This window comes from Myxine glutinosa, chromosome 5, assembly GCF_964187855.1.
Source record: "Myxine glutinosa chromosome 5, kmMyxGlut1.1, whole genome shotgun sequence".
In the NCBI taxonomy this organism is placed as follows: Eukaryota; Metazoa; Chordata; class Myxini; order Myxiniformes; family Myxinidae; genus Myxine; species Myxine glutinosa.
In genome coordinates this window covers 132,689,503-132,833,681 of record NC_136265.1, presented here as the reverse complement: position 1 = coordinate 132,833,681, position 144,179 = coordinate 132,689,503, and the positions used below count along the sequence as shown (strand labels likewise).

Here is a 144,179-nt window from a genome sequence, read left to right as displayed (position 1 = left end):
ACACCCGGTCCCTCAACAACAAATGCCTCATCCTGAACGAATACATCCTGGATAACAAACTGGACTTTCTCTGTCTCACCGAAACCTGGCAACAACCTCTGGACTACTACACACTCAACCTCACCACACCCAATGGATATTCCTACGTCAATAAACCACGCTCGGAGGGCCGAGGTGGTGGAATTGCCGTTATCCACCGTCAAGACATCAAGACCAACCTCATCTCCATCTCATCTGCTCCATCATTTGAACACCTGGCTTTTAAACTCTCTGGTCGCACGCAGTCAGTCATGGCTGTCGTCTACCGCCCTCCCAAACCACACCCATCATTCCTGTCTGACTTCTCCTACTTTCTGACCCAGCTATGTTCCCTCTCCCCCTCAATCCTCCTCCTTGGTGATTTCAATATCCACATGGACTCCACTGAATCCACAATAACCACTGACTTCACTGATTTACTCACCTGCTTTAACCTCACTCAACATGTCGACTTTCCTACCCATATCCATGGTCACATTTTGGACCTTGTCTGCTCCACTGGATTAAATTTGCACCATCTCTATGGCTCCGACCTCACCCTCTCTGACCACTTAGCCATCACTCTGACCATCAACATCCCCGCCCCAACACCAAAGCATTATCGCACTATCAACTTCCGTAAGCTAAACGCTCTTTCACCTACCTCATTCTCATCCACCCTCTCTGAAAAAATGTCCACTTCTCCCTTCATTGACCTCCACACCCCTTCCGACCTCACTGACTACTACAACCACACTCTCTCCTCCTGCCTTGACCAGCTTGCGCCTGTAAAAACCAAAACAGTTTCTTTCACCCATTCTGCTCCCTGGTTTACCCCTGAACTCCGCCTGATGAAAACTCGTGCTCGCCAACTTGAAAGACTCCGCAATAAAACGGGTCTCACAGTTCACTCCCAAGCCTACAAGGACCACCTACAACACTACAAAGATGCCCTATCCCGCGCCCGCTCCGCCTATTACTCTCAAATTATCCACTCTGGCTCCGGAAACCCAAAAGCACTCTTCTCGACAATAAACAAACTCCTCCGCCCCCTGAACACCACCACCCAGTCATTCACAGTAGACAACTGCATCTCCTTCCTCTCTTTCTTCCAACGCAAAATTGACAACATCTACAACAGCTTGACCACCGCCGCACCCGCTCCCCCTCCAACCACCTGCCCCCCCCCCCTTGTCCTGCCATCCCCTGTCTCGGTTCTCCCCAATCTCCCCTACTGACCTCTCTGAACTCCTCATAGGAATGAAAACTGCCACCTGCACTCTTGACCCCATCCCCTCCAGCTTTGTCAAGGCCTCCCTCCCTGCTCTCTCTCCACTTATCATTGCAACAATAAACTCCTCCCTGTCTACAGGCATCGTCCCACCTTCCCTCAAAATTGCTGCTGTTACCCCCATTCTAAAAAAACCTGGTCTAAACCCTGACACCCTAAACAACTTCAGACCCATCTCCAACCTACCCTTTCTGTCAAAAGTTTTGGAACGCGCTGTAGCCACTCAACTCAAACATCATCTCTCTGCCAATAACCTGAATGAAACATTCCAATCCGGATTCCGCTCCAACCACAGTACTGAAACTGCTCTCCTCAAAATCACCAACGACCTTCTCCTCTCCTCTGACGCTGGCAACCTCAACATTCTCGTCCTCCTCGACCTCAGCGCTGCCTTTGACACCATCGATCACACCATCCTCCTCACCCGACTTGAATCCACCTTTAACGTTACCGGCACTGCCCTCTCTTGGATTAAATCATACCTCTCTGACAGATGCCAGTTCATCTCCATCAATAACTGCAAATCCCCCACTGCTCCCCTCCCCCAAGGTGTCCCCCAAGGTTCAGTTCTTGGCCCCCTCCTCTTCATCCTTTACCTGTCCCCCCTCGGTCACTTAATCCGCCGTCATGGTCTCCAATTCCACTGCTTCGCCGATGACATCCAGCTTTTCATCTCCACCAAGTCCGTCTCCACCGACACCCACTCTATCCTGACAAACTGCATCACTGAAATAAAATCTTGGCTTCAAATCAACTTCCTCAAGCTTAACTGTGATAAATCTGAAATAATCATCATTGGCCCAAAAACGCTCACAAAATCCACCCATAACTTTGCCCTCAACATCGACGGTATCCCAGTATCCACCTCCCCTCACATCCGGAATATTGGCGTCATCTTTGACCAAACCCTTTCCTTCGACAAATACACTAAACAGATCACAAAGTCAGCCTTCTTTCACCTGAAAAACATTGCCCGTCTCCGCTCATCCCTCTCCTCCACGGCTGCAGAAACCCTCATCCATGCCTTCATCACCTCCCGTCTGGACTACTGCAATAGCCTCCTCTATGGTTCACCCTCAAAAATCACCAATAAACTCTAATACATTCAGAACTCCGCTGCCCGTCTACTCACCCATTCCCGGACCCGTGACCACATCACCCCCGTCCTTTACAAGCTTCACTGGCTCCCCATCCCCCAGAGAATCCAGTACAAAATCCTCCTCTTGACATACAAAGCCCTCCATAACCTGGCCCCATCCTACTTGGCTGACCTCCTCTCCAGACACACTCCCACCCGCAACCTCCGCTCTGCTGGTACCAACCTCCTGACCCCCTCCATCCGGACCAAATTCAGATCCTGGGGGGACAGGGCCTTCTCCATCGCTGCTCCCACCCTCTGGAACTCACTACCTCACACCATCAGAGACTCCTCCTCACTCACCACATTCAAAACATCACTAAAGACCCACCTGTTCAACACTGCATTCAACATTCAACCCACAGCATTTAACCCCTGACTATCTCTTCTCCTTCTCCCTCCTTTTGCTTTAAATATTTCCCTATTGATTCTTGTCTTTTTGCAATTGTTGTTTTCATGTATTGTTATGCATTATGTTTTCCACTCTGTCAAAGCGCCTTTGGGCTTCTGGAAAAGCGCTATACAAAATAAATGAATTATTATTATTATTATTATATATATATTGTTACTGAATCGGGCGCCGGCACTCCCCTTACCGAGGGGGGTTTAATCCCCTCGTCTTTTTAAGCTGGCCATCCGACCGGTCCTGGTACTTGTAATGCTCTTCTGCGGGGTGGGACTGATCAGGGTTATTGGTCCAGGGTTTATCCCGAATACCTTTATCAGTCCCTCCGCAGAACAGGGAGACAAGTACCGCTCGAACCACGGACACGATGGTATTTTGCCGAGCGGTTTAGCAATCCGCGGTTCGAGCCGTTATCAATGGACTAACCCGATTATAAGCGGTTCGGCCAAAATCGCGCCACAGGAACTCAATGGGGAAATCACTAAAGCGATCGGACGAGAAGGAAACCAAACGGGTAAGAAATAACAGACATTTATTAATTATGTACAAAACCAAAGAAGAGAAACGAAAGTCATTTACAGAAGGAGCAGAAGACACAGCGCAATTCCTTAAACTATACAGGCTTAACTTATACCCCAGGGACAAGACGAACAGAACAAACTCGCGTACATAAAAGGGGATTGCAGGCAGGAATGACTGGAGGGATGAGAAGGGTCCGTGCAGAACGGCAGGGCTGGAAGCGAGCGGCCGCCGACTCCCCGCACTTGGGTTCTCATGGCCGGGCTGCTCGCAGCAGCGCGTCAGAGCTTCACGCGGCAGGGCTGCCCGAAGCAGCGTCTCGGGGCTTTTCGCAGCTTGGTCTCTCCTGCCTTCTTATGCATCTTTCGGTGTTCCTTGGTCATCCGCCTCTGAAGCTCATCTGCCGCCTCTCCTCGCTCATCTTCGTAAGCAGTCCCTTCTCTTGCTTTTATTGGCCTTGGCAGTATGAAGCCGCCGGACCCGATGACACGTCTGCCTGTTTGCTCACCTCGGCGCTGGTTGGCTGGCAAGGGCTCTTTTTGCTCCACCTTTGGTGACGAGGGCTCTTGGCTCCACCTTTTATGATGAGATGGGGCCACGGCCTTCTTCTCCGATCCTGGCCTCGTGGGCAATGGAGTTTTGGCGCGAAGAAAACAGCTCAACTGTTACTGGCAGCGAACGCTGCCTTGCAGAGAGGAGATGATTGGGGAAAATTGAAAGGGGAACTATCTTATTTGTTTGATGCAACGGAGAGTCAACTATTGGAAACACAGCCTTACCTGAAACACATAATAATGATATAACTATGAAAAGGGCCTATGATTCGCTACGTGTTGCAATGTGGACTAACTAGGGTGCAAGTATTTCAATTAACAGCCAATTAAGGAGAAATGTACACAGGGGTTATTTATAAGGGAATTTACTACTAAATTTACATGTGAAGGTTCTAAAAACCACATATATATATATATATATATATATATATATATATATATATATATATATATATATATATATATATATTGTTACGGACGCGGTTAGGATGTTATTATGGGCCGAGCGGATGGTCCACCGCGACCGTTACAGGATCCCCGATTGGCCCGACTCCCCCAACGTTGACCAGATCGCACCACAGATATTCAATTTGGAAACCTCTAAAGCGACCGAAAGAGAAGGAAGAGAGAAGAAGACAGAGTACGGAGGAATAACAGGATTTATTATACACACAAGCAAAAAGAAGGAGCGATCAAAATTATTTACAAGCAATGGATGGAAGAAGCAGTCACACAGTGAATCGTTAGCTTATACTAGTCAATTTACTTAACCCCAGGACAACGATTAGGACAGACGACGTTCACACTTACACTGGGGATATTGCAGGCAGGTATGGCTTGAGGCTGGATGTTTGTTTTGGGAGGCAATGGAGGGTCCAGCGTGGATTGCTGCCTGGCGCGTCCTTTTCGTGGCTTGCGGCCCCTTAGCTGCCCCCTTAGCTGCAGCGCAGCTGGTCGCACGATGGCTCGCACACACCTGCTCGTTCAGGCGTCTTCCTCCTCCCCAGCAACAACGAGGGACAGCAAGCAAGAGGACGGGGTCAGAGCAAGAGCACGGGGTCAGAGCAAGAGCAAGAGCACGGGCAAGAGGAGCAAGAGCAAGCCAGTGGAGTGCGTCCCGCGGCGACTTATATTGGTTTTCTCACCGAACCTTCGCGCACTTTCTCGGGGGTTCCCGCTCCGCCCTCTCTTAGCCAAACCCCTTGTTCTGGGTTGGATGAGCGGGGCCGCCTTACTCCTCCCCCCTATGACGAGGGGGGCGACCCGTCTTCTCTAGCCACTCCCCTTGTTCGTAATGGCCGCAAATGGCGAAAACCGGTCAGCAGCTGCAGGTAAGGCGCCGTCACATTGCACAGCAGTTCAGTACTGCAATAAACGGTTGATGTCAAAGCTCAAGTGGGGGAATCCCTGGCACTTGGGCTGCCATGGATCATCGGAGGGGCCTACGCTTTATTTCGTTTGATGCAATGCAGTCAATCTAGTGGGAAACACATATTTAGCCTACATAGAATAAGGAAATAAACTATTTAAAAAGATATATCGTGGCCTGTGTGTAAGTTTCATGGACTTAACTAGGAGGACGGCTGCGACCATTATTTACATTACGAGGGTGTTACACACAACAAAACCATACTTTTCACATTCGTGACACTTCCTCCAAAATTGTTACACCTCTCAAAACCGTTACACTTCTCAAATTCGTTACACTGCACCCTCCTTTCTTCAGGCCCGTCCTCGGGCCTACAAAACTTTAACTTAGTGTGACACGTAGGTGTAATTCCCTCTACAATTAACCTGGCCCTGAGTGTGACAATCTTAAAACACAAATAAGTATGTCCCCCTATTGCATTGCACCCTGTCTAACAGACTCAAGCCCACAGCTAACCGAATTACGGAATTGTTCTCAAACTATACATTTACGGTGGGGAGCATTATTTACAGTGACGTTATTTCTTATTTACAACGCAACCCAGGACCTGTGTTTTTTTTTTGTTTTTTTTTAGGGAACAAGAAAAAGAAATTCCTGTTGGGAGGGAGGAGACAACACGCATTGCATCGATGCACCAGTACCAATACCACCAAAGCACCCAAAAGCACGACAAAAGCACCACCCGGTGCACAGTCACCACGGTTCATAATAAACACAACAAAACAACTGGTGGTGGTCTTCTCTTTCTCTGCTGGGCCGATGTTCTTCCCGACGTCTTCTGGCTTCATGCGGCCTACTTGGAAATAATAAAAAGCACAACTTGTGTTCATCCTTATTTAGGGCCTCAGGGGCCAACTAAGGGTAGTCCACCTGTTTGGCATAGGTGCCACCTTACCGAGGTCCGCAAGCAAGATTCCCTGGCCACTATGGCCGGTCTCCAACAGAGGTGCCCTGCCCCAGAACCTGGGGTCCATCAAGTGGTACTTGGCCGCAGAACAGCGGTCCATAAAGTGGTACATCAACGCAATGCATGCTGGTTCTGAGAATCTCGTGCGCACAATGGCCATCTCACGCACGCTCCCCTCGGCGCCCCATGGCGCACAGGTCCTCAAGTGGGAGACAAAAGGGGGGAAGACAAATGAGCGAGGGGTAGGGTCACAAGGGTACACGTCAATAAAGGCAATGCAGGGTGAAGTGCGTACGGAGAGCGAAGTGAGAAAAACTCGTCCCTACCGTACGTCACCCCCCCTGTCACCGACACGACCCTTGCCCTTACCCCATATTTACAAGAATTTACACCTTTACAAATTCGTCACTACATCTTGTCTTCCCCATCTTTCCCTTCCACACCAAATTCGTCTCCAATCCCTCTACTTCAAAATTTGCCATCACCAATTCATCATCAATCCTCATAAGGAGGGAGAGATGGAATTACGCCCAATGTCACACCCACGTCATGATGCGTCTCACAATCCAAAACATTTGCATTAATGAAAAATAATAAAACATGGCATGGTGTGGAGTTACCTCATCTCAGGTGAGTGGATGCAGATGGTGCGAGGAGACTCCAATCCTAACTATCCTCTAAATGACCTTAACACTCTTTACACTACCCGGGGTCTTTCCCTGCCAATCCATTGGCCACTTACACTTTGGGTTCTAACAACCAATTCCCATTGACCAAACTGTGGTGCTTCTCAATTTGGGGTCTCACTCCCCCGATTCATCTCCCGGTGCCCTTGCACAATTTCTGGGCTGTGACGTGTAGCTCTCCCAGCAGGTCTACCCACCTGCACACCTCCACCACTGTAGTTGCCACCCGAGCTTACCTAGCTCCTCACCCTAACCTAACTAACTGGGGAAGACCCCTCCTGGCTCTGTCACCCCTTGGTGCCCTCTGGCACTGGGCTACCCGGGTCCGTCCTCCGGATCCTCGGGCCCCATCCACAACTACCGGCTCCCAGAGCCCACCTGCGGCCTCACCTGGCCGACATCCTCACAGTGGTGGAGTGCCCAAACCAACTACACACACTAACAGGCTACACGCCCAGCCATTTCCACAACACTAATGCACCCATCCAAACATCATTCTTCCACTCGCACCACAGATGCCAATATCCAACCACAATTTACCTATACCCTCTACCTAACACTTACACTACCCGCCCCGGGTATCCGTGATGGGGGTCCACTCTTCCCCCATTCACACCTTCGCACCATCCACTCCACTCCATAGTTTCCATCCTACTCACTCCACGACCATCCATTCCAATACTCCATATATTCCACACTCCATGTCTTCCACACAACCATTTATTCCATACACCTGTTGGTGCACACCTGTGCACTCACACCTGGTGCCACCTGCACCCTCCTCCTCTTCCTGGACCATTTTGTCATCACAATACACAATCACCACTACTCCCTCATACACTGCTCCATACACCTGTTCAGTTGCACACCTGTGCAATCACACCTGTTCAATCACACCTGTTCAATCCTCAAACACACGGCATCATCTCATCTACCTACTCCCCTCTGAAACTTGCGCTTCCCAGTCGTCCCTTTCAACTATTGCGCTCCCTCGTCATTATCATCCACACTAATCTACCTGCGTCCCCACTACAGGTATCCTTGTCACTACCTAACCTTAACATTACCTAATGTCATCTTCTAGGGCCCTACACACAATATCCTAACCCACCCGGGCTAGTTTTCACTGCCATCAACCCCATAAGCTAGTGCTCCTTTGCCCCCCCCCCCCCCCCCGTCTGTGAGGGATGGTGGATTTGCCATCCCACCACATCGGGGGTCTCTCACTATAAATTTTGTTCGTCCAAATTCAATAAATCAAAAATTTGCCAATCACTCTACCATCATCAAATTTTGCTTTTTTTCTAATTTCGGGGCCAAAACACTATCCTCATCACCCGTCTACTTATTAGATCCTCTCGGTGCGCCAATTCCCTTCTAAAGCTCGGCTTCGTACAGCCGAGCAATGAATGCGGGTTGTTTTGTGCCAGCGGCTGGATACGTCCCGCATTCGGGGCAGATACGGGGGCTTACCGGGCCGAGATCCCACCCACCACCTCGGCGTGGAGCCATCCAATGTCCCGATCTCGACCTGCCGGAACGTCTCAATAAAAAGTGGTCGCCATGACGACCCTTCCTATCGGGCTGCCCGCTCCGCCTAGTGGAGCACGGACGCGGCCGTTCCAAGCGAGGCCCAGCGTGGATCGCGTACGGCGGTCCTTTCGAACCCGCCGTGGCTCGGATCCCCGCTGGTTCTCGCGGCACGCGAAGCCCGGCACGCACCGAGGGCCCGATTCGGCTATAAGTCGCTCTAACCGCTAACCCGGTTGCCGTCGATGCCTCACCTGCATGCTTACACGCATACGCTACCCCTTTCTTGCTCATACCTCCAGCTGTTCCCATGCTCCTCGTACCTTCCCTTACACACCTCGGTACACTCATTCCGCTCACAGACTTGGTCACACACCTGACCACCGAACACTTTGGCACACATTCGTTGTTCGCACACCTCACCAACACACCTCTTCGCGCCCCTTCCTCGGTCACCTCCTCTGTGACAATCACAGGTGTGCTCTCACTCGCACACCCAACCACGTGCCTCACGACCAACTCAAGTGTGCATTCTCACACACGCTCTACCATTCCAGGTGTGCATCCTTCCATTCCAGGTGTACATCCTCGCTCACCTGTCACAACCAACTCACGCTCCGTGTCACTCTCCCTACTTTCACCTCCACTCTCGGTCGCGCACTCACCCTTACTCTTGACACCGCACTCTTTTCTCATGCCCCTGTCCGTTACACACCTTTCTCGCGCATCCTCTTGCGCACACTTTCGTTACATCCTCTGTAACTCTCACCACAGGCGTGCATTCTCCTTCACTCTTGACAGCGCACTCTTTCCCCATGCACCTGTCCGTTACACACCTTTTTCGCGCATCCTCTTGCGCGCCACACCGGGCTTCCATGTGCGCCCTCGCACACGCGCTACGACCGACTCACTCTCGACAGCACACTCACTGGTCGGCGCGCACTTTTTCCTCACACACCCCATGGTCGGACATTCTCGCACACCTCTTTTTTCACACACCAGACCTGTCGCACACTTCACCAACGGCCTTTCACGAACACCCGGATCCAAACCAATCCCCACGCCGACTGAAGCTTTCCTCACATCATATACATTGCCGAATATTTCGCCACTCACCTTGGCACCTCGTCTCCGCACCTCTTTTGCCACCTGCAAACTCTTTATTTGGTTAGTGAGCAGCACATCATGAGTTGCGCACCGACCTTGTACATATTCCATTACTTCCTCCTTTATCTCCCTCTTAGTTTCCCTCCGTCTCTTCTTAATTTCACTCACCCCCTCTTCCACCTCCTCTAATTTTTCCTTTATCTCCTTCAGCTCCCGGTGCGCCCCCTCTATTTCTTCCTCCATCGCTACTTTAACCGTTTCTATGTGCGTCCTTACCTCCCGGTCCTTCGTCTCCATTACTTCTGTCACCTCTTCCAACCTCTTCGTCAATCCCTCATGTACCATTTGACATTCCTTCTGTGTCGCTATTAATTCATTTTTAATGTCCTTTTGTGTCGCTTTTAAACCACCGATGATTGCAGTGTTCTTTTCCACTTGGTCCGCTGGTTCCCTTTGTCCTATTGTCAGCTGCTCTACTCCCTTCGTCAGACCCTCTATGCCCCCCTGTAACCTAGCCGTATTATTCCTCACCTCTTTCTCCATACGCTTCTCACCTCGCTTTACCTCCTCGCGTAGCCCCGAAACCTCCTCACTTACACCTCGTCGTATCCCCTCTTTCATCTCCTCCATCTCTTTTGTAGATGCCACCCTCATCTGTCCCAATTCATCCCTCTGAGCATCCAGCTTACTTTCTAACCCGATTTGCACCTCCTCTATCTGGTTCCCCATTCGTTTGATTTCCCTGGCAGATTGTTCCCCTATTTCCCGCAATTTGTCTTCCCACCTATTTTCTAACCCCATTAACCCATTTTTCACCCCCTCTAACCCATTGTCTAATCCCTCAAATTTCTTGTCTAATCCCTTAAGATTATTGTCTAACCCCTCAAATTTAGCTTCTAGCCGTTCCCCCATTTCTCCCATTTTCCCCCCATTTCGCCCCCCATTTCCCCCATTTTGCCCCCCATCCTGTTTTCCATCCCTTTGAAATTATCGTCTGTTTTTACCATAAAGGCCATCATCTGTTTCATAAACAGGTTCAAATCCATTGGCATCTCGGGTTCGGCTACCACGACCATGGGCGCGGCTAAATTTGGTGCCGCAACAACCATGTGCGCGAGGACGCCATCTTGTGCGCCCGAAACCTCGTGCGCGAGGACGCCATTTTGTGCGTCTGATACACCCTCAACCACCTCATTGCTCTCCTCCTCCCTTTCTTCCCCTAAGTCCTGGGTTACCCCTAACCCGTCTATCTCCCCCACCGACATCCGATCGCCTTGATTGTCCATGGCGCGATCTCAAAATTCGGGTTTTATAAAACAAAATTTCGGCAGCTCGTAATTTTGACCAAAAATTTTTTTCCTACACGTTTTAAAAATTTGGTTCGGGCCTCGTATCTCACTCCTCGACACCAATTGTTACGGACGCGGTTAGGATGTTATTATGGGCCGAGCGGATGGTCCACCGCGACCGTTACAGGATCCCCGATTGGCCCGACTCCCCCAACGTTGACCAGATCGCACCACAGATATTCAACTTGGAAACCTCTAAAGCGACCGAAAGAGAAGGAAGAGAGAAGAAGACAGAGTACGGAGGAATAACAGGATTTATTATACACACAAGCAAAAAGAAGGAGCGATCAAAATTATTTACAAGCAATGGATGGAAGAAGCAGTCACACAGTGAATCGTTAGCTTATACTAGTCAATTTACTTAACCCCAGGACAACGATTAGGACAGACGACGTTCACACTTACACGGGGGATATTGCAGGCAGGTATGGCTTGAGGATGGATGGTTGTTTTGGGAGGCAATGGAGGGTCCAGCGTGGATTGCTGCCTGGCGCGTCCTTTTCGTGGCCTGCGGCCCCTTAGCTGCCCCCTTAGCTGCAGCGCAGCTGGTCGCACGATGGCTCGCACACACCTGCTCGTTCAGGCGTCTTCCTCCTCCCCAGCAACAACGAGGGACAGCAAGCAAGAGGACGGGGTCAGAGCAAGAGCACGGGGTCAGAGCAAGAGCAAGAGCACGGGCAAGAGGAGCAAGAGCAAACCAGTGGAGTGCGTCCCGCGGCGACTTATATTGGTTTTCTCACCGAACCTTCGCGCACTTTCTCGGGGGTTCCCGCTCCGCCCTCTCTTAGCCAAACCCCTTGTTCTGGGTTGGATGAGCGGGGCCGCCTTACTCCTCCCCCCTATGACGAGGGGGGCGACCCGTCTTCTCTAGCCACTCCCCTTGTTCGTAATGGCCGCAAATGGCGAAAACCGGTCAGCAGCTGCAGGTAAGGCGCCGTCACATTGCACAGCAGTTCAGTACTGCAATAAACGGTTGATGTCAAAGCTCAAGTGGGGGAATCCCTGGCACTTGGGCTGCCATGGATCATCGGAGGGGCCTACGCTTTATTTCGTTTGATGCAATGCAGTCAATCTCGTGGGAAACACATAATTAGCCTACATAGAATAAGGAAATAAACTATTTAAAAAGATATATCGTGGCCTGTGTGTAAGTTTCATGGAATTAACTAGGAGGACGGCTGCGACCATTATTTACATTACGAGGGTGTTACACACAACAAAACCATACTTTTCAAATTCGTTACACTTCCTCCAAAATTGTTACACCTCTCAAAACCGTTACACTTCTCAAATTCGTTACAAAAGATATATATATATATATATATATATATATATATATATATATATATATATATATATATATATATATATATTGTTGCGGATTTGAGAATCCTGTGTAATTGTTGTAAATATCACCCTGTGTAAGTGTAATGATTTCTTGTAAATACCTCAGCTTTGTGTGTAAAGGTCAAAGGTCGTCCCCCTAGTTAGTCCATATACATGCACGTAAGCCACCATATACCCTTCTAAATAGTTATTTCCTTATTATGTGTATTAGTTTAAGGCTGTGTTTCCCATTAGTTGACTCTGCATTGCATCAAATTGAAATAAGGTAGAATCCCCTTTCAATTGCATTGCCTGCATTACCAACTGCATTCGCCGCCATTGCCATGTGGTCAAGCCTCGGAGAATAAAGGCGTGTCTCCACCTTGTCATAAGAAGGAGGAGTGAATCAGCCCCGATCAACCAACCAAGCACGAGGGGTTTGGCTTGAGAGGGCGGAGAAAGAACGATCGGGCAGTTTCGCGAACGTTCCAGGGTGTGGCGCTATAAAACCCGTCACGCGGCGCCCCCCACCTCAGTTCAGTGGAGGAGGAGCAGCAGAGTTGAGTTCAGTGGAGGAGGAGCTGTGTTGTTGAGTCCAGTGGAAGAGTGAGCACTGAGAGAGTTGAGTGAACAAACCGCAGCTTTGAGTCCACCGCAGCTGAACCAACCGCAGCTTTGAGACCACCGTAGTCCGGCCCCCCTGTGACACGCAGCTTCGACCCGCTGCTACGCGGGAACCAGATTGCTGTGGGATCGGTGGCATCGGTGGCCGTCGAGGTCGAGCCCGACGTCCCGGGCGGGAGCAAAACTCCAGCTGAACCTTCCTCCCCTTCCAGCCATTCGTTCCTGTCATTCCTATCATCATTCCCCGTGTAAGTCTGACTGTCGTCCGTCTTTTGTGTTGTCCTGGGGTTTAAGTAAGACTGCATAGGTAAGCTAGAATTGCTCTGTGTCCTTCTGGTCCTTCCATCCTTCTGTAAATTATTTTCGTTTCTTTCCTTCTCCTTGGTTCCTTTGATTGTGTAAATATTAGTAATAAATTATATTTGTTCTTCCTTACCTTCTGGTTTCCTCACATCCGTTCGTCCTTGTCTTTTCCCAATTGAATACCTGTGGCACGATTTGGCCAACGTTCAGAATCGGGTTAGTTTCTGTTAACGGTTCGAGCCGCGGCTGCTAATCCGCTCGGCAATTAACATCTTGTCCGCGGTCTCGAACGAGGTTGCTCACCTGCCTCCCTGGAGGGAGCTGAGCAGCTTCAGGAGCGGAGACGGCCAGTGAAAATAGAAGGGGGACTAACCCCCCCCCCCCCCCTAAGGGGAGTGCCGTACTCCGTTTCCGCAACAATATATATATATATATATATACATATATATATATATATATATACATATATATACATATATATACATATATATATACATATATATACATATATATATACATATATATACATATATATATACATATATATACATATATATATACATATATATACATATATATATACATATATATACATATATATATACATATATATACATATATATATACATATATATACATATATATATACATATATATACATATATATATATATATATATATACATATATATATATATATACATATATATATATACATATATATATACATATATATATACTGCCCTCTGAGGCAACCGGAAGGGACGGGGTTCTGCCTGTATTACTGTAGAAACTCAGAATTCCAACAGAACTCCAAGCCCTGTTGGGATCCGTGTAGGGTTGGACGGCTTCAGGATTTCTACATTACCATCACAGCAGACATGTCACGAAATGGCGACCGCGCTAACAACAACAACAACAACAACGATGTATACCTGACCACCACGATCAATGAACTTCAACGATTGATGCAAAAAAGACAAAGACATGAACTACACTTCACTTACCTAAACGAATATAAACAACGAGGGATCGTACCTAAAGGTCTCCTCATTAAAAAACGATCTTGCTTCGCAACTCGAACCAATGATGACGTCATCACTGCGCGTTGGAATCTACTGCTATGGAACACTGCTCAACAACTACTGGAGATTGTAATAACACAAGTAAAAATAAAATTAATCAAATTGAATGAGAACATCAGCCAAAAGAAGGAGAAGATGTGGAAGAATGTGAATCCTGAACAATACCACCACATAATGTGCTCATTCAATGATAAGCTAATGGCTGCTAAACACGACATTGTTAAAGTTAAGGAAGGGAAACTTAAACGTGATGAAATGTTATGCAAGCATATAAAACCATCTCAAGAGAATACACCCATTGCAAACAATAACCAGGTAACTCCAACCACCACTCCCAACCACTTCTCTCCAACCACTTCTGACCAACCACTACAACCACTTCCAACCACCTCTCCACCACTTCAACCACTCCATCTCCAACCACTCCAACCACTTCCAACCACTTCTCAAACCACTTCTGACCAACTTCAGCATAAACACAAAAATCGACATTATCGTAAAAAACAATACACAAACCGCAGACATCATTACATTCAGAACCGTTCCTCCATGGAAATGAACACAGCTGAGGTTGAAAATAGTCAAACCAACAACAATATAACTTCTACTGCAACCAAACTTGTAGATCTACCTAAACTCGGGATCATCAATCTTTCCAATCATTCCCTCAGTGAGGCGGAAATAAACCTGCTCTCTAAGGGTTTAAAATTTTGCCCAATCGCTCCACAAATAGACCAATTACAATTGAAAGAAGATTTAAAAGATTTCTGTAGGCGAATGACATTAAAGGCACACTTTGCTAAAGTACACCCAGCACCATCAACGCCACAACAAACACCAACAACCACGCATACAATCACATACACCGATACTAATACACCACAACTCACTTTACCTAAACCAAAAAGCACCTGGACACCACGTGTTGACAATCCATATCTACATGTCTATATGGAACAAGTGAGCAATGAAATTGAAAAGGTGGCACAAAAATATAATTCTTCCAGACATAAGGACAATCTTACAAAGGCAGAGCGACGAGCACTTCACAATCTCCAAAATAATGAAAAGATAGTCATAAAGCCAGCAGATAAAGGTACTGCCATTGTCATTATGTCGACTGCCGATTACGTTGCAGAAGGTAATCGTCAACTACATAGTGATACTTACAAAGGGCTCCCATCCGACCCTACCCTTCTACATCTTGAAGAGGTTAAACAGGTAGTAGATTCTATTCAGGTGGATAAAACCATCAAATCTCGCTTGGTTCCGAAAGATCCTCATTGCCCTAACCTTTATTTTCTCCCTAAAGTACACAAGGTAAACAATCCAGGTAGACCAATCATATCTGGCTGCACATGTCCAACTGTTCTAATATCAAAATTTGTTGACTGTCATTTACGTCCTCTCGTGTTGAAGCTCTCCTCATACCTCAAGGACACAACCAGTTTTCTGACCCACATCCAAGGATTGAACAGAATATACTCACCTTTCAACTCCCAAACCATTTTGGTCACAGCAGATGTTACATCCCTCTACACTAATATTCCACATTCAGAAGGCCTGTCTGCATGCCGCAAAGCCCTCGATACACGACAAGTCCCAATACCACCTACTCAAGACCTTATGCGCCTATTAGAACTGACACTCAAACTGAATAATTTCCAATTCAACGGACAACATTACATTCAAACTCAAGGTACCGCTATGGGTACCCCTGTTGCACCATCGTATGCTAACATCTTCATGGGAATGATAGAGGCCAAGATCAATGCACAACCTCATCACGGAATCTTGGAAAAATCCTGGGTACGTTATATTGATGACATCCAGTTCATCTGGTCAAAATCCCCCCGTAGTCTCACCCAATTCCAAAATGAATTAAATTTGATTCATCCGACCATCAAGTTCACATTCGACAGCTCACAGTCCGAAGTTCACTTTCTAGACACATCACTCACGCTTCAAAATAACAGACTCGAAACAGAACTATACACCAAACCAACAGACACTCACTCTTACCTTCTCCCTTCTTCATCTCATCCTAAACATACAATTGCAAGCATACCATACAGTCAAGCACTCAGAGTAAGACGCATTTGCTCAACAAAAATGGCAGAAGAAACTTCTCTCTGCCAATTAGAAACACACTTCATTGCAAGAAACTATGACCCTCACTCTGTGAAAGAAGCAATAACCCGAGCAAAACGCATACCGAGAGCAGACCTTCTGACTTACAAACCCAAACCTGCAACTAACCGTGTCCCACTGGTAACCACCTACTCTGCTACCTCATCCCAATTGCCAAGTATTCTGAATAAGGCCCTTCCTCTCCTCCATCAATCAGAACCACTCGGCACCACATTTCCTCAACCTCCACTAACATCATTTCGACGTGGTCGGACACTCAGGGACCTCTTGGTAAAAGCAAAGCACCCACAGCCCCACAACAAAGAAACTAGGATCCCTGGCTTCTATAAATGCACAGCAAAAAAATGTATTATTCACAAGCATTTACTAGAAGGAAACAAATTTTGTAGTTCTAGCACTGGACAAAAATTCCCCATCACCTCCTATATGAACTGCAAATCTATATGGGTCATATACCTAATCACTTGCCAAAAGTGCAACAAACAATATGTTGGAAAAACTGAGAATACACTCTACACACGATTTAATAACACCCGGTCAGAAATCAATAACTTCCACACCAGTCAGGGCAAATCTCTACCTTACACGATACACTTCAATCAACCGGATCACTCTATAAATGACATTCAGATCTCTGCCATTGAATCAATCACAAATCGATCACACACCACGATTCTGAAACGTGAGTCCTTTTGGATACATAAACTTCGGACAAAAATCCCTCATGGCATAAATTTTGATGATTAAAGCATGTTCCTACATCAACCCAATCAAATTGTTAACCGTAACCCATTCATTCATTCATTCATTCACCCATTCATTCATTCTACCTTTGTATGTCATTTATATAAATATATAAATATATTATATGAATATAAATGGCATATGAATATATGCTTGTATGTTTATGTATGTATGTATCCCTATATTTGTATATACACGTGCACCGGAAATGTAACGCAAACCGTAACTGTAAGCTGCGCTTCACTTCCGTTGAACTTGGGGCCGGTGAGTGAACTTTGGCGTGGCTCTCCCTTCTGTATGCAATTTTTTACTCACATCACACATCTCACACACATCACCATACACACTTGACTGATATACATGCCTGCTGTTTTTGTAGACTCAGAAGAAGACCTTTGTTGGTCGAAAGCTTGTCGAATTAAAGATCGAAGCCCTGAAGCTACGTCCGCGTCTTATTCAATCTCCCGATTATTTATTCAATGCAAATGAGACGCCCTGCTCGTACTGTGGAGTTTCTACTATTTCTCACAGTTACATATATATATACATATATATATATATATATATATACATATATATTGTTACAGACGCGGCTTTTAGATGTTATATTGCCCGGGCGGTGGTGTATTTAACCGCGTCCGAACAGTTACTCCCCGATTAAAACCTGATTCCACCCGACGTTGACCAGATCGCCCCACAGATATTCAATCGGGAAATCTCTAAAGCGACCGAAAGAGAATGAAAAAGAAGAAGAAGAAGAATACGGAGGAAGAACAGATTTTATTATACACACACAAGCAATGGATGGAAGAAGCAGTAACACAGCGAATCGTTAACTTACACTATTCATTTTTACTTAGCCCCAAGACAACGAGTAGGACAGGACGTTCACACTTACACAGGGGATATTGCAGGCAGGTAGGGCTTGAGATGGATTGCTTGAGAGGGAGGCAAGGTCGGGAGGCCGCAGCTCACAATTCCTCGCGGTTTTGGCGGGAAACCCTCCGTCGTGTATCCACTGCGGTAGACGTCACGCGCTGGTTCGGCACACCTGCTCCTCTTCTTGGGGTGGGGCCGTCTCCCTCCTTTCAGCGCGTCTCTCCAAAGCTGGTTTCCTTGCCGAGTACCTCTCCTCTTTGGCTTGGAGCGTTTCGCATCTCACCTCTTGGTGCAGCCTCTTTGCTCATCTCCCAAGGCCTCTCCAAGTCATCTCATAAAGCAGTCCCTTACAGTCGCTTTTATCACCTCGGGCGAAATCAAGCCGCCGGCTCCGAGGGCACGCCTACCGGGTCGCTCACCGCGGTGTTGATTGGCTGTTAGGGCTGGTTCACTCCTTCCCTCTTATGACGAGGTGGAGACACGCCTTTCTTCCCCAACCCTACCTCGTGGCCAATGGTGGTTTGAAGAAAACCGCCCAAAATGCGGAAGGCAATTGGAAGGGAGGTTTTGGGGAAATTGGAAGGGCCTACGCTTATTTTGTTTGATACAATGCAAAGTCAATCTAGTGGGAAAACACATATTTAGCCTACATGGAATAAGGAAATACACTATTTAAAAGATATATCGTGACCTGCGTGTAAGTTTCATGCAATTAACTAGGACGCCGACTGCGACCATTATTTACATTAACAGGGTGTTACCGTACTTTTGTAACGTTCACATTGTAACGTTTCCACATTCGTTAAACGGCACCCTCCTTTCTTCAGGCCCGTCCTCGGGCCTATTAAACTTTAACTTAGTGTGACACGTAGGTGTAATTCCCTCTACAATTAACCTGACCCTGAGTGTGACAATCTTAAAACACAAATAAGTATGTCCCCCTATTGCATTGCATCCTGTCTAACAGACTCAAGCCCACAGCTAACCGAATTACGGAATTATTCTCAAACTATACATTTACGGTGGGGAGCATTATTTACAATGACGTGATTTCTTATTTACAACGCAACCCAGGACCTGTGTTTTTTTTTTGTTTTTTTTTCTTATTAGGGAACAAGAGAAAGAAATTCCTGTTGGGAGGGAGGAGACAGCACACATTGCATCGATGCACCAGTACCAGTACCACCAAAGCACCCAAAAGCACCAAACACCACAAAGCACCACAAAGCACCCAAAAGCACCATCCGGTGCGCAGTCACCATGGTTCATAATAAACACAACAAAACAACTGGTGGTGGTCTTCTCTTTCTCTGCTGGGCCGATGTTCTTCCCGACGTCTTCTGGCTTCATGCGGCCTAGTTGGAAATAATAAAAAGCACAACTTGTGTCCATTTTTATTTAGGGCCTCAGGGGCCAACTAAGGGTGGTCCACCTGTTTGGCATAGGTGCCACCTTACCGAGGTCCGCAAGCAAGATTCCCTGGCCACTATGGCCGGTCTCCAACAGAGGTGCCCTGCCCCAGAACCTGGGGTCCATCAAGTGGTACTTGGCCGCAGAACAGCGGTCCATACAGTGGTACATCAACGCAATGCATGCTGGTTCTGGGAATCTCGGGCGCACAATGGCCACCTCACGCACGCTCCCATCGGCACCCAATGGCGCACAGGTCATGTGGGAGACAAAAGAAAGACAATTGAGCGAGGGGTAAGGTCACAAGGGTACACGTCAATAAGGCAATGCAAGGCGAAATGCGTACGGAGGGCGAAGTGAGAAAGCTCGTCCCTACCGTACGTCACCCCCCTGTCACCTACCCTACCCTTACCCCATATGTACAAAAATCTACCCATTTACAAATTCGTCACTACTGTCACGTCTTCCCCATATTTCCCCTATACCAAATTCGTCTCCACAATCACTTTACTTCAAAATTTGCCATCACCAATTCATCATCAATCCTCATAAGGAGGGAGAGATGGAATTACGCACAATGTCACACCCACGTCATGATGCGTCTCACAATCCAAACATTTGCATCATAAAAAATAATCAAAACATGGCATGGTGTGGAGTACCTGTCACCTCAGGTGAGTGGATGCAGATGGTGCGAGGAGATCCTTCATCCTAACTATCCTCTAAATGACTTTAACACACTTTACACTACCCGGGGTCTCTCCCTGCCAATCCATTGGCCAACTTACACTATGGGTTCTAAAAACCAATTCCCATTGCCCAAACTGTGGTGCTTCTCAATTTGGGGTCTCACTCCCCCGATTAATCTCCCGGTGCCCTCGCACAATTTCTGGGCTGCGACGTCTAGCTCTCCCAACAGGTCTACCCACCTGCACACCTCCACCACTGTAGTTGCCACCCGAGCTTACCTAGCTCCTCACCCTAACCTAACTAACTGGGGACAGCCCCTCTCCTGGCTCTGTCACCCCGTGGTGCCCTCTGGCACTGGGCTACCCGGGTCCGTCCTCCGGATCCTCGGGCCCCATCCACAACAACTACTACCGGCTCCCAGAGCCCACCTGCGGCCTCACCTGGCCGACATCCTCACAGTGGTGGAGTGCCCAAACCAACTACACACACTAACAGGCTACACGCCCAGCCATTTCCACAACACTAATGCACCCATCCACATAACATTCTGCCACCCGCACCACAGATGCCAATATCCAACCACAATTTACCTGTACCCTCTACCTAACACTTACACTACCCGCCCCGGGTATCCGTGATGGGGGTCCACTCTTCCCCCATTCACACCTTCGCACCATCCACTCCACTCCACAATTTCCACCATTCTCACTCCACGACCATCCATTCCACTACTCCAGATATTCCACACTACCATTTATTCCACACAGCCACATACACCTGTTGTTGCACACCTGTGCCCTCACACCTGGTGCCACCTGCACCCTCCTTTCTTCCTGGACCATTTGGTCAACACAACACGCAATCAGCACTACTCCCTCATACACGGCTCCACACACCTGTTCAGTTGCACACCTGTGCAATCACACCTGTTCCATTCTCACCTGTTCAATCCTCACACACACGGCATCATCTCAGCTAACTACTCCCCTCTGAAACTTGCGCTTCCCAGTCGTCCCTTTAAACTATTGCGCTCCCACGTCATTATAATCCACACTAATCTACCTGCGTCCCCACTACAGGTATCAGTCACTAACTAAACTTAACGTTACCTAATGTCATCTTCGCTAGATCCCTACAATTATCCAAGCCCTCCCTGGCTCGGTTGTCATAGCCACCCCATAAACTATTGCGCATTTGCCCCCACCTGTGAGGGATGGTGGATTTGCCATCCCACCACATCGGGGGTCTCTCACTATCAATTTTGTTCGTCCAGATTCCAACCAATTCAAAAATTTTCCATTTACTGCCAATTCTACTCACTTTTCTAAATTTCGTTTTAAATCACTATCACTATCACGATCACCATCATCACAGTCCGCTATATCCTAGCCTCGGTGCGTCATGACATCATTAAACTCGGCTTCGTAAAGCCGAGCAATGAATTCGGGTGGTTTGGTTGCCTGCAGGTTGAATCCGTCCGGCTTTCGGTTCAAGGGAGGTGGTTTGGTTGGACCGAGGCTCCACGCACCATCTCGGCGCGGCACCTTGCGGTCCCGGGCCCGATGGCTCAATCTCCCCCGGTCAGAACCCCGTCCCCACGAGGGGGCACCGTTCCGCCTCCTCCCACTCGCCCTTGAACCGGACCGGTCGCCTCGCCCGGCAAAGCCCGGACTCGACCGTGCGGGGCGGGGCCAAGCCCGAATCGGCAACGACGCTTCGAAGAGAAGCGACGCAGCATCGACCCGCGCCGGGCCCTGCATCCAACAAATCACACCGCGCCCCGAGTGCTCGCATCGGCTATCCGTCGCCCTAACCACTACCCCGATTACCGTTGATGCTTTACTTGCATGCTTACAAGCATACGCTACCCCTTTCACCCTCACAAAACCTGGCGTTCCAACGCCGTCCGTACATTCCACCAACGCTCTCCCTGTTACACACCACACCTCTCGCGCACACTTTGGTCCACACCTCTCCTCCGTTACGTCCTCCGTAACACTCACCATGGGCGTGCACTCTTGCATCCACCCACTAACGCGCTCACATGGGCTCTCCCACACCCGCGCCATGACCAACTCAGGTGTGCTTCCTCGCACACGTTCCACCACCACCTTACTCTCCGTGTCACACTTCGTACACCCCGACGTGCATTCTCGCTCGCACTCGGTTTCACAGTCGCGCTCCGATGTGCCCTCTCGCACCTGCGCCATCACCAACTCACTATTCGTGTCACACTCCGTACACCCCGCCGTGCATTCTCGCTCGCACTCGGTTTCACACTCGCGCTCCGATGTGCCCTCTCGCACCTGCGCCATCACCAACTCACTATTCGTGTCACTCTCCGTACACCCCGACGTGCATTCTCGCTCGCACTCGGTTTCACACTCGCGCTTCGATGTGCCCTCTCGCACCTGCGCCATCACCAACTCACTATTCGTGTCACACTCCGTACACCCCGACGTGCATTCTCGCTCGCACTCGGTTTCACTCCCACACTTTATAGCACACCCACTCGCCGACGCACACTTTTTTCTCCCCCGCGTGCCATTTCCACTCACACGGGACCCTTCACCAACGCCCGGGTGCCATATCGATCCCAATCGCGCGACAATTCTTTTGTCGCCAAACATCCTCTTACAAAATCTCCCCGCACAATACACAACAGCACGCACGACTCACCTGGGGGATCCTTTTCTCCACGCGAACCTGCAAACTTCCATTCGGGTTAAGCACAGCATCGTGATGTGAGCAGGGACTTTGTACATAATCCATTTCTCCCTGCAATTCCCGGGCTACCTCCGTCATCTCTTCAATTTTAATTCCCAGCACTGCTTTTTCTTTATTAACCTCGGCAACCGCTGGCTTTAATAAAACACCCTCCTCTACCTCAGCAGTCGCCGGCTTTTCCAAACCCCGTGTCGCGATTTCTACCCCCGTCATTGTACCCGTGCTTTCCTCCGCTTCGCTCAACCAGCGCTTTTCGACCCGCGTTACCTCGTCGTGCACCCCTGGGAGCCTTTCGCCCACCATGCGATCCATGGTCTCCCCACATTTTTGCATGCGGTCACCCATTCTGTTCGTTATTGCTTCCATTTGGTTTAACAATCGCTCACAGTTAGCCCTCCTTTCGTCCCTCATTTGCTCACTATTAGCCCTCATTTGCTCACTATCAGCCCTCATTTGCTCACTCTGAGCCCTCATTTCCTCCCTCATTTTCTCGCTATTCTGGGCCATAAGGGCCTTCATTTGTATGAAAAAAAGGTCCAAATCTACCAGCGGCGCTACTACGGTCGCGGGCGTGGACGCCGTGGCCATGTGCGAGGCGCCATTTTGTGCGTCTGATACCCCCTCAACCGCCTCCTCATTGCTCTCCTCCTCCCTTTCTTTCCCTAAGTCCTGGGTTACCCCTAACCCGTCTATTTCCCCCACCGACATCCGATCGCCTTGATTGTCCATGGCGCGATCTCAAAATTCGGGTTTTATATTTTCGTAAAACAAAATCAAATTTCGCCGTTATAATTTCGAGCGTGTGAAACGCGCTCCGGATCGAATTCTACTTCCCAACACCAATTGTTACCCTAATGGTACAATTGGTGTTCCAAAATTTGGGCCTAACAAATTTAGTCCCAGGTCCGAATCCAACTCCTCGCGACACCAAATGTTACAGATCGCGGTTTAGATGTTATGATGACCGAGCGGTGGTGTATTTAACCGCGTCCGAACAGTTACTCCCCGATTAAAACCTGATTCCACCCGACGTTGACCAGATCGCCCCACAGATATTCAATCGGGAAATCTCTAAAGCGACCGAAAGAGAATGAAAAAGAAGAAGAAGAAGAATACGGAGGAAGAACAGATTTTATTATACACACACAAGCAATGGATGGAAGAAGCAGTAACACAGCGAATCGTTAACTTACACTATTCATTTTTACTTAGCCCCAAGACGACGAGTAGGACAGGACGTTCACACTTACACAGGGGATATTGCAGGCAGGTAGGGCTTGAGATGGATTGCTTGAGAGGGAGGCAAGGTCGGGAGGCCGCAGCTCACAATTCCTCGCGGTTTTGGCGGGAAACCCTCCGTCGTGTATCCATTGCGGTAGACGTCACGCGCTGGTTCGGCACACCTGCTCCTCTTCTTGGGGTGGGGCCGTCTCCCTCCTTTCACCGCGTCTCTCCAAAGCTGATTTCCTTGCCGAGTACCTCTCCTCTTTGGCTTGGAGCGTTTCACATCTCACCTCTTGGTGCAGCCTCTTTGCTCATCTCCCAAGGCCTCTCCAAGTCATCTCATAAAGCAGTCCCTTACAGTCGCTTTTATCACCTCGGGCGAAATCAAGCCGCCGGCTCCGAGGGCACGCCTACCGGGTCGCTCACCGCGGTGTTGATTGGCTGTTAGGGCTGGTTCACTCCTTCCCTCTTATGACGAGGTGGAGACACGCCTTTCTTCCCCAACCCTACCTCGTGGCCAATGGTGGTTTGAAGAAAACCGCCCAAAATGCGGAAGGCAATTGGAAGGGAGGTTTTGGGGAAATTGGAAGGGCCTACGCTTATTTTGTTTGATACAATGCAAAGTCAATCTAGTGGGAAAACACATATTTAGCCTACATGGAATAAGGAAATACACTATTTAAAAGATATATCGTGACCTGCGTGTAAGTTTCATGCAATTAACTAGGACGCCGACTGCGACCATCATTTACATTAACAGGGTGTTACCGTACTTTTGTAACGTTCACATTGTAACGTTTCCACATTCGTTACAATATATACATATATATATATATATATATATATATACATATATATATACATATATATATATATATATATATATATACATATATATATACATATATATATATATATATATATATATATATACATATATATACATATATATATACATATATATATATACATATACATATACATATATATATACATATATATATATACATATACATATACATATACATATATATATATATATATATATATATATATATATATATATATATATATATATACATATATATATATATACATATATATATATATATATATATATATATATACATATATACATATATACATATATATATATACATATATATATATATATACATATGAGCTCAGGTGAGTGGATGCAGATGGTGCGAGGAGATCCTTCATCCTAACTATTTTCTAAATGACTTTAACACACTTTACACTACCCGGGGTCTCTCCCTGCCAATCCATTGGCCAACTTACACTATGGGTTCTAAAAACCAATTCCCATTGACCAAACTGTGGTGCTTCTCAATTTGGGGTCTCACTCCCCCGATTCATCTCCCGGTGCCTTCGCACAATTTCTGGGCTGCGACGTGTAGCTCTCCCAGCAGGTCTACCCACCTGCACACCTCCACCACTGCAGTTGCCACCCGAGCTTACCTAGCTCCTCACCCTAACCTAACTAACTGGGGAAGGCCCTCTCCTGGCTCTGTCACCCCTTGGTGCCCTCTGGCACTGGGCTACCCGGGTCCGTCCTCCGGATCCTCGGGCCCCATCCACAACAACTACTACCGGCTCCCAGTGCCCACCTGCGGCCTCACCTGGCCGACATCCTCACAGCGGTGGAGTGCCCAAACCAACTACACACACTAACAGGCTACACGCCCAGCCATTTCCACAACACCAATGCACCCATCCAAAGACCATTCTCTCACCCGCACCACAGATGCCAATATCCAACCACAATTTACCTGTACCCTCTACCTAACACTTACACTACCCGCCCCGGGTATCCGTGATGGGGGTCCACTCTTCCCCCATTCACACCTTCGCACCATCCACTCCACTCCACAATTTCCACCATACTCACTCCACGACCATCCATTCCAATACTCCATTTATTCCACACTACCATTCTCCACACAGCCACATACACCTGTTGTTGCACACCTGTGCCCTCACACCTGGTGCCACCTGCACCCTCCTTTCTTCCTGGACCATTTGGTCAACACAACACGCAATCACCACTACTCCCTCATACACTGCTCCACACACCTGTTCAGTTGCACACCTGTGCAATCACACCTGTTCAATCACACCTGTTCAATCTTCAAACACACGGCATCATCTCAGCTAACTACTCCCCTCTGAAACTTGCGCTTCCCAGTCGTCCCTTTAAACTATTGCGCTCCCACGTCATTATTATCCACACTAATCTACCTGCGTCCCCACTACAGGTATCAGTCACTATCTAATCTTAACGTCACCTAAGGTCATCTTCGCTAGATCCCTATCAATATCCTAACCCACCCGGGCTAGTTTTCACTGCCATACACCCCATAAGCTATAGCATTTGCCCCACCTGTCTGTGAGGGATGGTGGATTTGCCATCCCACCACATCGGGGGTCTCTCACTATCAATTTCGCACACCTAAATCCAACCAATCAAAAATTCTCCATTTACTGCCAATTCTATTCACTTTTCTAAATTTCGGATCAAAACACTATCACTATCACCATCCTCACAGTCCACTATATCCTAGCCTCGGTGCGTCATGACGTCATTAAACTCGGCTTCGCAAAGCCGAGCAATGAATTCGGGTGGTTTGGTCGCCTGCAGGTTGAATCCGTCTGGCTTTCGGTTCAAGGGAGGTGGTTTGGTTGGACCGAGGCTCCACGCACCATCTCGGCGCGGCACCTTGCAGTCCCGGGCCCGATGGCTCAATCTCCCCCGGTCGGAACCCCGTCCCCACGAGGGGGCACCGTTCCGCTTCCTCCCACTCGCCCTCGAACCGGACCGGTCGCCTCGCCCGACAAAGCCCGGACTCGACCGTGCGAGGCGGGGCCAAGCCCGAATCGGCAACGACGCTTCGAAGAGAAGCGACGCAGCATCGACCCGCGCCGGGCCTCACACCCAACAAAGCACCCCTCGCACCGAGTGCTCGCATCGGCTATCCGTCGCCCTAACCGCTAACCCGGTTACCGTCGATGCTTTACTTGCATGCTTACAAGCATACGCTACCCCTTTCACCCTCACAAAACCTGGCGTTCCAACGCCGTCCGTACATTCCACCAACGCTCTCCCTGTTACACACCACACCTCTCGCGCACACTTTGGTCCACACCTCTCCTCCGTTACGTCCTCCGTAACACTCACCATGGGCGTGCACTCTTGCGTCCACCCACTAACGCGCTCGGATGGGCTCTCCCACACCCGCGCCATGACCAACTCAGGTGTGCTTCCTCGCACACGTTCCACCACCACCTTACTCTCCGTGTCACACTTCGTACACCCCGACGTGCATTCTCGCTCGCACTCGGTTTCACACTCGCGCTCCGATGTGCCCTCTCGCACCTGCGCCATCACCAACTCACTATTCGTGTCACACTCCGTACACCCCGACGTGCATTCTCGCTCGCACTCGGTTTCACACTCACACTTTATAACACACCCACTCGCCGACGCACACTTTTTCCTCACACGCGTGCCATTTCCACTCACACGGGACCCTTCACCAACGCCCGGATGCCTCCTCGATCCCAAGCGCGCGAAAATTCTTTTGTCGCCAAACATCCTCTTACAAAATCTCCCCGCACAATACACAACAGCACGTCTCACCTTCGGGGTTCTTCTTCCTCCCTGCACCAAAACCTGCAAACTTCCATTCGGGTTAAGCACAGCATCGTGATGTGAGCAGGGACTTTGCACATTTTCCATTTCTCCCTGCAATTCCCGGGCTACCTCCGTCATCTCTTCAATTTCAATCCCCACTTCCACCTTTTCTTTACTCACCTCGACGACCGTTGGCTTTAATAAAATTCCCTCTACCTCATCGGTCGCCGGCTTTTCCAAACCCCGTGTCGCGATTTCTACCCCCGTCATTGTACCCGCGCTTTCCTCCGCTTCGCTCAACCAGCGCTTTTCGACCCGCTTTACCTCGTCGTGCACCCGTGGGACCGTTTCGCCCAACTTGCGGTCTCTGTCCCTCTGCTCCCTTGCCTCCCTATCGGCCCTCATTCCGTTTATTGTTGCTTCAATTTGGTCCCCTATTCTGTTTTCCATCCCTTTGAAATTATCGTCTGTTTTTACCATAAAGGCCATCATCTGTTTCATAAACAGGTTCCAATTCATTGGCATCTCGGGTTCGGCTACCGCGACCACGGCCGCGGCTAAATTTGGTGCCGCTACACCCACGTGCGCGAGGACGCCATTTTGTGCACCTGATACCCCCTCAACCACACCTTCTTTACTCTCCTCCACCCTTTCCTCCACATACATTTCCCCGAGGTCCTGGGTCGATTCTACCCCGTCTATCTCTCCCACCGGCATCCCGTCGCCTTGACCAGCCATGGCGCGATTTCAAAATTCGGGTTTTGCTTTAAAACAAAACAAATTTCGTCCGCTCCAAATTTTGACCAAATTTTTTTCTAGATGTTTTAAAAATTTGGTTCGGGCCCCGAATCTCACTCCCAACACCAATTGTTACTTAACACAATTGGTGTTCCAAAATTTGGGCCTAACAAATTTAGTCCCAGGTCCGAATCCAACTCCTGACAACCAATTGTTACAGATCGCGGTTTAGATGTTATGATGACCGAGCGGTGGTGTATTTAACCGCGACCTAACAGGATCCCCGACTCACCCGATTCCACCCAAACGTTGGCCGGATCGCACCGCAGCTAGTCAATGAGGGAAAAGACGAAAACGACGCAATGCAAAGAGGAAAACGAAGACAAAAAGGTTGGAAATACTACTAAATTTATTTACTATTTACACACAAGCAAAAAGAAAGCAGTCACGTTTATTTACAAGCACATAAGACGCAGGTGACACAGGGAAAATACTAGCTTACCTACAGACTTAATTAAATACCCAGGGACAGAACAAACAAAACAAACTCACGTACACAAGAAGGGTGGAAAGGCAGGAGGTGGATGGCTGGAGGGAGAGGAAAGGTCCAAGGGGGTCCTGCAGCTCAACCGGCGCGTTTAGCAGCCGCCGTTCCTTTTCGGCCCTGCTCCAAACCGCCGTTCAGGCCCCCTTTGGCTGTTGGGTGTTCTTGCTGCTGCGGCCTCCGCTGCGTGCCCAGGACTTGTCTGACTCGTTGGTCCACACCCTCAACTCTTTTTTGGTCCCTCACTCTTTACCACCGACTCCTCACCGCAACCAACGCAACCAACTTGACCACCACCTCTACTGACTGACTCTTCACCACTCTCCACTTGACGACCGACTCTCAACCAACTCAGACCAACTCTCTCTGGCAACCGACTCTCAACCAACTCAGACCAACTCACTACTCACTTCCGTTTGCGCCTTTTATAGTGCCTCCAGCGATTCAGCCGCCGGCGTTTTGGACACGCCCATCGGGGTGCTCACCTCGGCCCTGGTTGGTCGCGCGACCCTCGGGCTCCGCCCTCGATGACGACGGGCGGGTACGCCCCTCCTCCCCTCTATGACAAGGTGGAGTCACGCCCTTCTTCTCCGACCCTGCCTCGTGGTCAATGGCGGTTATTGGAGGGGAGGTGATTGAGAATCGAGGGCTCAGCAATGACGAGAGGGGATGTAATATGGGCAATCGAGGCTCGGCAATGACGAAAGGGGATGTGATAGGAAATGGAGGTTTTTGGGGATGGGAATGAAAGGGGATCTATTCTCTTTCACTGGTGCAATGGAGTACTTCAATTAATGGGAGACACAGCCTTACCCTAGAACACAGAATAAGAGATAACTATCAACAGGGGTATTCTATTACTTGGCTGACGTGTATGCTTGTGGACTAATTATGGGATGCCCTTTCACCTTTACACAGTGATATATATATATATATATATATATATATATATATATATATATATATATATATATATATATATATATATATATTGTTACGGATTTCTCCGTCGGCCTTTTTCCCCTTAAGAAGGGGGGATCAATCCCCTTGTCCGCGACTGACCGACGTGAGTCCTGGGGGTCCCAACGCTCCTCCCGGTCGGGAGCAGCCAGGGTATTTGGTCTACAAAAAGTCCCAAGGACCTGAGTGCCACTCCTGACCGCGAGCAGGGGAGGGACTCCCACTCGAACCCCGGTTTTAGATGTTATAATTGCCGAGCGGTGTTAGCAACACGACGTTTGAGCCATTACCAAAGACTAAACCCGATCCTGAAACGTTGGCCAAAATCGCGCCACAGGTATTCAATGAGGGAAAAGACAAGGATGAAACGGATGTGAAGAAGAAGAAGAAGGCAAAAGTAGGAAGAACAAATATGATTTATTACTACTATTTACAAGTCAAAAGAAACCAAGGAGGAGGAAAGATAAGAAAATAAAGATAGAAAGGATGGAAGGACCAGAAGGACACAGAGCAATTTCTAGCTTACACTAAACAGTCTTACTTATACCCAGGACAAGACACACAAAACAAACTCACGTACACAAAAGGATGGAATGGCAGGAATGGTTTGGCGTGATGAGCAGGTGGAATCACAGGGCACAGCGAGCAGGTCCACTCCGGGCGGGAAGTGAGGAGCCGGCAGCTCCAAGTATTTGGCTGTACACCGCGCACCGGTAGGTTGGTTCACAGCAGCGCGTCAGGGCTCCGTGCGGTAGGGACTCGGTGGAAGCAGCGTTTTCGGTCGCACCTCACCATGGAATGCTTGGTTCGTGCTCTCTCCCCCTCATGTGCTCTTTCACGCTTCTCCTTGGTCCACGCATCTCCCGCATCTCCTCCCTTGGGGGCCTCGCGTGACGGGTTATATAGGCCACACCCTCGAACCTTCGCGAACCTTCCCGAGCGTTCCCTCTCCGCCCTCCCAAGCCAAACCCCACGTACTTGGTTGGTTAATCGGGGTTGGCTCACTCCTCCTTCCTATGACGAGGTGGAGACACGCCTTTCTTCTCCGAACCGACCGCGTGCTCAATGGAGGCAAATGCAGTTGGTAAATGCAGTTGGCAATTGCTGACAAATGGGGAATTGAAAGGGAATCTAGCTTATTTGAATTTGATGCAATGCAGTGTCAATTAATGGAAGACAGAGCCTTAAACTAATACACACAATAAGGAGATAACTATTTAGAAGGATATATGATTTGCTACGTGCATGTATATGGATTAACTAGGAGGACGACCTTTGACCTTTACACTACGGAGGGTGATATTTACAACAAGATTCATGGCACTTACAACAATAAAAAAAACACAGGATTCTCAAATCCGCAACACTGCACCCTCATCCTCTAGGCACGTCCTCGGGCCTATAAAACTTTAACTTTAGAGTGGCACGTAGGTGTAGTTCCCTCTACATTTAACCTGACCCTGAGTGTGACAGTTTTAAAACACAAATAAGTATGTCCCCCTGCTGCATTGCACCCTGCCTAACAGATTTACGCCCACAGCTAACCGAATTGCGGAATTGTCTTCAACCTATACATGAACGGTGGGGAGCATTATTTACAAATGATGCTAATTGTATTTACACTGCAACCCAGGACCTGGAATTATTATTTTGGGGGGGGGGGGGGGGGGGGGGGGAGACAGCCTGCGCTGCATCGATGCACCAGCACCAATATCAAAGCACCATAATGCACCAAAGCGCACCGGAGTGCACAGTCACCACAGTCAATAATAAACAACCCTGCTGGTGGTCTTGCTCTTCGGCTCCCTCTGCTGGCCAATGTTCTTCCTGATGTTGTCTTTCTTCATGTTCTTCTTGCTGGCGGCCTATTTGGACATAACAAAAGAATGCACAAAACGTGTCCACTTTTTATTTATGGCCCACAGGGGCCAACTATGAGTGGTTCACCTGTGTGGCATAGGTGCCACGTTACCGAGGTCCGCCAGCAAGATCTCGGGCCATCATGGCCGGTTCCAGCAGAGGGGCCATGCCCCAACCCGTGGGGTCCATGAGTGTTGCTCAGCCACAGACATGTGGTCCATTAGTGGTGCATCGATGCAAGCAGCTGGTTGCGGGGGTTCTGGCACACAATGGCGGACTCCCGCACGCTCCCCTCGGTGCCCAGAGAGCACGATCCATGGGTCGGGGAAGGAAGACAGAGAGGACAGGTGAGTGAGGGGTAAGGTCACAAGGGTACACATCAATAAAGGCAATGCAAGGTGAGGTGCGTCTGGAGACTGAGCGGGGAAAAGCTCGTCCCTACCGTACCCTCCCATCCCCCCCCCCCCCCCCCCCCCCCCCACCGTTACCTGTTCTACCCTTGCCCTTACCCCGTATTTACAAAAATCTACACATTACAAATTCGTCACTACCGTCACGTCTTCCCCATATTTCCCCTAATACCAAATTCGTCACCACAATCCCTCTAATTCAAAATTTGCCATCCCCAATTCATCATCAATCCTCATAAGGAGGGAGAGATGGAACATCAGCACAATGTCACACCCACGTCATGCTGCGTCTCACATTCCAAACATTTGCACAAAAATAACAAAACCAACAAACCATGGCATGGTGTGGAGTTACGTCATTAGCTCAGGTGAGTGGATGTAGATGGTGCAAGGAGATTTCCATCCTATCTCCCTTCTAAATGACATTGACACACTTTACACTACCTGGGGTCTTTCCCTGCCAATCCATTGGCAATCTTACTCTATGCGGTTTTAAGAACCAAATTACCATTGACCAAACTGTGGTGCTTCCTCAATTTGGGGTCTCACTCCCCCGATTCAACTCCTTGTGCCTTTGCACAATTTCAGGACTGGGTCGTGTGGCTCTCCCAGCAGGTCTACCCACCTGCACACCTCCACCACTGCAGTTGTCTCTGAGCTTACCTGCTCCTTTCCCTAACCTATCTAACTGGGGAAGGCCCTCTGGCGCTCTCCCCACTCGGTGCCCTCTCTGGCACTGGGCTACCCGGGTCCGTCCTCCGGATCCTCGGGCCCCATCCACAACTCTAATGGCTCCCAGAGCCCACCCGCGGCCTCACCTGGCCGACATCCTAACAGTGGCGGAATGCCCATTTAACTACACACACACTAACAGGCCACACGCCCAGTCATTTCCACGTCACTAATGCACCCACCCAAATACCATTCTTCACCACGCACCACAGATGCCAATATCCAACCACAATTTACCTACTCCCTCTACCTAACTCTTAAACTACCCTCCCCGGGTATTCGTGATGGGGTCCATCCTCCCCATCCACTGCCTTCGCACCATCCACTCCACTCCACAGTTTCCACCATACTCACTCCATACCATCCATTCCATACTCCATATATTCCAGACCATTTATTCCATACAACCATGCTCACCTGGATTTGCACACCTGTGCAATCACTCCTACACCTGGTGCTTCTGCACCCTCCTTCCTCCAGGACCATTTGCTCAACACAACACTCAATCACTATTACTCACTCATACACTGCTCAATACACTTTCGATCCTCAAACACACGGCATCATCTGATCTGACTACTCCCCTCTGAAACACGCGCTCTCCGTCGCCCCTTTAAACTATTGCGCTCCCTCGTTGTTATAATCCAACTACCCTCTCTATGTCCCCCACTACCTGTCCAATGTCGCTACTTAAATCTTCAGTTACCTATGGTCAATCTCTAGGTCCCTATACATTATCCAAACCCTCCCTCGGTGAGCTTACACTGCCATAAACCCCATAAAACTATAGCTCCTTTGCCCTCTTGGTGTGAGGGATGGTGGATTTGCCATCCAACCACATCGGGCAGCTTCTCCTATCAATTTTGCTCATCCAATTCCAGTCAATCAAAATTTGCCAATCACTGCCAATCATTCTACCAATCAGTGCCAATCAAATTTTTTGCCCACACAAATTTTGCTTTTCCAATTTGCTACTGCTACCACCCTCACACGTCTACTCACTTGAGCCTCTCGGTGCGCCAATTCATTTCCAAAGAAGCCGAGCAATGAATGCGGGGTGGTTCGTTGCCGGCGGTGGGTCCGTCCGGCATTCGGTGCAGGGAAGGAGGTTTACTCGGGCCGAGATTCCCCCTCCCCCTTCCCCTTCCCCTCCCCCTCCCCCCCTTCCCCTCCCCCTCCCCCCTTCCCCTCCCTCTCCCCCTTCCCCTCCCCCTCCCCCCTTCCCCTCCCCCTCCCCCCTTCCCTCCCTCTCCCCCCTCCCATCTCCCCCTCCCCATCCCCCCTCCCCATCCCCCCCTCTTCCCCCCTCTTCGCCCCTCCCCCCTCCCCCCCCCCTTCCTCCCCTTCCTCCCCCCCTCCCCGTCCTCTCCCCTCCCCCCCCTCCCCTCCCCTCCCTTTCCCCCCCTCCCCGAGCCACACTAGCGATCCAATCATCATCATCATCATCATCATTCTGCAGTGCTCAGCAGTATTTTGAATTCGAGTTTCCTTCAATTTTATACTGTGAAGCCTTCTGTTGTGGAGCTTGGTTTGGCCGTCACGATCGCCATGCCCATGGACCAGCTCACTCCAGTGCCGGCTGACTCCAATAGCCAGGAATCAGTTATTGTAGATGGTGTTGTGGAAGACATGCTTGGGTTTCCAGGGGAGTAAAGGAACCAGGTACACTATACAGTGTAGATGCTGTCAGTGTTGAATGCGGGCAGGCCATTTTGGCGCCTGCTATACAGTGCGAACAGTAGACTAAACTGAACAATAATTGCTCCCGCCGCTCGGACTTTTGTTGACTTTATTATGACATTGGGGCAACGTTGCCATCAAAAGTTGAACTATTGACGATTGACGATTGCATCGACATCTATTGACTGATTAAAATAGATTTTGTAAACTGATTTCCTGTTGTTTCTCTCTTTATTACTGTGACTGTATGCTCGTGTGGGGTGGGGTTGAATAAATAATGCTCCGAGAGATCGAGGGGTGACGTAGTACTGCTCTAGACTAAACCTTGCTCGGTGGTGTCAATTAGTGGCCCTGGAAAAAGATCACAACACATTTTAAACGTTGTATATTAAAAGCTGTAATAAGAGGTGAGAAGAAAGACCGAGTTCTGCTGAGTATTGCATGGAAACGTGCTTGTTCTTGCCAAAAAGTATGGGTACACAAAGGATTTTCCTATCACGCGAACCCGGGTTACACTCCCATAAAATTAATTAATTAATATGTAAAATGGTCAAAAATCATGCGGCAACCCGGGTCACCACGTGGTGGATCATATATCACTGTATTGAAGCATGCGGTGCTACGCGCGTTGACTTGCTACCAAGGAGGAAGCGGACAACGCGGTAAGTTTATAGTTTTTTATTCCAAAGAGGTCACTGTAGCACTGGCGCGCTCCGGGCTGCGCGCCCGGTGTATATCCTGAGGCCACGCCTACCCCTCGGGCGTGGTCCGCCGCCCACTTGGTGCGCGGAATGATGTCACCACGCCAGTGGGCTTTCGTGTACACCACACTGCGCCCCCCAGAATTCCCGCGCACCTGGAGGGCCAGTTTGCGGGGCAAACGGATGACCCGGCCGAAGCGCCCTCTGGCGACCGGCGGCGTCCGGGGTGCAGGGATGCCAGTGGGATGCCCCCGGCTGTACCCGGGATGGGTGCCGGACCGGGGGGCGGCGTGCGCTGCGGTGCTGGGCGGTGCCGGGGGTCCGCCGCAGGGGGGCGGCCCCGACGCAGGGGCCGAGCCACCGGCGATGAGTGGTCCACGTCGAGGTGGGCCGGCTTGAGGCGGTCTATGGAGACCCGGTCAGGAGTGCCGCCGATGTCCAGGGTGAAATGTTTCACCCCGGTCTCCAGCACGCGGAAAGGCCCGTCGTACGGGGGCCGCAGTGGTGTCCGGTGGGCGTCGTGCCTGGACGAAGACGTACTCCGCGGTGCGAAGCTCCGGGGCGACGTGTGTAGAAGGGTGCCCGTGGTGCGCCGTCGGCACTGGGGCGAACCTCCCGGCGGTCTCCTGCAGCGCAGAACGCTCCTGCGCCGCGGACCAAGGTGCCGTGGGGTCGGGGAGGAACTTGCCCGGCACCCGCAGCGGTTGTCCAAAGACCAACTCCGCCGCGGATGCGCGCAGGTCCTCCTTGGGTGCCGTCCGGAGGCCCAGCAGGACCCAGGGGAGCCTGTCGACCCAGCCGCCGTCGCGGAGGGTGGCCCGGAGCGCGGCCTTCAACGAGCGGTGGAATCGCTCTCACAGGCCGTTGGCCTGGGGGTGGTAGGCCGTGGTTCGGTGCAGCTGGACCCCGAGCCCCCGCGGCCCAGAGCTCCGAGGTGAACTGGGGGCCACGGTCGGACGAGATGTCCGAGGGGGCGCCGAACCGGACGACCCAGGTGGCGATGAACGCCTGCGCGACGTCTGCCGCCATCGTCGCCGCCAAAGGCACGGCCTCCGGCCACCGGGTGGTGCGGTCCACCATGGTAAGGACATGGGTGAAACCCCGCGAGGGGGGCAGAGGTCCCACTAGGTCCACGTGCACGTGGTCGAACCGACGTTCCGGCACCGTAAACGGGGCCAAGGGGGCCTGGGTGTGCCGGTGCACCTTCGCGCGCTGGCACGCGAGGCACGTCCTGGTCCAGCCGCGGACGGCCTTCCGGAGGCCATGCCAGACAAACTTGTCGGCGACCAACCTCTGGGAGGCCTTCGCGACCGGGTGGGACAGGCCGTGGATGGCATCAAAAACCTGCCAGCCTGCGGGCACGATGGGGCGAGGCCGCCCGAGGGAGACGTCGCAAACGAGGGCCGTGCCCGCGCCGTCGAAGGGCACCTCGGTGACGCGGAGGCCCGTGACGGCGGTCCGCAGGGCCTGGACCCCGGGGTCGGCGGCCTGGTCTGCCGCCATCCGGGCATAGTCGATGCCAAGGTGGACTGCGTGGGCGATGGCCCGGGAAAGGCAGTCGGCCTCCGGGTTGTCCTTTCCCGCGACGTGTCGGATGTCCGTCGTGTACTCGGACACGGCCGCGAGGTGACGCTGTTGCCGGGGGCCGACCACGGCTCGGCGACCTTGCCCATCGCGAAAACCAGCGGCTTGTGGTCGACGAAGGCCGTGAACGCATGGCCCTCGAGCAGATGGCGGAAGTGCCTGACCGCCAGGTGAAGCCCAAGCAACTCGCGGTCGAAGGTACTGTACACCGGCGTTCGGGCGGGCGAAGCTGCCGGCTGAAGAACGCCAGTGGTTGCCAAGCTCCACGCACCCATTGCTCGTGCACCGCGCCCACCGCGTAGTCCGAGGCATCGGTGGTGAGGGCGATCGGTGCATCGGGCGCCGGGTGCGCGAGCATGGTGGCATTGGCCAAGGCGAGCTTCGCGCCCGAGAACGCCGCGTCCATCTGCTCGGTCCAGGTAACGTCACCTTTGCCCGGCTTCCCCCGGAGGGCCTCGTGCAAGGGGCGCAGGAGCTGGGCGATGCGGGGCAGGAACCGATGGTAAAAGTTTACCATGCCCAGGAACTCCTGGAGCCCCTTGATCGAGCGGGGGCGCGGAAACCCCTTCACCGCCTCCACCTTGGCCGGTAGGGGGACGGCCCCGTGCCTGGTGACGCGGTGCCCCAAAAAGTCGATTTCAGCGACACCGAACCAGCACTTGGCGGGGTTCACGATCAGGCCGTGCTGGCCCAGATGTTCGAAGAGCGTGCGGAGGTGACGAAGGTGCTCTTCGCGGGACGCGCTGGCGACGAGGATGTCGTCCAGGTAGACGTACAAAAAATCCAAGCCGCGCAAGACGCTGTCCATGAGGCGCTGGAACGCCTGAACCGCATTTTTCAAACCGAAGAGCATCCGAAGAAATTCGAAAAGCCCGAACGGTGTGATGACAGCCGTCTTCGGGATGTCCTTCTGTCCTGACAGGGACCTGATGGTAGCCGCGTACGAGGTGCACCTTTGAAAAGAAGGACATGCCCGCCAACCGGGCGGAGAAGTCCTCGATGTGGGGGACGGGTGAGCTCACCGCCCGGTGAGCCGCTCAATGAGGCGGGCAGCACACACGCGAGCGAGCTGAATGTCTCAGCCTGGACAAGCCTTCTGCGCTTTACATCGACCAGTAATCCATTAGCACATAAGAAGTCCGCGCCGAGCAGTGCCATGGGCGCGTCGGCCGTAACGAACGACCAACGGAAAACCTGACCTCCGAACCGCAGGGAGAGACAGCGTTTTCCGTACGTGCGTATAGACGTACCATTGGCCGCAAGCAGCGCGGGACCTCGGCCCGCGGTGTGCTTGTCGGACGCACCAGCACGAATGACACTCACCTGCGCTCCCGTATCGCACAGGTAACGGCGCCCGGACAAGTTGTCCGTTATGTACAAAAGGCTGTTTGAATTGCCGACGCTCACCGTTGCCACCGAGCGCCGGCTCGCCCGTTTCCCGACCTGCCGAATGAGCACGGCGGGCGACACTGCCGAGCCTCGTGGCCGAACTTGGCGTGGAAGAAACACCAGGCGGGCAGCTGCGGCGTCGGAGGCCGCGGTTTTCTTCGCGGTGGCAGCGGTGGTGGTGGGCGGGGTGTGACGGCGGACACGAGGTGCGGTGCATCGGGGAAAGCCTCGGGAGCCTCGAGAGCGGCAACCGCACCAAGACTCGCCTGCGCGTCCAAAGCCGTGTAGTATTTGTCAGCCTCAGCAGCGAGCGCACGGGGTTCCGTTAACGCGGAACCAGCCAAAGCGAGGCGGACTCATGCTGGCAGCTGGCGTCGAAACAACGCCCGGAATAGAGCGTTCGGGGTTTCGTCGCCCATGAGCGCCAGCATATGGTCCATACGGACCGACGGTCGCGTGTCCCCGATCTCGGGGAGGTCCAAGAGGCGATCGGCCCGTGCGTCCACCGTAAAGCCGAACGTGGCGAGGAGGAGACGCTTGACCGCCTCGTACTTGCCGTCGGCAGGTGGATCCCTTAGGACCGATACGACACGGGTGGCCGTGCCGGGCCCGAGGGCGGCGACCACGTGGCAGTACATGGTCTCGTCCACCGTGATGCCTCGAAGTCGGAACTGGGCTTCCGCCTGCAGGAACCAAACTTCGGCTTGTGACTCCCAGAATTCGGGGAGCTTGATGGAGACCGCGTTGGTAGCCATTGTTGCGGCGGTTTCGGGTAGTCAGCGACGGCTGACTCGAATGTCGGAGGTCACCAATGAAGCACGCGGTGCTACGCGCGTGACTTGCTACCAAGGAGGAAGCGGACAACGCGGTAAGTTTATAGTTCTTTATTCCAAAGAGGTCACTGTAGCACTGGCGCGCTTCGGGCTGCGCGCCCGGTATATATCCTGAGGCCACGCCTACCCCTCGGGCGTGGCCGCCGCCCACTTGGTGCGCGGAATGATGTCACCACGCCAGTGGGCTTTCGTGTACGCCACAGTATATCGACCACCGGCACCGAGCTCGTATAGCGAGATGCACTTTACCTGACAAAGTTAAATAAATAAAAAAACTAACCCCAGAAGGAGAATCGCAGCCTCGCTTAAATAAATGCATACATACACTTTTTATAAAATCGCTAGAAATTGTAAATTTTGTCAGATTTCACTCCAGATTTGGATATTATTTAGTCTACAGCATCCAATCCTCATATCCGAATCCAGATTTTGATGATATGCCTCAATTATGTCATGATAATCGATCGTGTTTCCAAAGCAAGGCACATTTGAGTTGGCCGAAACAAAATGGCGGCTTAAGAACCCAGGGAGGTGCAGTGGGCTGACCAAGATGGCAAGGCCGCCATATTGGTACACCACCACATGGGGGTTTTCTTTTTTTTTCTTATGAGCACCTCTCGTTAATCATCTTCAAAAAGGATGTTATAACACACCCAAACACCCAGTTTTCATCCTTGCAATCTGTTGGAGGTCCAGGTGTATGCAAAGTTTGGGGCTGCTAGATTTCATGGTTTTGGAGTTATGGAAGAGACGACAGTGGAAGGTTTTGGAGTTATGTTTGGTTTTGGAGTTATGGAAGTTATGGAATGACACTTAGCCCAGCGGCTAAGTCGAAAAATATTTCACTTTGTGGAGAAATTATGAAACTTTGCAGACAGGTGGAGGACCCCAGTAGGAACATTTTTCGATTAGGACCCAACTCTGAAACGCCCCCTGGTGGCCGATAGAAATACGATTGCAGTGGCTAACCCCCCCCCCCCCCCCCCCATGACAATTTGGGTGAACAGGTGATCAGTTAGCACCCCATATGATTTTACTTAGCACCCCATATTATTTCAGTGCTGCCATCTGTTTGCATTAGTTCAGGTTAAGACAGAAGATTTCCTTTTTTATGCAATAAAGTTCTTTGCAGACATCAAAGTTCGTTATCATTATTGTATTTACGCATGTTTTCTTTTACAGGTGGAAAACCATAAACCATGTCCAGGTCATTCAAGATCGTTCCTTTTCAAGTCAATCGGATGAAAATTGAGGATTTTAGAAATTTGGCCTATGTTGACCTTTTGGCCAATGTTGACCTCAAAAATAATTGGTAGTTGTATTCAGTGACCTGATATGTAAATGCTCTTCAAATTTCAAGTCAATCAGATGAAAATTGAGAATTTTAGAAATTTGACAAAGTTGTTGACCTTTGGCCTATGTTGACCTTTTGGCCTATGTTGATCTCAAAAATAATTGGTGGTTGTATTCAGTGACCTGATATGTAAATGCTCTTCAGATTTCAAGTCAATCAGATGAAAATTGAGGATTTAAGAAATTTGACAAAGTTGTTGACCTTTGGCCTATGCTGAGTTGGGTCCAAATCGAAAAATGTTCCTACTGGGGTCCCCAACCTGTGTGCAAAGTTTCATAATTTCTCCACAAAGTGAAATATACTGCCATATTTTTCGACTTAGCCGCTGGGCTAACTGTCTTATATGATTATAGATATAAAAAAAAAATCCAACTATTATTCTTTCAATTGTTTTTGAACTGCACAGCCATCCAAAGTTTTACATTTCAGACAAACTTTCAGAAACTATTACATGAATTCCGTGGACAATGTAAAGCAATGAGGATACAGTATCTATACCTATCTGTCTATCTACTATTTATCTATCTACCAATCTATATATCTGTCGATCTATCTATACTTATTTATATATCTACCTATCTATCTCTCTGTCTATATAAATACTCTACTGTAAATAAATGTAAAACAAATGACAAAAAAAAAATCACCGTTGAGTACAAAATAAACCAATCTTATTGTGCATGGTGGAGTGGAGGGTGGTGAGTCACTGAGATCCGGAGGGATCTCCCCCTTGCTGTGAAGTGAAGGCTTCTGCTGGCTGTTGAGATGACCATTTACCTCCCTCCCAAAAAGCATCATGGTCGACTGCTTGCTACTCTGCCTTTTTTCTTTATAAATTTCATAGTAGCACCGAAGACTTTCCATGACATTTATATAACCGATGATGCAATAGTGAGCGATAGCTAAATAATCACGACGTTCTGTGAAGCCTTGGTATCTAATTAGTACAGACATTATAACGAAACGACGTTAACTGCGACGACGTTAAGCGGGGACACCCTGTATTTTGATTGTCAGAAGCAAGGAGGGAAAACAGGATGATGTAGATGATGTAGAGGACGTAAGAGGTAAGATATTTGGAAACAACATGCATTTTAAGGCCATGTTCCCTGCTAGAGCGGGGGTTAGCCTTGCGGTCCCCATGACAATCTTCTCCATTTTGCCCTATTTTCTGCATCTCTCCTTGTTAACCCCCTTGCCCGCATTTCTTCTTCCACCATCTTTAGCCAAGTCTTTCTCGGTCTTCCCCGTCCTCTACTTCCTTCTACATTAACTTCCATCACTCTTCTCAACCAGTCACTTTCATCCTTCCTCAATACATGACCAAACCATCTCAACCTGTTCCTCTTCACAGCATCAATCACAGGCAATATTCCCATCATCTTTCGCAATTCATCATTTGTCTTCCTCTCTCTCTCAACGATACTCCGCACATCCATCGAACCATTCGCATTTCCACCCTTTCCAGCCTTCGTTGCTGCTCTACGTTCATTACACATGTCTCGCTCCCATAAATCATATTGTTGCGAATATGGAATTTGGCCTCCATATCCGCTTGTAAATATTCCCCTATTTCCCCAATACTCCCCAACTATCCCCAATCCCCCATTCCCTAGTCCCATTGTCTGTAAACAACAATCAGTAGAGCCGACCTTCCCCTTTTTCCCCCATTAAATGTCGTGCCCAGGTCCACCGCATCACACGTAGACAACTTTCGGACATCTTGCTAGTTATTCTTAGTCTATGTCAGTTAAGGACTCCTTTCCATTAATTCTGACTCTTCGTTGCACCAGAATGTGATTATATGGCACCAGTAGTGAGTTTAGGACCTTTCCCATACCTCCTCCCATCTTCTTCCCCAAACTACAACTACAACAACAATTACAACAACAACGACGCTGCACCGGGGGAGTGTGCGTCATCACACCGGCTCGGTTAGCCGCCATTGACAATGCGCGCCGGACCATGCGCTCCACGGGGTTACCACGAAGGGGCTGGCTGTCAGCTCCTCGTCAAGGGCGGAGCCGGTAACCCCCCCGCACGCACCCAATGAGAAGCAACGAGCCGATTCCATCTGGGGCGGAGCTAACGAGCCGAGGGCGTGTCACTCCCCGCCGGATCTACGCAGCCACTTGCCGGATGTGAGGTCAGATGCGCCCCCAGCCTGGAGAGAGAAGTTGCCACGTACGAGCGCTGAATACCTCCCCGCATCTCTGGACCGGACCGAGTCGATTCTGACCTTTGAGCCCAGGTGCACCTGGAGCCATCGATCCTGCCTTTCCTAGCCATCAAACCCCGTGTGAGTCAGCCTTTTGTCCCGTTTATCTGTCGTCTGTTGGGAATAATATAAGATTGTGTCTAAGTGCTTGTCTTTCTATGCTGTACCTCTCGTCCTTGTAATCTAACCTTCCGTAACAATATAACCTCCTCCGGAGGTCTTGAGAACTGAACCCTGGGTGTCGTGTCATTTTAATCCCAGCCGGGTGTCCTTTTCCTTTATTGACCTAGCGCAGCGCGATTAGTCAACGTTCGGGTATAATCGGGTAACTTGTGCAGACGTGGTCATACCAAAACCGCTCGGTAAATAACATCTAAGCCACGTCTGTAACAATTGGTGTCGAGGAGTGGAATTCGAACCCGGGACTAAATTTATTAGGCCCAAATTTGTAACAAGTAGAATCGATTCGGAGCGCGTTTCCCGCGCGAAATTATAACGGCCGAAATTTGTTTTGTTGTATAAAAACCCGAATTTTGAAAGTCGCGCTATGGCAGACCAAGACAGCTGGGGTCCGGTAGGGGAGAGTGAGGCAGGGTCGGTCCAGGACCAAATTGAGGGACATGAGGGACAGGAGGAGAGCGAAGCAGCGAGGGTAGCAGACGCACAAAATAGCGTCGTTGTGCCCGACATTGCGGGAGCGCAAAATGGCGCCTCGCTGATCACCGCGCCCACGACCGTGGCAGCGCCCCCGGTGGATTGGAACTTGTTTTTCATACAAATGAAGGCCCTTATGGCCCAGAATAGCGAGAAATTGAGGGAGGACATGGGGTCCAATAGCGAGAAATTGAGGGAGGACATGGGGTCCAATAGCGAGAAATTGAAAAAGGACATGGGGGCCCAGATCGGAGGGTTAGGGAGTAGAATAGAGGGGTTAGACAACGGGATAAAAGAGGTGAGAAATGGGTTAATGGGGGTAGAAAACAGAATGGCCGCTCAAGAGAATCAGATAGAGGGAGTGAAACATGGGTTAATGGGGGTAGAAAACAGAATGGCCGCTCAAGAGAATCAGATAGAGGGAGTGAAACATGGGTTAATGGGGGTAGAAAACAGAATGGCCGCTCAAGAGAATCAGATAGAGGGAGTGAAACATGGGTTAACGGGGGTAGAAAACAGAATGGCCGCTCAAGAGAATCAAATGGAAGGGATGCAAAAAGGGTTAGAAAACAGTATGGAAGGCAAATTGAGGGACATGAGGGACCAAGCGGAAAGGGAAGTTAACCAAATGGGGCAGCAGATAGAGGGGGTCAGAATGGGGGTAGAAGCTAAACTGGATGCTCACAGGGAGGAAATGGAGCAGATGAGGGTGGCATCTGGGCAGGAGATGCAAGTGATGGGAGAGGAGATCAGAAGAGGAGTGAGTGAGGAGGTCGGAGGAGTGCGCGAGGAGGTGAGGCACTGTAAGGAGCACATGGAGAAGGAGGTGAGAAAGGGGACTGTAAAATTACAAGGGGGCATAGAGGACCTGACGCAGGAGGTGGAACAGCTGACGGAGGGACAAAAAGGACTAACGGAGCAGGTTCAAAGGAACACTGCGGTATTAGGAGGGTTAAAAGTGACACAGAAAGAACTAAAAGACGACTTGATAGCGACGAAGAGGGAATGTCAGATGGTACGTGAGGGACTGACAACGAGGCTGGACGAGGTGATAGAGGTAATGGAGACGAAGGACCGGCAGGTGAGGACGCACCTGGAAACGGTCAAGGTAGCCTTAGAGGACGAGCTTGAGGAGACGTACCAGGGAATAAAAGAGGTGAGGCAGAAATTAGAAGAAGTGGAAGAAGGGGTGAGCAAAATTAAGAAGCGACGGAGAGGGGATAACAAAGAGATAAAAGAGGAGATAAAAGAATTGGTCCAAAGTCTGTGTTTGGATCGTGATGATGTGCTCATTAACCGGATGAGGGATTCGCAGGTGATGGAGGAGAAGCGAAGAGGAAGAGGACCCGGTGTAAGTGGTGACCAATATGGTCGTGCGTATGATGCGCCAGGTGATTTAAGAAGCTTGGGGGTCGAGATGGACCCGGGTGTTCGTGAGAGGCCATTGGTGAAGTGTGCGACAGGTCTGGTGTGCGAAAGAGGAGGTGTGCGAGAAAGTCCGACTCTGGGGTGTGTGAGGAAAAAGTGCGTGCCAAGGAGTGAGGGTGCTGGCGAGAGTGAGTCGGTCGTAGCGCGTGTGCGAGGGAGCACATGGAAGCGTGCTGTGGTGAGTGTTACAGAGGGTGTGACGGGAGAGTGTGCGCGAGAAAGGTGTGTGACGGACAGGTGCATGAGGAAAGAGTGCGCTGTCAGAAGTAAGGAAGAGTGTCCACCTGTGGTGAGTGTTACAGAGGGTGTAACGGGAGAGTGTGCGCGAGAAAGGTGTGTGACGGACAGGTGCATGAGGAAAGAGTGCGCTGTCAGAAGTAAGGAAGAGTGTCCACCTGTGGTGAGTGTTACAGAGGGTGTAACGGGAGAGTGTGCGCGAGAAAGGTGTGTGACGGACAGGTGCATGAGGAAAGAGTGCGCTGTCAGAAGTAAGGAAGAGTGTCCACCTGTGGTGAGTGTTACAGAGGGTGTAATGGGAGAGTGTGCGCGAGAAAGGTGTGTGACGGACAGGTGCATGAGGAAAGAGTGCGCTGTCAGAAGTAAGGAAGAGTGTCCACCTGTGGTGAGTGTTACAGAGGGTGTAATGGGAGAGTGTGCGCGAGAAAGGTGTGTGACGGACAGGTGCATGAGGAAAGAGTGCGCTGTCAGAAGTAAGGAAGAGTGTCCACCTGTGGTGAGTGTTACAGAGGGTGTAACGGGAGAGTGTGCGCGAGAAAGGTGTGTGACGGACAGGTGCACGAGGAAAGAGTGCGCTGTCAAGAGTAAGGGTGAGTGCGCTGTCAAGAATGGAGGGGAGAGTAGTGAGAGTGACAAGGAGAGTGAGTTGGTTGTGACAGGTGAGCGACGATGTACACCTGGGATGGAAGGATGCCCACCTGGAATGGTAGAGCGTGAGTGGGAATGCACGCTGGAGTTGGTGGTGAGGCACATGGTTGGGTGTGCGAATGAGGGCACACCTGTGATTGTCACAGAGGAGGTGACCGAGGAGGGGGCGCGAAGCGGTGTATTGGTGAGGTGTGCGAGCAACGAATGTGTGCCAAAGTGTTCGGTGGTCAGGTGTGTGACCAAGGCTGTGAGTGGAATGGGTGTACCTGGGTGTGTAAGGAAAGGTACGAGGAGCATGGGCACAGCTGGATGTGTGAGCAAGGAACGGGCTGCGGGGTGTAAGCGTCCAGGTGAAGCATCGACGTTAGACGGGGTAGAGTTTAGAACGACTTATAGCCGACTCGGGCCCTCGGTGCGTGCCGGGCTTCGCGTGCCGCGAGAACCAGCGGGGATCCGAACCACGGCGGTTTCGAAAGAACCGCCGTGCGCGATCCACGCTGGGCCTCGCGTGGAACGGCCGCGTCCGGGCTCCACTAGGCGGAGCTGGCAGCCCGATAGAAAGGGTCGTCATGGCGACCACTTTTTGGTGAGACGTGCCGGCAGGTCGAGAGCGGGACATTGGATGGCTCCGTGCCGAGATGGTGCGTGGGATCTCGGCACGGGTAAGCCCCCGTCCCTGCCCCGAATGCCGGACGCATCCAGCCGCCGGCACAAAACAACCAGTATCCATTGCTTGGCTTTACGAAGCCGGGCTTTGGACAGGAATTGGCGCACCGAGAGGCATTAGTGAGTAGACTGGGTGATGAGGTTAGTGTTTTGGACCCAAAATTGGAGAAAAACAAAATTTGATGATTGGCAAGGGATTGGCAGTAGTGATTGGCAGATGATGGGCAGTGATTGGCAAATTTTTGATTTATTGAAATTTGATGTGCAAAATTGGTAGGGAGAGACCCCCGATGTGGTGGGATGGCAAATCCACCATCCCTCCCATATGGGGGCAAAGGAGCACTAGATTATGGGGTGTATGGCAGTGAAAACTAGCCCGGGTGGGTTAGGTTATATTGTAGGGATCTAGAAGAGATTGACATTGGGTGACGTTAAGATTAGTTAGTGACTGATACCTGTAGTGGGGACGCAGGTAGTTTAGTGTGGATGATAATGACGAGGGAGCGCAAAAGTTTAAAGGGACGACTGGGAAGCGCAAGTTTCAGAAGGGAGTAGTTAGCTGAGATGATGCCGTGTGAGTGAGGATTGAACAGGTGAGAATTGGACAGGTGTGATTGCCCAGGTGTGCAACTGGACAGGTGTGTGGAGCAGTGTGTGAGTAGTGAGTGTTGTGGATCAGCGCGAATGCGCTTGGGGAGAGAAGGGTGCAGGTGGCACCAGGTGTGAGAGCACAGGTGTGCAAGTACAGGTGTGTGGAGAGAGTTGGAGTAAGTGGTACGGAGTGGTGTGCATGGTGCGAAGGTGTGGATGGGGGAAGAGTGGACCCCTTTCACGAGTACCCGGGGCGGGTAGTGTAAGTGTTAGGTAGAGGGTATAGGTAAATTGTGGTTGGATATTGGCATTTGTGGTGCGGTTGCAGAATGGTGTTGTGAATGGGTGCATTAGTGTTGTGGAAATGGCTGGGCGTGTAGCCTGTTAGTGTGTGTAGTTGGTTGGGCACTCCACCACTGTGAGGATGTCGGCCAGGTGAGGCCGCAGGTGGGCTCTGGGAGCCGGTAGTAGTTGTTGTGGATGGGGCCCGAGGATCCGGAGGACGGACCCGGGTAGCCCAGCGCCAGAGGGCACCGAGTGGGGTGACAGAGCCAGGAGGGCCTTCCCCTGGTAGTTAGGTTAGGGTAAGGAGCAGGTAAGCTCGGAGGCAACTGCAGTGGTGGAGGTGTGCAGGTGGGTAGACCCACTGGGAGAGGTACACGCCGCGGCCCAGAAATTGTGCGAGGGCACCGGGAGATGAATCGGGGGAGTGAGACCCCAAATTGAAAAGCACCACAGGTTGGCCAATGGGAATTGGTTTTTAGAACCCATAGTGTAAGAGGGCCAATGGTTTGGCCGGAGAAAGACCCCGGGTAGTGTAAAGTTGTTAAAGTCATTTAGGAAATAGTTAGGATTGATGAACCTGTCGCACCATACGCAGCCACTTACCTGTGGTGATGATGATGACTCCACACCTGTGTTTTCTTTGTTTTGTTGCAGGAAATGAAATTGCTGTGTGGATTGTGAGACGCATCACGACGTGGATGAGACATTGGGGTGATTCCATCTCTCCCTCCCTAGGAGGGACTGATGATGAATTGGTAATGGCAAATTTTGATGTGCAGTTGGAGATGGCAAATTTTGATGAGTTGAAAATGGCAAATTTGATTGGTTAGGAGGGAGAGAAGACGAATTTGGTTTATGGGAGGAACGGGGAAGACAGTAGGGATGTTTGTTGATTTGTAAAGTAGATGTTTATGGGTAGTGTTGTGTTTTGTGGATACAGTAAGGGGTAAGGGAGGGGCCATGTAGGTTACCTGGTTGGGGGGGGGGCGTACGGTAGGAACGTACCTGTCTCACCTGGTTCCCATGTGCCCCCAGTGTGCATTACCTTGCATTGCGTGCACTTTTGCGCCCTTACCACCTTACTCACTTGTCTTTTCTTTTGTCTCCCACCTCCGAGGATCTGGCTTTGGGGTAGAGAGAGAGGAGAGAGAGGTGCTGGCTACGCAGTTGTGGGCCTGCACTGCACTTTCGCTGCTTGCTGCTTGGATCGATACACCATATGGACCGCAATGTTTGTGGCCACCCACAATGGACCGCAACTCTTTTGCGGCCAAGCACCACCCGTGGATGGACCTATGGGTCAACGTGGCACCTATGCCATACAAGGTGAACCACTAACAGTTGGCCCCTGACGGCCACAATAGAGAAATGGACGCGGTTGGCGCCTTTCTTTATTTTTGAAAGAAGTAAGAGGGCCAAGTGCACCACACGAAGGCAAGACCAGCAGCAGCCACACAATGATTCATAAACACTTTATTGGTGCACCGGATGGTGCTCACTGTGTGATGGGGTGGTGCTTGATGCTTGGAAGGGGTGCTCTGCACATTATTAAAGGCCGTAGGCCACAGAGCACTCGTGGGTTGGTGTATCGATGCTAGCATGCGTACTCTCTCTATGCATAACATCTGCATGTGTTCCTCCAAAAACAGGTCCTGGATCGTAGTGTAAATATCAGCGTAGTCTTGTGTAAATAATGCTCCCTACCGGCTGTATGTTTAGTTTGAGGATTCTTTCCGGATTCGGTTATCCTGTGGGTGTGTTTCTGTGAGGAGAAGGGTGCAACGTCGCAGGGGGACATATTTACTCATTTGTGAATATCTGTAAAACTGTCGCACTCAGGGTAGAGTTAATAGTAGAGGGAACTACATTGCGTGCCACACTAAAGTAGGTAAAAATTTATCGGGTCGGGCCGCCCCGAGGGTAGAGAAGGGTGCAATGTTGCGAATATGGAATTTGGCCTCCATATCCGCTTGTAAATATTCCCCTATTTCCCCAATACTCCCCAACTATCCCCAATCCCCCATTCCCTAGTCCCATTGTCTGTAAACAACAATCAGTAGAGCCGACCTTCCCCTTTTTCCCCCATTAAATGTCGTGCCCAGGTCCACCGCATCACACGTAGACAACTTTCGGACATCTTGCTAGTTATTCTTAGTCTATGTCAGTTAAGGACTCCTTTCCATTAATTCTGACTCTTCGTTGCACCAGAATGTGATTATATGGCACCAGTAGTGAGTTTAGGACCTTTCCCATACCTCCTCCCATCTTCTTCCCCAAACTACAACTACAACAACAATTACAACAACAACGACGCTGCACCGGGGGAGTGTGCGTCATCACACCGGCTCGGTTAGCCGCCATTGACAATGCGCGCCGGACCATGCGCTCCACGGGGTTACCACGAAGGGGCTGGCTGTCAGCTCCTCGTCAAGGGCTGAGCCGGTAACCCCCCCGCACGCACCCAATGAGAAGCAACGAGCCGATTCCATCTGGGGCGGAGCTAACGAGCCGAGGGCGTGTCACTCCCCGCCGGATCTACGCAGCCACTTGCCGGATGTGAGGTCAGATGCGCCCCCAGCCTGGAGAGAGAAGTTGCCACGTACGAGCGCTGAATACCTCCCCGCATCTCTGGACCGGACCGAGTCGATTCTGACCTTTGAGCCCAGGTGCACCTGGAGCCATCGATCCTGCCTTTCCTAGCCATCAAACCCCATGTGAGTCAGCCTTTTGTCCCGTTTATCTGTCGTCTGTTGGGAATAATATAAGATTGTGTCTAAGTGCTTGTCTTTCTATGCTGTACCTCTCGTCCTTGTAATCTAACCTTCCGTAACAATATAACCTCCTCCGGAGGTCTTGAGAACTGAACCCTGGGTGTCGTGTCATTTTAATCCCAGCCGGGTGTCCTTTTCCTTTATTGACCTAGCGCAGCGCGATTAGTCAACGTTCGGGTATAATCGGGTAACTTGTGCAGACGTGGTCATACCAAAACCGCTCGGTAAATAACATCTAAGCCACGTCTGTAACAATATCATTTCTCACACATGCAGCATACACCTTTCCCTTCAGCTTCAGCGACACTCTCCTCCTCATCAGCACGCCACTCAGTTCCCGAAACTTCTTCCATGCACATCTCACTCGAGCAACCGTTGCCGAGTCTGATCCACCTTCTCCATTCAGCATGTCTCCGAGGTAGCAAAATGTTTTCACACCTTCCAGCTTCACGCCGTCTCCAAGATCCAACTCAACATTTCCTCCATCTGCAGCTCCCTCTGTGCACACCTTACATTTGAATGTAGCTGCCACACTGGTTAATGACCCTCTCAGACCACTACATTTTTGATGAACCCACTCAGCACACATTGTACATTGAATGGAGTTCACTCCGACACCCTTCCTACACACAGCACACGGCCACTTCCCAGTTCTTTCCACCTCACCACATGCTTTACCACTTGCCATCACCTTTGTCTTTCCGATATTCACCTTCAGACCTTTTGTCTCCATACATTCCTTCCACTTGTTCATCTTTTCCTTCAGTCCATCCATACTTTCCGCAATCAACACCAGATCATCTGCATACAACAACTCCCACGGTAAACCCTCCTTTACGGTCTGAGCCAGCACCTCCATCACAGCTACAAATAGTAGTGGACTTAGTACCGACCCCTGATGCACTCCCACCTTCACCTCAAACTCACCACTGTTCCCGTCCTTCGTCCTTACAGGAAAGAAAGAAGAAAAACGAGGAGCATGGCAGAAAGGCCTATCCAAGAAAAGGCATTGTCAAGATCTGTTCTACACATGTTAAACAACCCCCACCACTCCCAAAATTTTTGCTTATGTATCCATCTTGTCCACCTCTTGCATGCTCCTCTACCTTTTATGGTTACCCACATCACTTGTTTGTCCGTCTGTCTATTCTTCCTCCGTCCTGCTGTTCCTTTAGTTATGTTGTGTCCTGATGCATTATGTGTACTTCCTCTTCCACGTGCCTTGACGATGTACACAAAAAAGTGCAGACCTTCACAAATGATATTTTGTGAAAAGTGAAGACCTTCATAAAATAAAGTATTGTATTTTTAAAAGTCCATTCTCCTGAAGAAGGAAACACTTATGCCAACACATAATACTGTCACGTCACCGGGGATTAAGATCCCCGAGCTGACAAATGACCGAAACGAGCTTTAACTCTGAGGCGTTTACCCAACTTGGCAGTAGCGGCACGCGCGGGATGGACGGCACCCAAGGGCCTACCTGCACGGAAGTTCACTGGGCTTCCTCGAACCCACCACGAATAAACGAGACAAGACAGAATGATAAAATGCAACAATAAACGATTTAATGAAAGTAAATGCAAATAACAAAAACAATCGGATTGCAGACCGACGCCAGGATGTGTTTTAGTGGTTTTTAAGGCTTTTGTGTTAAAACAAATATAGCGGCTGAACCACGTGACCGATGACATCATTTTTTTTTTTCTCCACCAATATAACTAGATAATGCTCAAGAAATTTCATCTTGATTGGATGAAGTTTTGTACTTGTTGAATGTAGACGTCATAATGGAGGCACCTATGACATCATCATTAACATGTTATTCCCCATGGAGAGTTCTTTAGAATGAGCCATCTCTCAACTTTTTCTGTTCAGCGATATAAAGGTGCAAAGTTTTTCGTGTTTTGCAAGATGGCGCCTGTGCCGTCCGACCTATGACGTCATAATTATCATTAAAAAAAATTATACAGGTGGAGTTGCACCTATGGTGAAAATTTCCTGTCAATCGGACCAACGATTGCCCAGAAAAATGATATTTATTCTGTGCGGACAAACAAACAAACAGACAGACAAATGGACTTAAATGCAATACCCTCTCCTCTGGTGAGGGTAATGAAAGGTGAGGTAAAAACTAAATTTCCTAAATGAGGGACCCTCACTAAAAACTAAATGAGGGACCCTCACGACAGACAAGGGGAAAAGATAAATAAAAATAAATAATGTTGGTAAATAATTAATTTGATAAATAAATAATAAATAAAAACTTAGCTCTGTCCACAACGCAGAGCTAAGTTGTCGTTGCCTCAAACCACCACGTGGGAAAACTCCAACAATGGCGCAGAGTCGGTCTCCACAGCATCAGTCACGTACCTGAGGTAATTCAGGCAGACGCTCCTTCAACAAACCACTCGGTCCGAAGCGCAAAGAGTCCCATGAACTGTCGACTCACCTTCTCCTCAGTGAAACCGACCACTAATGTGAACACTGCTCTCTCAGCACCAGTGAACCCGAGACAACAGCGCCCACTCAAGCCAAGAACCAGAACGAGAGAGCGAGAGACAAGGTTGCGACCGCTCGCCACGCATGCCAGGACCAGAGAGAAAATGTCGTCTCCTGTTGCTTTTCCTCAGAGCGTCACGATGATGTCATCCTTTTGACCAATCGGCCAGTGCCGTCGAATCGTCCCAACCAATCGTCCTTCAGGGCGTGGACTCACGACCATTCTTGGCGCCAATGACAAAGGTCGAGGCATGGCCTCCCCGTCACGAGTCTCAGTCTAATCTCTCGAGAATGTTCGGATGACGTCGACGGTGCGAGGCGGGGATTACTGGCACGATCGGCAAATGTGCTGGGTTTTTGTTAGCCCTGACGGCTTTGGTTGTGAATGGAGCGTTTGTGGCATGGCTTTTTATTTGTAATAAAGACAGAGGGAAGATCACAGCGGGCAAATTACACACTGGGGAATTTATCTTTAAGCTCAATAATTAATAAGCACAAAGTCACGCCCCTTATGGCGACATGCAAACGCTCTTACCCAGACAGTCGGTCTACTTAGATACATTGAGATCCTTCTACGCGACACTCGGAGCATGCTAAACGTACACAATTCTAAATTCCCTAAGGTATTTCATCTCTACCCCCACAAACGTAACAATACCTACGACAATAAACGTAATAACACAGCATAATTTTCAAATAATGACCACTCAATTGCCACATTGTGCAACAAAATTATGACGTCACTTCCAAATACACTCTTATGGTTTAGTTTTGGTAGACTAAAGTACAATGCCCCAAATTAAAGCTTATAAACGGGGAGGAACAGATAATAATCACAACGGTCTAACCAGAGTGGCCTCAAAATGAATGTCACTGGTTAGATCTCGACCTTTAGGGTGACCATCTTCAATAAGGTGACCATCCCCCACCAGAGCAACGTACACAACTGCCATGCAGACTTCACTGTGCTGTTTAACCCTCCGGGGATCTTTGCCTGGACGAGGGTTAACCATGACCATCACCGCCGCGCCTCAGCATAATTCCTGTGTGTTTTATATTTCCTGTGTGTTTTATATTTCACGGCGATGGCCCCGCTTCACACAGGGGTGACAAAGGCATCATTGGCTTGAGGTTGCTGAATGAACCTCCAAAGATCTCCTCATCCTCACAACAAGGTGAGTTGTTGTTTTGCTTTGTTTGTGATCGTACTGCTTTGAGCTCCCAAAGTTAATGACAAAGAAACTTTATACCGTCAGATTTTTAACCACGATATACCTGAAAATGGGTTTTATACCGTGATGGTGATGAAGAGATTATTTGGCCCATTATTGTGTGTTTCACTCCAGAGTTGGATTTATTTACGAACCCAAGGTAATTTCATCACTACATCTTCACTCCTTTCCACACTTTAGACCCTTTCCACCCCTTATACCACCTCACTCAGTGATGCCTCCATCTACATCTCGCTGTCTGATAATATGGACCAACTTCTATCTACCCATCCCAACTCTCTCTTCCTCATATGTGGTGATTTCAATTGTCACCATGCCAGTTGGCTGGGTGTGGGAACCTCTCTCACCAGCCATGGCTCTTCAGCAAAGGACTTCTGTGACTCACTGGGACTGACACAATCTGTCAATTTTTTTCCTTTCCAAACATCTCTCTGACCATTCTCAGAGAGCCTCCTCATCGTTCACGAGTCTGGCATTTCACTCAGGCCAACTGGCACGGTCTTCAAGCAGCCATCAATCATCTGGACTGGTCTCCCATCTCTACTGCCTCTGACATCAACTCATCCTGGGAATTCTTCCAAAGTAAATTGCTCTCTCTCATGCACAGATTTATCCCATATAGTCTTCAGTTGTCATACCATTCCTCCCGTCCATGGTACACGGAATCTTGTGGTGAGGCAGTTGCCCTGAAACAACTTGCCTTTGCCTCTTGGAAGGCTAATCCAACTGAAGGCAATCTCAGTTCCTACCACCAAGCTCGGAACAAGTGTGTGTCCACCCTCAGGAGAGCCAGGAAACAATATCTCTCCGTTCTCAAGACCGAACTCTCTTATCTGTCTCCCTCTTCCAAATCCTGGTGGCATCTGGTCAAATCTGTTTCTGGTGTTTGTTCCCCCCTCCATCCCCTCCCTCACCTCAAACGGCTACACGGCTGACTCCGCACGTGAAAAAGCTGAATGCCGCAACTCTGTGTTTGCCTCTAAATTCTTCCAAATGGGTTCGGGTTCGTTTGGTTCGTTTGGTCTCCCATCTCCATTGCCTCTGACATCAATTCTTCCTGGGAATTCTTCCAAAGCAAACTGATCTCTCTCATGCACAGATTTATCCCATCTCACCTTCAGTTGTCTTACCCTTCCTCCCATCCATGGTACACTGAATCTTGTGGTGAGGCAGTTGCCCTGACACAACTTGCCTTTGCCTCTTGGAAGGCTAATCCACCTGAAGGCAATCTCAGTTCCTTCCACCAAGCTCGGAACAAGTGTGTGTCTACCATCAGGAGTGCCAGGAAGCACTATCTCTCCTCACTCAAGAATGAACTCTCAAACCTGTCTCCTTCCTCCAAATCCTGGTGGCGTCTGGTCAAATCCGTTTCTGGTGTTTGTTCCCCCTCCATCCCCTCCCTTACCTCAAATGGCCACACAGTTGACATCGCACGTGACAAAGCCGAATGCCTCAACTCTGTGTTTACCTCAAAATCCTTAGTCCCAAACCCATCTCTCTCTGTTCCCACCTTTCCCAGTCGAACCCAACTGCTCCTGGACTCCGTGTCCTTCTCTCCTGACAAGGTGGAGGAGTTTTTGTCAAACCTCGACTCTGATTCTGCAACTAAACCAGACGGCATTAGCCCACGGGTCCTAAAATCCTGCTCTGCCGCTCTATCTCACCCTCTCTCTGTTCTTTTCACCCTATCTTTTGCTCAAGGTCATCTGCCAGCATCCTGGAAATCAGCAAACATTACCGCTTTACACAAAAAAGGTGCAAAAACAGATCCTTCCAACTACAGACCAATCAGCCTGCTCCCAATTATCAGCAAAGTCATGGAATCCATCATTGCTTCGGATATGAAATCTTTCCTCTTCTCCAATGGCTTGATCTCTGATCATCAATTTGGTTTCAGACCAGGTCACTCTACTCTGGACATGCTGCTTCTGCTGTCTCAACAATGGATGGAGGTCCTCAATGCCAAACAGGAAATCAGTGCTGTCTCCCTTGACATATCACGTGCCTTCGATACGGTCTGGCACCCAGCTCTGCTCACCAAACTCTCCTCCTATGGTATCCATGGAAATCTCCATGCATGGCTTGCGGACTTCCTCTCTGGTCATAGTCAATGTGTGGCCCTGAATGGGTTTCTCTCATCTCCCCTTCCTGTTCAGGCTGGAGTTCCCCAAGGCAGTGTGCTGGGCCCTGTGCTTTTTCTGGACTTTATCAATGATCTCTCCGACTCTCTGGAAAATCCTCTCTATCTCTTTGCTGATGACTCCACTCTCTGCCGCTCCATTCCTCTTCCCTCAGATCGGCAGTCTGCAGCCTCCTCACTCTCTGAAGACCTGGACAAAATCACAGACTGGTCAAACAAGTGGAACATGTCTTTCAATCCTGACAAATCTCACACTCTTACTATGCCTCTCCGAAAAGATCGACTGGACAACCCTCCCATCTACTTTCTCAACAATCCTCTCCAAGAAGTTCTGTCGCTCAACCTTTTGGGTCTCACTATCTGCCATGATCTTTCTTGGGAAAACCACATTTCCAAGCTGGCCTCCAAAGCCAGTCGCCGACTGGGCATCCTCCGTCGTGCGAAGTCCTTCCTAGGCACAACTGAGCTCCTCACCACATACAAGGCTTTCATCCGCAGCTCAATGGAATACTGTTCTCCCCTACGGGCTGGTGCTCCGGCCTCACACCTAGCTCGGCTTCACGCTGTTGAATCCAAAGCTTTCAGAATCATTGGAATCTCCCGCGATGAAGCTATCTCTGAGGGCCTTTCACTCACTCACCGCAGGCAGGTAGGTGGTCTTTCTGTCTTCTACCGACTCCTCTCCGGCCTTGCTCCGCCAGCTCTCTCTGTGCTCTGTCCCCCAAATATTCCTACAGGTCGCACAAGATCTGCCAGCAACCCTCTGATGGTTAAACTGCCGAAATCTCAGCTCTCTGCTCACCTTCACTCTTTCATTCCTCTTTTCTCCCGCCTCTGGAACAAACTCCCACACTCCCTTCAATCCCACTCCTCACTCCAGGTCTTTAAAACAGCTGTTCACCACCATCTGTTATCTTTCCCCATCCAAAACCTTGATCTTTTCTACCCCCACTAATTCACCCCAGATCCACCTTGTTTGAAATTCCAACTTCTTTCCTGGAAGTCCTGGCAGTGTCCATATGTTTTATACCTCCCCCACCCCCCCCCTTCCCATGCCTCCCCCCCAAAGCCCTCTCCTTCCCACAGATCTCTCGATGTCTCCATGTCTCTCGGTCCCTGCTCTCAAATGTTGTGTTTGTGTCCTTCCCCCTCTCTCTCCCCATCTTGTCTACCGCTCCCGATGTTATTTGTTTTATGTGTCGGTTTGTCTGTTTGTCTTTCTGTGTGATTAATGTTCGCTCTTTCACGAGCCTCGATTCAGTATCCCAAAAAAATTAATAAACTGCACACCTGAGACCCTTAAAAAACCCCTTAGACCTCTTTCGACACTTTATACCACTTAGATCCCTTTGACCATTTACACCCCCTTTAGACCACTTTCACCCTTTTGACCATATACACCCCTTTGACCATATACACCCCTTAGACCCTTTACACCCCTTAGAACACCTTTAGACCCTTTCCGCCCCTTAGACCCTTTCCACCCCTTATACTGCTTACACTACACACCATAGACCCTTTAAGCCGCTTAGAGCCCTTTACACCCCCTTAGATCCCTTTGACCCGATACACCCCTTAGACCCTTGACACCCCTAAGAACACCTTTAGACACCTTTTAAACCCTTTACACCCCTTAGACCTTTGACCATTTACATCCCTTCGACCCCTTCGAACATATACACCCCTTAGACCCTTTACACCCCTTCGAACACCTTCAGACACCTTTTAGCCCTTTCCACGCCTCAGAACCTTTCCACCCATGAGACACTTCCCACCGCGTATAGCCTTTTAGACCTCTTACACAACACACTTTAGACCCTTTAAACCTCTTCGACCACTTCAACCCTTTACACCCCTTAGACCCTACACACTCCCTTAGACCCTACACACTCCCTTAGAACCTTTCCACCCCCTTGACCATTCACACCCTATTAGACCTCTTACACCCGTAACACTCCTGATACCCTTTATACCTCAGACCCCTTCAACACTTTACACCCCCTTAGAACACCTTTAGACCCCTTTTTAACCCTCCACACCCCTTTTACCTCTTTGGACCCCTAACTCTCATCTCTCTCTTTTCCCCACTCATCTCTCTCTTTTCCCCACTCATCTCTCTCTTTTCCCCACTCATCTCTCTCTTTTCCCCACTCATCTCTATCTCCCACCACTCTCTCCCACCACTCTCTCCCACCACTCTCTCCCACCACTCTCTCCCACCACTCTCTCCCACCACTCTCTCCCACCACTCTCTCCCACCACTCTCTCCCACCACTCTCTCCCACCACTCTCTCCCACCACTCTCTCCCACCACTCTCTCCCACCACTCTCTCCCACCACTCTCTCCCACATCTCTCTCCCACCACTCTCTCCCACATCTCTCTCCCACCACTCTCTCCCACCACTCTCTCCCACCACTCTCTCCCACCACTCTCTCCCACCACTCTCTCCCACCTCTCTCTCCCACCTCTCTCACCTCTCTCTCCCACCTGCCTCCCACCTCCCTCTCTCTCTCTCCCACCTCTCTCTATCCCACTCATCCCTCTCTCCCACCTGTTTCTCTCCCCCCACTCAGCCTGTAAGCGGACAGCACATTCACCAAGTGAAATTCCTTGTACATTCAATGTACTTGACAATAAAGTTGATTCTGACCATGACAGAGAGAAGATCCCTGAAATTTGGGGCTGACAGCAACCTTGTCATTTTCACCATGAAGGAGAGAAGATCCCTGAAATTTGGGGCTGACAGCAACCTTGTCATTTTCACCATGAATGAGAGAAGATCCTGGAAAGAAGAGGCAAAATGAACATCAAACAGTTATTGTGACAGAAAAAGATCAACGGACAGAATATCACGTGTTCAGACGTGTGTGCATTGTGCAAATTAGACATCAATTTCACAAATTAGTCTTCTTCTTCTTCCTGTTTGCCAGACAGGTGTTCACATACAATATCCCAGAGAAAGAGGTCAAGGGCTGAGAACATGCAGAATTGGTCCAAGTCTTTCAGGAACTGGTTGGCTAGGCCTGACATGATTGTAGTGGGTAAAGTCAGGAATTTGTAGTTTGCTCAGGGTGCCGGCGTTGATTTCACAACTCTTCATGAAAGACACCGAGAGATGTTTAATGTCTCCAAACTAATGCTACCAGACAGAATACCCAGCACAAGGTCCATCTGAGGTACCACACATTTGTGACCAAACACACAACCTGTGAGGCACCATTTGATTTAATGAAATGGATGGAATCACCAGGAAGGACATTGATCAGGATATGCTTTCCACAGTTGGAAGTGAGGGGAAGCTGGCATTTCTGGCATTAACCCTTCGTCGGACCAAAAAAGCCAAATATAGTCCAACACAGGGCCTCACGGGCAAGGCGAGCTCTTTATTCAACAGTGCATGATCAGGGTGAGAAGTAAAGCAGACCGGACAGTTCAGAGGTAAATTCGCTACGTCTGTACAGCCTTGTTGGACACAGTACAACATATGAATGGGGGATTCTCTTCAGGAAAAGAAGAAACGAATAATGGTGGAAAAAAAAAACACACATGCATCTGAAACAGTGTTGAACAATGAAGAAGGCAAATTTAGGTTTGTGGATGGATATTAAAGGAAGGAAACGGTTCAGTTTGGCATTTTTAATATGGAATTGGGAAAGCCGATAAACGCACAAAATCCGTTAAAATTACCCTTAATAAACCGATAGAACCAGCCTTTGGAACCTTTAGAATAAAAAAGAGCTTCTTCTTCTTTATTTAGGCTTACGAACATAGCCATCTATATTGAAGCGGCTTCACCACTTAAAAACAGTGGTGACTTGATTTTGAAGCCCCTTCCTGAACGGACAGACAAACAGACTGGCGAAGAATAGATAAGTAGACTCGAACGGGCATTCGGTAGAGCCAATACCTATGCAAGGTTCAGCAGTTTATGTTTTGTATCCCAACAATAGGCCGGATCCGATTCCGGACGTGAACCAAAATCGAATTGGCTTGTTTTTGACACCTATGCAAATCATGCACCTGGTTTTGCGATAACTCGTCCACAATATCATGCTAAAAATCGTTTTTGGCATCATCACTCAATGGTGAAACAGCACTTAAACTTAAAAAATTATCGTATTGGTATTGGGATATTCATCAAATTTGAATCAATTCTGCAATATATCTGATTTAGCATGAGCTTATCACTCAATGGTGGGAATCACTTTTTAAAATCTCAGATCCAAATCTTCACCAAAATTTCATCCTTGTCACACACTCAAACCTCCACCAAATTTCTCTGAATCCATCCACAACTCTTTGAGATATCCTGTTCACAGACAAACAAACAAATAGACAGACAGGAGTGTAATGCCATAACCTGTGCCCACCGATGGTGGCAGAGCTACAAACATGGAGAGACAATGGATCTGGTCCAAACACTTAGCTTTGATAAACTTGAAGGACACATGGCACAATTCAAGCCATGAAGAGTGTGGTGATCCGTGACCTGGACGGAAGTTCATGTTTATTTTGTTCAAGACTTGCCCTGCTGCCCTATTAATCAGTTCACGCTCTCTATCACCATGCTCTTCCATGATACTCCATGTTGCAGAGAAACAATACCAATGGAAGATGTAAAAACAGAACAAAAGGAGTGCCGGTTACCTGCAAATATTAATCGGGTCATTTTCCTTGAACCATGTGTGGTTCACAATCTCCTGCAAAACAATGGATGTGTTGGAATCAAATATGAACACGATCAGGAAACACCTCCACTGGTGAGCAATTGCATTTTGATCCACAATAACAGGAGGTCAGTTACCCCAGCATGTGTGAACATTCTTGTTCATGCAAATAAAACACTGCATATGAAAACTGCATCAATCCCTCACCGTCATAGTGAGCCTCTTCATTGGATCCTTCCAAAGCATCGCAGCCAGAAAGGAAACCAATGTTTCCCTTGCAAAGGTTGGTGGACTGTATGCAAGGAGGACTGTATTGACTGTTGCACTTCTCTGCAAAGAAGTAAAACAAATGTATTTTGACCGAATCCCAAACAATCGTCGCAATCGAATACTAACATTTGCATAATAAGCACATTCCAAACAAGCACTCATTGATGCAATAACCAAGGTTTGACTCAAAACTAATAAAATACATTTTCATTCATCAAATATGTTATGGTGCACAACACAAAAGTTTTTTTCTTCGCTGAAAAAGAAAACCCTGTCAACTCAATAATTGGATATTAAGTATTAACAACAACTCGGACTAACAACTAAATAGCAACTCGGACTCGGACTAACAACGTGTATAACTGCTATTAGCGGTTCCGCTATTCGCGGCATCCACGCATTCGCGGTTCCGTAATTCGTGGTTCTGCTATTCGCAGAATCCACATATTCACGGTTGATAAAATCCACATATTCACCGTTTCTCTATTCGTGGAAAAATGCAAATACACGGTTTTTTTTTTTTCCGTGTCTGTGTTCTGTGAAATCGCAGTTTTATCCCTCCCTATTCGCGACCGTGTTCCAAGAATTCGCGGTTTTTCAGGGGCGCAAAAAAAGAAAATTCACAAGCAGTGAGCCCGACACATTTATAAAACCCATCTTTTACCAGCCATGCATACAGCAGCTAGACAAATGCAAAAAACTTATTCTACGAGCCGAGAGCATGACCTACTTATAATGTGCAGTAAGTACAGTACTGTATATTCACTGCTGTGTACTTTGCGTTTTCGTGGCTTTTGCGGCCACAAATTTTAGCCGCACTATAAGCCAGCTTCATGGGATATCCCCCCAGATGTGTGAACAAGTCATCCTCCATGAGTGAAAGAATGCAAACGCTTCAATAAATCGATACAGTTTGCAACTTACGGTAAAGCATCCTCAGAGATGTTACACAATGAAAACGCTTCGAGGGAGGTTCTACCAGGTGTGCAAACAAGTCGACCTCTGTGAGTTATAGAATGCAATGCATAATTAAATCTATTCTTGAAATTACCAGATAGGCTCAAAACCCAGAAAACCCAGCTTCAAAACCCAGCTCAAATCAGAAAGTATTCAGACCCCTTCACTTTTTTCACATTTTGTTATGTTGCAGGCTTATGCTAAAATCCTTTAAATTCATTTTTCCCTCATCAATCTACACTCAATACCCCATAATGACAAAGAGAAAACAGGATTTTAGAAAGTTTTGCTAATTTATAAAAAATAAAAAAACTGAAATATAACATTGACATAAGTATTCAGACCCTTAACTCAGTACTTAGTTGAAGCACCTTTGGCAGCGATTATAGCCTCGAGTCTTCTTGGGCATGACGCGACAGGCTTTGCACACCTGGATTTGGGAAATTTCTGCCATTCTTCTCTGCAGATCCTCTCAAGCTCTGCCAGGTTGGATGGGGACCGTCGGTGGACAGCCATTTTCATGTCTCTCCAGAGATGTTCGATTGGGTTCAAGTCAGGGCTCTGGCTGGGACACTGAAGGACCTCCACAGAGTTGACCCTAAGCCACTCCTGCGTCGTCTTGGCTGTGTGCTTAGGGTCATTGTCCTGTTGGAATGTGAACCTTCGGCCCAGTCTGAGGTCCTGAGTGCTCTGTTTCAGATTTTCATTAAGGATATCTCTGTACTTTGCTCTGTTAATTGTTCTCTCCACCCTGACCAGTCCCCCAGTCCCTGCTGCTGAAAAACACCCCCACAGCATGATGCTGCCACCACCATGCTTCACCGTTGGGATAGTATTGGGCAGGTGATGAGCGGTGCCCGGTTTCTTCCAGACATGACGCTTAGAATTGAGGCCAAACAGTTCAATCTTGGTTTCATCAGACCACATAATCTTGTTTCTCACAGTCTCAGAGTCCTTTAGGTGCTTTTTTGCAAACTCCAAGCGGGCTTTGATGTGTCTTTCACTGAGGAGAGGCTTCCGTCTGGTCACTCTGCCATAAAGCCCAGATCGGTGGAGTGTTGCAGTGATGGTTGTCCATCTGGAAGTTTCTCCCATCTCCACACAGGATCTCTGGAGCTCAGCCAGAGTGACCAACGGATTATTGGTCACCTCTCTTACCAAGGCCCTTCTCCCCCGATTGCTCAGTTTGGTTGGGCGGCCAGCTCTAGGAAGAGTCCTGGTTGTTCCAAACTTCTTCTATTTAAGAATTATGGAGGCCACTGTGCCCTTGGGAACCTTCAATGCAGCAGAATTTTTTTGTGGGCTTCCCCAGATCTGTGCCTCAACACAATCCTGTCTCTGAGCTCTGCAGGCAGTTCCTTCGACCTCATGGCTTGGTTTTTGCTCTGATATGCATTGTCAGCTGTGAGACCCTATATAGACAGGTGTGTGCCCTTCCAAATCATGTCCAATCGAATTGAATTTACCACAGGTGGACAACAATCAAGCTGTAGAAACATCTCAAAGATGATCAAGAGAAAAGGGAGGCACCTGAGCTAAATTTCAAGAGTCATAGCAAAGGGTTTGAAAATTTATGCCAATGTGATATTTCAGTTTTTTCTTTTTAATAAATTTGCAAAACTTTCTAAAATCCTGTTTTCTCTTTGTCATTATGGGGTATTGAGTGTAGATTGACGAAGGGAAAAAAATGATGGTGGTATGGGTGGCCGAGGTGTACGACCATGTATTCTGGAATTGAGTTTCTTGGTTGAACACGACTGTCAACTATACCTTTGGCGAGGTCAAATGTGGTTGAGCACTGGGGGCAGTGCATTTGGTCGAACTGGGGGATGCGAGGAGGTGCAGAAGACATGATGGGGATGCCATGCACTATGACAGTGCTCCTCAGGTCTGAGGCCTTGGTAATGGCGAAGTTGGCGGCAGGTGCTCACCACATTGGCCAGCTTGGGCTAGTGGAGCCATGGTCCTCACAGTGGACTGAAGGATGGATGGTGGGTCACGCCCTTGTGGACACTCGTGGGCCATGTTGGTGGTCCGGCTGTTCAACTTATCCCGATAGCCTTCGCACGGTAGATGGGCAGAGCTGTCGTAGCCAAGTTTAGTCGTGTAATAAAGGTCACCGGAGGAGGCGGGTCCACATGCTTGCCAGTACAGTTGGATAAAAGGAAATTTGTAGGAAATTGGTTGGCCCCATGGGTAAATTTGGGAATATGGCAGGGTGGATGGCACTCTTGGACCCGACCAACCTGTGACTACCTGCACTTAAGGTAAGGCCTTGATGTTTACTGTCCCAGGTGTTTGGTACTTGCTCACAAATTGGAAAATGAGTCATTTGGAATGGGACGGACGAGAGTGATGACATGTTCGGTGAGGGAATCGGTTTGAGTGCCACAAAGTGTCTTTTGGGTGGTGATTGTATGTTTGTAAACGTCTTGGTGTTTTTGTGTTGTCGTGAGAATGGAAATTGAATTGTGTTTGGAAGAGTGAATGTGGGAAATACAACATGTAAGCAGGCCATGGCAGTACACCAACAAATACCAACATCTTTATTGCATGACCGTGTTGAGAATTGAATGGCAGCAGGGGAATGAATGTCATTTTGGATTTTGTGGGTGGGGAAGGTGTGAGTGTCCATAGGAATGGATCAAGCTCTGGAGGAGCGGTGAATGCGTCCCCCCTACCCCTCCCCCCACCCCCCCACCCCCCCCAGAGGTAATTTGTCCCTGGCAGCCGGTGGTGTCGGAAATCGGAAGCCCGTCGGAGGGGGGTCTGGTTGGGCTACCAGCGGGTATTGAGACCCCTGGCGACCCAGAGGCTATGAGAGCCTGAGGCCAAGGGAACCTAGTGCGGATACCCTCCCTGGCAGGATGACAGATAAGGAGCTGTTTGCCTGTCAGGGGCCGAGAGTTGAAAGGGGGGAGGAGGGGGTGTGTGAAAAAGTCAGCCAAAATGTACGCCTTTTGGACTGCGGGCACCAAAGCCTGAAGTGCCCCCACCATCTTGCGTGTATGGTACCTCCCCGCTATGTAATTGAGGTTCACACTTGTGGGTAATGACACGGAAGCCATGGTCTTGCAGGGGGTTGGAAGAAGTGTTGTGATTATTGAAATGTGTATGATTGATTATCGTGGGTTTATGTGAGTGAATGGGGGAAGATCCACCGCGTCATGTCACTCGCCTGCACTACCAGGACAGGGCCCACGGAAATTTGCGTACATTGGGATGGCTCCGCAGGTAAAGTTGGACATTGTGGCATCCACCATGGAACGTGGTCTTTGGAGAGATACAGGGGTTGTCCAAATGTTCATGGTTTTTGATTAAGGTTTGTGATTAAGAAAGAGTGGTTTTGTGTGGTGACATTTTTCTTCCTGCCCAAGAGTTAGGAGCGAGGACTCAACAGTGAAAATATTTGAATGGTTGCCAAGGGGTGTAGAGCGGTAAGGAGAACAGGTAAGTCAGCTGTGGCTCGTTTCCCACAGCCCCTCCTAATTTATTTCATAGGCTAATTAAGTGTGAGTCCGTAAATGTTAAGGCTGGAAAGGTAACGCCTGCATTGAACCTCGCAGGAGCTACAATTCCAGGGGGGAAGGTAAGGGGGGGCTGTGTTACGTGTGTGGGTGCAGACATGACGTACCTTATTTGACATATAAATTGTGTCAGCTAGCGTGCTCCGAATGTCATGTTGAACCACCTCTGTATCGAAGTAGGCCGAATGTCTGGGGTACATCGTATATGTCTCTCCATACGTGGAGCAGTGCCAGCTAGATAGGGTCCATAAGGATAAACCCCAGTGTGTAATTGCCCTGTGATTTTTCCCTTTGTTGTTATTGAATCAAAAAAGGCACTTGACAAGCAAACTGCAACAAGCACGGTAAATGGATCTATTCACTCAACGCTACCAGGTCCGACAAACCTAGCACATTCGCCGATCGGCAAGGGAACGTCATGCGAACATTCCCGAAAGACTGGGCTCTGCCCCCTCGATGGCCTGTAGGTGAGAGGCAAAGCCCCAAGCTTCATGACGGGGCATGCGTCTGGCGGAGGGTGACGCGCAACAAACCTTGAGAGAGAGACTGGCCATCTTGTCGTCTTCTCGGTGCTAGATAGTGAGCGGTCGCATTCTTGCTTCTCTCCTGCTGAGTGGGCCATGGAGGTCGCTTTCGCTCGTGGTTGGAGTGATTTGTGGGTCGAGGACGATTGCGTTGGATACGTCGTGTGCTGAAGCGTTGGTTTCAAAACAGCAGGAGCTCGGAACGGCTGAGGCCGGATCCGAATAAAAAATTATACTGGCCGGATCCGAATCCGGATCTTCACCAAAATCTAATCATTTCGTCCTTGTCACATACGCTACCTCTCTGCCAAATTTCGTCTGAATCCGAACACAACTTTTTGAGATATTTTGTTCACAAACAAACAAACAGACAGACAGACAGGGGTGAAAACATAACCTCCATCCACCTTTGGTGGCGGAGGTAACAATACTCACTTCAATAACATTATGTCCATCAAATTGAAGTCCATCAAATAATTTTGTGAACAGGATGCCAAGTGCCCACACATCGACTGGGGGACCTTCGTAGCCTTGCTCTGTGATCTCTGGTGCCATATAGCCAGGTGTGCCCACGTTATCGTAAAATTTTTGACCATGTATGAAAGGTGTGGCCATGTTGAAGTCGATGACCTTGACGCTCCACTGAGAGCTGAAAAGCACATTTTGTAGCTGGAGAATAAACAGAAATCAATATGTTAAAAAAAACATTTAACCTTTAATGATAAATTATATTGAAGGAAAGATGTAAATGTAAATGAGAAGGGAAGGCAGGAAAAAAAATTCCAGAAAGAGAAAAGTTTTAAAAAAACATCCTCTATTTGTTTAGAACATCCAACATCAATTTCAGTCAGGAGTTTACATAATATGGAGGCAGCTGAAGTGAAGAAGTGAGACTTTGTTGAGCTGAATGACAGGAATCTAAATCAATATATATGCCGACCACAAAATTCATAACAGTATTGTGGTGAAGGAAGAGTGCTGATTGTGGGTGATATTAATTTGCCAGGGATAAACTGGGTTCAGAAACAGGGAAAGGGCAGAGGAGGAATTTCATGATCTTCTCCAGGATTGCTTTTTAATGCAGTTTGTCGATAATCCCATGAGGAGCGGAGTGTTAGACCTCTTATGAGGTAATAATCTGAATAAGGTGGAGAAGGTTAAGGTGTAACAGCATTTATGGACAAGAGACCATATTTGGTGCCTGGTGTTGGCCTGGTGTTGGCTTAGCGGTTAGGGTGCCGGATTGGGGTCCCAGGATGCTGGGTTCGAATCCCGGTCGATCGCTGAATTAACGCCAGGGGGGATGACTCAACCTGTCATCCTTCCGAGGTCGGCAAATTGAGTACCAGCTTGCTGGGATGAATGATCACGGTGTGTACCCCAGTTTAGAATAGGTACACCGTATCCCTCCGCATCGTAAGAGGCGACCAAGGGTTGGCGTCAGGAAGGGCATCCGGCCATAAAAACATTGCCTCAAACAGGGAACCATGATTGTCATGGGGCCCGCAAGGCTAACCCCCGCTCTAGCGGGGAAAAATGGCCTTTAAAAAAACGATCATTCATTCATTCATTCAGACCATAACATAGTGTGTGTAAATGGCTTCTGGGACCACCATGAATAGATATCAAAATTACACACAAATTCCAACTTAGCTGTCTTTTTCACAGACTACAACCGAGCTGGAATGGGTATTCAATTTTAATTTATTATTTTCTATTTATATTTGAAGTTTAAATCATAATTTAATGAACACAAAAAGGGTCCATATGTGACAGATACAGCCCTCTTTCCGTCCATTGTGGGTTTCACCCAACAATATGAATTTTGTCTTTCCTGCCCCCTCCACTTCCCACTCCCATTCCTTCCTTTGCTGCACCAAAAATAGTTTTCATTGCAGTGTCAGGCAGAACGTCTCACGGTCTGCACTGGTGCAGTTGGTTACCTTTATATCCCTGTGCACAATGTTCTGGGCATGCAAGTACTCAAAAGCATCAGCCATCTGGGGGGAGGAGGAGATGAAATATTCAAACATGGACACAGATTGTGGTTGTTGAGATTTTACAATTTTGAGATCAATTATTTCTGTCATATTTCAAACCACAATATAAACATCACAAAGAGGGTGGAATGAGGAATGGAATGGGTATTTTAACAACTCCTGCTCCAACCTCTGCTCCAAATGGTAACTAACTTCTGCTCACCTGTTTCATGGGAAACCACAATCTTCTTTCTGTAAATTTCCTCAGAAAAGGAATTTGGGAAGCAAGTGAACCTGTACACAGCAGACAGAAACATACAAGGGCAAGGTAATGAGATAAAAAAAAAATGTGTGTACAGAATAGAGGCTCATGCAGAGCGAACAAATTAAACATGAAAACATGCACAGACACATAAAACATACAATGAAGGGAGCGGGAGACAAGAGGGGGAGAGAGGGAAGCACACAAGCACAAAAACAGCGGAGAACAGGGACGGCGGTAGATCTGTGGAAGGGAGAGGACTGGGGGAAGAGGAAGTGGGGGGGGGGGGGGGGTGGGGGGAGGGTAACCTGTATAACGCAAATGAACACCACAAGGAATTACAGGAAATAATTCAGAGATTTAAAGAGTCAAATTTGGAGTGTTTTATCGGGGGTGGAAAAGATCAAGGTTTTGGATGGGGTAAGATAAGAGATGGTGGTGAACAGCTGTTTTGAAGACCTGGAGGGATAAGTGGGATTGAATAGAGTGTGGGAGTTTGTTCCAGAGGTGAGAGAAAAGAGGAATGAAAGAGTGAACGTGAGCAGAGTGTCTTGTTTTGGTAGTTTCACCAGGAGAGGGTTGCTGGCACATATTGTGCCTCCTGCAGGGATATTTGGGGAGCAGAGCACAGACAGAGCTGGGGTAGCTAGGCCGGAGAAGAGTCGATAGAAGACAGAAAGACCACCAACCGGCATGCGGTGACCGAGTGATAGGCCCTCAGAATCAGCTTCATCACTGGAGATAACAATGATTCTGAAACCTTTGGATTCAACAGCTTCAAGCCAAGATAGGTGTGAGGCAGGAGCACAGGCCAGAGGGGAGAGCAGTATTCAATTGAGCTGCGGATGAAAGCTTTTTACATGATGAGGAGTTCAGAGGTGCTCAAAAAGGACCTCTCACGATGGAGGATGCCCAGTCAGTGACTGGCGTTCGAGACCAGCTTGGAAATGTGGTTTTGCCAGGAAAGATCTTGGCAGATAGTAAGACCCAAAAGCTTGAGTGAGAGAACTTATTTGAGAGGATTGTTGAGCAAGTAGATGGGAGGAGTGTGTAGCGGTATTTTTGGAGAGACAAAGTGAGAGTGTGAGATATGCCAGGATTGAAAGACATGTTCCATTTGTTTGACCAGTTTGTGGTTTTATCCAGGTCTGCAGTGAAGAATTTTGCATTTCTGAGAAAAGAAAGAGAGGGGAAGTTCTTTTGTTTTTGAAGATTTGAATGTTTCATTGATAAAATAAACACAAAATGATGAAGATAAAAATTTGCTTGCAATCTCAAAGGTCATTGAAGAGCAAGGTGATTGAGGGCCACAGCTGGATACAAGTAGGGGAATGAATGAACAGGAAGAGGGGTGTGTGAGAAAGAGAGAAAGGGAGAGAGAGGGAGAGAGAGGGGGGGGGGGGTGGAGGGGGTTGACACAAGACACTGGAAGTGAAGGATAAAATGATAAGAGGGTTCATGGGCAAAGACATAAATATTGAGGAAAGGATAGAGGGTGACATGAGATGGTGGTGCACCACCTGCAATAAGTCTTGGAGGGGAGAATGTGATTGAACAGTTTCCAGAGGGCAGTTACAGAAATGGGAGAAAAGAGGAACCATAAAGTGTGTGTGGAAAGTGTGCACTTTGAGTATAACCAGAAGTGGATCACTGGAGGAACTTGTGTAGTGAAGGAGCGGGAGACATCAGTATCTTCCAAGACTCTCTGTCTTTTGACAGGCCGCATAAATGAGATGAGCCGCTCCGTCTGTCACGTGAGGAACTGGCAATGTGTTTCAGCCTCATCACATGACATGATAATCATGTTGAGAACTTCTTATTTAACAGAAACGAAATCAGTCTGTGATGCTGCCATCTCTTCACCTACATGAGAGGTTGCACAATCACAAACAGGTTTCCTGGATCCTGTGGAATATAAAGCTCTCACGAGGTCTCCATTGACGAACACAGACACCTTGTCGGCCATGAGTTTAAGGAATTATTTGGAATGATGGAAACCGCAGCTGTTTGGAAGAAAGCTTTGATATGTGATCCATGTCATGGCTGATGGTGAAGCCTATAAAGTCAAGAAACGAATCACTTCCTGTGTCTGACCAGGAAAATAGATCAGTTGGTTGTTTTTGACAATTGTGCCAGAGTGACAGGGTGAAACTGAGATTTGTCAGAATTGAATGAGATGGTCCAACAATCAGAACATCAGAATTCATGTTTTCTAATGACTAAATCATTTAGCTGCCAAAGTAAAAGTTGACGAGCTATTTTCAGCAAAATGACGTCAAAAACCTCACCTGCTTCCACATACTCCATGACGAGGACGATGCAGTCATTGTGTGGATCTTTTGTTGGGATGTCGATAAACTTCACTAAAAGGATACAAGATGGTGGAGCACAAGTTAATATGGCATAAGAAACTCATCCAAAGTCAAACATCTTTAAGCGACATGATTAAGCGATTAAATAAGCACAGGTGAGTGCAGGAAGTGTTGAGACCAGGATATAAATGGGCCAAACGAGGTTGGAAAAGCAGGTGGGGGGGGGGGGGGGGGGTATCTGAGTAGTGTGTGTACGGATCACAATTCGTATCGAGCAGATTTAGGTTCAGGCAAACAACTGATGAGTTATTCCGATAAGACGACATTTGGCAAACACACACGATTCGGTTGGCAGAGAACATTTGATTTCCAGTGTGTTGGAGTCTCATGATTAATCACACAAAAGCAAATGAAAGTGAAAAGCAAAGAACTGATAAGAGGATCCAGTTTCCAGCTTCTCTTCTTCTTTTCGGTTGTTGACCATTTTGTTCGTACCGTGGGCACATCACCACACGATTTGAGTGCCTGTTTTGTTACTTTTACATCTTGCGCTCAGCAGTTCGTTGTTCTTTTCGCACATGGTCAATCACCATCACCAGACCTCATGAAGCCTGGTGTTGGCTTCACCATGAAGGTGATTGGCTGAAGATCTTCTGGTGTTGAAATTGAGCCAACAGCATGCCGCTGAAATACCACCAGGAGGGTTGACCCACCATGTTATCCTTCCGTTGTTGCGAAATGACTACCGGCCAACTGGTAACAGGGGCACTGCATCAGCAACACAGCCTCACTTCTGGAAGATGATGCAACCAACAGCCACAGGCTGCATACAAAACAACAACGATTCCCATCCTCGCTAAAAAAAACCATCCTTATTCAGCTTGTTCAGCGTCTGTGTCCTCTTCCCCCCTGCTCTCGCTCAATATTCCTTCAACCGTCGTCCTCTTTCATCCATTACTCTGCGATCGGTGAAGTACAAGGATCTGCACCCAGACTCAATCGCTCAAGTGTGCTTCTTGGTATTTGAGGTAAATTTTAGAGGCCTTTGAAGTGAATAGAATTGCATTTCAATCTCAATATGTATATTTATTGTCTAAAACTAGCTATTCAAGTCTCTCTGAGACAAGAATTTTGATGGTGATCATTTTATTGCAGTAATTTTCAATTTTCTTCAGATGATATAGAAGAATCATCCCCTTTCAGCCTCAGAAATTTCCTGGCATCAAAATCTATTTTAATGTCACCACAGTGTGCAGGGGATGTTGCAGAGAAGCACGAGTGGTCACATGCACTTGCAGGATGCAAAATAAATGAAATACCTCAGCTGGGACATTTGTGCCAAGAAATACACAGCACAACAACTTTACCTGCACAAGTGTGCATGTTCCGCTTCGGAGGTTGTAAAATCGAAACAGAGAGCTTCTCGTCACCAAATTTGTCATCAGAGTCCTCAGTAACCATAGGTAGGTAAAAAGCACAAGAAAAAAACAACATGACTTGGACTCGGAATGCTTAGACTCGGACAGCTTGAACTCAGACTTAGATTCGGAATCAGACCGGGTGGACTCGACTAAAACACTGAAGGTGGTGGGAGGAATTATCCTGGATAGGTCGCCACTCCGACACAGGATATGATAGAGTGCAAGCGATATTTCTATTTAAGAACAAGCAATCCAAAAGCGGGCTGACACGATGGCCTGGAGCTCTCGATGTACGCAGACTCGCCTCGTGGCCGTCTCGCCTGGGTTGGCAACTCGGCCCAGCAATAAACTATGATCCCGGTGTTTCACAGGCAGGGTGGTTCAATAATTGTGCGGTCCCACGGAGGGAAGTTAAACTAGCATCCCATCTACCACCCTCTTGAGGTGTGGATAAGTGTCCACCCCCCTGAGCTAATACTTGGTGGAAACACCTTTGACAGCAATTACAGCTGTGAGGCTATTTATATATAAATAAATATTTTGCACATGGAGTTCGCAGAAGTGTTGAGAGAATTTGCTGATTGGAGTGATCATCTTCTGTGGAATTCCATAAGATCTCAGCATCTTCCACAGGCATCCTCTGAACACTATCGAATTCATTCTTGAAGTCAATGAAGTTGATAGAAAGAAGTGTATTCCATTCTAAACATTTATATCATTATATTAATCAATAAAATTACGCACAAACTTCATTAACTTTGAGTAAAATCCACACTTACTGATGTTTGGGTGATTTAGAAACTTCATTATCGAAGCTTCACGCAAGAGCTGCAAAAAAAATAAAAATTACAAAAAGAAGGAGAAAAGAGAAAGAGAAAATTATACAAATTCCTTCTCTAAGCCGGATAAAGGTTAAGTCACACCATCACAATAACCACAAGATTGTAACTCACACACAGAGACGCACAGCCTCAGGGGCCAAGAGACAAAGATGTATCACAGACAAAAGTTCTGCCAGGAGAGTTCAGGGGTTAAACTGTGTTCTTACTTCAGCAATTAAAACACCACTATCTCCACATAAATATAAACTTACATGCATTGAATATTTCAAAGATCTTGCCTTCTTCAAAGCAACCTGAAAGAGGGGACAAGAGATCGTATTATAACATCTCAGGTACAATGCAGGAAAATGAGTAGAACAAATGATGTTGGTGTGTCGTGATGTACAATTATTATTTCTGTTTATACTGAAGAGCTAAATGAGAGAAAGGAACAATTTCATACAGACGGGGAATAAAAAGGTGAATAGGTAAACGATTACATCAACACACCACAAGTGAATCTCGTCGAGTGGTACAAATTGGAAGAAGGACAAAACATTGAGGTGCAAAAGAAAAAGCATCGTTCATCTCATCAGAAAGAGAGAAGACACATTCAGATGCAGGAGAATTTCCTGATCCCTTCGCTCCCATCCTTCCATGTGTCTCTCTGTCATGTCCCTCCACATTGCCATCTGTGTTTTCCACCATGTTCTGTTCTGTGTTCTATCTCGCTCTCCCGTGTGCTGTTCCCTCTCCCAAAAAGTGAAATGAAGCCAGAGGAAGTATACCACAAGCTCGTACCTTTTCTGCCGAGTTGACATTCTTTGCTTTGTAAACAAATCCAGTCCTTTCTTCTCCAATTTTGGAGATAACCTCCCACATCCTCAACTGAAAACAAAGGCACAAACAGAGCTTCACAACAGTGCTTCTGAAATAAAACAGTAATAACAAAGCCATGTTTGAATGATTATTTCACATCAACTCGATAATTATCATCATCATATTCACGTTCCATAGCCTCGTCAGAGCAGATACTTGGCCACAATGCTGGTCACGTCACCACTCTGGCTCAGGAAGCTCGGGCACGAATTTGAAATGTGCTAAGGGTGCCAGTGATAGTTTGCCAGCGATAGTTTGGTCACGTTTTGAGGAAGGATGAAAGTGACTGGTTGAGAAGAGTGATGGAAATGAATGTAGAAGGAAGTAGAGGACGGGGAAGACCGAGAAAGACTTGGCTAAAGATGGTCCAAGAAGAAATGCGGGCAAGGGGGTTAACAAGGAGAGATGCAGAAAATAGGGCAAAATGGAGAAGATTGTCATGGGGACCGCAAGGCTAACCCCCGCTCTAGCAGGGACAAATGGCCTTAAAATGCCTGTTGTTGTTTGTTGTTGAGGGTGCCAGCGATAGTTTGCCTCCTCTTTGTGAAGGCCACCATGGGATAAATAATGTCCACAAACTAATTCCGGCATAAGGATGACCAGTTTCACGTCCAACCGAGGGACGGCACACACATTGATGAATCACACGGCCTATGAAACACCCGAATGACAGTTCATAGCTGGGTTGGAATTCAAACCCAGGCTCGGCAGCTCACATCAACGACTGGAAGATATCTCATGGGAACTAAAAAGGAGGAAATAATTGGTACAATAAATTAATATAGCAATTCCACCAATTATGTCGTAACGTAATTACACCACTACCAGCCTTGCGTCGCCTCAACTCACACCTACATCGCTTTATAAACCATACCTTTTATTCTCGAACGTTTTCAGAACTTGCAAGACTGATAGAAACGCCATAATACATCACAAAGTACAAAATTGGGAGATTGCAAAATCGGAGACAGAACAACTTGTACGTTTGTGTACTTGAATACAGCTGTCATTAATCAAAAAGAGAGGAATATCACCGGTAAAAAGTGAAATACAATACGGGAAGTGGCGACGTTAGGAACGAGTCCCACGCTTATCTTATTAATGTGAATAACAACAAGAACAACACTCTTCGACGTCATGACATCGACTGATATGCCTCCACACACATTATTGCAACATTATTCATACTTGCACCAAGTTTGATTTAAATTTATTCTGCTGCTCTCAAGTATCACATTTTTCCTAACATGACCTCTGACCTCACCAAAATCACAAAATCACCTCACTTCTCACGTTTGATGCCAAAATATAATCAGTTCATCTTTGCATCACAATATACACTTATACCAAGTTTGGGCAAAATCCCATCACTGATTCACACGTTAGAACAGTGACAGATTTATTTTACCGAACATGCCCTCTGACCTTTGGACAGTCCATGGAAGCATAAACTAGAGGTTCCAGGGAACCTGAACTCAACTGGTCTATATCAATCAATATGGTTATAATATGCATAACAGAACCACAAACTATATAGTTTATATGTGCGAAAGAGGTACAGTAACGTTGAAGGTATCTCATGTTTACACAGGAAACTAGAAAAAATTGAGTTTTCAGTGACGCATGAAAAGTAAAACCACAATTAGTTTTCTCAGATTGACAAAAATTGATTTTTCAACATGGCCGCCCTGCCGCGCCCTATTTTTGGGCGTGCAATGCCCAAATGCAATTCCAAACTAGTTTATGTCTTAAAGATGCTGCATAACAAGTTTCATCAAATTTCATCAATATTTGTGACTTTTAGAGCGTAGACATCGAATTGTTTACAGACGACAGACGACAGACAGACAGACAGACAGACGATGGACACTAGGTGTCGACAAAAACTCAGCTGGACACAGTCCAGTTGAGTTAAAAATTGTTTGGATTCAGGACGTTTTGATAATCATAACACTTTTCAAAACGAATCCCCGATGCAAACCGAACTATTACTGCAAAAAGGTAATCGAATGTCTTGCTTACCACGACCTGCCCCACATCGTACTCTTCATCCGCATCACTGCAAGGACTCTTATCATCCTCATCATGATGGAGAGAAGATCCTGGAAAGAAGAGACATAATGAACATGAAACAGATATTGTGACAGAAAACGATCAATGGACAGAATATCACGTGTTCAGAAGTGTGTGCATTGTGCAAATTAGACATCAATTTCACAAATTCGTCTTCGTCTTCGTCTTCTTCTTCTCCAGCCAGGTGTTCACATACCATATCCTCTAGTAAGAGGTCAAGGGCTGAGAACATGCAGAATTGGCTCAAGTCTTCAAGGAACTGGTTGGCTAGGCCTGACATGATTGTAGTGGGGAAAGTCAGTAATTTGGAGTTTGCTCAGGGTGCCGGCGTTGACTTGACAACTCTTCATAAAAGACACCAAGAGATGTTTAATGTCTCTAAACTAATGATACCAGACAGAATACCCAGCACAAGGTCCATCTGAGGTACCACACATTTGTGACCAAACACACAACCTGTGAAGCACCATTTGATTTAATGAAACGGATGGAATCACCAGGAAGGACATTGATCAGGATATGCTTTCCACAGTTGGAAGTGAGGGGAAGCTGGCATTTCTGGCATTAACCCTTCGTCGAACCTAAAAAGCCAAAAACAGTCTGACACAGGGCCTCACGAGCAAGACGAGCTCTTTTTTCGACAGTGCATGGTCAGTGTGAGAAGTAAAGCAGACCGGACAGTTCAGAGGTAAATTCGCTACGTCTGTGCAGCCTTGGACACAGTGAATATGAATGAATGAATGATCGTTTTAAGGCCATTTTCCCCCGCTAGAGCGGGGGTTAGCCTTGCGGGCCCCATGACAATCATGGTTCCCTGTTTGAGGCAATGTTTTTATGGCCGGATGCCCTTCCTTCCTGACACTCTTACGATGCGCAGGGATACGGTGTACCTATTCTAAACCGGGGTACACACCGGGATCATTCATCCCAGCAAGCTGGTACTCGATTTGCCGACCTCGGAAGGATGACAGGCTGAATCAACCCCCCTGGCGTTAATTCAGCGATCGACCGGGATTCGAACCCAGGATCCTAGGATCCCAAGCCGGCACCCTAACCGCTAAGCCAACACCAGGCTACCAGCATTCTCTTCAGGAAAAGAACAAACATATAATGGTGGAAAAAACACACAGATGCATCTGAAACAGTGTTGGACAACAATGAAGAAGGCAAATTTAGGTTTGTAGATGGATATTAAAGGGATTTATATTTTAGAACCAGACAAAGCAGTCTTCTACCACGTTCATATTTAGCACAAGACTGTGGAGTAGCAAGGATCATTGGCTGAGAAGGAGGATATACCGCTGATGCCCTCTGCTGGTCATGGCAGGAATTTGGAATTTGTCCAGGGTGCCAGAGATCGTTCGCCCACTCTTCACGAAGGACACCATGTGATCTTTGACGCTGACCACCTAATGCCGGCAGATGGGACACCCAGTCTAACCACCATCTCACGTCATCCATCCTCCTCACCATGATCTTTATGAACCGCATTAACCCTTCCCAACCCAAACCTATTACTTGCTTCTTTCCTCCAACTCATTTGTCATGTCGTTTTACATTTTCATTGAAATTGATTTGCTCTCTCACCATCATCTGGTACCATCTGCGATCCAGAGGTTGCCTCTTACAGATCACCATTCAAAAGTTTATTCTGCATTTTTAACTTCCTCATCTATTCTTGGCTGTTCATTTTAATGCTTGCCTTCCTCCTCTTCCATCAATATTACCAATCAGTATTTTTTGTATTGGCTGAGGTGATGCTCAGCTCAGCTTGGCCAACTATTACACATTTGATGCCTCTGCGCTATAGTTACACCTGTGACCGAGTGAAGCTGTTGAAACACTCCCATGGCGTTACTGGAAGATCAAAATAAAAAGTTTGGACCATGTACATTGTACAGGAAAGATTACTGTGATGAGAGGAAAGTGGTTTGTGTCACTGTCATGATGAACAAGCAGCCACCACCACCAAATTGAAAAAGTGAAAATATTAACTCTCAAAACTCACCAGTTCGCGGCTCTTCTTCAACAGATACATCTGATAATTTAGACTCAGCATTCCTGCAGAAAATAAAGATTTTGTGAAGCTGTCATTAAATAAATGTCACAAATTCATGTCACAATAAAAATGCAGTGGGGAAGGTGATAATCAGACTGCATTGGTCTATTGTGTTCTCTGCATTCAGACAGCAAACCACACCCTGCACTGCGCTGCGCTACCCTCCCAAGTATTTTCAAACACAGTTGACAATGAAGCCAATAAATGTCACATGGTAAAGAGGGGGGTGAAGATAACCAAAGAGTGTTTTTTTAAACCACACTTTTTTCTTTCCCCTTTCATGTCCCAAGCTCCCACACCCACCTCCGAGCTGTCTTGCCTGGAATTGAATCCTAGAGAGTTTTAAGTTCTAAAGGGTCATTCTACAGGCTTATAAAGGTTTTTCGCAGATGTCCAAGCTCTCCATCGAAATCGAAGTTAAGTAATTGTTCCCATTTGTATTTTCGTTATAACTATTTATTTTATGTTGTGTGTACGTATAGTGTGTCCCGAGGAAGATTCTCGGTGTAAATCTTTCATACCTGTATAGAAAATCGTGTTAATTCGCGTCGTGTCTTTTGAGGCCTTGTACAGTGTCCAACCTTGAGGCTTTGTTTTTCTCTCAGCGGTCCGTTGTTTGTGCTCCAATAACTTTCGTTCTGTTTTTCCCAGTCTTTTCACCCCATAGCCTACTTCCTTGTTTAAAATCTCAACTCAAAAAAAATAAAAAAATAAAAAATAAAAAATAAAAACATTGCCTGCTCTGTTCTTATTCGTTGTTCTTATTCGTTTATTCGTTCTTATTCGTTCGTTCGTTCTTCGACCACGTGTTTCTCCCCCATTTCCCCAGATAGTTTTCACTGTTAAACTTTAAAATGTTTAAACTTTCCCCTCAAGTTCTGTATTCTGTCGTATGTTATAACACCTTTTTCTTCTTCTTCTTTAAAAGGTTGCTTTCGACTTGCTCACCAAATCTATTCATCCCAAAAAAAAATTCCATCTCTTACAGTGCCTCTTTTCTACATTCCCGAAACTCTCCTGCACTCCATCCTCCCTCCAGCGTCCTTAAACGTATTTTTGACTCGAAGGTCACAAGAAACTCATTTTGCAATAAATGTTCGTTTCCCATTAATCGTGCACTTTCTAAAATCCAATCTCACCCCTCCCCTCCAAATCTTCCCCATCACCCCTCCCCTCGAAATCTTCCCCATCACCCCTCCCCTCCAAATCTTCCCCATCACCCATCCCTTTCAAATCTCCCCCCTTGCCCCTTCCCTCCTAAACTCCCCCCTCCTCCTCCCCTTCAAATCTCCCCACCCTCATTTCTTCTCCATTTCCCCCCTCTCACCCCCCCACCCCCCCCCTCAAAGCGTCCTCCCTGCTTCTTCCCCCTTCCAACTCTCACCTCCATCTCCCCCAACCTTCTGCCTCGCTCTATTGAAAATCTATTGAAATCCTCTCTATCTCTTTGCTGATGACTCCACTCTCTGCCACTCCATTCCCCATCCCTCAGATTGGCAGTCTGCAGCCTCCTCACTCTCTGCAGACCTGGACAAAATCACAGACTGGGCAAACAAGTGGAACATGTCTTTCAATCCTGACAAATCTCACACTCTTACGATGTCTCTCCGAAAAGACTGACTGGACAACCCTCCCATCTACTTTCTGAATAATCCTCTCCAAGAAGTTCTGTCACTCAAGCTTTTGGGTCTCACTATCTGCCATGATCTTTCTTGGGAAAACCACATTTCCAAGCTGGCCTCCAAAGCCAGTCGACGACTGGGCATCCTCCGTCGTGCGAAGTCCTTCCTTGGCACACCTGAGCTCCTCACCACATACAAGGCTTTCATCCGCAGCTCAATGGAGTACTGCTCTCCCGTCCGGGCTGGTGCTCCTGCCTCACACCTAGCTCGTCTTCACGCGGTTGAAACCAAAGCGTTCAGAATCATTGGAATCTCCAGCGATGACGCTATCTCCGAGGGTCTTTCACTTACTCACCGCAGGCAGGTTGGTGGTCTTTCCGTCTTCTACCGACTCCTCTCCGGCCTTGCTCCCCAGCTCTCTCTGGGCTCTGTCCCCCAAATATTCCTACAGGTCACACAAGATCTGCCTGCAACCCTCTTATGGTTAAACTGCCAAAATCAAGACTCTCTGCTCACCTTCACTCCTTCATTCCTCTTTTCTCTCGCCTCTGGAACAAACTCCCCCACTCTCTCCAATCCCACTCCTCCCTCCAGGTCTTTAAAACAGCTGTTCACCACCATCTCTTATCTTCCCCAATCCAAAAGCTTGATCTTTTCTACCCCGGCTAATTTCACCCCAAATCCGCTTTTTTGAAATACCAACTTCTTTCCTCGAAGTCCTTGGTGTCCTTGCGTTTTATACCTACCCTATGCCTCCCCCCAAGCCCTCTCCCTCCCACACATCTCCCGATGTCCCTGCTCTCAAATGTTGTGTTTGTGTGCTTCCTCCCCTTCTCTCCCCATCTTGTCTACCGCTCCCCTTTTTGTCCCCCGTCGCACAGCGGAGCGAAAAGGGGACTATGGTTTTCCCCTCCGTCCGTGTGTCCGTCCGTCCGTCCGTGCATGCGTGTGGGCGTGCGTGTGTGCGGACCGCATTCGAATTTGGTGTGTGGGTGCAACCCACGTCAAAATCCAAGATGGCCGCCGCCATGTATGTCTGATGCCATGTATGTCTGAACCTTGTGAGCTGAATATCTTGAAAAATAAGCGAAGTACCAACTTCTAATCTGGTGTGTGAGTGTATCTCGGCATAAGGAAGAAGGCTATTGAAATTGGGTCGCCACGTCAAAATCCAAGATGGCCGCCGCCATGTATGTCTGAAACTTGAGATGAATATCTTGAAAAATAAGCGAAGTACCAACTTCTAATTTGGTGTGTGGGTGTATCTCGGCATAAGGAAGAACGCTATTGAAAATTGGGTCGCCACGTCAAAATCCAAGATGGCCGCCACCATATATATATATATATATATATATATATATATGTCTGAACCTTGTGAGCGAAATATCTTGAAAAATAAGCGAAGTACCAACTTCTAATCTGGTGTGTGGGTGTATCTCGGCACAAGCAAGAACGCTGTTTAAAATTGGGTCGCCACATCAAAATCCAAGATGGCCGCCGCCATGTATGTCTGAACCTTGTGAGATGAACATCTTGAAAAATAAGCGAAGTACCAACTTCTAATTTGGTGTGTGGGTGTATCTCGGCATCAGGAAGAAGGCTATTGAAAATTGCGTCGCCACGTCAAAATCCAAGATGGCCACTGCCATGTATGTCTGAACCTTGTGAGATGAATATCTTGAAAAATAAGCGAAGTACCAACTTCTAATTTGGTGTGGGTGTATCTCTGCATAAGGAAGAACGCTTTTGAAAATTGGGTCGCCACGTCAAAATCCAAGATGGCCGCCACCATATATATGTCTGAACCTTGTGAACGAAATATCTCGAAAAATAAGCGAAGTACCAACTTCTAATTTGGTGTGTGGGTGTATCTCAGCATATGGAAGAACGCTGTTGAAAATTGGGTCGCCACGTCAAAATCCAAGATGGCCGCCACCATATATATGTCTGAACCTTGTGAGCGAAATATCTTGAAAAATAAGCGAAGTACCAACTTCTAATCTGGTGTGTGAGTGTATCTCGGCATAAAGAAGAAGGCTATTGAAATTGGGTCGCCACGTCAAAATCCAAGATGGCCGCCGCCATGTATGTCTGAAACTTGAGATGAATATCTTGAAAAATAAGCGAAGTACCAACTTCTAATTTGGTGTGTGGGTGTATCTAGGCACAAGGAAGAAGGCGATTGAAAATTGGGTTGCCACGTCAAAATCCAAGATGGCCGCCTCCATGTATGTCTGAACCTTGTGAGCGAAATATCATATCATCGCATGTTTTCTGTTTCTTCCACTTTGTCAACTCACATCACTTCCCTGACGGGGGACCGAGGCGTAACGCTTGTAATGTACTTTGTTTGCTTGTTTGTTTGATTTGTTTGCTTGATAAATGTTAGCTCTTTCACGAGCCTCGATTCTGTATACAAAAAAGAAAGAAAAAAAAAAGGATAATTATACAGGATTCCAAAGGGTAATTCTTATGGGTTTTGTTTTTTCTCACGTGTTGGTTCTCAGGCGTCAAACGCATCTGGTGTACATGAACCGCTACAGGTTACAACCATCGGTGCTGTGGTTACATGAGTGGGTGCACGTGTGGATATTTGAAGATGAACATCGTGTGGAGTGTTTCCTGAGAAGAAGAAAACAAGATTGAAAGTCTACTAGCAGCGTAGCCGGCCTTGTTGACACTTCAGTTGAAGAGGATAGTATGACCTGACCTGGATAGGGATACCAGTTCGCAAATAATGCAAGTGTTAATTTTTTTTTAAAGTACTGTAAGTCTCTAAGCTGTCTGTTACCATAGAAGTAAAGAGACTGCACTGATACACTGGTTTATTCCATATGTTTTGAGTCATCAGTGAACCATACAGTGCTTCAATCCAGCAACTTTGCAGTCACGACAAAGGGATTGCAGTGTTACAATTATATTTACTGTATCATTTTTATTTACTAGGGCATGCCCGTACTATATATATATCTAAAAGTATATCCCCCCCCTCTATTTACATGCAATGGTTTGGTCCAAAGCGAACGGCTTGCGAGTACGGTGACAATCCCCCCCCTCTATTTACATGAAATGGTTTGGTCCAAAGCGAACGGCTTGCGAGTACGGTGACAATCCCCCCCCTCTATTTACATGAAATGGTTTGGTCCAAAGCGAACGGCTTGCGAGTACGGTGACAATCCCCCCCCTCTATTTACATGAAATGGTTTGGTCCAAAGCTAACGGCTTGGCGCTTGCGGAGTTTGGTAAAGAAATCGCCATCGCGTGCACAAATGCGCAGGAAAGCGAATGAATCGCAAATTAGTTTTAATTAGTTTTAAAACATAGTTTAACGCCCGAGCGAGTTTAACGCAATCGCAAATCGCATCGCAAAGCGAAAGAATCGCAAATTAGTTTTAATTAGTTTTAAAACATCGTTTAACGCCAACATAGCGCCAACATAGTTTGCCGACGGGAAATAAATGAATACGCTCTCAAATGTGCCGTCCGAGGCAGAGTCTGTTCGCCACGTTCGGCACACGTGATAGCTCGCTGCTCTCTGATTGGTTGAATCGTTTTTTGGACATAGCTCGGTAACTACTTCTGCGATTAATTTAAAACCTTGAAAAGGCACATCCTCGGGTCCCCAGCAATATACCTGGCAAGTTTCAAGTATATCGGACCGGTAGTTGTCGAGAAACAGCGGTCACAGACAAACATACAAACATACAAACATACAAACATACAAACAAACATACACACAGAGATTAGTGGAATTATAGATAGATGTTATTATTATTATTATTATTATTATTACGAAAACGATACTACTTTATGAAGAAACCTGGACTAATTTGTCCGACACGGCTTGAAGGCGAGCCCTGAAGGGATGAAGCCTAAGGCCTATACGTATTATTGTTGGAAGACCCATAACACCTATGCTTTCGACATTTGATAGTCGTTTAAACAATCGGTTTGTTTGTGTTTCACACAGAAAAAAAAATCTAGAGGTAGAGCATAGTGATTGTGATATATGACAGGTTCAACAATATGCTTGTCCTGAATGGCATTTTAAATCAAAATAGCGGTGTGTGGAGTCAGCCGTCGTACATCATAATGACATCACAGACATAATCACATCACATCATCCCTGTCATGTGACCAGATCCTCAGCTCTGATTTGTGTACTTTTGTGAAGGACATACATACATACGGACAGACAAACACTGTTCCAGACGGCTTTGCCCGACGCCGTAAAAACTGGTGTGTTGTGGGGACTCCGGTTTTGATTTTATTAATATTTAAAAGTTCCGTGCTTTGAGGCTTCACAAAGCTAAAGCATTTTGGGCTCTTGCACGATTTATTCTTATGATGTCATTTTGTGATATCCTTTATCACTGCTGCTGACAAAGTTCAAGACTCGACTCAAACAAATCCCGAGAAAAATCGGAAAACATTTGACTTTTTAAAGAGAGAAAAAAAAAAAAAAAAACCCGCACCAGTCCGAAGGAAGCAGTTCAGTTTGGCATTTTTGATATGAAATTGGCAAAGCCGAAAAACGCACAAAATCCGTTAAAATTACCCACAATAAACCGATAGAACCAGCCTTGAGAACCCTTTAGAATTATCCTTTTGAACCTATTAGAATTATCCTTTAGATACCTTCAGAATTGCACCTTCGAACCAATTAAAATTACCCTTTGGCTCCTTTAGAATGAAAAAGAGTTTCTTCTTCTTTATTTAGGCTTACGAACATAGCCATCTATATTGAAGCGGCTTCACCACTTAAAAACAGTGGTGACTTGATTTTGAGGCCCGTTCCTGAACGGACAGACAAACAGACTGGTGAAGAATAGATAAGTAGACTCAAAAGGGCATTCGGTAGAGCCAATACCTATGCAAGGTTCAGCAGTTTATGTTTTGTATCCCAACAATAGGCCGGATCTGATTCCGGACGTGAACCAAAATCGAATTGGCTTTTTTTGACACCTATGCAAATCATGCACCTGGTTTTGCTATAACTCGTCCACAATATCATGCTAAAAATCGTTTTTGGCATCATCACTCAATGGTGAAAAATCACTTAAACTGAAAAAATTCTCATATTGGTTTTGGGATATTCATCAAATTTGAATAAATTCTGCAATATATCTGATTTAGCATGAGCTTATCACTCAATGGTGGGAATCACTTTTTAAAATCTCAGATCCGAATCTTCACCAAAATTTCATCCTTGTCACACACTCAAACCTCCACCAAATTTCTCTGAATCCATCCACAACTCTTTGAGATATCCTGTTCACAGACAAACAAACAAATAGACAGACAGGAGTGAAATTCCATAACCTGTGCCGACCGATGGTGGCAGAGCTACAAACATGGAGAGACAACGGATCTGGTCCGAACACTTAGCTTTGATAAAGTAGAAGGATACATGGCACAATTCAAGCCATTAAGAGTGTGGTGATCCGTGACCTGGACAGAAGTTCATGTTTATTTTGTTCAAGACTTGCCCTGCTGCCCTATTATCAGTTCACGCTCTCTATCACCATGCTCTTCCATGATACTCCATGTTGCAGAGAAACAATAACAATGGAAGATGTAAAAACAGAACAAAAGGAGTGCCGGTTACCTGCAAATATTAATCGGGTCATTTTCCTTGAACCATGTGTGGTTCACAATCTCCTGCAAAACAATGGATGTGTTGGAATCAAATATGAACACGATCAAGAAACACCTCCACTGGTGAGCAATTGCATTTTGATCCACAATAACAGGAGGTCAGTTACCCCAGCATGTGTGAACATTCTTGTTCATGCAAATAAAACACTGCATATGAAAACTGCATCAATCCCTCACCGTCATAGTGAGCCTCTTCATTGGATCCTCCCGAAGCATCGCAGCCAGAAAGGAAACCAATGTTTTCCTTGCAAAGGTTGGTGGACTGTTTTCCACATTGAAGTCAGTTTTGCCATATGACATCTGCAAAGAAGTAAAATAACCACCTTTAGAGGCCATTTTTCCCCGCAAGCGGGGGTTGGCCTTTTTCGGGAACCGTGGTTGTTGTTGTTTTTTGGTCCCCTTTTTGAAGCAATGTTTTACGGCCGGATGCCCTTCCTGACGCCAACCCTTTTTGCCGCCTTTAGCGACAAACAGGGAATTACCAGTGAACTGGTACTCAATTAGCCGACCTCGGAAGGATGACAGGCTGAGTCAACCCCCCTGGCGTTAATTCAGCGATCGACCGGGATTCGAACCCAGGATCCTGGGATCCTAAGCCGGCACCATAGCCGCTAGCCCAACACCAGGCAAAAGTAAAACAAATGTATTTTGACCGAATCCCAAACAATCGTCGCAATCGAATACTAACATTTGCATAATAAGCACATTCCAAACAAGCACTCATTGATGCAATAACCAAGGTTTGACTCAAAACTAATAAAATACATTTTCATTCATCAAATAAGTTATGGTGCACAACACAAAAGTTTTTTTCTTCGCTGAAAAAGAAACCCTGTCAACTCAATAATTGGATATTAAGTATTAACAACAACTCGGACTAACAACTAAATAACAACTCGGACTCGGACTAACAACGTGTATAACTGCTTTTAGCGGTTCCGCTATTCGCGGAATCCACGCATTCGCGGTTCCGTAATTCGCAGAATCCACATATTCACGGTTGATAAAATCCACATATTCACAGTTTCTCTATTTGTGGAAAAACGCAAATACACGGTTTTTTTTTCTTTTCGTGTCTGTGTTCTGTGAAATCGCAGTTTTTTCCCTCCCTATTCATTACCGTGTTCCACGAATTCGCGGTTTTTCAGGGGCGCAAAAAAAGAAAATTCACAAGCAGCGAGCTTGACACATTTATAAAACCCATCTTTTACCAGCCATACATACAGCAGCTAGACAAATGCAAAAAACCTATTCTACGAGCCGAGAGCATGACCTGCTTATAATGTGCAGTAAGTACAGTGCTGTACATTCACTGCTGTGTACTTTGCGTTTTCATGGCTTTCGCGGCCGCGAATTTTAGCCGCACTATAAGCGAGCTTCACGAGATATCCCACCAGATATGTGAACAGTCATCCTCCATGAGTGAAAGAATGCAAACGCTTCAATAAATCGATACAGTTTGCAGCACATCCAACTACTTGTCGATGTTGAAGGCCGGCAGCAGCTGCACAGCGCCACCCAGCGACGAAAACCAACACCTGTCACACCTGTTACTCCCTTCCCGCAACACACCCTTAGCATCAGCATCTCCTTTCACACCACTCGTAATCATGACACCATTATAAACTAGAAGGGCACCCAGTAGAGAGCATACCTCCACCAGGTGAACAGTTTACGTTTTGTATCCCAGAGTAAAAACAAACAAACAAAAAAAAACACCTTTAGTGGCCATTTTTCCCCGCAAAGCGTGGGTTGGCCTTTTTCGGGCACCGTGGTTGTTGTTGTTTTTGTTGGTCCCCTTTTTGAAGCAATGTTTTACTGCCGGATGCCCTTCCTGCCGCCAACCCTTTTTGTCGCCTTTTACGACAAACAGGGAATTACCAGTGAACTGGTACTCAATTAGCCGACCTCGGAAGGATGACAGGCTGAGTCAACCCCCTGGCGTTAATTCAGCGATCGACCGGGATTCGAACCCCTGACCCTAGGATCCTAAGCCTGCACCGCTAGCCGCTAGCCCAACACCAGGCTTCAATAATCAATATCCCTGTGCACAATGTTCTGGGTGATTTGAGTGATGTGTGGTGATTTGAGTGATGTGTGGTGATTTGAGTGATTGTGTGGTGATTTGAGTGATTGTGTGGTGATTTGAGTGATTGTGTGGTGATTTGGTATCCCAGAGTCCCAGAGAATATCCCAGAGTAGACCAGAAAATCACAATACAGAATCACATTTAATCAAAATCATCCGTCAGCAACTTTTTGAGATATTCTGCTGCATATAGTTTTTCGCCCTATCTCCCAACGTGGAAGAATCGCTTTAAAAATTATACTTGTCGGATCCGAATCCAGATCTTCACAAAAATCTAATCATTTCGTCCTGGTCACATACGCTACCTCTCTGCCAAACTAGGTCCAAATCCGTCCACAACTTTTTGAGATATTTTGTTCACAAACAAACAAACTGACAGACAGACAGGGGTGAAAACACAACCTCCATCCACCTTTGGTGGTGGAGGTAACAATACTCACTTCAATAATATTATGTCCATCAAATTGAAGTCCATCAAATAATTTCGTGAACAGGATGCCAAGTGCCCACACATCGACTGGGGGACCTTCGTAGCCTTGCTCTGTGATCTCTGGTGCCATGTACTCAGGTGTGCCCCAGTCATCGTAAAATTTTTTACCATGTATGAAAGGTGTGGCCGTGTTGAAGTCGATGACCTTGACGCTCCACTGAGAGCTGAAAAGCACGTTTTGTAGCTGGAGAATAAACAGAAATCAATGTTAAAAAAACATTTAACCTTTAGTGACAAATTATATTGAAGGAAAGATGTAAATGTAAATGTACTGAATGGGTATTTAATTTTGATTTATTAATTTCTATTTGTATTTGAAGTTTAAATCATTATATTGAAGGAAAGATGTAAATGTAAATGTACTGAATGGGTATTTAATTTTGATTTATTAATTTCTATTTGTATTTGAAGTTTAAATCATTATATTGAAGGAAAGATGTAAATGTAAATGTACTGAATGGGTATTTAATTTTGATTTATTAATTTCTATTTGTATTTGAAGTTTAAATCATTATATTGAAGGAAAGATGTAAATGTAAATGTACTGAATGGGTATTTAATTTTGATTTATTAATTTCTATTTGTATTTGAAGTTTAAATCATTATATTGAAGGAAAGATGTAAATGTTAATGTACTGAATGGGTATTTAATTTTGATTTCTTATTTTCTATTTATATTTGAAGTTTAAATCATTATATAATGAACACAAAAAGGGTCCATATGTGACAGATCCTGCCCTCTTTCCCTCTATCAGAGGTTTCACCCAACAATATGAATTTTGTTCTTTCCTGCCCCCTCCACTTCCCACTCCCATTCCTTCCTTTGCTGCACCAAAAATAGTTTTCATTGCAGTGTCAGGCAGAACGTATCACGGTCTGCACTGGTGCAGTTGGTTACCTTTATATCCCTGTGCACAATGTTCTGGGCATGCAAGTACTCAAAAGCATCAGCCATCTGGAGGGAGGAGGAGATGAAATATTCAAACATGGACACAGATTGTGGTTGTTGAGATTTTACAATTTTGAGATCAATTATTTCTGTCATATTTCAAACCACGACATAAACATCACAATGAGGGTGGAATGACGAATGGAATGGGCATTTTACCAACTTCTGCTCAAACATCTGCTCCAAATGGTAACTAACTTCTGCTCACCTGTTTCATGGGAAGCCAAAATGTTCTTTCTGTAAATTCCCTCAGAAAATGAATTTGGGAAGCGAGTGAACCTGTACACAGCAGACAGAAACATACAAAGGCAAGGTAATGAGATTTTAAAATAAGTGTACAGAATCGAGGCTCGTGCAGAGCGAACAAATTAAACATGAAAACATGCACAGACACATAAAACATACAATGAAGGGAGCGGGAGACAAGAGGGGGGGAGAGGGAAGCACACAAGCACAAAAACAGCAGAGAACAGGGACGGCGGTAGATCTGTGGAAGGGAGAGGACTAGGGGAAGAGGAAGTGGGGGGAGGGGGGGTTACCTGAATAACGCAAGTGAACACGACTAGGAATTGCAGGAAATAAGTAAGAGATTCAAAGAGTCAGATTTGGAGTGTTTTATCGAGGGTAGAAAAGATCAAGGTTTTGGATGGGGTAAGATAAGAGATGGTGGTGAACAGCTGTTTTGAAGACCTGGAGGGATAAGTGGGATTGAATAGAGTGTGGGAGTTTGTTCCAGAGGTGAGAGAAAAGAGGAATGAAAGAGTGAAGGTGAGCAGAGAGTCTTGATTTTGGTCGTTTCACCAGAAGAGGGTTGCTGGCACATCTTGTGCCTCCTGCAGGAATATTTGGGGAGCAGAGCACAGACAGAGCTGGGGGAGCTAGGCCGGAGAAGAGTCGATAGAAGACAGAAAGACCACCAACTGGCATGCGGTGACCGAGTGATAGGCCCTCAGAATCAGCTTCATCACTGGAGATACCAATGATTCTGAAACCTTTGGATTCAACAGCGTGAAGCCGAGCTAGGTGTGAGGAAGGAGCACAGGAGGAGCACAGGCACAAAGGAGGAGCACAGGCCAGAGGGGAGAGCAGTATTCCATTGAGCTGCGGATGAAAGCTTTGTACATGATTAGGAGCTCAGAGGTGCTCAAAACGGACCTCTCACGACGGAGGATGCCCAGTCGGTGACTGGCTTTAGAGACCAGCTTGGAAATGTGGTTTTGCCAGGAAAGATCTTGGCAGATAGTAAGACCCAAAAGCTTGAGTGACAGAACTTATTTGAGAGGATTGTTGAGCAAGTAGTTGGGAAGAGTCTGAAGCGGTATTTTTGGAGAGACAAAGAGATATGCCATATGATATGGAGGTGAGATATGCCAGGATTGAAAGACATGTTCCACTTGTTTGACCAGTTTGTGGTTTGATCCAGGTCTGCAGAGTGAAGAATTTTGCATTTCTGAGAAAAAAGGAGGAGAGGGGAAGTTCTTTTGTTTTTGAAGATTTTAATGTTTCATTGATAAAATAAACACAAAATGATGAAGATAAAAATTTGCTTGAAAACTCAAAGGTCATTGAAGAGCAAGGTGATGGAGGGCCACAGCTGGATACAAGTAGGGGAATGAATGAACAGGAAGAGGGGTGTGTGAAAAAGAGAGAGAGAGAAAGAGAGAGGGGGGGGGGGGGTGGAGGGGGTTAACACAAGACACTGGAAGTGAAGGATAAAATGATAAGAGGGTTCATGGGCAAAGACAAAATATTGAGGAAAGGATAGAGGGTGACATGAGATGGTGGTGCACCACCTGCAATATGTATTGGAGGGGAGAATGTGATTGAATAGTTTCCAGAGGGCAGTTACAGAAATGGGAGAAAAGAGGAACCATAAAGTGTGTGGAAAGTATGCACTTTGAGTATAACCAGGAGGGGATTACTGGAGGAACTTGTGCAGTGAAGGAGCGGGAGACTTATCAGTATCTTCCAAGACTCTCTGTCTTTTGACAGGCCGCATAAATGAGATGAGCCGCTCCGTCTGTCATGTGAGGAACTGGCAATGTGTTTCCGCCTCATCACATGACATGATAATCATGTTGAGAGCTTCTTATTTAACAGAAACCAAATCAGTTTGTGATGCTGCCATCTCTTCACCTAAATGAGAGGTTGCACAATCACAAACATGTTTCCTGGATCCTGTGGAATATAAAGCTCTCACGAGGTCTCCATTGACCAACACAGACACCTTGTAGGCCATGAGTTTAAGGAATTATTTAGAATGATGGAAACCGCAGCTCAGTTTGGAAGAAAGCTTTGATATGTGATCCACGTCATGGCTGATGGTGAAGCCTATAAAGTCAAGAAAACGAACCACTTCCTGTGTCTGACCAGGAAAATAGATCAGTTGGTTGTTTTTGACAATTGTGCCGGAGTGACAGGGTGAAACTGAGATTTGTCAGAACTGAATGAGATGGTCCAACAATCAGAAGATAATAATTCATGTTTTCTGATGACAATCATTTTGCTGCCAAAGTAAAAGTTGACTTGAGCTATTTTCAGCAAAATGATGTCAAAAACCTCACCTGCTTCCACATACTCCATGACGAGGACGATGCAGTCATTGTGTGGATCTTTTGTTGGGATGTCGATAAACTTCACTAAAAGGATACAAGATGGTGGAGCACAAGTTAATATGGCATAAAAACTCATCCAAAGTCAAACATCTTTAAGCGACATGATTAAGCGATTAAATAAGCACAGGTGAGTGCAGGAAGTGTTGAGACCAGGATATAAATGGGCCAAACGAGGTTGGAAAAGCAGGTGGGGGGGGGGTATCTGGGTAGTGTGTGTACGGATCACAATTCGTATCAAGCAGATTTAGGTTCAGGCAAACAACTGATGAGTTATTCCGATAAGACGACATTTGGCAAACACACACGATTCGGTTGGCAGAGAACATTTGATTTCCAGTGTGTTGGATTCTCATTATTAATCACACAAAAGCAAATGAAAGTGAAAAGCAAAGAACTGATAAGAGGAGCCGGTTTCCAGCTTCTCTTATTCTTTTCGGTTGTTGACCACTTTTGTTCGTATCGTGGGCACATCACCACACAATTTGAGTGCCTGTTTTGTTACTTTTACATCTTGCGCTCAGCAGTTCGTTGTTCTTTTCGCACATGGTCAATCACCATCACCAGACCTCATGAAGGCTGGTGTTGGCTTCACCGTGAAGGAGATTGGCTGAAGATCTTCTGGTGTTGAAATTGAGCCCACATCATGCCGCCTTTCACCAGGAGGGTTGACTCACCATGTTATCCTTCCGGTTGCAAAATGACTACCGGCCTACTGGTAACAGGGGCACTGCATCAGCAAAACAGCCTCACTTCTGGAAGATGATGCAACCAACAGCCACAGGCTGCATACAAAACAACAACGATTCCCATCCTCATTAAAAAACCATCCTTATTCAGCTTGTTCAGCGTCTGTGTCCTCTTCCCCCTGCTCTCGCTCAATATTCCTTCAACCGTCGTCCTCTTTCATCCATTACTCTGCTATCGGTGAAGTACAAGGATCTGCACCCAGACTCAATCGCTCAAGTGTGCTTCTTGGTATTTGAGGTAAATTTTAGAGGCCTTTGAAGTGAATAGAATTGCATTTCATCTCAATATGTATATTTATTCTCTAAAAACTCACTCACTTTTCTATTCACTATTCTATTCATACTAAACTATTCAAGTCTCTCTGAGACAAGAATTTTGATGGTGATCATTTTATTGCAAGTAATTTTCAATTTTCTTCAGATGATATAGAAGAACCATCCCTTTTCGGCCTCAGAAATTTCCTGGCATCAAAATCTATTTTTAATGTCACCACAGTGTGCAGGGGATGTTGCAGAGAAGAACGAGTGGTCACATGCACTTGCAGGATGCAAAATAAATGAAATACCTCAGCTGGGACATTTGTGCCAAGAAATACACAGCACAACAACTTTACCTGCACGAGTGTGTATGTTCTGCTTCGGAGGTTGGAAAATCGAAACAGAGAGCTTCTCGTCACCAAATTTGTCATCCGAGTCCTCAGTAACCATAGGTAGGTCCAAAGCACAAGAAAAAAAGAACATGACTTGGACTCGGAATGCTTAGACTCGGACAGCTTGGACTCAGACTCAGATTCGGAATCAGACCAAGTGGACTCGACTAAAACACTGGAGGTGGTGGAAGGAATTATCCTGGATAGGTCGCCACTCCGACACAGGATATGATAGAGTGCAAGTGATATTTCTATTTCAGAACAAGCAATCCAAAAGCGGGCTGACACGATGGCCTGGACCTCTCGATGTACGCAGACTTGCCTCGTGGCCGTCTCGCCTGGGTTGGCAACTCGGCCGAGCTATAAACTATGATCCCGGTGTTTCACAGGCAGGGTGGTTCAATAATTGTGCCGTCCCATGGAGGGAGGTTAAACTGGCGTCCCATCTACCACCCTCTTGAGGTGTGGATAAGTGTCCACCCCCCTGAGCTAATACTTGGTGGAAGCACCTTTGACAGCAATTACAGCTGTGAGGCTATTTATATAAAAATAAATATTTTGCACATGGAGTTCATAGAAGTGTTCAGAGAATTTGCTGATTGGAGTGATCATCTTCTGTGGAATTCCATAAGATCTCAGCATCTTCCACAGGCGTCCTATATGAAGCGATCAAATTCCTTCTTGAAGTCAATGAAGTTGATAGAAAGCGGTGTATTCCATTCTAAACATTTATATCATGATACTATTAATAAAATAACACTCAAACTTCATTAAGTTTGAGTAAAATTCACACTTACTGATGTTTGGGTGATTTAGAAACTTCATTATCGAAGCTTCACGCAAGAGCTGCAAAAAAAAAAAAAAATTACAAAAAGAAGGAGAAAAGAGAAAGAAAAATTATACAAATTCCTTCTCCATGCTGGATAAAGGTTAAATCACACCATCACAATAACCACAAGATTGTAACACACACAGAGACGCACAGCCTCAGGGGCCAAGAGACAAAGATGTCTCACAGACAAAAGTTCTGCCAGGAGAGTTCAGGGGTTAAACTGTGTTCTTACTTCAGCAATTAAAACACCACTATCTCCACATAAACACAAACTTACATGCATTGAATATTTCAAAGATCTTGCCTTCTTCAAAGCAACCTGCAGGAAGGGACAAGAGATCGTATTATAACATCTCAGGTACAATGCAGGAAAATGAGTAGAACAAATGATGTTGGTGTGTCGTGATGTACAATTATTATTTCTGTTTATACTGAAGAGCTAAATGAGAGAAAGGAACAATTTCACACAGACGGGGAATAAAAAGGTGAATAGGTAAATGATTACATCAACACACCACAAGTGAATCTCGTCGAGTGGTACAAATTGGAAGAAGGACAAAACATTGAGGTGCAAAAGAAAAAGCATCGTTCATCTCATCAGAAAGAGAGAAGACACATTCAGATGCAGGAGAATTTCCTGATCCCTTCGCTCCCATCCTTCCTTCTTCCATGTGTCTCTCTGTCATGTCCCTCCACATTGCCATCTGTGTTTTCCACCATATTCTGTTCTGTGTTCTATCTCGCTCTCCCGTGTGCTGTTCCTTCTCCCAAAAAGTGAAATGAAGCCAGAGGAAGTATACCACAAGCTCGTACCTCTTCTGCCGAGTTGACATTCTTTGCCTTGTAAACAAATCCAGTCCTTCCTTCTCCAATTTTGTCGATAACCTCCCACTTCCTGAACTGAAAACAAAAGCACAAACAGAGAGAGCTTCACAACAGTGCTTCTGAAATAAAACAGTTATAACAAAGCCATGTTTAAATGATTATTTCACATCAACTCGATAATTATCATCATCATCATCATCATCATCATCATCATCATATTCACGTTCCATCGCCTCGTCAGAACAGATACTTGGCCACAATGCTTGTCACGTCACCACTCTGGCTCAGGAAGCTCGGGCACGAATTTGAAATGTGCTGAGGGTGCCAGTGATAGTTTGCCAGCGATAGCTTGGTCACGTTTTGAGGAAGGATGAAAGTGACTGGTTGAGAAGAGTGATGGAAATGAATGTAGAAGGAAGTAGAGGACGGGGAAGACCGAGAAAGACTTGGCTAAAGATGGTCCAAGAAGAAATGCGGGCAAGGGGGTTAACAAGGAGAGATGCAGAAAATAGGGCAAAATGGAGAAGATTGTCATGGGGACCGCAAGGCTAACCCCCGCTCTAGCAGGGAAAATGGCCTTAAAATGCCTGTTGTTGTTTGTTGTTGAGGGTGCCAGCGATAGTTTGCCTCCTCTTTGTGAAGGCCACCATGGGATAAATAATGTCCACAAACTAATTCCGGCATAAGGATGACCAGTTTCACGTCCAACCGAGGGACGGCACACACATTGATGAATCACACGGCCTATGAAACACCCGAATGACAGTTCATAGCTGGGTTGGAATTCAAACCCAGACTCGGCAGCTCACATCAACGACTGGAAGATATCTCATGGGAACTAAAAAGGAGGAAATAATTGGTACAATAAATTAATATAGCAATTCCACCAATTATGTCGTAACGTAATTACACCACTACCAGCCTTGCGTCGCCTCAACTCACACTTACATCGCTTTATAAACCATACCTTTTATTCTCGAACGTTTTCAGAATTTACAAGACTGATAGAAACGCCATAATACATCACAAAGTACAAAATTGGGAGATTGCAAAATCGTAGACAGAACAACTGTACGTTTGTGTACTTGAATACAGCTGTCATTAATCAAAAAGAGAGGAATATCACCGGTAAAAAGTGAAATACAATACGGGAAGTGGCGACGTTAGGAACGAGTCCCACGCTTATCTTATTAATGTGAATAACAACAAGAACAACACTCTTCGACGTCATGACATCAACAGATATGCCTCCACACACATTATTCATACTTGCACCAAGTTTGATTTAAATTTATTCTGCTGCTCTCAAGTATCACATTTTTCCTAACGTGACCTCTGACCTCACCAAAATCACAAAATCACCTCACTTCTCACGTTTGATGCCAAAATATAATCAGTTCATCTTTGCATCACAATATACACTTATACCAAGTTTGGGCAAAATCCCATCACTGATTCACACGTCAGAACAGTGACAGATTTCTTTTACCGAACATGCCCTCTGACCTTTGGACAGTCCGCGGAAGCATAAACTAGAGGTTCCAGGGAACCTGAACTCAACTGGTCTATATCAATATGGTTAGAATATGCACAATAGAACCACACACTACATAGTTTATATGTGTGAAAGAGGTACAGTAACGTTGAAGGTATCTCATGTTTAAACAGGAAACTAGAAAAAATTGAGTTTTCAGTGACGCATGAAAAGTAAAACCACAATTAGTTTTCTCAGATTGACAAAAATTGATATTTCAATATGGCCGCCCTGCCACGCCCATGTTTGGGCGTGCAACGCCCAAATGCAATCCCAAACTAGTTTATGTCTTAAAGATGCTGCATAACAAGTTTCATCAAAATTTGTGACTTTTAGAGCGTAGACATCGAATTGTTTACAGACGACAGACAGACAGACGACGGACACTAGTTGTCGACAAAAACTCAGCTGGACACAGTCCAGTTGAGTTAAAAATTGTTTGGATTCAGGACGTTTTGATAATCATCACACTTTTCAGAACGAATCCCCGATACATATTACCGAACCGAACTATTACTGCAAAAAGGTAATCGAATGTCTTGCTTACCACGACCTGCCCCACATCGTACTCTTCATCCGCATCACTGCAAGGACTCTCATCACTGCAAATATTGTAATCACTGCAAGGACTCTCATCACTGCAAGTATTGTAATCACTGCAAGGACTCTCATCATCTTCACCATGATGGAGAGAAGATCCTGGAAAGAAGAGGCAAAATTAACATAAAACGGATATTGTGACAGAAAAAGCTCAATGTACAGAATATCACGTGTTGAGACGTATGTGCATTGTGCAAATTAGACATCAATTTCACAAATTAGTCTTCGTCTTCTTCTTCTCCAGCCAGGTGCTCACATACCATGTCCTCTAGTAAGAGGTCAAGGGCTGAGAACATGCAGAATTGGCTCAAGTCTTCAAGGAACTGGTTGGCTAGGCCTGACATGATTGTAGTGGGTAAAGTCAGTAATTTGTAGTTTGCTCAGGGTGCCGGCGTTGACTTGACAACTCTTCATAAAAGACACCAAGAGATGTTTAATGTCTCCAAACTAGGTAATGATACCAGACAGAATGCCCAGCACAAGGTCCATCTGAGGTACCACACATTTGTGACCAAACACACGACCTGTGAAGCACCATTTGATTTCATGAAATGGATGGAATCACCTGGGAGGACAATGATCAGGATATGCTTTGCACAGTTGGAAGTGAGGGGAAGCTGGCATTTCTGGCATTAACCCTTCGTCGAACCAAAAAAGCCAAAAACAGTCTGACACAGGGCCTCACGAGCAAGACGAGCTCTTTATTCGACAGTGCATGGTCAGGATGAGAAGTAAAGCAGACCGGACAGTTCCGAGGTAAATTCGCTGCGTCTGTGCAGCCTTGGACACAGTACAACATATAAATGGGGGATTCTCTTCAGTAAAAGAACAAACGAATCATGGTGGAAAAAACACACACAGATGCATCTGAAACAGTGTTGGACAACAATGAAGAAGGCAAATTCAGGTTTGTAGATGGATATTAAAGGGATTTATATTTTAGAACCAGACAAAGCAGTCTTCTTCCATGTTCATATTTAGCACAAGACTGTGGAGTAGCAAGGATCATTGGCTGAGAAGGAGGATATACCGCTGATGCCCTCTGCTGGTCATGGCAGGAATTTGGAATTTGTCCAGGGTGCCAGAGATAGTTCGCCTACTCTTCACGAAGGACACCATGTGATCTTTAACGCTGAACACCTAATGCCGGCAGACGGGACACCCAGTTTAACCACCATCTCACGTCATCCATCCTCCTGACCATGATATTTATAAACCGCATTAACCCTTCCCAACCCAAACCTATTACTTGCTTCTTTCCTCCAACTCATTTATCATGTCGTTTTACATTTTCATTGAAATTGATTTGCTCTCTCACCATCATCTGGTACCATCTGCGATCCAGAGGTTGCCTCTTACAGATCACCATTCAAAAGTTTATTCTGCATTTTTAACTTCCTCATCTATTCTTGGCTGTTCATTTTAATGCTTGCCTTCCTCCTCTTCCATCAATATTACCAATCAGTATTTTTTGTATTGGTTGAGGTGATGCTCAGCTCAGCTTGGCCAAATATTACACATTTGATGCCTCTGCACGATAGTTACACCTGTGACCGAGTGACGCTGTTGAAACACTCCTGTGGCGTTACTGGAAGATCAAAACAAAAAGTTTGGACCATGTACAGGAAAGATTACTGTGATGAGAGGAAAGTTGTTTGTGTCACTGTCATGAGGAACAAGCAGCCACCACCACCAAATTGAAAAAGTGAAAATATTAACTCTCAAAACTCACCAGTTAGCGGCTCTTCTTCAACAGATACATCTGATAATTTAGACTCAGCATTCCTGCAGAAAATAAAGATTTTGTGAAGCTGTCATTAAATAAATGTCACAAATTCATGTCACAATAAAAATGCAGTGGGGAAGGTGATAATCAGACTGCATTGGTCTATTGTGTTCTCTGCATTCAGACAGCAAACCACACCCTGCACTGCGCTGCGCTATCCTCCCAAGTATTTTCAAACACAGTTGACAATGAAGCCAATAAATGTCACATGGTAAAGAGGGGGAGTGAAGATAACCAAAGAGTGTTTTTTTAAACCACATTTTTTTCTTTCCCCTTTCATGTCCCAAGCTCCCACACTCACCTCCGAGCTGTCTTGCCTGGAATTGAATCCGAGGGAGTTTTAAGTTCTAAAGGGTCATTCTGAATAAATGAATGAATGATCGTTTTAAGGCCATTTTCCCCGCTCGAGCGGGGGTTAGCCTTGCGGGCCCCATGACAATCATGGTTCCCTGTTTGTGGCAATGTTTTTATGGCCGGATGTCCTTCCTGACGCCAACCCTTGGTCACGCTCTTCGATGCGCAGGGATACGGTGTACCTATTCTAAACCGGGGTACACACCGGGATCATTCTTCCCAGCAAGCTGGTACTCAATTTGCCGACCTCGGAAGGATGACAGGCTGAGTCTACCCCCCTGGCGTTAATTCAGCGATCGACCGGGATTCGAACCCAGGATCCTCGGATCCTAAGCCGGCACCCTAACCGCTAAACCAACACCAGGGATCATTCTACAGGCTTATAAAGGGTTTTTGCAGATGTCCACGCTCTCCATCGAAATCGAAGTTAAGTAATTGTTCCCATTTGTATTTTCGTTATAACTGTATTTATTTTATGGTGTGTGTACGTATAGTGTGTCCCGAGGAAGATTCTCGGTGTAAATCTTTCATACCTGTATAGATAATCGTGTTAATTAGTGTCGTGTCTTTTGAGGCCTTGTACAGTGTCCAACCTTGAGGCTTTGTTTTTTCTCTCAGCGTTGTGTCGTTTGTGCTCAAATAACTTTCGTTCTCTGTTTTTCCCAGTCTTTTCACCCCATAGCCTACTTCCTTGTTTAAAATCTCAACTCAAAAAAAACAAAAAAACCCCAAAAAAAACATTTCCTTCTCTGTTCTTATTCGTTGTTCTTATTCGTTTATTCGTTCTTATTCGTTCGTTCGTTCTTCGACCACGTGTTTCTCCCCCATTTCCCCAGATAGTTTTCACTGTTAAACTTTAAAATGTTTAAACTTTCACCCTCAAGTTCTGTATTCTGTCGTATATTATAACACCTTTTTCTTCTTCTTCTTTAAAAGGTTGCTTTCGACTTGCTCACCAAATCTATTCATCCCAAAAAAAAATTCCATCTCTTACAGTGCCTCTTTTCTACATTCCCTAAACTCTCCTGCACTCATCCTCCCTCCAGCGTCCTTAAACGTATTTTGACTCGAAGGTCACAAGAAACTCATTTTGCAATAAATGTTCGTTTCCCATTAATCGTACACTTTCTAAAATCCAATCTCACCCCTCCCCTCCAAATCTTCCCCATCACCCCTCCCCTCGAAATCTTCCCCATCACCCCTCCCCACCAAATCTTCCCTATCACCCATCCCTTTCAAATCTCCCCCCTTTCCCCTTCCCTCCGAAACTCCCCCCCACACCCCTCCCCTCCAAGACTCCCCCTCGCCCCTCCCCTCCTAGACCCCCCCTCACCCCTCCCCTTCAAATCTCCCCCATATCCCATCCCTTTCAAATCCTTCCCCTTGTCCCTCACCTCCACATCCTCCCCATCACCCATCCCTTTCAAATCACCCCCCCTTTCCCCTTCCCTCCTAAACTCCCCCCCTCACCCCTCCCCTCCAAGACTCCCCCTCGCCCCTCCCCTTCTAGACTCCCCCCTCACCCCACCCCTCGTGAACTCCCCCCTAACCCCTCCCCTCATAAACTCCCCCCTCCCCTTCAAATCTCCCCACCCTCATTTCTTCTCCATTTCCCCCCTCTCAACCCCCTCCTCAAAGCATCCTCCCTGCTTTTTCCCCCTTCCAACTCTCACCTCCATCTCCCCCAACCTTCTGCCTCACTCTATCCCCTCCTCAAATAACACCTCATTGTGCCTCACCCAATCACCATCAAACCTTTTGTCCGCCCCATCCTTCCCTTTCTCCGAGCTATTCTGAAATCTCTGACACACCTTCAACAGCTCTCCCTACCTCTTCCACCTCTTCCATATCTTACCCTAACCCTCCTCCCCCCTGTTCTGTATCTGATGCTCCCCCTTCCTCTTCATTAACGGTATGGACCTCAAACATCCGGGGCCTTCGTTGAAACTTAACTGATCTCTCCATACAGGTTGCTTCTGACAAACCAGATGTGATCTGCTTCACAGAAACTTTCCTCCTTCATGATGTCTCTGATTCCTTAGTGTCTCTCCCGGGTTACTGCCTCCTCCGGAATGATAGACCTGAGCCTCGTCCTGGAGGCGGGGTTGCTATCTTTGTCAAAAACTCTCTTCCTCACTCGCCCTGCACTGCACTCTCTCCACCTCACCCCCAGGAATACCTCTGGCTTCGGCTTCCCCTTCGCTCCCACCTCTTGTTCATATGTGTGTTGTACCGTCCACCAAACAGTGATGACTCCATCGACATCTCGCTGTCTGATAATACGGACCAACTTCTATCTACTCATCCCAACCCTCTCTTCCTCATATGTGGTGATTTCAATTGTCACCATGCCAGTTGGCTGGGTGTGGGAACCTCTCTCACCAGCCATGGCTCGTCAGCAAAGGACTTCTGCGACTCACTGGGACTGACACAATCTGTCAATTTCCCGACCCCGATCTCAGTCAACGGAGTATCTTCTCTTCTGGACTTGGTTATGACCAACTTCCCTGAAAATATCTGCTGCTCTTCTTCTGCTCCAATCGGCTCATGTGATCATGTGCTTGTTAAAGTGGACATCTCTCTGACCATTCTCAGGGAGCCTGCTCAGCGTCGACGAGTCTGGCATTTCACTCAGGCCAACTGGCACGGTCTTCAAGCAGCCATCAATCATCTGGACTGGTCTCCCATCTCTACCACCTCTGACATCAACTCATCCTGGGAATTCTTCCAAAGTAAATTGCTCTCTCTCACGCACAGATTTATCCCGTCTCGTCTTCAGTTGTCATACCCTTCCTCCCGTCCATGGTACACGGAATCTTGTGGTGAGGCTGTTGCCCAGAAACAACTTGCCTTCGTCTCCTGGAAAGCAAATCCAACGGAAGGAAATCTCATTTCCTTTCACAAAGCCCGAAACAAGTGTGTGTCCACCCTCAGGAGAGCCAGGAAACAATATCTCTCCGTTCTCAAGACCGAACTCTCTTAACTGTCTCCCTCTTCCAAATCCTGGTGGCGTCTGGTCAAATCTGTTTCTGGTGTTTCTGGTTTCCCCCTCCATCCCCTCCCTTACCTCAAATGGCTACACAGCCGACTCCGCACGGGAAAAAGCTGAATGCCTCAACTCTGTGTTTGCCTCTAAATCTTGTGTCCCAAACCCATCCCTCTCTGTACCCACCGTACCCAGTCGGACCCAGCTGCTCCTGGACTCCGTGTTGTGTCCTTTCCTCCTGACAAGGTGGAAAAGTTTCTGTCAACCCTCGACTCTGATTCTGCAACTGGACCTGACGGCATCAGCCCACGGGTCCTAAAATCCTGTTCTTCCGCTCTTTCACTCCCTCTCTCTGTTCTCTTCACACTCTCTTTTGCTCAAGGTCAACTGCCATCTGCTTGGAAATCAGCAAACATCACCGCTTTACACAAAAAAGGGGCAAAAACAGATCCTAGCAACTACAGACCAATCAGCCTTCTCCCAATTATCAGCAAAGTCATGGAATCCATCATTGCTTCGGATATGAAATCTTTCCTCTTCTCCAATGGCTTGATCTCTGATCATCAATTTGGTTTCAGACCAGGTCACTCTACTCTAGACATGCTGCTTCTGCTGTCTCAACAATGGATGGAGGTCCTCAATGGCAAACAGGAAATTAGAGCTGTCTCCCTCGACATATCACGTGCCTTCGATACGGTCTGGCACCCCGCTCTGCTCACCAAATGCTCCTCCTTTGGTATCCATGGAAATCTCCATGCATGGCTGGCGGACTTCCTCTCTAGTCGTAGTCAACGTGTGGCCCTGAATGGGTTTCTCTCATCTCCTCTTCCTGTTCAGGCTGGAGTTCCCCATGGCAGTGTTCTGGGCCCTGTGCTTTTTCTGGTCTTCATCAATGATCTCTCTGACTCTATTGGAAATCCTCTCTATCTCTTTGCTGAGGACTCCACTCTCTGCCGCTCCATTCCTCATCCCTCAGATCGGCAGTCTGCAGCCTCCTCACTCTCTGCAGACGTGGACAAAATCACAGACTGGGCAAACAAGTGGAACATGTCTTTCAATCCTGACAAATCTCACTCTTACGATGTCTCTCCGAAAAGACCGACTGGACAACCCTCCCATCTACTTTCTGAATAATCCTCTCCAAGAAGTTCTGTCACTCAAGCTTTTGGGTCTCACTCTCTGCCATGATCTTTCCTGGGAAAACCACATTTCCAAGCTGGCCTCCAAAGCCAGTCGCCGACTGGGCATCCTACGTCGTGCGAAGTCCTTCCTTGGCACACCCGAGCTCCTCACCACATACAAGGCTTTCATCCACAGCTCAATGGAGTACTGCTCTCCCCTCTGGGCTGGTGCTCCTACCTCACACCTAGCTCGTCTTCACGCGGTTGAAACCAAAGCGTTCAGAATCATTGGAATCTCCCGCGATGACGCTATCTCTGAGGGCCTTTCACTTACTCACCGCAGGCAGGTTGGTGGTCTTTCCATCTTCTACCGACTCCTCTCCAGCCTTGCTCCCCCAGCTCTCTCTGGGCTCTGTCCCCCAAATATTCCTACAGGTCACACAAGATCTGCCTGCAACCCTCTTATGGTTAAACTGCCAAAATCAAGACTCTCTGCTCACCTTCACTCCTTCATTCCTCTTTTCTCCTGCCTCTGGAACAAACTCCCTCACTCTCTTCAATCCCACTCCTCCCTCCAGGTCTTTAAAACAGCTGTTCACCACCATCTCTTATCTTCCCCAATCCAAAACCTTGATCTTTTCTACCCCCGCTAATTTCACCCCAAATCCACTTTTTTGAAATACCAACTTCTTTCCTGGAAGTCCTTGGTGTCCTTGCGTTTTATACCTATCCTGCCTCCCCCCAAGCCCTCTCCCTCCCACACATCTCCCGATGTCCCTGCTCTCAAATGTTGTGTTTGTGTGCATCCTCCCCTCTCTCCCCATCTTGTCTACCGCTCCCTTTTTTATACACTTTGTTTGCTTGTTTGTTTGATTTGTTTGTTTGATAAATGTCAGCTCTTTCACGAGCCTCGATTCTGTATACAAAAAAAAAGAAAAAAGGATAATTATACAGGATTCCAAAGGGTAATTCTTATGGGTTTTGTTTTTTCTCGCGTGTTGGTTCTCAGGCGTCAAACGCGTCTGGTGTTCATGAACCGCTACAGGTTATAAGCATCGGTGCTGTGGTTACATGAGTGGGTGCACGTGTGGATATTTGGAAAGGCGAGTGTTTCCTAAGAAGAAAACAAGATTGAAAGTCTACCAGCAGCATAGCCGGCCTTGTGGACACTTCAGTTGAAGAGGATAGTATGACCTGACCTGGATAGGGATACCAGTTAGCAAATAATGTAAGTGTTAAAAAAAATTTAAAGTACTGTAAGTCTCTAAGCTGTCTGTTACCATCGAAGTAAAGAGACTGCACTGATACACTGGTTTATTCCATATGTTTTGAGTCATCAGTGAACCATACAGTGCTTCAATCCAGTAACTTTGCAGTCACGACAAAGGGATTGCAGTGTTACAATTATATTTACTGTATCATTTTTATTTATGTTATTATTATTATTATTATTATTATTATTATGAAAACGATACTACTTCATGAAGAAACCTGGACTAATTTGTCTGAAACGGCCTGAAGGCGAGCCCTGAAGGGATGAAGCCTAAGGCCTATACGTATTATTGTTGGAAGACCCATAACACCTATGCTTTCGACATTTGATAGTCGTTTAAACAATCGGTTTGTTTGTGTTTCACAGAGAAAAATTTTTTTTAAGGTAGAGCATAGTGATTGTGATATATGACAGGTTCAACAATATGTTTGTCCTGAATGGCATTTTAAATCAAAATAGCGGTGTGTGGAGTCAGCCGTCGTACACCATAATGACATCACAGACATAATCACATCACATCATCCCTGTCATGTGACCAGATTCTCAGCTCTGATTTGTGTACTTTTGTGAAGGACATACATACATACGGACAGACAAACACTGTTCCAGACGGCTTTGCCCGACGCCGTAAAAACCGGTGCGTTGTGGGGACTCGGGTTTTGATTTTATTAATATTTAAAAGTTCCGTGCTTTGAGGCTTCACAAAGCTAAAGCATTTTGGGCTCTTGCACGATTTATTCTTATGATGTCATCATTTTGTGATATCCTTTTTCACTGCTGCTGACAAAGTTTAAGACTCGACTCAAACAAATCCCGAGAAAAATCGGAAAACATTTGACTTTTTAAAGAGAAAAAAACAAAAACAAAAACCGCACCAGTCCGAAGGAAGCAGTTCAGTTTGGCATTTTTGATATGAAATTGGCAAAGCCGAGAAACGCACAAAATCCGTTAAAATTTCCCATAATAAACCGATAGAACCAGCCTTGAGAACCCTTTAGAATTATCCTTTTGAACCTATTGGAATTATCCTTTAGATACCTTCAGAATTGCACCTTCGAACCAATTAAAATTACCCTTTGGAACCTTTAGAATGAAAAAGAGCTTCTTCTTCTTTATTTAGGCTTACGAACATAGCCATCTATATTGAAGCGGCTTCACCACTTAAAAACAGTGGTGACTTGATTTTGAAGCCCGTTCCTGAACGGACAGACAAACAGACTGGTGAAGAATAGATAAGTAGACTCGAAAGGGCATTCGGTAGAGCCAATACCTATGCAAGGTTCAGCAGTTTATGTTTTGTATCCCAACAATAGGCCGGATCCGATTCCGGACGTGAACCAAAATGGAATTGGCTTGTTTTTGACACCTATGCAAATCATGCACCTGGTTTTGCTATAACTCGTCCACAATATCATGCTAAAAATCGTTTTTGGCATCATCACTCAATGGTGAAAAATCACTTAAACTTAAAAAATTATCGTATTGGTATTGGGATATTCATCAAATTTGAATCAATTCTGCAATATATCTGATTTAGCATGAGCTTATCACTCAATGGTGGGAATCACTTTTTAAAATCTCAGATCCGAATCTTCACCAAAATTTCATCCTTGTCACACACTCAAACCTCCACCAAATTTCTCCGAATCCATGCACAACTCTTTGAGATATCCTGTTCACAGACAAACAAACAAATAGACAGACAGGAGTGAAATTCCATAACCTGTGCCCACCGATGGTGGCAGAGCTACAAACATGGAGAGACAACGGATCTGGTCCGAACACTTAGCTTTGATAAACTTGAAGGATACATGGCACAATTCAAGCCATTAAGACTGTGGTGATCCGTGACCTGGACGGAAGTTCATGTTTATTTTGTTCAAGACTTGCCCTGCTGCCCTATTATCAGTTCACGCTCTCTATCACCATGCTCTTCCATGATACTCCATGTTGCAGAGAAACAATAACAATGGAAGATGTAAAAACAGAACAAAATGAGTGCCGCTTACCTGCAAATATTAATCGGGTCATTTTCCTTGAACCATGTGTGGTTCGCAATCTCCTGCAAAACAATGGATGTGTTGGAATCAAATATGAACACGATCAAGAAACACCTCCACTGGTGAGCAATTGCATTTTGATCCACAATAACAGGAGGTCAGTTACCCCAGCATGTGTGAACATTCTTGTTCATGCAAATAAAACTGCATATGAAAACTGCATCAATCCCTCACCGTCATAGTGAGCCTCTTCATTGGATCCTCCCGAAGCATCGCAGCCAGAAAGGAAACCAATGTTTCCCTTGCAAAGGTTGGTGGACTGTTTTCCACATTGAAGTCAGTTTTGCCATATGACATCTGCAAAGAAGTAAAACAAATGTATTTTGACCCAAATCCCAAACAATCGTCGCAATCGAATACTAACATTTGCATAATAAGCACATTCCAAACAAGCACTCATTGATGCAATAACCAAGGTTTGACTCAAAACTAATAAAATACATTTTCATTCATCAAATAAGTTATGGTGCACAACACAAAAGTTTTTTTCTTCGCTGAAAAAGAAACCCTGTCAACTCAATAATTGGATATTAGGTATTAACAACAACTCGGACTAACAACTAAATAGCAACTTGGACTCGGACTAACAACGTGTGTGACTGCTATCAGCGGTTCCGCTATTCCCGGAATCCACGTATTCGCGGTTCCGTAATTCGCAGAATCCACATATTCACGGTTGATAAAATCCACATATTCACCGTTTCTCTATTCGTGGAAAAACGCAAATACACGGTTTTTTTTTCTTTTCGTGTCTGTGTTCTGTGAAATCGCAGTTTTTTCCCTTCCTATTCGTGACCGTGTTCCACGAATTCGTGGTTTTTCAGGGGCGCATAAAAAGAAAATTCACAAGCAGCGAGCTTGACACATTTATAAAACCCATCTTTTACCAGCCATACATACAGCAGCTAGACAAATGCAAAAAACTTATTATACGAGCCGAGAGCATGACCTGCTTATAATGTGCAGTAAGTACAGTGCTGTACATTCACTGCTGTGTACTTTGTGTTTTCATGGCTTTCGCGGCCGCAAATTTTAGCCGCACTATAAGCGAGCTTCACGAGATATCCCACCAGATGTGTGAACAGTCATCCTCCATGAGTGAAAGAATGCAAACGCTTCAATAAATCGATACAGTTTGCAGCACATCCAACTACTCGTCGATGTTGAAGGGCGGCAGCAGCTGCACAGCGCCACCCAGAGACGAAAACCAACACCTGTCACACCTGTTACTCCCTTCCCGCAACACACCCTTAGCATCAGCATCTCCTTTCACACCACACTCATAATCATGACACCATTATAAACTAGAACGGCACCCAGTCGAGAGCATACCTCCACCAGGTGAACAGTTTACGTTTTGTATCCCAGAGTAGACCAGAAAATCACAATACAGAATCACATTTAATCAAAATCATCTGTCAGCAACTTTTTGAGATATTCTGCTTTATATAGTTTTTTGCCCTGTCTCCCAATGTGGAAGAATCGCTTAAAAAATTATACTTGTCGGATCCAAATCCAGATCTTCACAAAAATCTAATCATTTCGTCCTTGTCACATACGCTACCTCTCTGCCAAATTACGTCCGAATCCGTCCACAACTTTTTGAGATATTTTGCTCACAAACAAACAAACTGACAGACAGACAGGGGTGAAAACATAACCTCCATCCACCTTTGGTGGTGGAGGTAACAATACTCACTTCAATAATATTATCTCCATCAAATTGAAGTCCATCAAATAATTTCGTGAACAGGATGCCAAGTGCCCACACATCGACTGGGGGACCTTCGTAGCCTTGCTCTGTGATCTCTGGTGCCATGTAGTCAGGTGTGGCCCAGTCATCGTAAAATTTTTTACCATGTATGAAAGGTGTGGCCATGTTGAAGTCGATGACCTTGACGCTCCACAAAGAGCTGAAAAGCACGTTTTGTAGCTGGAGAATAAACAGAAATCAATATGTTAAAAAAACATTTCACCTTTAGTGACAAATTATATTGAAGGAAAGATGTAAATGTAAATGTACTGAATGGGTATTTCATTTTGATTTATTAATTTATATTTGTATTTGAAGTTTAAATCATTATATTGAAGGAAAGATGTAAATGTAAATGTACTGAATGGGTATTTGATTTTGATTTATTCCAGAAAATTCCAGAAAGAGAAAAGTTTTAAAAAAACATCCTCTATCAATTTCAGTCAGGAGTTTACATAATATGGAGGCAGCTGAAGCGAGGAAGTGAGACTTTGTTGAGCTGAATGACAGGAATCTAAATCAATATATATGCCAACCACAAAATTCATAACAGTATTGTGGTGAAGGAAGAGTGCTGATTGTGTGTGATATTAATTTGCCAGGGGTTCAGAAACTGACTGGGTTCAGAAACAGGGAAAGTACAGAGGAGGAATTTCATGATCTTCTCCAGGATTGCTTTTTAATGCAGTTTGTCGATAATCCCATGAGGAGCAGAGTGTTAGACCTCTTATGAGGTAATAATCTGAATAAGGTGGAGAAGGTTAAGGTGCAACAGCATTTATGGACAAGAGACCATAACATAGTGTGTGTAAGTGGATTCTCGGACCACCATGAATAGATATCAAAATTACACACAAATTCCAACTTAGCTGTCTTTTTCACAGACTACAACCGAGCTGGAATGGGTATTTAATTTTGATTTCTTATTTTCTATTTATATTTGAAGTTTAAATCATAATATAATGAACACAAAAAGGGTCCATATGTGACGGATCCCGCCCTCTTTCCGTCCATTGTAGGTTTCACCCAACAATATGAATTTTGTTCTTTCCTGCCCCCTCCACTTCCCACTCTCATTCCTTCCTTTGCTGCACCAAAAATAATTTTCATTGCAGTGTCAGGCAGAACATATCACGGTCTGCACTGGTGCAGTTGGTTACCTTTATATCCCTGTGCACAATGTTCTGGGCGTGCAAGTACTCAAAAGCATCAGCCATCTGGGGGAAGGAGGAGATGAAATATTCAAACATGGACACAGATTGTGGTTGTTGAGATTTTACAATTTTGAGATCAATTATTTCTGTCATATTTCAAACCACAACGAAACATCACAATGAGGGTGGAATGAGGAATGGAATGGGTATTTTACCAACTTCTGCTCCAACCTCTGCTCCAAATGGTAACTAACTTCTGCTCACCTGTTTCATGGGAAACCACAATCTTCTTTCTGTAAATTTCCTCAGAAAATGAATTTGGGAAGCGAGTGAACCTGTACACAGCAGACAGAAACATACAAGGGCAAGGTAATGAGATAAAAAAAATGTGTGTACAGAATCGAGGCTCGTGCAGAGCGAACAAATTAAACATGAAACATGCACAGACACATAAAACATACAATGAAGGGAGCGGGAGACAAGAGGGGGAGAGAGGGAAGCACACAAGCACAAAAACAGCAGAGAACAGGGACGGTGGTAGATCTGTGGAAGGGAGAGGACTGGGGGAAGAGGAAGTGGGGGGGGGGGGATGGAGGGGGGGAAACCTGTGTAACGCAAATGAACACCACTAGGAATTACAGGAAATAAGTCAGAGATTCAAAGAGTCAGACTTGGAGTGTTTTATCGGGGGTAGAAAAGATCAAGGTTTTGGATGGGGTAAGATAAGAGATGGTGGTGAACAGCTGTTTTGAAGACCTGGAGGGATAAGTGGGATTGAATAGAGTGTGGGAGTTTGTTCCAGAGGTGAGAGAAAAGAGGAATGAAAGAGTGAACGTGAGCAGAGTGTCTTGATTTTGGTAGTTTCACCAGGAGAGGGTTGCTGGCACATCTTGTGCCTCCTGCAGGGATATTTGGGGAGCAGAGCACAGACAGAGCTGGGGGAGCTAGGCCGGAGAAGAGTCGATAGAAGACAGAAAGACCACCAACCGGTGGTCACGGTGACCGAGTGATAGGCCCTCAGAATCAGCTTCATCACTGGAGAGACCAATGATTCTGAAACCTTTGGATTCAACAGCGTGAAGCCGAGCTAGGTGTGAGGCAGGAGCACAGGCACACAGGAGGAGCACAGGCCAGAGGGGAGAGCAGTATTCCATTGAGCTGCGGATGAAAGCTTTGTGCACGATTAGGAGCTCAGAGGTGCTCAAAACGGACCTCTCACGACGGAGGATGCCCAGTCGGTGACTGGCTTTGGAGACCAGCTTGGAAATGTGGTTTTGCCAGGAAAGATCTTGGCAGATAGTAAGACCCAAAAGCTTGAGTGACAGAACTTATTTGAGAGGATTGTTGAGCAAGTAGTTGGGAAGAGTCTGTAGCGGTATTTTTGGAGAGACAAAGTGAGAGTGTGAGATATGCCAGGATTGAAAGACATGTTCCACTTGTTTGACCAGTTTGTGGTTTTATCCAGGTCTGCAGAGTGAAGAATTTTGCATTTCTGAGGAAAAAAAAGAGAGGGGATCTTTTGTTTTTGAAGATTTGAAGGTTTCATTGATAAAATAAACACAAAATGATGAAGATAAAAATTCGCTTGCAATCTCAAAGGTCATTGAAGAGCAAGGTGATGGAGGGCCACAGCTGGATACAAGTAAGGGAATGAATGAACAGGAAGAGGGTGTGTGAGAAAGAGAGAGAGGGAGAGAGATGAGGGGTGGAGGGGGTTGACACAAGACACTGGAAGTGAAGGATAAAATGATAAGAGGGTTCATGGGCAAAGACAAAATATTGAGGAAAGGATAGAGGGTGACATGAGATGGTGGTGCACCACCTGCAATAAATCTTGGAGGGGTGAATGTGATTGAATAGTTTCCAGAGGGCAGTTACAGAAATGGGAGAAAAGAGGAACCATAAAGTGTGTGTGGAAAGTCTGCACTTTGAGTATAACCAGGAGGGGATCACTGGAGGAACTTGTGTAGTGAAGGAGCGGGAGAGTTTTCAGTATCTTTCAAGACTCTCTGTCTTTTGACAGGCCGCATAAATGAGATGAGCCGCTCCATCTGTCATGTGAGGAACTGGCAATGTGTTTCAGCCTCATCACATGACATGATAATCATGTTGAGAGCTTCTTATTTAACAGAAACCAAATCAGTTTGTGATGCTGCCATCTCTTCACCTAAATGAGAAGTTGCACAATCACAAACAGGTTTCCTGGATCCTGTGGAATATAAAGCTCTCACGAGGTCTCCATTGACCAACACAGACACCTTGTAGGCCATGAGTTTAAGGAATTATTTGGAATGATGGAAACTGCAGCTGTTTGGAAGAAAGCTTTGATATGTGATCCACGTCATGGCTGATGGTGAAGCCTATAAAGTCAAGAAAACGAACCACTTCCTGTGTCTGACCAGGAAAATAGATCAGTTGGTTGTTTTTGACAATTGTGCCTGAGTGACAGGGTGAAACTGAGATTTGTCAGAACTGAATGAGATGGTCCAACAATCAGAACATCATAATTCATGTTTTCTAATGACTAAATCATTTTGCTGCCAAAGTAAAAGTTGACTTGATAGACACAAACAGTGGATTTTCAGTAAAATGACGTCAGCAACCTCACCTGCTTCCACATACTCCATAACGAGGACGATGCAGTCATTGTATGGATCTTTTGTTGGGGTGTCGATCAACTTCACTGAAAGGATACAAGATGGTGGAATACAAGTTAATATGGCATGAGAAACTCATCCAAAGTCAAAAACCTTTAAACAACATGATAAACATGCACATTGCATGTGATGACAAGTAGTCAACAGGTGAGCCTCAACATCCTCCTTTCACCATCACCATTCATGATCTTGTCTGAGAACATTTGGACAGAACCGCACCAATCATAAGTCCATCGATTAAATGAGCACAGGTGATTGCAGGAAGTGTTGAGACCAGAATACAAATGGGCCAAACGAGGTTGGAAGAGCAGGTTGGGGGGGTGGGGGGGGGGGGGAGGGGTATCTGGGTAGTGTGTGTACGGATCACAATTCGTATTGAGCAGATTTAGGTCCAAGCAAACAACTGATGAGAATTATTCCGATAAGACTACACTTGGCAAACACCCAAGATTCAGTTGGCAGAGAACATTTGATTTCCAGTGTGTTGGAGTCTCATTATTAATTACACAAAAGGAAATGAAAGAGAAAATCAAAGAACTGATAAGAGGATCCGGTTTCCGGCTACTCTCCTTCTTTTCGGTTGTTGACCACTTTTGTTCGTATCGTGGGCACATCACCACACGATTTGAGTGCCTCTTTTGTTACTTTTACATCTTGCACTCAGCAGTTCGTTCGCAAGATATTGTTGCGGTTGTGGGAATAAAGGACAACCCCCCTCGTAGGTAGACGCACCACAACATGTAGCCTCGCTGTAGTACAGTTATTTCTTTTTAAATGTAAGCGTAGGCCTTTGCTGTGTGAGTTTGCGTTGAGCAGGCCAGTGAGTAGGCCTCAATTGGGCAAGCATGCCATGTGCTCAGCCTGAACAAGTCTGGCAAGGCCGAAGGGAGGAGCTGCAGGGGGAGTGGCCGGTAAGCGACGAGCCGCCAATCAGAGCTCGAGGGGAGTGGCTCACCATGGCAACGGGAGGCGGAGCATGGAACATTCGGGTAAGACTCTGGGGCGGGGCCATAAAACCCTGCCCCGAGCCCCCCGCGTGAGAACGCACGAAGACGAGAGTTGAGTCAGAGTTTGGCCCGAACAAGCAGAGAAGTCGGAGAGAGAACTGCAGCAGACAAGAACGCGTCAGAATCGCCCAGCTCCTGAATGAGTCGGGGTGCTTGTAACTGCTCGAACTGCTTGTAATAGTCTCGTTGTACACGAACATTCCCTGTGCCCTGCGCTCTGCAGCTGTATTAATCGCGCTGTGTGGAGACGACCCATTCCGGGCCACAGACGCGCGATCTCCTCCTGCCTGCGTTTCCTGCATACGTGCCGTGACCACCAGAGGGCCACGCCGGGCGAGCTGTCCCGGAGCAACCGACGGCAAGGCACGTGAACTTCCTTCCTTCTTTTTCCCCGCGTGAGTGAGTGGGCCCTTTGTCTGGACATAAGTTAAAACTGTTAAGCATCTGCTGTGTCCCCTTTCCTTTATCCTGATTATTGTGCATTATAAATAAACTGTGTTCTTCCTCTTATTTGACCGTTCCCGTCCTTTCCATTAATTGGCTTAGCATCGTACGAATAGAACCGCTCGAATCGGGTTCAATAAAAGTAACGGCACGAGTCACGTGATACGTACACCGCTCGGGCGTATTCGATTAGCGTGGCTTGTGCGAGGTCCGGTTCCCGTTTTCGTGGCAGCGTGGGTCAAAGGTATGTGCGGCGTCGACCCGATACCCTTTTTCATGCTCACTGCGGAAGTAGCGATTCAGCCCCGTGGACACGAAGACCCGAGGGGAAAAAGGGGTTTAACCCCCCCTTTGTAACGTCGACGGGCTTCGGGAGATCCGCAACAGGATTCGCAGTTCGGGAGATTCGCACTTCGTTCGCAGGATATGATAGAGTGCAAGCGATATTTCTATTTAAGAACAAGCAATCCAAAAGCAGGCTGACACGATGGCCTGGAGCTCTCGATGTACGCAGACTCGCCTCGTGGCCGTCTCGCCTGGGTTGGCAACTCAGCCAAGCTATAAATTATGATCCCGGTGTTTCACAGACAGGGTGGTTCAATAATTGTGCGGTCCCACGGAGGGAGGTTAAACTAGCATCCCATCTACCACCCTCTTGAGGTGTGGATAAGTGTCCACCCCCCTGAGCTAATACTTGGCGGAAACAACTTTGACAGCAATTACAGCTGTGAGTCTATTTACAGACTTGGCATTTAATATGGAATTTATTTTTGTGGGGGTGAACTTACTTTTCAAGATGACTTAGAACCAAAAGTTCATTGGAATTATGTTGAAATTATTCTAGATTTTGTTAATGTGACCTTTAAAAGAAACAAAAACCACATTTGACATTTCGCAGCAAATAAATTGATCCTTGAAAGTGATGTGAACTGATATCGAACTCAATTCACGGACAGTACTGTGTTAAACTTCTGTGCGTTTTCCAGAAGTATCTCTTTATTTTGCACATATGCCAAAAAATTTTTTAAACAAAAACAAAAGTTAAATTACGACTGGGATTACGGACAGTAAAATTACAGTTCAGCACTTCGTGTAACCCCCACGAGCATTCAGGAGAGCACGTACACGTTGAGGCATGCTGTTCATGAGATTTGCCAAGGTTTGGACAGGAATCGCTTGCCATGCAGTTACAATAGCCTGCTGCAATTCACTCACAGAGGTCGGCTGCTGGTCCAAGTGGTCGATTTGACGCGTTAATTCTGCCCACAAGTTCTCCATCGGATTCATATCCGGGGACATGGCAGGCCACTCCATATGCTCTACACCACGGTCAGCAAGAAAGTGTTGGATCATGCGAGCACGATGAGGCTGTGCATTGTCATCTTGGAAGACAAAGTTTCCTCGAAAGGCTGCACAAACAAATGGAAGCAATGTTTCTTCCAGAATGGCCCTGTGCTTGAACTGGTTCAGGTTTCCATTCAGAACAACCAAGTCAGTTTTGCCCACTGCATGAAAAGCAGCCCAAACGGTCACCCCACCACCTCCAGCTTGGACTCTTGGCACTATACAATCTTCGTTGTAGGCTTCCTGCACCTGTCTGCGCACTCGGACGCGGCCATATTGACGATAGACCAGAAATCTAGACTTTTCACTGAAGATCACGTGATTCCAGTGTCCTGGCTGCCATTGACGGTGCTCTCTGGCCCACTGCAATCGGCTATGGCGGTGTTGTCTGGTCAGACGTGGCTTTCTCAGGGGACGCCTGGCACGAAAGCCTGCTTGAACCAGTCGTTGGTTGACTAGCCTTCTGGATACAGGCACATTTGTCAGTTGCTGCCACTCAGCCCTAAGCCGATTAGCTGACTTGGTACGGCCATTGCGGACTAACCGGTGCAGCTGGCGATCATCCCTCCTTGTGGTTCTGCGGGGACGTCCTGACCTCGGTATTGGAGTAGGGACACCCCTCTGAGCATTTCGTTTCAGGATCTTTGACACCTGACCTTGAGTGATGCCATACTGCCGAGGAATAGCACGCTGTTTCATGCCGGAATTTCGTAAAGCCACCACTAAATTACAAACAGCATTGTCGAGTTGACGGACCATATCCAGGGGAAGCAGCAATAACTTTTGTAGACGTGCAGCAGTTGTTTTCCACTAATACAGAACGCAACAACCCTTATATACCGGATTGTGAAGCCAATCGTCAAATGTACCTGAAAAAAAAAATTCCATATTAAATGCCAAGTCTGTATATAACAAGTACAAAAAGTTTTAATTAAAACAAAAGCTGCGTCAATGTTACACAATGCCTAGATGCAGCTCTGCCTATAACGTCGATGTTATAGGCACAGGACATTCCTGTTGATTCGATTACTTGATGTTATTTTTGTGCAAAGTGAAAATATATCTCGGCAATTTCCTGTGTGTGGCGACGAATTTTTAATACATCTCGGCATTTTCCCGTCTGTTATTTCAGGCGGTGTATGACTGACCATGCCGCGATTGAAAAAAAATATATCTCGGCAATTTCCTGTGTGTGGCGACACGTGAACGAAGCGATGCTCCTCTCTCCACATTATTGTGACGACGTATAAATTAAATATTTCATCGTGACAATTGTCGTCAAATGGACGAATTTTTAAAATATCTCGGCATTTTCCCGTCTGTTATTTCGGGCGGTGTATGACTGACCATGCCGCGATTTAAACAAAATATATATATCTCGGCATTTTCCCGTCTCTTATTTCGGGCGGTGTATGACTGACCATGCCGCGATTTAAAAAATATATATCTCAATGGACTTGAAGTTACAGGCCTTTGAGAATTCATTTCGTTCTATAAAGGGCAACTTTCATCGGATTTTCTTCCCGTTTTTTTTCAACCGAGTCTAAAACTATGTTAGCGACTGTGAAAAATGAAATGATATATCGAATTTGATTTGAAAGAAAACTGTGTGAGAGAGCAAGACACCACGGGCCTACAAAACAGGCCTCAAAGCTATGCGAGTTAATAAAATGGTGGATATTTGTTTATATGAAGCCTCTCCCACAATGGGTGGAGCTATGGTTCCCAGAATGGGTGGAGCTTTGAGGTTTTGTCTTCTCTGCAAGAACAACAAGAACAAGAAGAAGAAGAAGAAGAACAAGAACAAGAACAACAGCAGAGGGCACTCTATGAGCAGCGTCTGCGACGCAGCAAAAAATAAATATTTTGCACATGGAGTTCATAGAAGTGTTCAGAGAATTTGCTGATTGGAGTGATCATCTTCTGTGGAATTCCATAAGATCTCAGCATCTTCCACAGGCGTCCTCTATGAACACGATCGAATTCGTTCTTGAAGTCAATGAAGTTGACAGAAAGCGGTGTATTCCATTCTAAACATTTATATAATTACATTATAAATAAAATTACACTCAAACATCATTACGTTTGAGTAAAATCCACACTTACTAATGTTTGGGTGATTTAGCGCCTTCATTATCGAAGCTTCACGCGAGAGCTGCAAAAAAAATATCAAAAATTACAAAAAGAAGGAGAAAAGAGAAAGAGAAAAATTATACAAATTCCTTCTCCAAGCTGGATAAAGGTAAAGTCACACCATCACAATAACAACAAGATTGAAACTCGCACACAGAGACGCACAGCCTCAGGGGCCAAGAGACAAAGATGTATCACAGACAAAAGTTCTGCCAGGAGAGTTCAGGGGTTAAACTGTGTTCTTACTTCAGCAATTAAAACACCACTATCTCCACATAAATATAAACTTACATGCATTGAATATTTCAAAGATCTTGCCTTCTTCAAAGCAACCTGAAAGAGGGGACAAGAGATCGTATTATAACATCTCAGGTACAATGCAGGAAAATGAGTAGAACAAATGATGTTGGTGTGTCGTGATGTACAATTATTATTTCTGTTTATACTGAAGAGCTAAATGAGAGAAAGGAACAATTTCACACAGACGGGGAATAAAAAGGTGAATAGGTAAACGATTACATCAACACACCACAAGTGAATCTAGTCGAGTGGTACAAATTGGAAGGACAAAACATTGAGGTGCAAAAGAAAAAGCATCGTTCATCTCATTAGAAAGAGAGAAGACACATTCAGATGCAGGAGAATTTCCTGATCCCTTCGCTCCCATCCTTCCATGTGTCTCTCTGTCATGTCCCTCCACACTGCCATCTGTGTTTTCCACCATGTTCTGTTCTGTGTTCTATCTCGCTCTCCCGTGTGCTGTTCCCTCTCCCAAAAAGTGAAATGAAGACAGAGGAAGTATACCACAAGCTCGTACCTCTTCTGCTGAGTAGACATTCTTTGCTTTGTAAACAAATCCAGTGCTTCCTTCTCCAATTTTGGAGATAACCTCCCACATCCTGAACTGAAAACAAAGGCACAAACAGAGCTTCACAACAGTGCTTCTGAAATAAAACAGTAATAACAAAGCCATGTTTAAATGATTATTTCACATCAACTCGATAATTATCATCATATTCATCATATTCCATAGCCTCGTCAGAGCAGATACTTGGCCACAATGCTGGTCACATACCCACTCCGGCTCATGAAGCTTGGGCATGAATTTGAAATGTGCTGAGGGTCCCAGCAATAGTTTGCCTCCTCTTTGTGAAGGACACCATGGGATCTTTAATGTCCACAAACTAATTCCGGCATAAGGATGACCAGTTTCACGTCCAACCGAGGGACGGCACACACATTGATGAATCACACGGCCTATGAAACACCAGAATGACAGTTCATAGCTGGGTTGGAATTCAAACCCAGGCTCGACAGCTCACATCAACGACTGGAAGATATCTCATGGGAACTAAAAAGGAGGAAACAAGCGTTACGCCTAGGTCCCCCGTCGGGGAAGTGATGTGAGTTGACAAAGTGGAAGACGCAGAAAACATGCTATGATATGATATTTCGCTCACAAGGTTCAGCCATACATGGAGGCGGCCATCTTGGATTTTGACGTGGCGACCCAATTTTCAATAGCGTTCTTCCTTATGCGTAGATACACCCACACGCCAGATTAGAAGTTGGTACTTCGCTTATTTTTCAAGACATTCCGCTCACAAGGTTCAGACATACATGGCGGCGGCCATCTTGGATTTTGACGTGGCGACCCAATTTTCAATAGGGTTCTTCCTTCTGCCTAGATACACCCACACACCAGATTAGAAGTTGGTACTTCACATATTTTTTAAAGATATTTCGCTCACAAGGTTCAGACATATATATGATGGCGGCCATCTTGGATTTTGACGTGGCGACCCCATTTTCAATAGCTTTCTTCCTTGTGCCTCGATACACCCACACACCAGATTAGAAGTTGGTAGTTCGCTTATTTTTCAAGATATTCAGCTCACAAGGTTCAGACATACATGGTGGCGGCCATCTTGGATTTTGACGTGGCGACCCAATTTTCAACAGCCTTCTTCCTTGTGCCTCGATACACCCACACACCAGATTAGAAGGTGGTACTTCGCTTATTTTTCAAGATATTCCACTCACAAGGTTCAGACATACATGGCTTCAGACATACATGGCGGCGGCCATCTTGGATTTTGACGTGGGTTGCACCCACACACCAAATTCGAATGCGGTCCTTCACTTATGCACGCACGCACGCACGCACAAACCATAGTCCCCCTTTCGCTCCGCGGTGCGACGGGGGACAATAATTGGTACAATAAATTAATATAGCAACACCACCAATTATGTCGTAACGTAATTACACCACTACCAGCCTTGTGTCGCCTCAACTCACACCTACATCGCTTTATAAACCATACCTTTTATTCTCGAACGTTTTCAGAACTTACAAGACTGATAGAAACGCCATAATACATCACAAAGTACAAAATTGGGAGATTGCAAAATCGTAGACAGAACGTTTGTGTACGTTTGTGTACTTGAATACAGCTGTCATTAATCAAAAAGAGAGGAATATCACCGGTAAAAATTGAAATACAATACGGGAAGTGGCGACGTTAGGAACGCGTCCCACGCTTATCTTATTAATGTGAATAACAACAAAGAACAACACTCTTCGACGTCATGACATCGACTGATATGCCTCCACACACATTATTCATACTTGCACCAAGTTTGATTTAAATTTATTCTGCTGCTCCAAAGTATCACATTTTTCCTAAGATGACCTCTGACCTCACCAAAATCACAAAATCACCTCACTTCTCACGTTTGATGCCAAAATATAATCAGTTCATCTTTGCATCACAATATACACTTATACCAAGTTTAGGCAAAATCCCATCACTGATTCACACGTTAGAACAGTGACAGATTTCCTTTACCGAACATGCCCTCTGACCTTTGGACAGTCCGCGGAAGCATAAACTAGAGGTTCCAGGGAACCTGAACTCAACTGGTCTATATCAATATGGTTAGAATATGCATAATAGAACCACAAACTATATAGTTTATATGTGCGAAAGAGGTACAGTGACGTTGAAGGTATCTCATGTTTAAACAGGAAACTAGAAAAAATTGAGTTTTCAGTGACGCATGAAAAGTAAAACCACAATTACTTTTCTCAGATTGATAAAAATTGGTTTTTCAATATGGCCACCCTGCCGCACCCATTTTTGGGCGTGCAACGCCCAAATGCAATCCCAAACAAGGCAATTTCACTTACATTTTCGGATTCAGCGTTCAATTCCATATAGGTGAGTGTATTTTGAGGCATGTGTGACTTCAAATAAAATTGTAAGCCAGGAAAAAACGTTCGTTTCATTCCTTAGGGATACAACATGTAAAACTGGCCCAAACGTCAAAACAAAACTCGCTCATTTCAAGTCGTACAAGCTAATGCGACCAGCCGACCACTCATTCTTCTGGGAAGAATCCCGTGCACATGCTGGTCACACTTATAAGTCACTTAAGTCTTTATAAGTTCATCAAATACTGACACCGCGATTGACATTCGCTGAGGTAAATGTTGACATCTCTTCTGAGGTAAAAAAGAAAAGAAAAAGGAAAAGAGTTTTAAAGCATTATAAGTATCAAACGATATGCATTTTATGAAACGGGGAAACCTAATAGACACTTTGGTGGTTTTAAAATGACAGAATATTAGAGGAATTCTTAATCATTACTGATCATTATGTTAACGTCTTTCAGACCGTGTTCATTGTTGAAGTTGCAATAAACCGCCAACTGGAGACGTGTGTGTGCATCTCTTTGTTCAAAGAGAACTGGTCTTATTTATGAACACGGTCATGCACAGTTTGGAAAACAACGAATTAATCCCCTTTCTTTGAATCGCCTCACAACGAACCCTCCAACTGCCACCCGGTCAAGCACTTCCTCAAGACAGTGGTCCCAAACCCAATGCGGTTACCACACGCCCTGCGCTTGACAAACCAGCTGCTGCACCCAGACGGTCCGGCCGAATCACTAGCAAGCCTGCCTGGCACTCCGACTATGACATGTGATTCTGGCATTGACCATTACTGACATTGTGTTTGGTTTCTGGTTCACCAATTCTTCAATTAGCTTCAAAGTTAGTTACATATATTCTTCATATTCTCAGTCTTTGTCATGCCAAAAGACACACATACTTGTTATACACTTATATTTTCCATGCCAAAGACTTGAGGGGAGATAGAGGATTCTTAATCATTACTGATCATTGTTTGTTCTTATGTCTTTCAGACCGTGTTCATTGTTGAAGTTGCAATAAACCACCAACTGGATTAACAAAGAGAACTGGTCTTATTTAAAAGTCTTTATTAGAAAAAAAGAAAAAAAAAGACGACGCTGCTAACAAAATACACCGCTCTAATGCATAAACACGAGTTTAAACTACATTTACAACAAATATGAAAACTATTTTTATATCACAATGTTAAATATAGAATATATAGAAGATAATGTTTAAAAAAAAATGAGCCCTATCTTCCAATGGTAAACAATCCTTCAAAAAATTCCTGGATCCGGAATAATATCCTGAACTTCACCAAAAACTAATCAATTCTTCCTTATCGCAAGGGCAATCATCCCACCAACTTTCATCCAAATCCGTTAAGAACTTTTCCAGATATCTTGTTCACAAACACACGAACACACACACGCACGGACACGATCGAATGCATTACTCCCTGGCAGGAATAACTAGTTTATGTCTTAAAATGCTGCACAACAAGTTTCACCAAATTTGATCAACATTTGTGACTTTTAGAGCGTAGACGTCGAATTGTTTACAGACGACAGACAGACAGACAGACGACAGACGGACGACAGACGGACGATGGACGGCGGACACTGGTTGTCGACAAAAACTCAGCTGGACATAGTCCAGTTGAGTTAAAAAATTGTTTGGATTCAGGACGTTTTGATAATCATCACACTTTGCAGAACGAATCCCCGATGCAAACCGAACTATTACTGTAAAAAGGTAATCGAATGTCTTGCTTACCACGACCTGCCCCACATCGTACTCTTCATCCACATCACTGCAAGGACTCTCATCATCCTCATCATGATGGAGAGAAGATCCTGGAAAGAAGAGACATAATGAACATAAAACAGATATTGTAACAGAAAACGTCAATGGACAGAATATCACGTGTTGAGACGTGTGTGCATTGTGCAAATTAGACATCACTTTCACAAATTCGTCTTTGTCTTCTTCTTCTCCAGCCAGGTGTTCACATACCATATCCTCCAGTAAGAGGTCAAGGGCTGAGAACATGCAGAATTGGCTCAAGTCTTTCAGGAACTGGTTGGCTAAGCCTGACATGATTGTAGTGGGTAAAGTCAGGAATTTGTAGTTTGCTCAAGGTGCCGGCGTTGACTTGACAACTCTTCATGAAAGACACCAAGAGAATGTTTAATGTCTCCAAACTAATGATACCAGACAGAATACCCAGCACAAGGTCCATCTGAGATACCACACATTTGTGACCAAACACACAACCTGTGAAGCACCATTTGATTTAATGAAACGGATGGAATCACCAGGAAGGACATTGATCAGGATATGCTTTCCACAGTTGGAAATGAGGGGAAGCTGGCATTTCTGGCATTTACCCTTCGTCGGACCAAAAAAGCCAAAAACAGTCTGACACAGGGCCTCACGAGCAAGACGAGCTCTTTATTCGACAGTGCATGGTCAGGGTGAGAAGTAAAGCACACCGGACAGTTCAGAGGTAAATTCGCTACGTCTGTGCAGCCTTGGACACAGTACAACATATAAATGGGGGATTCTCTTCAGGAAAAGAATAAACAAATAATGGTGGAAAAAACACACACAGATGCATCTGAAACAGTGTTGGACAACAATGAAGAAGGCAAATTTAGGTTTGTAGATGGATATTAAAGGGATTTATATTTTAGAACCAGACAAAGCAGTCTTCTTCCACGTTCATATTTAGCACAAGACTGTGGAGTAGCAAGGATCATTGGCTGAGAAGGAGGATATATCGCTGATGCCCTCTGCTGGTCATGGCAGGAATTTGTCCATGGTGCCAGAGATAGCTTGCCTGCTCTTCGCGAAGGACACCATGTGATCTTTAACGCTCACCACCTAATGCCGGCAGACGGGACACCCAGTTTAACCACCATCTCATGTCATCCATCCTCCTGACCATGATCTTTATGAACCGCATTAACCCTTCCCAACCTAAACCTATTACTTGCTTCTTTCCTCCAACTCATTTATCATGTCGTTTTACATTTTCATTGAAATTGATTTGCTCTCTCACCATCATCAGGTACCATCTGCGATCCAGAGGTTGCCTCTTACAGATCACCATTCAAAAGTTTATTCTGCATTTTTAACTTCCTCATCTATTCTTGTCTGTTCATTTTAATGATGCCTTCCTCCTCTTCCATCAATATTACCAATCAGTATTGTTTTGTATTGGTTGAGGTGATGCTCAGCTCAGCTTGGCCAAATATTACACATTTGATGCCTCTGCACTATAGTTACACCTGTGACCGAGTGAAGCCGTTAAAACCGCCGTGGCGTTACTGGAGGATCAAAACAAAAAGTTTGGACCATGTACAGGAAAGATTACTGTGATGAGAGGAAAGTTGTTTGTGTCACTGTCATGAGGAACAAGCAGCCACCACCGACAAATTGAAAGAGAAACAAAACAACAAGAAACATTTTCAGGTCTCTCTTCTTGTACTTGCAAATGAGATAATAATTTATTTTGTGAAAAAATTAAATCTCAAAACTCACCAGTTAGCGACTCTTCCTCAACAGATACATCTGTTAATTTAGACTCAGCATTCCTGCAGAAAATAAAGATTTTGTGAAGCTGTCGTTAAATAAATGTCACAAATAAGAAACAATGTCACAATAAAAATGCAGTGGTGAAGGTGATAATCAGACTGCATCGGTTCATTGAGTTTTCTACATTCAGACAGCAAACCACACCCTGCACTGCGCTGCCCTACGAAGTATCTTCAAACACAGTTGACAATGAAGTTTTGGGAAAATCGTTTTTTTTTTAAATATTCTTCAAAAACGAAAAAAAATACTCAAAGTTTGCATGTTGCCGAAGGGTACCCCAAGTATGGTTTCTGTCTGGGTAGCATATCTGTGGGAGTGGGTTCAGAATGGGGAGGACACCCCAATTTTTTCTCTGTAAATGTGTATCGTTTAGTCCCACCCGGTGATATCGGTATCCGGTATGACAAACAATCTTCTTCTTGTATGAAGAAAGTTTAAACAACTTGATAATGCGCATTCTAGTGATGTTGAAATCTGAGTGAGAATCATTCAAATTGTTTGATTGTTCATTTTAAGTGCAGTTTCAAACCAAAGCATCCAACACAGCTTCACAACAAAATGGAAATGATTTTTGCTGGCAACGTATATAAGCAGCAAGGTTGTCTGACAAAGGTGCTGTAAGCTGACATCCAAGCAGATTAAAGATGACACAAGACATGGCAAGGTTAGCTTCAAATTCTTTAAAGGAATGCCATTTCTATTGTGGTGATCAAAAGGGATATTTTTCTGAAGGGATATTTTCTCTTACTTACAAGGTATGCCATCCGTTAAGAATGGTTTACCGTGGGAGTTGTTGTATGCAGATGATCTGGTGTTGATTGCGGAGAGTATGGATGGACTGAAGGAGAAGATGAACAAGTGGAAGGAATGTATGGAGACAAAAGGTCTGAAGGTGAATATCGGAAAGACGAAGGTGATGGCAAGTGGTAAAGCATGTGGTGAGGTGGAAAGAACTGGGAAGTGGCCCTGTGCTGTGTGCAGGAAGGGTGTTGGATTGAACTCCATTCAATGTACAATGTGCGCTGAGTGGGTTCATCAAAAATGTAGTGGTCTGAGAGGGTCATTAACCAGTGTGGCAGCTACATTCAAATGTAAGATGTGCACAGAGGGAGCTGCAGATGGAGGAAATGTTGAGTTGGATCTTGGAGACGGCGTGAAGCTGGAAGGTGTGAAAACATTTTGCTACCTCGGAGACATGCTGAATGGAGAAGGTGGATCAGACTCGGCAACGGTTGCTAGAGTGAGATGTGCATGGAAGAAGTTTCGGGAACTGAGTGGCGTGCTGATGAGGAGGGGAGTGTCATTGAAGCTGAAGGGAAAGGTGTATGCTGCATGTGTGAGAAGTGTTATGATTTATGGGAGCGAGACATGGGTAATGAACGTAGAGCAGCAACGAAGGTTGGAAAGGGTGGAAATGCGAATGGTTCGATGGATGTGCGGAGTATCGTTGAGAGAGAGGAAGACAAATGATGAATTGCGAAAAATGATGGGAATAGAGCCTGTGATTGATGTTGTGAAGAGGAACAGGTTGAGATGGTTTGGTCATGTGTTGAGAAAGGATGAAAGTGACTGGTTGAGAAGAGTGATGGAAATGAATGTAGAAGGAAGTAGAGGACGGGGAAGACCGAGAAAGACTTGGCCAAAGAGGTGGAAGAAGAAATGCGGGCAAGGGGGTTAACAAGGAGAGATGCAGAAAATAGGGCAAGATGGAGAAGATTGTCATGGGGACCGCAAGGCTAACCCCCGCTCTAGCAGGGAAAATGGACCTTAAAATGCATGTTGTTGTTGTTGTTGTTGAGACATGCTGAATGGAGAAGGTGGATCAGACTCGGTGACAGTTGCGAGAGTGAGATGTGCATGGAAGAGGTTTCAGGAACTGAGTGGCGTGCTGACGAGGAGGGGAGTATTGTTGAAGCTGAAGGGAAAGGTGTATGCTGCATGTGTGAGAAGTGTTATGATTTATGGGAGCAAGACTTGGGTAATGAATGTAGAGCAGCAACGAAGGCTGAAAAGGCGAATGGTTCGGTGGATGTGCGAAGTATCATTGAGAGAGAGGAAGACAAATTATAAATTGCGAAAGATGATGGGAATAGAGCCAGTGATGGATGCTGTGAAGAGAAACAGGTTGATATGGTTTGGTCATGTGTTGAGGAAGGATGAAAGTGACTGGTTGAGAAGAGTGATGGAAATGAATGTGGAAGGAAGTAGAGGACGGGGAAGACCGAGAAAGACTTTGCTAAAGGTGGGTATAATGGAGAAGATCGTCATGGGGCCCGCAAGGCTAACGCCCACTATAGCAGGGAAAATAGCCTTAAAATGCCTGTTGTTGTTTGTTGTACTTACAAGGTATGCTCAGTGTCGCGACAAGGCTTCTTCTTCTGATCATGTTTGATGCACTTGTGCCTAAGTTGAAAAGGATTAAAAACTCAGTTTTGTGTGCATTTATTGCAGGGGAGATATATCCAAAAACAAGTTTTAAAAAGTCAACAGGAGGAAAATAAAATGATTTACTTCAGACTTTTCCAAAGAGTAGGTTTCTTTGGTTTGGTGGACGGTGATGACTGGTCCACATGCGAAAGCTGGTTTGGAATGTCAGGTGAAGCAGGAGACTCATTCATCTTTGGTTCCCTGAAAAATAACAGAACACTTAAATCCACAACTGAGTACAAATGTGCTGAACCAGATATCATATAATACTGTCGCGCAACCGCCGAAATTAATATCAGGCGGTCGCGATGCCGATCACGAAGGCCTTAGCCCCTGAGGCGGAAACTCAATGGCGGACTCTGAAACCAAAGCTACCCAAGTGCGCGGGATGGAGGGGGGCGACGAGAGCCCTGCAGCCTTATCTATTAAATTAATCACCCGGAAAACTGCGTTCAGGTATATGTACAAAAATAATGCAAGGGTTTATTAAATGAAAAAGCAAGGACTGGAAAATGTGACGATAAACCTAATGCCTAATTTGGGATCCCACACACACACACATATCAGAAACGAGACGAGGGGATATGAATTAATGAAAAGAACACGTCATGTACAGGTGAACGCGCAACTCGGTCTTATCTGGTCTTTGTCGTTGGCTTTGGCCGCCGTCCAACACGCGGCTCCTTTCGTCCCGCGGCACGCCTCGCTCCAAGTTCCAAAGCACCGAGCACCGAGCACCATGCAACAAGCACCGATCACCACGAGGTCGACCCTCATACATGGTCGACAAACCAACTCGGATCTCACCGGGACGGCCAACTCAGGCCGTGAATCTTCCAGGAATCTTCCAGGAATCTGCTCGGAATCTCACTGGAATCTGCGAGCCAAAGCAGCCAGGGATCTCACGAAACTGCCAGGGCCAGGAATCTCACGAGTGCGCAACTGCTCAACTCGTGCGTAACTCACTCGGGATCTCTGAACGACTCTCTCAACTCACAAACGAACTGCCCTCTCAACTCGGGATCCAACTCACAACTCGACTCAACTGTCCAAAATGGCGTCCGGCGCTCGTTAATATCCCCGGCTGGTGACGTCAGCTTTGGCGCGCTGCCAACCAATCAGAGCCTCGTAACTTCCCGCCCTCTGTCGACCCGCTTCGCGCCTCCCGCGTCCATTCGCGCCAAACGAGCACAGCCCTCCTGGGCGTGGTACTCAAGGTGGATAGGCCTGTCCGGAGGTGTAGGTGGCGGCGGCCATGCGGCGGTGTCCTGGCCTGATTTCTTCCTAAGTCATGTCAGGGGAGGGTGTTACTTAGTGTTGTACTAAAGGTCCTAACTAATGTCTAAGTGGTGTGCAGTGCCAAAAGGGACAAAGGTTTGGCTAACCAGGTGAGACATACAAGGGCGCTACTCCTTAATCCCTACACTACTTATCACTCGAACCTCCTGGTAGATTCACAATTATACATCTCAACCGACAAAATGCCAACACATGAACTTATTACAGGGTAATTTTCCTTACCGCGACACCTCGAAGCATGTTACCTATGCAGCTCTATCTGCCCTACATATTGCTCTACCCACCAGACATAACAATACATTCCACATTTCAACAACTGACACCACACTGTCCCCTCCACTAAACATCACATTAAATAAACTGGAACGGCACTCAGTAGAGAGTATACCACCGCCAGGTGAACGGTTTACGTTTTGTATCCCACCGGTAGGTTGTGTCTGGATCCAGACCTGAACCAAAATTTAATCGGCTAGTTCTCGTCACCTAACCAATTGATGCACCTAGTGTTGTCATAACTCATCCATGTCAGAAATCGTCCATAACTTTTTAAGATATCCTGCTATGTATCGTTTTTGGCCATATCTCTCAATGGTGAAGAATCACTTTCAAAATTCACGTTGCCGGATCCGAATCTTCCAAATCTTCCGAATCTTCCGAATCGAATTCGAATCTTCCGAATCCGAATCTTCCGAATCTTCACCAAAAATTAATAATTTCGTCATTCTCACATACACTAGCTCTCCACAAAATTTTGTCCGCATCAATCCACAACTTTTTGAGATATCTTGTTCACAGACAGACAGGAGTGAAAACAACCTCCATCCACTACAAAATGTGGTCTTCATTTACTTTCGGAAATACCATTTATATCGGTAGTAGGTTTGATGTCATAACATTCCAAAGGGATATTTTCTCTTACTCACATGTTAAGTACAAGAAAGCCACAAGGTTTCTTGTTCTTCTTCTTATCATGTTTCAGATTTGGAAAAGACCCCGCAGAGTTATATCCAACACATAACATAACGCTGGAGTTCAGATATTTCCACAGTGATTGCTTCGTTAGGTAACCCACCCTCGTACCAGGGGAAAGGGAGATACATTGTGATTGTGGTTTGAACCTTCCCCATTGTTCTCTTCCGCATTCCCAATCATTCATTTTCCTTCAATTCTCATTCCCAATCCTTCATTTACCTTCAATCCTCATTCCCAAACCTTAATTTTTCCTCTCCATATTCGAACCTCATTTCCAAACTCGAATTTACTGACACCTGCACTTGAACTGATGCCATTTTCAAGCACCCATTCTCAAACCAATATTTCTTGAAACCTGGATTCGAACCCATGTGCACAAAGGAATATTTTCTCTCACTTACACGTCATGTGCATCGTCACCACAACACTTGTTCTTATTATCATGTGTGGTAAACTTTTGCCTAAGTTGAAAAAGATTGAAAAGTCAGTTTATTGTACATTTGTTGCGGTAGATATAATCAAAAACAAGTTCAAAAAGTCAAGAGGAGGAAAATAAAATTATTTACCTCAGACGCTTCCAACAACTAATTTTCTTTGTCCGAGATGGTAAAGACTTGTTCATCTTTGGTTCCCTGCAAAAGAACAGAACTCTTCATCCACAACCAAGTACAAATGTGCTAAATCGGATATCATATACATTCACATGGAAGTGAGATGTGCATGGAAGAAGTTTCGGGAACTGAGTGGCGTGCTGATGATGAGGGGAGTGTCGTTGAAGCTGAAGGGAAAGGTGTATGCTGCATGTGTGAGAAGTGTTATGATTTATGGGAGCGAGACATGGGTAATGAACGTAGAGCAGCAACGAAGGCTGGAAAGGGTGGAAATGCGAATGGTTCGGTGGATGTACGGAGTATCGTTGAGAGAGAGGAAGACAAATGATGAATTGCGAAAGATGATGGGAGTAGAGCCTGTGATTGATGCTGTGAAGTGAAACAGTTTGAGATGGTTTGGTCATGTGTTGAGGAAGGATGAAAGTGACTGGTTGAGAAGAGTGATGGAAATGAATGTAGAAGGAAGTAGAGGACGGGGAAGACCGAGAAAGACTTGGCTAAAGATGGTCGAAAAAGAAATGCGGGCAAGGGGGTTAACAAGGAGAGATGCAGAAAATAGGGCAAAATGGAGAAGATTGTCATGGGGACCGCAAGGCTAACCCCCGCTCTAGCAGGGAAAATGGCCTTAAAATGCATGTTGTTGTGTTGTTGTACTTACACATCATGTGCATTGTCACCACAACACTTGTTCTTCTTATCATGTGTGGTAAACTTTTGCCTAAGTTGAAAAAGATTGAAAAGTCAGTTTATTGTACATTTGTTGTGGTAGATATATTCAAAAACAAGTTCAAAAAGTCAAGAGGAGGAAAATAAAATTATTTACCTCAGACGCTTCCAACAACTAATTTTCTTTGTCTTCGATGGTAAAGACTTGTTCATCTTTGGTTCCCTGCAAAAGAACAGAACTCTTCATCCACAACCGAGTACAAATGTGCTAAATCGGATATCATATACATTCACATGGAAGTGAGATGTGCATGGAAGAAGTTTCGGGAACTGAGTGGTGTACTGACGAGGAGGGGAGTGTCGTTGAAGCTGAAGAGAAAGGTGTATGCTGCATGAGTGAGAAGTGTTATGATTTCTGCGAGCGAGACATTGGTGATGAACGTAGAGCAGTAACGAAGGCTGGAAAGGGTGGAAATGCGAATGGTTCGGTGGATGTGTGGAGTATCGTTGAGAGACAACAACAACAACAACAACAACAACAACAACAACAACAACAACAACATGCATTTTAAGGCCATTTTCCCTGCTAGAGCGGAGGTTAGCCTTGCGGTCCCCATGACAATCTTCTCCATCTTGCCCTATTTTCTGCATCTCTCCTTGTTAACCCCCTTGCCCGCATTTCTTCTTCCACCATCTTTAGCCAAGTCTTTGTCGGTCTTCCCCTTCCTCTACTTCCTTCTACATTCATTTCCATCACTCTTCTCAACCAGTCACTTTCATCCTTCCTCAACACATGACCAAACCATCTCAACCTGTTCCTCTTCACAGCATCAATCACAGGCTCTATTCCCATCATTTAGGAATTCTGCTCATTCAATATCTGCTCATATTCCTGCTCATTCCCATCATCGTTGAGAGAGAGGAAGACAATTGATGAATTGCGAAAGATGATGGGAATAGAGCCAGTGATGGATGCTGTGAAGAGAAACAGGTTGATATGGTTTGGTCATGTGTTGAGGAAGGATGAAAGTGACTGGTTGAGAAGCGTGATGGAAATGAATGTGGAAGGAAGTAGAGGACAGGGAAGACTGAGAAAGACTTGGCGAAAGGTGGGCAAAATGGAGCAGATCGTCATGGGGCCCGCAAGGCTAACCGCCGCTCGAGCAGGGAAAATGGCCTTAAAATGCATGTTGTTGTTTGTTGTACTTACAAAGTATGCTCAGTGTCGCGACAAGGCTTCTTCTTCTGATCATGTTTGATGCACTTGTGCCTAAGTTGAAAAGGATTAAAAACTCAGTTTCGTGTGCATTTATTGCAAGGGATATGACCAAAAACAAGTTTAAAAAAGTCAACAGTAGGAAAATAAAATGATTTACTTCAGACTTTTCCAAAGAGAAGGTTTCTTTGGTTTGGTGGACGGTGATGACTGGTCCACATGCGAAAGCTGGTTTGGAATGTCTTGTGAAGCAGGAGACTCATTCATCTTTGGTTCCCTGAAAAATAACAGAACACATAAATCCACAACTGAGTACAAATGTGCTGAACCAGATATCATATAATACATTCTCCATTTCAACAACTGACACCACCCTGTCCCCTCCACTAAACATCACATAAAATAAACTGGAACGGCACTCAGTAGGGAGCATACCACCGCCAGATGAACGGTTTACCTTTTCTATCCAACCCGTAGGTTGTATCTGGATCCAGACCTGAACCAAAATTTAATCGGCTTGTTCTTGTCACCTAACCAATTGATGCACCGAATTTTGTCATAACTCGTCCATAACTTTTTAAGATATCCTGCTATGTATCGTTTTTGGCCATATCTCTCAATGGTGAAGATTCACTTTCAAAATTCACCTTGCCGGATCCGAATCCGGATCTTCACCAAAAATTAATAATTTCGTCATTCTCACATACACTAGCTCTCCACAAAATTTCGTCCGCATCAATCCACAACTTTTTGAGATATCTTGTTCATAGACAGACAGGAGTGAAAACATAACCTCCATCCACTACAAAATGTGGTCTTCATTTCCTTTCGGAAATACCATTTATATCGGTAGTACGTTTGATGTCATAACATTCCAAAGGGATATTTTCTCTTACTCACATGTTATGTACAAGAAAGCCACAAGGTTTCTTGTTCTTCTTCTTATCACGTTTCAAATTTGGAAAAGACCCCGCAGATTTATATCCAACACATAACATAACCCTGGAGTTCAGATATTTCCACAGCGATTGCTTCGTTAGGTAACCCACCCTCGTACCGGGGGAAAGGGAGATACGTTGTGATTGTGGTTTGAACCTTCCCCATTGTTCTCTTCCGCATTCCCAATCATTCATTTTCCTTCAATCCTCTTTCCCAAACCTTCATTTACCTTCAATCCTCATTCCCAAACCTTAATTTTTCCTCTCCATATTCGAACCTCATTTCCAAACTCGAATTTACTGACACCTGCACTTGAACTGATGCCATTTTCAAGCACCCATTCTCAAACCAATATTTCCTGAAACCTGGATTCGAACCCATGTACCCAAAGAAATATTTTCTCTCACTTACACATCACGTGCATTGTCACCACAACACTTGTTCTTCTTCTCATGTGTGGTAAACCTTTTCCTAAGTTGAAAAAGATTGAAAAGTCAGTTTATTGTACATTTGTTGTGGTAGATATATTCAAAAACAAGTTCAAAAAGTCAAGAGGATGAAAATAAAATTATTTACCTCAGACGCTTCCAACAACTAATTTTCTTCATCTTAGATGGTAAAGACTTGTTCATCTTTGGTTCCCTGCAAAAGAACAGAACTCTTCATACGGTCAGGCACAGACCAACACCACAGTCAATCGTGTCGAACAACCTTCATCACACCGACGGAAAATTAATCCTAGACCTGGACGTCCATCACAAATGAGTTATGGGAGCAACAGGTGTCATCAATGTGATGGTAGGCATTCACCAGATGAATGTCGCTACAAAAATTCCACATGCCATTTCTGCCACAAGAGTGGTCATATCACTCCAGCTTGTCTCTCGCGCAAACATAAAGAGAAAGCGGGTGGTACAAAGACACACTTCATTGGTACGGAGTTGTATGCTGACGAGGCAACGTATGCTCCAGGTGATACCTCCGAGATGCACGATGCACAGCACATATTTCATTTCTTCTATAAAAACAGAGCAGAACCTCTGCTGGCTCTCGTCGGGATCAACAATCGACGTTTGGAAATGGAGGTTGACACATGTGCCGCTATTTCGCTCTCCGAGCCGAGCTGCTTTCAACAACCTGTGGTATGAACCTCACCGACCCAAATTGCACTGGACATCCCCATCTGCTCTCTACCTACACCGGTGAACAGATCAAACCCTGTGGAACTTGTGACGTCAACGTGACTTACGGCAATCGTAAGTTCAACCTACCCCTGATCGTCATCCCAGGTGAAGGACCATCATTACTCGGTAGGAACTGGTTGGAGGTAATTGAACTCAACTGGAAGCAGATTCATTAATTTTGTGCAACCAATGCATCAAAACCACTTGAAGCAGTCCTGGCCCCAGATATCCAGACATCTTCAACGAAGAGATCGGTACTTTGCGGGGTTACTCCGCTGAACTAAACATTGAGAAAGATGCTAAACCAATTTTCTGCAAGGCTCAACAAGTTCCTTTTGCTCTGCGTGAAAAGGTTGACAAAGAGCTCGATCAATTCCAGGAACTTGGGATCATTGAGCCAGTTCAATAGTCAAATTTGGCGGCACCTGTTGTCCCGGTTGTCAACGCTGATCACTGATCAGTCTATTCGTCTTTGTGGTGACCATAAAATGACAGTCAACAGATGCTCAGCACGAGACAACTATCCAATCCCACGGATTGATGATTTTATGCCAAGTTGAGTGGAGGCCAAAGTTTCAGCAAATTCGACCTCAAGTCACCATCTCTTCAACTTCTTCTCGAGGAAGAATTGAAGAAATACCTGATAATCAACACGCACCGTGGACTGTACAAATATCACCGACTGGGTTTTGGGGTGATGAATTTTGATTTGGGGATTTTGGAATTGGGATTTTGTTTTGGTGATTTGGGGTGTTTTGCGATGATGGGAATAGAGCCTGTGATGGATGCTGTGAAGAGAAACAGTTTGAGATGGTTTGGTCATGTGTTGAGAAGAGTGATGGAAATGAATCTAGAAGGAAGTAGAGGAAGGGGAAGACCGAGAAAGACTAGGCTAAAGATGGTCGAAGAAGAAATGCAGGCAAGGGGGTTAACCAGGGGAGATGCAGAAAATAGGGCACAATGGAGAAGATTGTCATGGGGACCGCAAGGCTAACCCCCGCTCTTGCAGGGAAAATGGCCTTAAAATGCCTGTTGTTGTTGTTGGGTTTTGGGGTGAAGTCTGCCCCAGGGATATATCAGCGTTGTGTGGGACAGTTTGTTTGCTGCAGAACGGCACGTTGCGGTTTATCAGGATGATATCCTGGTCACCGGTTCAACTGAAGCAAAGCATCTACACAACCGAGAGGGAGTCTTTAAAAAGCTATTGGACGCCGGCCTCCGTTTAAGGCTCAACAAGTGTGAGTTCATGGCACCATCAGTAACATACCTGGGCCACAGGATTGACGCTCAAGGCTTACATCCAACCAAGGATAAAGTCAGAATAATCATGGATGCACCAGGTCCAAGAGACGCGACAGAACTGAAGGCCTACCTCGGCATGCTACAATACTACAGCCGCTACATCCCAAACATATCCGATTTTTGGGTCCTCTCTATCACCTGCTGAAGAAAGGAGTCTTATGGAACTGGGGTACTACACAACAAGCAGCTTTCCAGAAGTCAAAGGACCTGCTCCAAGCGTCAAACGTACTAGTTCACTATGATCCTGAAAAGGACATCGTACTGACGTGTGATGCTAGTCAGTATGGTGTGGGGGCAGTGCTGTCTCATGTTATGCCTGATGGTTCAGAGAAACCAGTGGCATTTGCCTCGAGGACATTATCTCCTGCAGAAAATAATTATAGTCAGTTGGACAAGGAAGGTTTCGGAATCATCTTTGGAGTCAAAAAGTTCCATCAATACCTATTTGGACAACACTTTGTTGTCTATACTGATCACAAACCACTGATTAGCCTGTTTGGTCCAACCCAGGCAACATCCGACACGCTACCACCCAGGATTATACGATGGTCATTGCTACTCGCTGTGTACGACTATCACATTCAGTATAAACCCAGATATGCCATCGCCAACGCAGATGTGATGAGCCGTCTACCATTGCCCGATGATTTGGTCGCAAACCCACCGTTACCTGGCAGTGTGATTGCCTTGATTAATCATCTGGAGGACTGTCCTGTCGATGCCAACCATATTTGCACCTACACAAGATGTGATCCAGTCCTTTCGAGAGTTCTCCAAGCCATACAGCTTGGATGGCAATCGCTACCTGATGGGGACCCTGCCTCTGTTTCTTACGTGGCATGTAAAAATGAACTTAGCGTGGACAGCGGTTGCATATTGTGGGGATGCCGCGTAGTGATTCTGCAACATCTGCGTTCCAGGGCAATGGAGGAACTTCATGAGTGATTGAGTGTAATCCCGGAAGAGTTAAGATGAAGTCACTGGCTAGGAATTATGTATGGTGGCCAATTGTAGGCACTGATATTGAACAGTGTGTTCAACTTTGCTATCCCTGCCAAAGCACCAGGAATGCACCAGCAAAGGCACCGCTGCATCCCTGGGAATGGCACACCAAACCGTGGCATCGAGTTCATCTAGACGATGCTGGACCAGGGAACAATGAGATGCTACTAATCATCACTGATGCCCACTAAAAGTGGATTGACACTTACACAACATATAGCACTACGTCAGCTAAAACAATAGAGAAACTGAGACGTTGTTTTGATACACACAGCTTGCCCAGAATTATCGTTAGTGATAATGGTACATGTTTCTTGAACTCGGAATTCACCAAATTCACAAGCAGGAATTATATCAGACACAAATTTGTCAGTCCACAACACCAAGCTTCCAATAGCCTGGCTGAACGTTCAGTTAGAGTCATCAAGTCCAGACTACGCAAACTGCATGACGGAAACCTTGAAACCAGGCTCTCGCGTCTGCTCCTCAAGTATCGTACTACACCTCATGGTACAATAGGAGTAAACCATCAGAATTACTGATGAAACGACACCTAAGGACCAAGCTGGACCGTCTGAAACCAGATATGGCTTCTCGAGTGTACAAGAGCCAACTTAACCAGAGGTTGCATCACGACAAGTCAACAATGAGCCGCTCACTTTACACCGGGGATCCAGTATAGTCTAGTAGGAAGACTAGGTCCCCCTGCACCCCCCGGAGATATACTTCTAATCAGTGTTTCTAGATTGGAAAAAATGTGTAGAAAATGACTAGCTATGGCCCCAAGCTGAAAAAAATGTCCCACATACCATTTTTATGCAAATTACTGCTGCAAATTTTATGCAAAATTATGCAAATTTTATGCAAATTTTTGATGAGGAGTAGAGTTGAGGGGTCTTTGAGGGCTTCATCGAGGTGCTCTCGGTTGCAAGACTGGGTCAGTGGGTCATTCTGAGAAGCACAGCAGGGTCAGAGATCATGATGTTCTCCTCCTCAGTGAATCTCTCCATCAACAGCCTCTCCATTGCCTCACACACTGTTTTGAGGCAAAAGAGGGACTTTGCGTAGGCCTTTCCACTGAGAACACCTTTGAGAGATCCACTTGTTACTAGTTGTGCCTCAAAGAGAATCTCTGCATATCCAGAACCACGCATCTTGTGTCCAGTGAGCATCCCGATGTAGTTCATGGATGTGTGGAAGGGTCCAATCGTTACTACATGACTAGCAAATTCATTTGGCCAGCGCCAGATGATGGGAAGGGCTTTCATGCAGACACCCAGATCAAATGTATTCAGGACCCATCTCTGACCCACCTCAGCAGTTGCTGCCTCGGAACGCTTCAGTAGCTCACGAACAACTGCGTTGTCTGTGATCGGTCTGTGCCTGGTGCCTGCATGGCATGGCAATGGCCTGCAGCCTGTGCCTGGGCTAGGGGGTTTCACCTCTGCAACTGGTTCTCCCCCACCCAGCAAATCAACAGTCGACTACTGCACGCCTATCCACCAACCGATCACAGACAACGCAGTTGTTCGTGAGCTACTGAAGCGTTCCGAGGCAGCAACTGCTGAGGTGGGTCAGAGATGGGTCCTGAATACATTTGATCTGGGTGTCTGCATGAAAGCCCTTCCCATCATCTGGCGCTGGCCAAATGAATTTGCTAGTCATGTAGTAACGATTGGACCCTTCCACACATCCATGAACTACATTGGGATGCTCACTGGACACAAGATGCGTGGTTCTGGATATGCAGAGATTCTCTTTGAGGCACAACTAGTAACAAGTGGATCTCTCAAAGGTGTTCTCAGTGGAAAGGCCTACGCAAAGTCCCTCTTTTGCCTCAAAACAGTGTGTGAGGCAATGGAGAGGCTGTTGATGGAGAGATTCACTGAGGAGGAGAACATCATGATCTCTGACCCTGCTGTGCTTCTCAGAATGACCCAGTCTTGCAACCGAGAGCACCTCGATGAAGCCCTCAAAGACCCCTCAACTCTACTCCTCATCAAAAATTTGCATAAAATTTGCATAATTTTGCATAAAATTTGCAGCAGTAATTTGCATAAAAATGGTATGTGGGACATTTTTTCAGCTTGGGGCCATAGCTAGTCATTTTCTACACATTTTTTCCAATCTAGAAACACTGATTAGAAGTATATCTCCGGGGGGTGCAGGGGGACCTAGTCTTCCTACTAGACTAGTATTCTCCCGCAACTTTGGTGCAGGCGCTGTTTGGTTGCCTGGCGATGTCATAGACAAACCAGGGCCACTGTCCCATACAATATGCTTGCATGATGGGCGGGTTGTCCGTCGACACCAAGACCACGTTGTCAACCGTCACTGCAGCCTCATCGAACCTCCAATACTGCCTGTCGTTATACCAGAGCCTGAACAGCAACAATCCATTGTTGTGCATGCACCTGGAAATGTCGTGCCTATAACAGGCATCTCTGATCCACTCATGCCTGAAATCGATGCTGCCGTTTCACCTGCAGGCAGTGAGGTTGCCTCTCCTACGTGCCTGTGACGCAGCTCATCCAGAAATAGCGAAACCAACTCTCCTGCACACCTGCCATCCCGATCAACCAGAATCAGGAAATGCCCTGATCGTATGGACCTATAGATGTGACAGTCAAAGTCATCTTGTTGCATAGGGGTAGTTTGCCCCTGACTCTTCAAGTTGTGTTATTCTAGTTTTCCTAAACTTCAAGTTGTGTTATTCTAGTTTTCCTAAACTTAGCACCGTTTTGTGTTGATTCACTTTTGCCAAAATATTGCTCATGGTTTTCACAATTGACATTTTCACATTTGTTTTCACATTTTATACAAAAATGTTGCATATGGACTTTTGGTCATCACCCAGCTAAAAGGGGAAGATATGATGTACGCAACATCTAGACCTCACCATTGACAACATACAACAAGCGGATACGGATGTACACGTCACTTCCAGGTTGGCGGACCCGGGAAGCAGCGTTGTGCTTGCTGCTTGCACAATAAAAGCCACTCTGAAATGAGCTGAATTGGTGTTCTTTTGGGTGGAACAACACAGATGGGGTTGTGATGTCGTGCGAGGGGGGGGGGGGGTGGAGGAGGGGTTGTGGCAACGTGCAAGGGGGGGGGGGTTGTGGCAACGAGCAAGAGGGGGGGGGGGTTGTGGGATCGTGCGGGGGCGAGGGAGAAACGTGCGAAGGGGGATGAGGGGCAGACGACAATTGTCAATGCCCATGAAGAGCCCCGTATTTCTCATCATCCTAAAATCGGCCATTTGGTGTCGGTCTCTCTCTCTGATAAACTTTTGACCCCGATACATCCCGTCGTTACTTATCCAATCTCAACCAAACTTGACAGGACGACGAAGGGTTACACAATGAAGGTTGTAGCGCATTAATTGCCCCCCCCCCTCCCCAAGGGGTTTTCTCCCCCGAGCAGGTTTTCCCCACCATTGCAGTCAACGGGGTTACATGTTGAGGTGTATATCCATATTAAGTTAGCTTTATCAAGGCGTTTTTCCAAGGCCGCTTCGAATAACAAAACTAACAATAATAGCATAGTATTAATGTTATTAAAAAACAATATTAATACCATTAATACCCCACCTCCACATGGTGTTTTTCCTCCTTAATAGAAATGTCGAGTCAACGTTTATAAATATGTTATCATGGCGTTTTCGTGGGAGCAACGGCGTCTTCCAGCGGTAACAATATTATAAACCACAAACACGTATGATTCGCTTTTTAAAACAGTCGCTAATGCTGTTTATAACACTAAATTAACAAATTTAGAGGAATCCCGACATCCGTGAGGTAAGTTTTACTTACAGAACTGAGCGAAGATCTACTGTGCTCTATATACCCCACAAGGGTTTGGTTAATAACATGACTCTTTCTGCCGATACCGTGGCGTTTTTCGGAGTGAACTTTTGAAACTCGCTCCTGCTGTTTAAAACGAAACTCAAAGGGAGGAAGCCCGGCTCATTTACCAAGCAGCTAGCTAGCGCTTGCCAAGCCAGCCGTTCCTTAACGGTTTTGAATGGGAGTGCTTGCTCGAATGCTTAAACCACTTGGCGATCTCTCCACAAGAAACATGGTGAATGAACACACGCCCAATGTTCTTGAGACCCGACCATACATCGACTGTAATCTAAATACCCCAAAGAGGAAGGACCCTGTCTCCCCCTCCCGTAGTGAGCGGGTGTACTCGTCCTTTTAAATGCTGAACAAGTGAGGAGGAAGCAGCACGTACCATTTTTAAAGTCTAGGCCTATGGTATGACTCGGCCGGGGTACGGGGTTTGATCCCCCCCGACGTCTCCACACACACGGCGGACGTTCTCACCAAAACACCACAGTTGGCTTTTCCCCGATTGGGATTACGAGGGTTTCTGATGAGGGATTGAAAAATCGGATTCTTCGATGGATTGCAGGGTTTGGAGTTTTGTGGTTAATTCGCTTAAACCACGTTACGTACCGAGAATATCACACAACTCCCAATGACTCGGAGAAGTAAGTTCGTATTTAGTGCGAACACAATCAAGGTGTCTCATCCTAAAGCACCTCACAGAGATCATCATTAATAAATAATAAACTACACGAACGAGCTGACGATGTTTTCCTGAGGAGGTGAGTTCGTACATTGATGATTAACATTAACACACAATACTCGACATTTTAAAGATAAATTCACTTAATGTTGTGAAAACCCGTGACAGGTACCTTCGTCGCGATGTCTTCTAAGAAAGACCCTTCTTGGCAAATAAAAATCGTGCGAGGAGGGGGGGGGGGGGGCGGAGGAGGTGTGTGGAGAAAGATTCAATGAAAAAGTCCACGAGCTCACGAACACACGTTGAACACCACGAGATATCGGCATTGAAATGATTGTTCGCAAACAATATTCGGTTGTTCCGTTGTCACCACGTCATACATTTGTGACGTCAGCCTTCCTCGTATTTAAATAATGAGGAGTTGAAGGGCGATCAAATTGGTACATTCTAAGTCTTCATTATAATTGTTTATTAATTTTTAAATAAATTAATCGTTATATATTTATTTTGGGGAAGAGTTGCTTTCGGGGTGGTTTGGGACACCGGAAGTGTCTTGATCGTATTTTTATTTTAATCACAATAATAGTAATGTCAATGTTAAAACCCATTCTTGAATTATTACATTGTAATTGATTTAACAGCCAATAGGAGATGTTATTTCCATTTAACCTCCTCAACCTCCACACACGAACACCTCTCCCCCGATAATCTGCATGTGACGTCACCATATTTGCGATCCGCCATGTTGGATTACCACGGACAGCAAACTCAAGGAAACAACGTGGATCGTATCATCGTTTCTTGTTCTTGACTTGTCCCGTTCAAGCCATTGGTGGACGGTGGACTCACTCCTGTGGAGGAGGGTCCAATTGTATGACCATGCATTGTGGCCTTTCGGGGTCACGATGCATGTGTTTGAATGACCATGTGCTTCAGCCTTGGGGTTGAGGTGCATGTGTAATGTTATTGGGACAGTCTTGATAGACGGTGTGGCTTGGCCGTGGGGTCAAGGTGCACGTCCAAGGCTGTTCAAATGTTTGATTTTTTTACCTTTTTTATTATAAAAAAGGCAGGCGAAGCACTGGCCTCAAAAAGTGTATCATCGTTTCTACTTTTGTTAAAATGGTGAATTTTGCGCTGTATTTTGATGTGTTAATTGTGCCAATAGGTCAGATTGCTTGTCATGTTAAAGACTGCTTACCAACTACCAACGGCGGATCCAGGGGGAGCACCCGGCCCACTCCCCCAAAAGCTAAACCCCTCCATCAAAAATACCCATTTTGGGGGTAACCCTCCTCCTCACCAAATCTCTCTCCTCCCTCCCTCCCCCTCCGCCCCCACCCCCACCCCGTATATCTCTGACCCCAATTTTTGTAATGCTTTGAACAAGCAATGGCACATCACGGGTGATCAAGGTCGTGGTGAAGTTTAATTGAAATTGTGTATGTAGTTTCAGACAAAATAGAAAATAGCTACTTTGGGGGTGTGGAGGGGGAAACATGGCCTCCCCTCCTTCTCCTCCCTCCTCCCTTCCCCCCCCCCCCCCCCCCCCCCACCCCGTAGACCGCCTTCGACCCGATTGTTTTCATGTTGGCCAGAAACGTTGGTACATCACGGGTGACAAACGGAACGCTGTCGTTGCGTTTCATCGGAATTGTATGTGCAGTTTCTTGGAAGAAAGCAAATACCTATTTTGGTGGGCAACCCCCCAGTAGAACCCTTAATTCCCGATTTTTTTTTTATGCCGTGAACAAACGCTGGTACATCACGGGTGCTGAAGGTTGTGCCCAAGTTTCATTGAAATTATGTGTGTAGTTTCTGAGAAAAAAGCAAATACCTATTTAGGGGGATCAAACCTGGATGCACTTTGATCCCCGGTAAACCCCCTTAGACCCGAATTTTTTTAATGCCGTGAAGAAACTTTAGTCACAACCTCACATATTATTTGTGCCATGTTTGCTCCCAATTTGGTCCTTCACGGACGGCGTGAAGCTGGAAGGTGTGAAAACATTTTGCTACCTCGGAGACATGCTGAATGGAGAAGGTGGATCAGACTCGGCAACGGTTGCTGGAGTGAGATGTGCATGGAAGAAGTTTCGGGAACTGAGTGGCGTGCTGATGAGGAGGGGAGTGTCGTTGAAGCTGAAGGGAAAGGTGTATGCTGCATGTGTGAGAAGTGTTATGATTTATGGGAGCGAGACATGGGTAATGAACGTAGAGCAGCAACGAAGGCTGGAAAGGGTGGAAATGCGAATGGTTCGGTGGATGTGCGGAGTATCGTTGAGACAGGAAGACAAATGATGAATTGCGAAAGATTATGGGAATAGAGCCTGTGATTGATGCTGTGAAGAGAAACAGGGTGAGATGGCTTGGTCATGTGTTGCGGAAGGATGAAAGTGACTTGTTGAGAAGAGTGATGGAAATGAATGTAGAAGGAGGTAGAGGAAGGGGAAGACCGAGAAAGACTTGGCTAAAGATGGTGGAAGAAGAAATGCGGGCAAGGGGGTTAACAAGGGGAGATGCAGAAAATAGAGCAAAATGGAGATGATCATCATGGGGCCTGCAAGGCTAACCCCCGCTCTAGCAGGGAAAATGGCCTTGAAATGCCTGTTGTTGTTGTTGTTGTTGTTTGATCCCAATCCCATCAGCGGTTTCGGAGAAGAAGTTGCAAGTGTTTATGGACAGACAAACGGTTCACCATCGCATAAGCTCCCCTGAACTTCGTTCCAGGTGAGCTAAAGACGAATTTAAACCAGAAAGCATCTGCAAATGCAAAGCCCATCTGCGTCCGTTTGTACACAGTCGTGTTCTTCTCATTATGTGTGCTCAAATTAACGAAAACAGTTTTTTTTTTTTTACCTTTGACCTTCAGATCTAAAAAAAAAGAATCCGTTTATTACTTTTGATTGAACCAACTCAGTGTCCCGATATTCAAAGTTTTTAAATTCCCGGTCAATCAGATGAAAATTGACGATGTTACGTCACGCTGACCTTTGACAAAATTATTGTCATAATAATGCTTTGTTGAAAATTTGATAACAAAACTCTAATGGTAAATTGAAATTTCAGGTCAATTGTATGAAAATTGATGATTTTATGTGATGCTGACCTTTGACCTTTTGACAAAATTATTAATTTTTCCTTCTCTGTGTTATCATAATAATGGTTTGGTAAAATTTTGATTACAATAGCTCAAATGGTAAAAATGTTACAGCCCGGACAGACAGACAGACAGACACATATAAGTGATTACCCGCCTCCTGCAATAAAAAAGGGTGTGTACCTCGAATTTAGACCAATCCAGCAGCTCTGGACTCCTAGAGGTATGGGTTCGAATCTCTGAGCTGTCAAGCCTGGGTTTGAATCTCGACACAGCTAGTAAACTGTCATCCCAGAGTTTCACAGGTAGGGTAATTCATCATTGGGTGACAATAACCCTGAGATAGATTTTAAGCGTCTGCCAGCATTCGTTGTTAGCCTGAACAAGTTACAAATTCTTGTCCTCACCAGCATGGGGCACTGCATCAGCGGCACAGATACACCCCAGCAAATGATGCAGCCTTTTGCTGCATACGAACGAAGAAGAAGTTTAGTGTCATCCATATATTAACTCACAACTGCCGTTCTGAAGGAAGATACCTGCTTGATCTCTTTCTGTGTTCTAACCTTGGTGATTGTGTTGCCGATGTTCTGCCTCCAATCGGTAACTCAGATTATTCCACTGTTTGTTTGTGTCTCCAACTCCTCATTCTCAACTCCAGTGCATCCTTTTCACCGCACTGTGCTTCAGTTGGGAAAGCTGATTGGGATGGATTCCGTTCGTTTCTGGCTGATGAGCCATGGACCTCAGCTTTCAGTCTTGGTTCTGATATGGCTGCCGAGGAAATATCCCAATGGATTTGCACTGGTGTGGGTATTTATATTACCTCACGTACCTATCAAGTGAGGGTCCATTCCCATCTATGGTTCACTCCGGCTTGTGCATCAGCAATTGTTCAACGCAACCACTGTTTCAAGCAGTACCAAGTGCAAGGGTCTCTGGAGTCCAAATGTCTGTTCCGCAAAGCAACCCACTGTAAAAGAGTTCTTGAGGATGCCAAGCAACAATATGCTGCTTCTGTAGCCGATTTCATTGGGACTCAGCGGATTGGCTCTCGGGACTTTTGGCGGATTGCCAACAGTGTACTAACCAAAATAAATCTTCTATACCTCCTCCCTTTTATGGACCTGAGGTTGTTACTTCACCTCTGGATAGGGCTAACCTCTTTTCAAACCGCTTTGTTTCTTATTCAACACTCGATGATCAGGGATACACTCTTCGTCATTTTCCATCTTGTACAGACTCTGATATTCTTGTTCCAGTTATTCCAAAGAATAATTCGTAATATTCCTATTCCTAAGAATTCCAGTTATTCCTGTTCCTATTCCTTATCACTCCTAAGAATACTGCCAGAATTATTTGTACCCTAGATTGACGTTCCGCAACCTATGGGTCACGACCCAAAAGGATTTTCAATGGGTCACACGATCATTTCAGAAATCGCGGGAAAAAAACTTTATCGACGATTTACTTCTCCCGACTGAACAGAACAGAGATCAAACAAACGCCGACACAAACTTTATAGTGTGGACTCTTCTACCGCATTGTACCGCGCGTGCATCCGGTCAGTCAGATCATACGTTTAGTTTCCGACACGCGAATGTCCATTGCTTTTCATTCGAAAGATTGAGCTCTGAGCGTAAGGTACTCGCCATGGCTAGAAAGTATCAGCCCGTGTTCCTGAACTATGGGTTCACCTTCAATATCGATAAGCACAATGTTCATCGACCACAGTGTGTGATATGCCTTGACGTGTTGGCCAACGAGTCCCTCAGGCCTCAAAAGCT

The 144,179-nt window shown here is 46.3% G+C and overlaps 1 protein-coding gene across 1 annotated transcript; it reads right to left on the bottom strand.

Moving 5' to 3' along the window:
* Nucleotides 1-58,481: 58,481 nt before the first annotated feature.
* LOC144892374 (ribosomal protein S6 kinase alpha-1-like) lies at nt 58,482-111,392 on the bottom strand. The gene is made up of 29 exons (XM_078778733.1): nt 111,366-111,392; nt 109,022-109,092; nt 108,764-108,820; nt 107,550-107,783; nt 106,025-106,147; nt 105,800-105,852; nt 98,003-98,055; nt 96,218-96,369; nt 94,125-94,211; nt 93,589-93,630; nt 93,277-93,325; nt 91,033-91,107; nt 88,677-88,747; nt 88,418-88,474; nt 87,470-87,703; nt 85,119-85,241; nt 84,892-84,944; nt 77,611-77,663; nt 75,552-75,631; nt 73,452-73,538; nt 72,923-72,964; nt 72,609-72,657; nt 70,385-70,459; nt 68,058-68,128; nt 67,799-67,855; nt 66,291-66,524; nt 60,785-60,907; nt 60,558-60,610; nt 58,482-58,692 (listed from the first exon to the last, which is right to left on the bottom strand). The coding sequence occupies exons 1-29, from the start codon at nt 111,382-111,384 to the stop codon at nt 58,671-58,673; spliced, it is 2,499 nt and encodes an 832-aa protein (XP_078634859.1). The 5' UTR covers nt 111,385-111,392; the 3' UTR covers nt 58,482-58,670.
* Between the last annotated feature and the right edge of the window lie 32,787 nt (nt 111,393-144,179).

Excerpts from the sequence above, each read along its gene's own strand:
- LOC144892374 (XM_078778733.1), bottom strand. Across the intron at positions 94,212-96,217 it reads ACGATGTGGGGCAGGTCGTG|TTCAGGAAGTGGGAGGTTAT; the intron begins GTAAGCAAGACA and ends TTTTGTTTTCAG. Across the intron at positions 72,965-73,451 it reads ATGTCAACTCGGCAGAAAAG|GTTGCTTTGAAGAAGGCAAG; the intron begins GTACGAGCTTGT and ends CCCCTCTTTCAG.